This window comes from Haliotis rufescens, unplaced genomic scaffold, assembly GCF_023055435.1.
Source record: "Haliotis rufescens isolate VD_foot unplaced genomic scaffold, xgHalRufe1.0.p SCAF_2, whole genome shotgun sequence".
Taxonomy (NCBI): domain Eukaryota; kingdom Metazoa; phylum Mollusca; class Gastropoda; order Lepetellida; family Haliotidae; genus Haliotis; species Haliotis rufescens.
This window is the reverse complement of record NW_025963890.1, coordinates 16,578,706-16,720,266: the sequence shown is the minus strand read 5'-3', so window position 1 is coordinate 16,720,266 and position 141,561 is coordinate 16,578,706. Positions and strand designations below refer to the sequence as shown.

The following is a 141,561-nucleotide window of genomic DNA, read 5'->3' as shown; positions in this document are numbered from 1 at the left end:
CCAGTGATTATACATCTCATCCTGTTCAATCTCAGTTGCCAGAAATTGACACGCTAACAAGTCAGACAAGCAAGCGATCGGGGGTCCCTACCCGGAGCCGTAAACAGGCTTGGTCTCAAGACAGAACAGTCAGCACATATACAACATATCTGTAAAGAGTTTTTGACACTGTACATTCCTGGTTTATGTGAATACCAAATTGTACAGGAAACACCTTAAGATTGTTATCCCCAAACTGTACAGTATCAGGTCCATGGTCTGGAGTGAGAGAGTTGGGTTTAACGCCGCTTTTAACAGTATTCCAGTTATATCACGGCGTGTCAGCTTAATGTGGGTGGAAAGCCCGAAGTGATGCAGGTCTCAGACGTTTACCACTTCGGTGAAACCCACGAGCACGGGTATGGTGCTGACAAACCTAGAAACATAATCGGGGCGAACCGGGATTCGAACCCACAATCATAGGTTTCTGGCGTGCCCAAGGGACGCAACTGTGCACTGCGAATCGCGGCGCCTTAGACGACTGGGCCACCCGTGCCCCCCCCCCCCCCCCCCCATGGTCTGGAACACCGTAATGGCGAATTGTTGATTTATTAAATCTAATTTTTAAACCACTTCATTCGTGTTTTATACATTCTAATCCAAGACTTGTTGGGGTTAGAATTGGTCTTCAGCAACCCATGCTTGTCGTAAGAGGCGACTAACAGGACCGGGTGGTCATGCTCGCTGACTTGATTGATGTCATCGTATCCCAATTGCGTAGACCGATGCCCATGATGTCAATCACTGGATTTTCTGGTCCAGACTTGTTGATATACAGACCGCCGTCATATATAACAGGACTTTTGCTGAGTTTGGCGTTAAAGAAAGAAAGAAACAAGCAAATGAAACAAAACCGTGTGTCATACATTCGCCAATTGTAAACACTTGGGTCGGGGAAAAACCTCGGTCGTTATCCTGAACGTGTAATGTAACAAAACCTATATTCAGCTGTTACATAATGGCCTTAAAAAAGCTTGTCCTTTTTCTAACCGGTTTTGATATGAGAATAAAGATCGATACATACAGCTTGTAATGTGTGTGTGTATTGTTTCCCAGACCGATCGCGTTGACTGTTGCTGATCCTCACTAAGAGCCAATACGGAACAGAATAGCGACAGAAAGGACTAGAGAATTATGATTTCTATGACATGCTCCTTATGACGCAAAATTAACACCAGTTTACTTGTTCCGATGTGGATGAGGCTATGTGGATGAGGCTGTGTGGATGACCGCATCACATGCAGGTGTTAACTATAAAGCTTGGTCATAATTAAACGGACTCAACGTCATCGGTGGGTCGGGTCAGCGATTGTGCTCCAACCATTTTCACAGGCGAGATTGTTGAATATGTTTAAACAGTCTACATAACATAAATCAAACCTGTAAATACTTTGGAAATACAAAGAGACAAATATTGATAACAAACTGCATAGTTGAACATAATGCTTCAAGGGGAAGGAGAAATGGCTGAAATCGAAAATGCTATGCATATATGACACGGATTTCGGTACGCTTGAAATCTGGTATGATTGGTGTAGATTTATTTAATAAAATTAACAGAGTTGGTTTGTTAGTGTAGCAACCATACCAGCAACGTTATGAGGCAATCGATAACACATGTAGAGGGTATACGTGTTGCCGTGCACCGACAAGATAGCGTGGTTGACAAGCGTTAGGGTAGTACCTGAGCTGAGCTCTGTTACGTTTGAGATAAGTAGGTGTTAAATATACTGAAATCAGTTACAACTTACAGTAAAGTACGGTTATAACGAACTCAAAGGGTCTACTAATTTTAGTTCGTTATAACCGTAGTTCGTTATAAGCATATATACAGCATAACTACAGCAAATAGTCGGGACCAAAAGAGTAAGTTCGTTATATCCGTCAGTTCGTTATAAGCGTGTTCGTTATAACCGTAGTTTACTGTATTAGCATAGATATATATAATGTCACATGATGACCAAACCGAAACGCTAACGTAGTAAAAAGATGAGATGAGACCGATACCGACATAACACTGGGATATACACCCAATCAGGTGATGTCAATGAACAACACGGCCACTGGTAGCCTTGTGCGACAGTCTGTGGACACGTGGTACTCTCCCAACGCCCCAGTACGCACATGCAAACCCACCTAATTTCAGACACGTCAGCAATGATGGCGAAAACTTGACAAAAGTGACTATCGGCTGGCCAAGATGGATGTCATCAAACATTGCTAGACTGGATATCAAGGTGGAAGGGTTTGATTCTGTGAAGATGCGTGTTGATGAGTTCGAGAACTGCGTGAAGTTTATCGATGGAAGATTCGACGTGTGGGCAGCTAAAAAAAAAAACACCAAGAGAAGCAGAACTAAAAACACTCGGACAAAAGTACAAGTGATCAAGCACCTGCTCTGACAGAGCTGAAAATTGAGAACTTGAAACTAAAAGAAAGTTGACATGAGATGGAGATAAAACAATATGCTAGTATTCACCCTCAGTGGTTAACGTTACTGATTTGGGAGGTTACACTCGCTAATAGAAATTATGATAAGGATGTAAACAATTATTCAAAGGTGACACTGGTGTTGCTGAATGTGTAAATATTGTAATAATGTATACTCTGTGAGTCAAGTTGTCTAGAAAATGTTTTATTATTAATCAAGATTTTGTTTTTGTGGATGGGTTGGTTGGTTTGTTGTTTAACGCCGCACTCAGCAATATTCCAGCTATATGACGGCGGTCTGTAAATAATCGAGTCTGGACCAGACAATCCAGTGATTGATGTCATGAGCATCGATCCACGCAATTGGGATCGATTACATGCATCAACCAAGTCAGCGAGCCTGACCACCCGATGCCGTTAGTCGCCTTTTACGACAAGCATAGTCACCTTTTACGGCAAGCATGGGTTGCTGAAGACCTATTCTACCCCGGAATCTTCACGGAAATGGGTATATGCCACTTGAATGCTCAAGGTATTTAACAGAGGGCATTCATAATTGATAACGCTATCAATATCTGACTATATTTGTTGCATTGATGGGATATTTTAATACCAGAACAGGTAGTTTGATCGACTACTATATATTTCATGACTTTATAATTAAAGAGTTCAATCTAGAGGACGAAAATATAAATTTAGATATCAACCCCGAAACTACCCTTGAAAATAGGACTACTATGCAACAAAGAAAGACTGAAAGACTAGGAGGTCAACCTGACTTCCCACAGTGAACATGTACAGTCTAGTCGATCAAACTGCCTTCGTATTGATTGACTCTGAACGTGCAATGTATGGGGTTAGGCGAGATAGGGCTGACAGATTTACTCCGACTGTAAACAAGTTTAAAGGTTTTAAAAAGCAAAAGGTCACAAAGCGTATTTTTAAACCTGGTACTGGGTGGTATGAAATCCGGGCCCGGTTTGTTCTCAACATCGGCAATCGCAGTCGGCGGTCAGCTGGTATAAATTATTACTCCGAATGTAAAACATGCGAGTTTTCGCTTAATACTTTATTTTCTTTATTAACTAATTGCTGCTCCTAAATACTGCCGATGTCCCGAAGGGAGATGCCAATAATTTGTGTCGCTGTGCTACAGATTTTGAAGAGCTTGTTTTTGTTGCGAACAGACATGTTTCCTCGCCTAGTGAAGTTAAAAATCTCAATACTTAAAATAAATGTTTTATATAAATGGACATGATGGCAGGGACAATTTCATGTCAAACGTCATATATGGCATTGAATGTACCCTTTGTGGATAGATTTATGTTGGAGAGACACAACAGAAATTATCGACACGAGTCAGCCATCATAGATCCGGCATCAAAAGAAATATTTCCTATTGTGTCTACCAACATTTCAATTCTGAAAATCACTCAATCATTTGCATGAAAGTTAGAATATTCGAGAAAATATACCATCCCTCCAATAGCCTTAAACGCAGTCGACCTTATAGAATATACAGGGAAAATCATTGGTTTCCACTGTTGTGCACAGCAATGCCATATGGATGACATGGCAAAATATAAGGCGCTGGCAGTCTTTCTAACCAACGAACTGCCAACGTACAGTATATGTAACATATGTAACATAACCATAATATGTAAGCATCACTCCATTAATTGTTTGATCAAAGAACTTGGTATAAATGACGGATATCAGATAATGCCACATTTAAGGCCAGTATGTTAACTGAGGAAGGAATCTGCCAATACCCTGCATGAGTACTATCAACTTTTGACTTGACATTAATCCATACCTCTTTTGTACTGGATTCCAAAGCTCCATAAAAACCACACAAAAAGAGATATATTGCTGGGTCCAGCACATGTACCACCAAATCCCTGGCTCAAAGACTAACCGTAATTCTTAATCCAATCAAGGAAGGACTTTCTTTATAGTCACAGAAAGTATTTAACACAAGTGGAATTAATACGATGTGGATTCTCAAAAACAGGACTTACACCACATATGGAATAGTGAAAAGGTGTTGAAGAAAAAGCGGAAAACGGGAAAAGAGTATTACTTGGTACGTTGGCCATCAAGTTTTGATTTGTTGGAAGAAGAAAGTCAAGTGCAAAACATTCAGTGAACACGTATTGTCATATTGGACAAGTATATGGTCCTTAACAGCTCAGATTCCAAAGTCAATTTTGAAACCACACCATACCGCTTCCATGTCAAAATATCACTTCGTTCACATTTTGAAATTGTGGATGGTAGCCCTGGATGAATTAAGATTTGGAAAAGTGGATCTGAAAAAGTCCGTCAACCATCAATTTGGCACCCGTTTTATTACAAATATTTTCTATCAAACACACAGTCCCACAAAAGTAACTCACCTACAGTGGGCCATGAATTCAATTACTTTTATAAACTCCACCTCTACCATTATGGAAGTTTTCTATATGTTGTGGTATCATTGACTTTACAGTATTGCTTCAAAAGCAGTTTACCAACCCGAATTGAAAAGGTAAATGATGAGAGTCTTGGAATTTCAATCATTCAGTCACAATATGGCCTGTATGATCAGCAATATTTCGAAATCAAATGTTTTATCATCTGGTTTGGCACCCATATTGGACAAGTGAACAAAGTCTTACGATAATTTATCGAAGAGTTTAAATTATACGAATGTTTGTTTGGTTATACGACAACCATAGTAGCGTGCATGTGTTGTTACATATGTCATCTGTGCCATCCTGTTCTAGAAGCTTTAGAAATGTACTGTTGATTGCGTTAAAGTCATTACAATTGTTCGCGCATTCATTCACTCGAGTCAGAACATGTATATATCATCCATCGCAAGCTATTGATGTCAGATGACAGACTTAGTGTGGGTCTCCTGGGCCAATGGGCCTCAGTGCCCATTAATAATACCTTTGGGCAGAATTGCAAAACGAAAAAAAGTTAAGAAGTCAAATTAAACCGGTGGCTGTGACAAAGACACTTTGTCTGCCATTTCACACACAGTGCACACAAGACGCACAGCGTCATGGTACGAAGCGTACGCCATAAATGTATGGAAATAATAACAACATAACCCTTTCCATAAGCATAAGAAAGCATATGTCATTTTACGATTCCGACTACCAGTATATCCTAATCATATGTGGTAGTTATTATTATATGCAGATAATTACACATATATTTCAAGTTTAGTAAGACCCTGTTCATATGCACAATAATACCTTCGTACGTAATTATTCCACAGGTGTAAATTTACTCAACTACGTCAATAGTATATTAACGCAGACATATCATGTGTATTTTTAATCATGCCACATTTGACCATCGGAATAGAGGAATATGGTTTGGTGATAAAGTGTTGTGGTTGATAAGTTTGATGAGCAGCAATGGATTGAACACTTCCAATTGAAGGAAGAAACCCCTTGTCGAGAGTTCCAAGGCATCAAGTATGTCAACCCGTTGATGTTGAGGACCAAATCTGAGCTAGCAATATACTGGTCATCTGTTCAACAGTCGAAATCCCTCCCCCAATCTCCATAATTCAACTGCTCACATTTGTAATCTTGCTCTGCGTCCATATGACAAAAATAAACACGAGGCAAATATAAATGGAGAAATACATTTACACTAACTCTTGACAAAGTGTAGCTTTGCATATGTGGCATATTTACTTGGTTATGTAATAGCGTCCATATGCACAATTTACACACCTGTGTCATTTTACATACCAATGTAATATAATTACATATACGTGTAATTGTGTGCGTATTAACAGGGTCTTACGGTGGATATATTTGGCATTTAAAAATCCGGTAATATGATTCATGAACATGATCATCGTCTTTTCAGGGGTATCATTTTCCTATCCCTATTTGCGTTTGTTTCAAATGTGGACACACCGGTTTTTGATTCTATGACGGCACGAATAGTGCTGAATGTGGTGTTGAAATGAAAATGAACATCCTGTGAAAACATTACATGAAAAGGATTCTATAAAAAAATCGTTTCATTTCAGACACTTCAGCACGCCTCGGAAATCTGTGTTATGGAGTTCAAGCAGAAGCTTAAGATTGTGCTGTTTGCCACCATACTCCTTGTGATTGTTTGTCTGCTGACCTCTCAGCAAAACCGCACCTTTCTGGTGTTGAATAAAAATTGGACAAAACAAATTGGGGAACAAGTACGACATAATGATGAACAAACCCATGGACAATGTCCTGTCTCTGTTTTAATGGACGGGCATTGGAAGGCACATCCTCGGTCTCCATCGGAAGACACAGAGGCCGACAATATGCTAGGAGTTCAATTTCCCGGATTTAAAGATCTTCTAAATTTCCAAAGATCTAATGGACAATGTGGAAATGTCACTCATCTGCAATATCAAAGGATAAGAGCTCTGTGTCATCCTAAAGGACCAACCCCTTGCTGTTACCAGAATACATGTACTAAGAAGTCGGTGGAGGAATGTGTATGTCCGAATTGTTATGACATCAGACAACAAAAACTCGCTGAATATTCTTCATGGCTTCCTTCTAAACCATCATGTTCTGTTCACTCTTACACACGGGGAGAAATATGTGACATCTTGAAAGGTAGTACAATCCATTTTGTTGGAGATTCTCTGATGCGGCATATGTATTATGTTCTTCTGCAAAAACTAGGCGTTCCCTTAAGAGATATATTCGAGCCTCAAGCACCAAAAGGTAAGTCACGGTTTCTTTTCAGGAGGTACCGTATTCGACATGATAAGCGCCCAGGGCGCTCTCAAATTAGAAATAGGTGGCTCCTTTTAGAATATTATTTTGGAGAAAAAAGTTGAAAGATCGTAAATTTCGTGGTTTATGCTGACAGCCTGAAATATTTATATACGACAGATATATTTTTCCAGAATTTAATTTATATAATTAAGGATACATATAACACACGTATTATACACGAATAAATAGGTCTTGTGTACATTCAACAATCGGAAGGGGTGCTAATTGGGATTGTTCACTAGCCAATATATAAGAAAATATCGCCATGGGCGCTTATTAGTGCGGGGTTCTTATTACGTCGAATGCAGTAAGTGTGAATACTTCGTGTGTAACATACAATTTTAGGGGTTTGTTTCAAATATACTATTTGAAGCACCTTTGTTGTCTGGTATATATCTGTAGAATGTACAATGACCAATTTTGTTTCCAAATCTTCAAAATCAAAAGATGAATAACAACATTCTATAACAATGATCAGAAGGTGAAATGAGGGTTCTGTCGGATCCTTAAGATCTATGTGGTGTATTTGTGGTTATGGAAATATAATACATATTAATAATAATACCCATTGCACTATATATCATATATTTTTTATTTCCATTTTGTCACGTGTAAACAAACTCTGCTGACATTCATGAAACCTCCAATGAACTATACACATTGTGTACTATTGACATTGTTTCATTACAGATGAGTGTCAGTTCCATGGTATATTTGCAGAACGCTCATGTCTCCGTTATGTAAAATCTCCAAGAACGGTTTGTGACGGAAATAAGCTTCTCTCCTACACGAGTTATTTCTACAGTCAGAATGGACCGCAGCTTTACCAAGATACTCTTAAAATGCTGCAAAAACCCAAAACACTTCTCTTCACCGGAATAGGGTACCATGTCCATTTCAATCACGAGTCGGTATGTACACAGTATATCAAACCTATTGCCCAGTTGTTGCAGGACAAAAAGTCAAGATGGCCAAAGTTACTTTGGCTTGAAGTTAACGCACCAGGGTTTGTTCGAGCTCCAAAAGATTATGACAAGGTGGTCGCTGATGTGAAAGTATTCAAAAAGAAGTTAGAAGAGTGTCTTCAATCATATAAAACTCCAATTCTGAAGACATATAATATGTCCTCTGATCTTCTCAGTTTTGACGGTGTGCACTACGGATTTGGCTTCAACTCCATGAAAATTAACCTTCTTCTAAGTTTCTTAAGGGAGTGGCGTGAAAGCGGCGACTGGTAGTTGCATGCAGTATTGTATTTGTATATTTCTGCTCTACTTACGTTATAGTAAATGACTGTAATCGAAACAAAAACCATGAGAAAAAAAAATTGTGCGGGAGTGGGAAGGGATGACACGCATTTACATATGATACCCTAGCTTCACAAGCTGCTGTTGATGAGATATTCTGTAGTGACATTGCATCTGCTTTCAGATCAGCAAATATGGATCGTATGTCAGCATGGGAAATATCAAGTGCTTCTCCTTTATCTTCTGTTGATAATAATGAAGTTGTTATTAATATAAAGATATATCCACGTGTATAGAGTATTTGTTTTCGACACTGGGGCTTTACAAAAATACGCACTGCACTCCTATCATAGATAATTTCAGTCTTGATACGTTTATTAGAACAGAGAACATCTATCTCTGATTAAGAGGTAAAAAGTAATTGTACACAGTGTACCGTATTTTCGTGCATATGACACTTTTTCACATCTGATGCCACTTTATATGAGCATTTCCTACTATTATAATATTTTGATTTGGTTGTTAAGGTAAAATTATTAATAATGGTTGACATATAGTGTTTGTAATTTTTTTAATAGGCTTTAGGGTGGGACATCCAAACACCTCCCCATCCCCCTGAAGTTACAAATGTCCCAAGTGGAACCCCCTTTTAAACTGCCCCTGGTTTAAAGTCCCGCCTTGCGAGCTTGTATTGGAAACTGCAGCCTTCGATCAATGATGGCAGCAAGGAAAAATTCTACATAACCTGTTATAGAGAACAGAATATATATGTCTTATCTGGGCAAATTTAAGGTAAATGTTCTCTCATCATAGAATATATATTTTATTTTTATTCCATTGAATAAAATAATATCAGTCACTTTACATGGTGAATGAATGATTATTGACATTTTGTGATTTTTTGTTTCATAAAAACATGAAAGACGTATATGTAATGGAATCTTGGCTTTATCGAATGTTAACCGGTTTCGCTACTGTGAAGGGTCCTTTCTTGGCTATTGGGAGGCCACGCAGCTGGCTGTTTCCATTATATCGGAAGGCTGCTACATACTTCCTAAGTTTACATTACAACTTTCATGTCCGTGTACATTCTGAAATTACCTTACAACTTTCATGTCAGTGTACATTCTGAAATTACTTCAGAATTTTTAATGTTATTGTAAGTCATTCACCATTTTTAAAATTTAATTCCAATTATTTATCAGTCGCATAACTGTCTGTTACATAATTTGACCGCAGCGCACCAGTGCTGTAACTTCACATACCAGAGCAAACTATTACATATCTTTCGTTATTAAATCATTAACAGACTTCAGAATTTTACAACGGTTTTGCCTTTAGTACTGTTGTCATCTTGTTCATCTGCTGGGTAGAAGCAGTGGTTCAATTTCGGAGCAAAGTGGTTCACAACATTGCGAAAGTCTTCCAGCGGGAAGGTCTAGTAGTCTCCACCATGTTTAGGGCTAATTAGTGGTTCAATGAACCAAGTGTCAAACTTCACACAAAAATAACTCCAAGTCATTTAAAATATGCAAATTATTCAATGTTAATACTGAATCTGTAAGTGAACAATAACCTCAAAATTAGGGATATGTCTCTCCTTACCTCACATGCTGAAGTATAAATGGCCTTGGGTTTTTGGTAGTTGTGAAATGATCAGCAAATAAAACAAACTGTCTTGATCAATTCTCCCTCTTGGTCCATATAAGATGTCTAAGATACCACCGGCAAAATATATATATATAAAACCATATAGAAGTATTCTTTGAGTGAGTTTTTTAACTTCATATTTTGTAGGGGGCACGGGTGGCCCAGTCGTCAAAGGCGACGCGATTCGCTGTGCAGAGTTGCGTCCCTTGGGCACGTCAGAAACCAATGGTTGTGGGTTCGAATCCCGGTTCGCCCCGATTATGTTCCTAGGTTTGTCAGCACCATACCCGTGCTCGTGGGTTTCACCGAAGAGGTAAACGTCTGAGACCTGCATCACTTCGGTCTTTCCTCCCACATTAAGTTGATACGCCGTGATATAACTGGAACACTGTTAAAAGCGGCGTTAAACCCAACTCACTCAGTCATATTTTTGATATAATAACTTAAGACATTTTAAACTGAATATCAGTTAACACATAAAATCAGCTGAGAGGTATAGTTGTTTTTGCTCACCAGCAAATATGTGGATGTGAACTGAATTTGAGTTATCTGAAAAGTGTGGAACATACCTATATGAAAACTATGTATCTACAAGGTAATGGCCACGTATTGTCTTCAGATAACACCCGTTTTTGTGCAGGTGAATCGATCAAAATCATGTGCACAGCACTATAGTGGCAAAAGTGGTTTTTCACGTGCAACTGGTCACGTGGCCATAATACCGCACGTGTTTTCAGCCATACTTGTTAGCAGTCATTAACAAAAAAAGAAAAACACAAGAAATCAAAAGTCTTTACGGCCATTTGTCATGCCACGCCTTTCAAATGTGCAACGTGAACGTGCCATCGGCATGTTGCAGACGGGAACGTCCGTAGCTGAAGTCGCGAGGACGATGTGTTGTAGTCGACGGACTGTTTATGATTTACAGACGCGTCTACAGCAAACGGGTACCACCGCTGATCGCCCTCGCCCAGGTCGACCACGTGTGACGTCACATGCAGAGGATCGTCAGATTGTCTTACGCTACCTCCGTAACCAATTTTTGACGGCTACATCAACCAGAAATGAACTGTTTAGGGGTAGACTGAGTGCGCAAACTGTTCGAAACCGTCTGAGAACTGCTCACCTTCAAGCACGACGGCCATACTGCGGGCCGATTCTGACTCAATTACACAGACGTCAACGTCAATTGTGGGCACAGCGACACTTACGATGGACTCGGAGAAATTGGAATCAAGTCGCCTTCAGTGATGAATCCCGATTTAATCTTCGATTTGCTGATGGTAGGGCGAGGGTGTGGAGGCGCCGTCATGAACGTTACGCCCAGTATTGTGTACAGGAAGTTGACAGATTTCGAGGCGGAAGTGTCATGGTGTGGGGTGCTTTCTGTGGCAATGCACGTTCCAGGCTTCTTGTCATCTGTGGCAACCTCAACGCTGCTGCTTACCGCGACCAGGTACTGGCGCTAGAACTTCTGCCTTTTATGGGAGCACATGGACCCGGTTTGATCTTCCAACACGACAGTGCCAGACCCCACACAGCAATTTTGACAAGGAATTTCCTTCAGAATGCGGGTGTCAACGTCATGGACTGGCCGTCAAGGTCTCCCGACCTCAATCCCATCGAACACGTCTGGGATGCTCTTGGCAGAAGTCTGCGCACTCTCCAGAACCAACCACAGAATTTGAAAGATCTTGGCACCATTTTGCAGCAACAATGGCGTCGACTTCCCAATCATGTATTCACAAGCATCACAAGGTCCATGCGGAGGCGTTGTGTGGCTGTTGTCAACGCACATGGTGGCCATACACACTACTGAACTTGTGTGCCATCAGATTCTCGTGCTTGGGACTTATGATTTAAACTGTTGATGCTATTACCGAATACCGTAGGTGCTTGGAACAAATTATGTTTACCACCGTTAATTAAAATCCTTCTTTGGACATTAATGATTAAAAACTACCTTCTCCGATACATTTGTTCGTTGTATATCATATATGGGATTACTTTTTAAAATGTGAAGTTTTTAATTTGACTCATATATATATATATATATATATACTAGTATATATATTTGTACAGAAAGACATAAATTTTCAATGTATTTCTGTTTGTATAGTGCTTTAGGACAACACAATATTCGAGACATACGACGGCAGCGTATAAACGTGTTAAAAATCAGTTCCCGACAAACACATTTCCCACGTCGTCGATTGATATATTCCCCACTTACGACAATCATAGTTTGCAAGGGGCCATTCATAACATGGAATACATAATTCAGTGTTTTAAAACAAGCATTAAATAATCAATATCTTAAACGTCGCAGATACAAAAGCGTCTGTGTGCACCTGCTTCTCCTTGCCACCTTCACCTTCTCCTTACTAACTACCGGGGTCGTGACAGATAATCATACTATGATCTAACATCGGACTAAACAAAGGGATGTTCCAAAGGAAACATGATTTTCACCAACCAGAATCCCACAATACAAACTGTCCTTTGTCGACAGGTATTTTTATAATAATAAACTTGTTCTCATCGCGATATGGCTGCAATATTGCCGATGCGATGTAAAACCATAACTCACTCACTCACTCACAATACAATCTACACATTCAAACAGGGACGAAAGACAAAGCAGAGTTTCGATTCCCTGGTAAATAATGTTGTGAAGTCCTGTAAATAAAAAAATAAATTATATCTTTCACCATCAACCAGGGACCAACCATCTTCAAGTGTAACTCTCTGGTCATACTGGATTCAACGTTTCCAAGAGCGAATGGCAACATGGTTCACCTTGTGGCTTGTAGAACGTTGGAAAATACAAACATCACCGACGAGTCCCAATACACGAGTATAAATAGAATATATTCATACATATCAAACAAGTTCAGTGACCCAAATCTGTTTTAATTTACCCGAATCATGTCTGGAGACACTTTTAGATATATTGGATCAAATATGGACATCAGGGAATTTTCCTCCTTCATGGCATAATGCCATTTCAGTCCCAATACCAAAGCCTGGCCGGGATCATACAGATCCCTCTAGCTATCGACCTATATCCTTAACAAGTTGCGTGTGTAAAACCATGGAACGAATGGTTAATAATAGATTAATTTGGTATCTGGAAACCAATAATCTAATTACAAATATCCAATGTGGTTTCCGAAAAAATAGAAGTACTATCGACCATTTAGTACGATTAGAATCCTTTGTGAAAAATGCTATTGTAAAGAAACAACACGTAGTATCAATGTTCTTTGATCTTGAGAAAGCATACGATACTACTTGGAAGCATGGCATTTTAAAGTATTTACATGATTTTGGTTTGAGAGGTCGTTTACCTCATTTTATATCACAATTTTTAACAGACAGACAATTTCAAGTCCGAGTGGGTATCACCCTGTCTGACCATTATAATCAGGATCAGGGTGTCCACAAGGCAGTATTTTGTCTGTTACCTTGTTTAGTATTAAAATAAATAGTCTGTCCAAGGTTTTAAGTGATTCAGTGGATGGATCACTGTTCGTGGATGATTTTATTATATCTTGTTGTGGTAAAAATATGCTTACCATAGAGAGGCAGTTACACATCTGTCTCAATAAAATTCACAAGTGGTCTCTCGAGAACGGGTTTAAATTTTCTAAATCTAAAACTTATTGTATACACTTCTGCAGAAAATATAAGCCGCATAAAGACCCTGAATTATTTTTGAATGGCACCCCTATCAAAGTTGTAAAGGAGGCCAAATTCTTGGGACTCATCTTTGATAGCCATTTAACTTTCTTACCACACATTAAATCACTTAAAGCTAAATGCCTGAAAGCACTCGATTTGTTGAAAGTTGTATCTAATTCAAAGTAGGGAGGGGGTCAGACAACCCTCTAACACTTATACAGGTCACTGATCCGTTCAAAACTTGATTACGGCTCCATCGTCTGTGGTGGAGCCTGTAAAAGTAATTTTAAAAAACTTGATACTGTTCATCACCAAGGACTAAGGCTTTGCCTTGGAGCCTTTCGCACTTCTTCTATTCCAAGTCTGTCTGTTGAAGCGGATGAGCCTTCTCTTAACAGTTCATCACTAAATTATATTCCAATCAGTCAAATCCAGCTTTTAATTGCGTATTTAATCCTCTTTACGAAGATATTTACAATAAGAAAACATCTCTTGTTCCACCACTTGGAATAAGAATAAAATCAGTCGTTTCTGCTGCGAACATAAACTTTCATGATATAGTTCCAACACAACTTTTTTCATCGCCTCCTTGGCAAATGGTAAGGCCAAATGTAGACCTCACATTAACTAGACTTAAGTAATCTGATACAAATCCACTAATTTATAAACAAGAATACAATCAATTACGAAACACTTATGACACTTATAACTCTATATTTACAGATGGATCCAAGGATGGTGGCGCAGTTGCTAGTGCCACTGTCATTGGATCCAGAACAGTATCTTCACGATTACCAGATAATAGTTCCATCTTCACAGCAGAAGCACACGCAATTTAAACAGCACTAAAATATATCAAGAACAAATCCAAATATAAAGAATTCATTATTTTTTCAGATTCACTTTCGTGCCTTCGGGCTATTAAAAATATGTCTTGTAAACATCCATTTTTAATTGAAATTCTTGAGTTATTTAATGATCTTGCGACTGGTCAATATGGCATCGTCTTTTGTTGGTTACCAAACCAAGTTGGTATCACTGGTAACACAATGGCTGATGCTGCTGCAAAAGCAGCACTCAACAAATCTGTGACACCACTTCTTTTACCATACAGTGATTATAAACCTATAATTAGATCTTACATCCGTGAGCTGATGCAAAAGAAGTGGGAAACCCAAGTGGGCATAAATAAATTACATGCAATAAAACCAAATATCGGTTATACCTACTTGGGTTGTCAGTCCAGAATTGAGGAGGTCATTTTAAGACGATGTCGTATTGGCCATTCACGTTATACTCATGAATATATTTTAAAAGGTGAGGATCCTCCATTCTGCATCCCTTGTGATGAAAGAATCACGGCTAAGCATGTCCTGGTTGACTGTGTTGATTTTTCCATCACAAGGGATAAGTATTTCAAAGTTTCAACTATGTAGGACCTTTTTACACAGGTAAGTACTCGTTTTATTCTTGTTTTTTTAAAGGAAATTGAATTATGTCATAAATTTTTATTGCTATATTTTGTAAATAAATAAATAACTTTTATTATTGGTAGAATTAATCAGTAACTGAGATTGTTAGTGGCTATATCCTAGGGTGTTAAAGTAGTTTAAAATTATTGTCCCCCTGAGAGGGTATGTAAGACCACGTCTTTCAAAGTATGTTTATTTCTGCTCTTTTTTAGTCGTAGTATATATGTTCGTTTATTCTGGCTAGATTTGTCATTAATCGCCAACAGCGGAAGGGATGATGTAAATCCGGCTGGGGTCCATGCAGGTAGCAAAAGTACTGTAAGTCCCCATGGACCCTAGCATGGTGATCTACCTTCAGCTGCTGGCGATCTATAGCCCTTTTTTATATTGTACCGTTATATATAGTGATATCTTTTTATAGTTGTATGCTAGTTTTAAATATCAATCTGTGATATTCTAGTGAGTGAGTGAGTGAGTGAGTGAGTGAGTGAGTGAGTATGGTTTTACGCCGCTTTTAGCAATATTTCAGCAATATCACGGCGGGGGACACCACAAATGGGCTTCACACATTGTACCCATGTCGGGAATAGAACCCGGGTCATATTAGGCTACCCGACCGCCCCTGTGATATTCTAGTAATTTTACTGTCCATCGATGACAGGTTTTAATTTTGTTAAAATATATGTATTAAAAAGTATAATTTCTCGTCACCATATGGCTGAAATATTGCCGATGTGACGTAAAGCTTTAACTCACTCACTCACTCAAATCTGTTTTATGGGGAAACCCTGACGTATATGTTGGCTATGCGTAATTCATTGCCATTTGCCAGTTTTAGGGAGATTACTTGGGTTTCAAGGTTTCCTACGTTTGATTCGATATTTTTGGGGGTATAGCTGTCGGGGAGGGGGCGATTAGTCCTCCTCCCTTGTTGCCAGGCATTTGTCTTTTTCTGTCTTTTCTATACTGAACCGCAAAAGAAACGTCACCCCAAGTAACATTGCATGAAAAGTTGTCATTCAAATATCTGGGTATTTTTTGTCAAAGTTTCTAAAATTTAACTAACATAACCTTGTCCGGAAAAATGAAATTTGATTATTCAAAAACAAAGCAGATGACAATAAACCGATCGCCCAAACGCATCACGGCAACGGCCATGGTAACCCGATGCGCGTGAGTTCCGTGCAAATTGAAATGCACATGCGTTCCCCCATTTCTTTCCCTATAAAAATCCACCCAGATCGGATAACATTCATTCGTTATTGAATTGCTACCACATGCCAAGATTGACAAGAAATCAGCGACACCAAGCCCTAGGACGATTACAAGCTGGACAAACCGCCCGGCAAGTAACCAATGCGTAAGGACCATATCCAGGCTCCAGCAACGGTACAAGACCACCAACACTACAGATGACCGAAAACGTAGTGGAAGACCAAGGGTCACCACCCGACGTCAGGATCGTAAGATTGTGCGACAGCATCTTCAAGATCGCTTTGTTACTGCTGCGGAAATGCTCGACAGACCATGGGGACACACCAACAACACATTAGTGCGGACATCGTGTTTCGACGATTGACGAGCAGACACCTCCACTGTTACAGGCCACACCGAGGGACGTGTTGCCCACGTCATCGCCGGGAACGTCTTCAGTGGACAACACAGCACCAGCATTGGCGCCACAAGCATTGAAGAAGAGTCCTCTTTTCAGACAAGAGCCGTGACTGTCTCTCTCTCTCTCTCTCTCTCTCTCTCTCGAGAGAGAGAGAGAGAGAGATCGAGATCGAGGGATCGAGAGAGAGAGATCGAGTTCGAGGGATCGAGAGAGAGCGACCGAGAGAGAGAGATCGAGAGAGAGAGAGATTAAGAGAGATCGAGAGAGAGAGAGAGAGAGAGAGAGATCGAGATCGAGAGAGAGCGACCGAGAGAGAGAGATCAAGAGAGATCGAGAGAGAGAGAGATTAAGAGAGATCGAGATCGAGAGAGTGAGATCGAGAGAGAGAGAGGGAGAGATCGAGAGATCAAGATAGAGATCGAGATCGAGAGAGAGAGGGATGTTTGTGTTGATGAGAGAGACTCGTGGGGTTGTCCGAGCATCATGGTGTGGGTCGGAATTGGTCCTGCACAGAGGGTCGGCCCTGTGGTCTTCCAGGTCATCGGTCCAGGGAGAGGCAATGGTGTCACAGCAGCTCGGTACATTAATCAAGTCTTGAGACCACATGTCATACCTCATTCGGCACGTTGCCGCACGAGTTTCAGCATGATAACGCCCGTGCCCACACTGCGAGAGCAACAAGAGACTTCCTCCAGCAGAATGTCATCAGAACCATGCAGTGGCCTGCCCTCAGTCCCGATTTAAATCCCATTGAAAACCTGTAGGACGAGATTCAAAGACTGCTGATGACGTCCGACCAAGGCCGACAACTGCAGCTGAACTGCGTCGGGCGTTCCTCAGAGTGTGGGCTCAAGTGCCTATGGCCTTCATCAACCATTCCATGTATCGACGATGCGCGGCAGTCATCAATGCACATGGCGGACACACGAGAAACTGAGTTGTGATGCCATTTTCTCAGAGACTTCTTTTGTGCAAAATATCTGAATATCAAAATATAGGTAATATGTCATGGCACATGATCAGTATGTATGTATCAGTTATCAACTGTTTTTTGACGAGTGCATTCAGTTCATTGCCATGGCTCTTAAGGCCATTTGCAATAATAATAAAAGTAATAAAAGCAAGTCCAGGATTGTTTAGATGAGCGCTTATTGAGTTTTATGACACACATGATTTTGCCAAGGGTTATATTCGTGTGCGCGGACCACGGAGAGAACAACCTGTCCTGGTCAGCCGTGCGAATGTTATATCCTTGTAAGGTAACCAAACTGTGTTTCCTAACATAGGGAAAACCCGAAAACCTAAACTACTAATCAATTACCGTATTTTCTTGAGTATAGTGCGCACTTTTTTTCGAAAAAACACAGCTGTGTAGAAGGGGGTGCGCATTATACACGAATTATGAGTTTGGAAGTTTTTTTCCCCATTTAAAGACATTACCGTGAGCACGAAACACCGGAAATACCATGTCAACAAATCCATACTGAAGTACGCAAAATAATCATGTAATTACACTGTCTGGCTATAAAAAGTGTTCTTTGTATATCTGGACTTATTTCATTAATTTTATTCAAAATTCCTTATAATATTGTTTTTATTAATTTCGGCGAAATCGTGTGTGAAACGATCGGAAGATCGCACAACTCACCGTTATTAACGGCAACCACGGTCAGAATACCGCTATTGACGCCTTGAAACGAACTTTAGTTGACAGAGAATGGATACATATATCACAAATGACATACTTTGACTCGTTAAAAGTCATATTTGTTTTTGTTTGACGATTTGGTATTCAAGAAGTAGATACCAAAATATAGCGCTAAATAATAGCTATCCCACGGTATCGCTAAAGATTTACAACAATATACATACAATTATTGAGGTGGCAAAAATGACCATAAATACATGAGAAATATATACCAGTACTAGATAATCATGCTGCTGCAAGACAATCAAATTAAAGTTACGAAAACATTTTCCTTACATGAATAAGGTAGAAAACATAGATTTGATGACATATATCAAATCAATACGTGTTTCAACTTCACTTTATTCTCTAGAGAACCACGCATGATGGTATTAGAGTACATTTTACATGTCAATCATTATATACAAGCAGTCAAAATGGCGGCGGAATAAAACAATATATTGTAAACAGTGGTAGATAAAATAAGCATGTCTATTATCTAAGTTTTGATATTACAGAGAAGATAACATTTATAAACTTTGCTAGGTTTCCTAAACAGTGAAATCTGATGATGTAAACAACCGTCTATAAGATGCCATATTTGAAAATTTGGTTAGTTTTGTTGAAATAAATCTTTTTCTATTTTCATCAAAAGCAGGACAACGAAATATATAATGAAACTCGTCTGCAATTGTCGGAGAGTCACACAATTTACAAGTTCTAAATTCCCTTGGAGTATTATACCAACGCCCTGTCTCAATAGGTAAACAATGATTGGATGTTCTAAATTTTAATATTGGGTAGTAAATATATTTGGGCAATAAGATAAAGGAATCAAGTGATGGTAGGGTCTTAATGTGTTTATAATATTGTCCCTTGGGACTTACTTCTATTGCATTCCTCCACACTTGGTAAAAGTGATCTTTTAGTGTAGTTTCTACTTTATTAAGCAGCCATGTTCTGTTAAAATTACCTGGGAACATATAAACATTACTTAGCCCACATGAGTTAAGGGTATTTTCAACAAACTTAAGCCAAGAATAAGAATGATTATTTAACACACTATCTAAAGACATGAAGTTGTACAGTACCGAGGATAACTTGAAGTGAGACAGGGGCGTGTTGAGTTTATACCAATAACTAATAATTCTCTTAGAAACATGGATGCTGATAGGAAATCTTCCAAATTCACCATATAAGAAATAATTCGGTGTGGACATTCTGAGACCAGAGGCTAATTTTAAAACTTGGTATGTATATTTTCAAGTATATCTATTTTAACATGTCCCCAAAATTCAGAGCCATATAACATAATGGGTAAAATCATTAAATCGAATGCTTTAAATACGCAGTCAAGTGGTAAATCATTGTTTCTTGCCATTTTCAGTAACAAAAACATACATTTCTTAGCTTGTGTGGCTAGAACACTTATACCAAATGTCAATTTTCTATTTTTGTGAAAGTTAAAACCTAGATATTTATAATTATCAACTATTTCAATTTCTTCTTTGCCAAAGTAAAATGATAGCTTGTTTACTCTACACTTACCACTTCCAAAAATAACAATTTTAGTTTTATCACTATTTACAGTAAGTTTCCATTTCTGACAATATACATGAAAATAATCCAGGGACCTCTGCAGCGCTGACGCTGAAGTAGCAAATAGCACTGTATCGTCTGCATATAACAGAACTAGTAGTTGTAGACAAACTAAATTCAAATCATGTTTGCTGGATATATCAACACCATTACAATCAAATGTTTTTAGCCAGGATTCTAAATCATTTATAAAGATAGAAAACAATAACGGAGAAAGGTTTTCTCCCTGTTGGACCCCCGAAAAACTTGGGAAAAACGCAGATTTTTCATGATTAAACTCGATACAGGATTTAATATTGGAATACATATTTTGTACTAATGTAAAGAATTTCCCTTGGATACCATAAGTTAACATTTTTGACCAAAGACCAACTCTCCAAACGTTGTCAAAAGCTTTGGAAAAGTCAATGAATGCACAGTACAATTTCTGTTTGTTGTGTTTTAGGAATTCTATAACTGAATTAAGAACAAACATGTTATCAACTGTTGAGTAACCTTTACGAAAACCGGCTTGGCAAGGGGATAATAAAGAGTTAATGTTTAAGAATCTGGATAATCTACAGTTAAGTATACATGTAAAAAGTTTTCCCAGACAGCTCAAAATAGTAATGGGTCTATACGAACTAGGATCACACGAGTCACCTTTACCTTTACAGATAGGTTTAATGACCCCAATTAACCATGAGTCGGGAACTTCACCTGTGTCAAGTACGACATTAAAAAGTTTCCCTAAAAATGGGAGAAATAAATCTATTGAGTCAATTATATATTCGTTTTCTATAAAGTCTTCACCTGATGCTTTATTTCTTTTCAGTTGTGATACTGATTCACTAATTTCTTGTTGTGTTATGGCAACATTAAGAACTGAGCAATCTAGGGGTACATGTGTATTATTAATATCTTCAGGAACTGTATCATCATACTCTTGTGCGTTTATATTCTTAAAGTATTCATATAGTTCATTAACACCAGGGGATGAGTCATTATGCGCACGCTTACGTTTACGCAGTAGTTTCCAGTAGTCCCTTGGGTTCTTCTTCTGCCAGTCTCTAATTTCAACGGCTAATTTACATTTATATCTTTTCATATATTTGTTCATACATTTCTTATCCTCCTTAGCTGCATGACTAAAGTAGATATGGTTTTCTTGATTCCTATGTCTTCGATATTTTCTCCTAGCTTTGTGGTAGTGTCTACGTTTCAGAGTACATTCTTTTCCGAACCAAGGTTTGTTAACTTTATGTTTCTTATCATTGCCAGTATAATTATATGAGGTGGAAGAGCGTATGCCAAATGTATTTATCGCTGCATTTGTAAGAATATCAGAGAAGATAACAGTTGCATTATTTATTAGTTCATTTGCCTTCGTAGTGTCATCAACCACTTTATCTAATAATGTGCTTAGATCTTGTATCTGCGTGACATCAATATTGTTCCTGTATTGGTTTGTTTTTGATGAGTCATATCTTTTGGGTTTTGTAGAAATTGTTACAGGTTTACTGGTAGATGATTTAGGTACATTACCATACATTCTGCTATTCATACTTGATAACGAAAAAGCTATAGGACAATGTACATCTGAGTATAGTGGAGAAAAATCAACAATTTCAAAGCTCTTAAAATATGACAGGCACCTGTTGGAACATATGACAAAGTCAACAGTACTTGTATCCTTACAGGTAACCTTTCCGGATTTTGCGTCTTTGTCCATTCTTCCATTGCAAATAAACATATTAAATTTTTTACAGATATCAATCAGTTTGTAACCATAATTATTAATTTTGCTACTGTCGTTCGAGTATCGATGACGTGGAAGTCCGAGTTCATCTAGAACAGATTCTGGATCAAAGTCATCTGACATTTCTTCAGTATCAATATCTAATTCCTCTAACAAATGTTTATCTAAACAGACATATTCACACAGTGTTCCAGTACGAGCATTAAAATCTTCTGTAAGGATGACGGCTTCAGTGTGAGAGTACATATATAATAGTGCTTGTTCTAACTGATCAAACATGTCTGTAGTGGCGTACTTAGAACCTTCAGGTGGAAGTGGAAGGTACACAATACCAATTAAAAGGTCATCATTGCTATTGAAAGCTAACTTAGATAGTTTAAAACATAGTATGTAATCCGATTCAAAATCTAGTAAAGTGACATATTTAGAGAAACAATGTTTAACTGCAAGGCCTATACCTCCCGAACGCCTGTCACCCAGGCCCCTGTGCTTCAAAAACAGTTTAAAACCATCAATTTCAATATCATCGAGTGTATCTGTTTTGGTTTCTTGAAGAGCAACAAAGTTAAAAATATTTACAAGATCCAAAAACTCTGGATAATTAAGTCGTTTTCTCAGACCGCACACATTTATGTTGATAACACTAATTTGTCCAAAATTATTAAGAAATAATTCTGAATTGTGATTTTCCACGGAGCAACTTACGCTAAGAGGGCCAGTTCGTGCACAAGCTGGACTAGACTCTCGATCATGTAAACCCCGTGAGCCACGTGGTAGTTCAAGCGCACGACTCGTCGATTTTATAGCAATTGAGTCTTTACTGTCGAGTTCACCCTGGTTGTTTTTAAACGGAATATGATGGCTAAAAACATTAGATGAAACATGTTCATAACATACCAGTTTATCTAGAGTTCTGGGTGGTTCAAGTGTCACATGGTGTGAGCTCGCTGCGTCCTGGCACAAGTCATTCCCGCCTTGCCATCCCTACACTTCCGGCCTAGTTGCCAGGTTACCACGTGTAAACATCCGGTTTGTATTTGGAGGAGCACGATACGGGGGAAGCACCGACGGGTTTTGTAATTTTCCATCTACATAAAGTTTGTCAACAACCATGGACGCGCGTTTACCTTGACTCCTTGCAGAACGGAACAAAGGTGTTAGGACTTCTCGACGATAGGTACTAATCTCTTCTGGGAACTGCTCAACAATACCGTACGGCTTATTTTTTAATTTGTACCCAGAGCGTTTGACAGCATCCCTCTCGCGCGTGTATATGAATTTAGCAATAATTGGACGAGGTCTGGGTGGATTTCCCTGGTTTGGGGCACGCTTTGGGCCTAATCTGTGTACTCTCATAAATTTCATATCCTTGCTGTCGAGACCAAGCTCTTCTTGTATAAACTTGCGTACAAGAGATTCACAATTGTCACCCGAATCACCAGGGTGAGTACCTGGTTCACCCTCTGGGGCCTCTGGGATGTTTGTAAATATAAGGTTATCTCTCATGGAGCGTGACCGTTGATCGATCAGTGCTTCTCTCAATCTCATCTGTTCTGTTTTCATGTCATCTAACTTGCCAAGATCCTCTTTAACCCGTTTGACAGTCGATTCCATTTCAACCCTCGAAGTTTGCCACGAATCAAAAGTATCACTAATAAATTTAGTGCTTTTTTTCAAGTTCATGCGCCTGCTCTTTCAAGGAGTCAAAACACTGAGATTTCAGTTCCAAACCTGCAACTCTTGTTTTGATTTCATTTAGATCAGCTTCGATGCCATCGAGTTTGGACAGCTTTTTGTCATTACTTTCGAGTTTAGCTAAGATTGCTGTTAAAAGTATGCAACGAAACCGTAAAACAATTTACGGGTCACCAATTCTCTAACAATGAATGAAAAGACGCCGAAGTTCGACGACCGCCGGACTTTGCCGAATGGCAACGGAAGCCGGACACTTAAGAGAGAAGAAGAGAAGAAGAAGAAAAGAAGAAGAAAATTGTTTTATTAGAGTGTCACATGCTGCAGTACAAAATATATGGACATATAAACATTTCATTAAAAAAACCAGCACCCGGCCAGTTGGCCTACGAGACACTAATTACATAATGGTACATTTAAAATATTAAAAAAAAGAAAAGAAAAAACCAAACAAACTTAGTTGTAACTTTGTATATTACTACACCCATACACCCACATACACATCCGCATTAAAATCCCGCTCAAAGCATACAAACAGGTAAGCATACAGACAGGTAAGCATACAAGACGCTCACAGCAATCTCATGCAGAACATTCACAGCAATCTCATACAGAACACTCACAACAATCTCATACAGAACACTCACAGCAATCTCATACAGAACACTCACAACAATCTCATACAGAACCCTCGCAGCAATCTCATACAAAACACGGCAATCTCATACATGTCATACATCTATACACATATGCGTCCATATACACACAACTTAATTCATCAATCGTGTATACTAGCCTACATGTATAACCAGCATACATACTAACATACCAACCTACATACATACCTATATCCATCAAACATAAATCAATCCGTATTATACATACACAGGTCCATCCATACCTATGTCCGTTCAAACACACCTCAATCCAGATATACTAACACACATGCAACCATACATCCATACATATCTATTTCCATTCGAACACACCTCAATCCAAATATACTAACACACATACAACCATACATCCATACCTATATCCATCCATACACATATCGATCCATATATACATACACCCATACAACCATACCTATATCCATCCATTCACACCTCAGTCCATATATACATACACCCATACAACCATACAAGAGTCGTACTGAATACAATATGAACATACATTAAATACAACAGATAATATAGATGAGAGGCACTGTATACTAACATACATAAACACACCCGCCTACACACCTACGTGCATATATTAGACAATGCATAACATTATGGATGGGATAAAAAGTAATTAAAATAAAAGCTAACAGTTTATATAAAGTTTACGGCGCCTGTACATTCTGTAGACAAGGGAGGCTAGGGGTTTACTTATACATGGAGTATTCATTAAATAACAGGTCTGTTGCAGTAGAGAACAGGTCGGGAAGGAGGGCTCCAAGGAGGTAATATAATTCCATAAATCATATCTTAAATCAGAATAAAAGTTACATTCAGTGAGAAAGTGGATTTCATCTTCGATTGCTTTAGAGTCACACATTTTACATATCCTTTCTTCCAAGGGGACTGTCGGTCGTGAAAATCTACCGGTCTCTATTTCAAGAGGTAAAGTTCCTGTACGTATTTTGGCGAGTGTACTTCGATAAGATCGGTCCATTAAAAGTTGAGCATATGGTTCAGTGTTAAGCGAGCCCTTAAAGAGTCTATATGTTCTAAGTTTGTTACCGTTTATAAGCACTCGATCGTTCCACAGCTGACGTAGCCAGTCGTGGTAATCATTTGATATAAGCCAAGTCTTTATGTAGTCCATGTCAGGGGGTGTTAAATTAAATATTTCCAAAATAGGTAGTTGCCACTTGATAAGTGTAAAAACCTTATTAGTCCATGATTTACGATAATTACGTGACCATAGATGGACTTTATTACTCACTCGAATGTTGTCACAGTTTTGTAAAAATTCCAACTTTTGCTTGGTATAAGGCGAAGTCCAGCCCATATCCCCTCGAACTGACAAGTTTGGTGACTTACAGCCCACTCCGAGAAAGAATCTACATGCTCGGTTTTGTACAGCATTGATACAACTGAACTGACGTGTGCCCCACACAGCAGCTCCGTATGAGAGAATCGGTTGCACAAGGTTTTCATATAACTTATTAAATACATCGTAAGCCATTCCTCCACTGGCTTTGAATTTACACACAATCACACCTAGGGCACGATGAGCTGACTGGGGAAAAGATAAGAACCACATTATTGATATATTGATGACACGAAGCTCGCAGATGTCAATGCATGCAAGAAGCCATGCAAAACAATATACGTTTATGTATACAGCAGCTGTTCAATTTGAGAAACGCCTTTGTTCATGTTCACAATTCATGTCAAAGATTTTAGATGACGTTTCAGAATCAGTGAGGTTAATTGGGGTGTAACGTTGCACTTCTTTAGCGACGTGCTTGTACGTGTGTGTGTGAATCAGCTTGTACTAGCCCGGACTGATGTCGATTTATAGTGCTAGCTCACTGAGGTGAATCTGAAGATTGTGACAAGTTCAAATTTTGAATCTATTGTCATCACTCCACAGGTTTCTGAGTGCGGTGACAAACGTTGCCTTACTTGCAGCAATATAATTGAAGGCTGTTCAGTCCAAATTACAAAGGACACTAAATCTACCTTTAAACAAAATATGACTTGTGATACTAGAAATGATATTTACTTGATTGTTTGTAGTGGATGCAATGAAAAGTATATCGGGAAGACAGAACATAAATTAAAAAGAAGAATGAATCTTCACCGTTCACAAATAAAGCAGCCACACAACCGCACGATTCCACTCAGTGAACATTTAGATACATGTGGAAGCGGCAACATTTTTAGTTTTCCGGCTTTAACCCTCTGGATGCCGAGGTTAAAACAACACTCGTTATGGCTGGTTGCATCAGTAATAAGTACCCTGTACCCTTGATTAAGTAAAATGGTATCACCCATGTAACATGTTTATTTATTTGGCTAGCTAGTGTTGTGTCTATTTTGGGTATTTGAAGTTTAGGGGTGAAGATAAGGTTGAAGCTCATGTTCAAATATATTTATATGTTATACCATACACAAGAGAAGGAAGTATTAGTGATTGAGAACATTTGGTATATTCTTGCGCAAATCCCACAACTTGTTTAAAGGTAATGTTTGAATAAGATTTGTGATGTACCGGGAGCAGATTAAAGAAAGGGGGAGTTTTTTTAAGACAATGTTGTTGTTGTCCACTCTGCTCATTGTCTCAGCATATTGATAATCCCTCATAGCAGGGGAGTAGACCAGTCCATTCATTAATTAGGTGTGACCAGCATGGCCCAATTAATTAGTGAGTTAATTTAAACTTCTTTTTGGGAGGTCTGCATTTTGGAGGTCTACGTTATGGGAGGGAACCGGGAAAGCACACACCCTTGGCGCACACCAGAGTAGACTGGAAATCGGTTTGTGTACCAATTATTGACACTGACTCTAGACCACGTTGAAGCGTACATTCACAGCTCTTAGAAAGTTTCCTTTAATTCGGAGTTTGTTGAGCTTGTACCATAAGCAATCACGGTTAACTTTATCGAAGGCCTTTGAAATATCGATGAAACAAACAAATGTTGATTTTTTGTAGATTTTTCTATTTTCGATTGTTGAATGAAGACTGTAGATATGTTCCTGAGTGCTACGTTTACTTCGGAATCCGTTTTGTTCCTGTGCTAGAATATCGTTATGCTCTAACCATCTGCTGAGGTGAGTGTTGAGAATTTCCGAGTAAAATTTACAAGGTATGGAGATTAACGAAATTCCTCTATAACCAAGCGGATCACGGGGGTCACAGTCAGGTTTTCTGATTGGCTTAATGTCACTAGTTGACCAGATATCAGGGCAAGTTGAGTTATTAACGCAGAAGGAGAATACCTTGAAAAGCAATTCTATGCAAGTTTTATTCTTCAGAGCCTCTGCAGGCAGATGATCTGGGCCAGCAGCCTTACCACATTTCGCACGTGCAATAGCGCGCTCGACCTCGGCGAACGTGATGGGTGGATCTAGGTCACTAGTGTCGTAGGTCACCTCTTGCGTAACATTGTTGTTGTTGAGCTCGGCCTTGACCTTAAAAGAGAGTGGAGCGGTGCGGTTACTTAGACCGTGACCAGACTGGTTTAACCCAAATCTCGCAGTCGCAGTTTTTACTCCAAGCTAGCAACACCTCTCCAGCCTACCAAGCCACCCAAGCCAACCAGCCATCGAGCCAACCTCACCCAGCAAAGCCTCCCAAGCCAGCACAGTTTCACTGATAGCCAGCAAAGAAGGTAATTATCAAAACACACACCCACATTCTCTCTTAAATCTACTCACACCCAAGCCCGCAAATCCACAAAAACACTAAAAATCCTCTTAGGTAAACAATAGGATAATCCACAACCCCTAAATAACAATCTCAAAAACCTGCTCAACCAGTACTCACCACCTACTCCCTAAAAACACACCTCTCACTACCAACTCACTCCACACAAACCCACTCACCTCACCTCACTAGCCGCAAAACATGTCCGACTCCCGCAACACTACCCAGGCAGACATCTACCAAACAGAATCACCCACACCTTCGGAAGCCCACAACACTTCCGGGAGGACATCCATCCCACTCATACCTGACGGTTTGAGCTCCAAATCACCAGTAGCTTCACCCACCAAAACAGCCGAATCGCCGATCCCCACAACAAACACCAAAAAAAGGAAGCTGGACAGTTCCAACACACAACCACCACCAAACATGTCGCCCGCATCCATCATCACCAAATAGCCCTTTACTTTTGCGCTACAGGCCCCATAAACGTCCTTTCAAAATGTCTCACAGCCAATAAAGTAGGAATCTGGTTCAAACAGCACAAACTTCACTTCGACAAAATTAAAGAGGCTAACAAAGGTTTCCAAATATTTCCCAGACCAGGACTCCCTAAACGCAGCCAAAAAAATCACCCAAATCTTCCAATACACAGAAACTCATCAAACCCCAAACTGGCAGCTATTCACTAGGGGCGTAATCAGAGTAAATCCTAAAGAAAACAACGAAGACTTAGACATGTACGCACAAGACGCTAACGATAACCAAGATATGTACCCCCAACCTAAAATAACTAGCACCAGAAGAATAACTTCAAATAGAAACGGCAAAATCTCAAACACACCAATAGTCATAATCAATTTCCAAAAATCAGCTAAATACCCAGAAGCACCTAAATTCATCTCCTTCGGAACAAGCCACTAAATTAGAAGTCAAACCATTCATAAAACAAGTTAAACAATGCTCTAACTGTCTCCAATACAACCACACAGCCAATCAATGTAAATTCCAAAAAACTAAATGCAGGAAATGCGCTCAAACTGACTGCCCAGGGACATGCACACCCTGGTGCATACACTGTAAAAGCATACAACATTCCCCACTATCCAACCACTGCCCTCATAGACACACCCTCACACAGCAGGCCAACAAACACATCAATATCGACACGGCCAAACTCCAAACCAAAAGACAAACACAGCATACAAAACAACCACTGCTGCCCACACCACAACCAAACAACACCCCACACTTGAACTCGGCATGGGATGGCATCCTGCAAAGAGTACACCCAGCACCCAAAACACTCATCCACCACACATCCACCCCACAACCCTCCACCTCCACTAGCACATTCACAACATCCACACCTGCACGCAAAACAAGCAACAATACGTCCGCCATAACCGAACCCGGCACCATACAAACCACAGCCGCTACGGCAACAACACCCGATCCCAAGCAATCACAACCCGAAAACCCAGACAGCAAGGAAACCACATCAAGACCACAAACACAAGCACGCACGCAAACCACCCCCATGGAGTGTGAGGAAACTAAACTTAACAACACCGAAGAATACGAATTCTCAACCGAGGAAGACATAATAAACGAAATTACTCTCTCAGCCCACCCAAAAACCAAAAACTTCAAACGCAGGCCTCAGCAAATGTCAAACAACAAACTAAATAACTTAACCATCCTTCTCGCATACAATGCTAAGGGAAATAAATCCAAACGCTAGCACTAAAGCTTTCTACACCGTAGCAAATAAACTTAAACTGACAACCCTTACCTACGAATTCTTCAGCATCGGCCTTAAATCAGTAAGCCTAATGGAAGGCCTAAACATGTTTCAGTGGAATGCCAACGGACTTAATTCCCACGGCCACGAACTAAAAGCTAAATTTAAACAAGATAAGGGTCCGCACATTGCCTGCATCCAAGAAACCAAATTCTCAAAAAAATCTAAATTTACTCTGCCAAACTACAACTCAGTTAGAACAGACCGAGCCAAACCTAAAACCGCTAGAGCCGCAGGAGGATTAATAATACTAATCAGAGAAGACATTAACTATGAAGAAATCAAAATAAACACACCAAACCTAGAAGCAAACGGCATCCAAATAAGTCTCAAAAACCAAAAAATAAACATAATAAACATATACCACTGGGCAGAACAAAGAATTCAAGCTGAGGACCTAAACAAATTACTCCAAATAAGCAATAAATCAACAATATTCCTAGGAGACTTTAAGGCTTACCACCCCACCTGGAGCATAGATGAAAAAATAGATAATCATGGCAAACTAATCTCTGAATGGATAGAAACAAATCACCTTGTACTCCTAAACAATAACCAACCAACTAGATATGATAAGAATAACCATAAAATGTCGGCTATCGACCTAACCATATGCACCCCAGATCTGGCCCAAAGTACACAATGGGAAGTTCACGACGCCCCACTAGGTAGTGACCACTTCCGTATAAACATTACCATTATACAAACGTTCCTACCCAAACAGCAAACCTAGAACCAAAATTCAGCTATAACCAAGCTAACTGGGACAAATTTCAAGAGATCTGCAACCAAGCCAACCTAACCAAACTAGAAACTAAGGACCCAGAAATCTACTGTAAAAACCTAACAGACTACATAATTAACGCAGCCAAAACTTCAATCGCTTATAAAACAAATAAAGTAGGCAAACCCTCGGTACCATGGTGGAACGAGGAAATAGAACAAACTAGACGCAAACGTAAAACAGCCTTCAATAGAGCCAAACGCGACCATAACCATATACCGGTAGCTCACGAACTGAACCACAAGGTCCAAAAACTAGTCAAAATAGCTAAAACCAGAGATTGGAATTTTTTTTGTGAAGGAGTAAATAACCGCACAGATGCCAGAACAGTCTGGCGAAAAATCCACGCCATTAGAGGCTTAAAACGTCAAACAAAAAACACCCAACATAAACAACTCAACCAACCCTACCGAAAAGGCAAATAACCTAGCAAACCACTTTTCGGCCATAAGCAGCAACAATAACTTCAGCGAAAAATTCCAACAAAAACTTAAAGCAGAAGCCAAACCTACCAAAGAACCAAATAATGATAACCTCGAAATAAACCAACCTTACTCAATGGAAGAAATCCTGTACGTACTCCAAAATAGGAAAAAGGAAACTGCCCCAGGACTAGACCTAGCATCCTACCAAATAATAACACCCCTCCCCCCCCCCCCCCCCCCCCCCAAACTACTCCAGGCACTACTTAAATTATATAACCTAATCTATCAAAACGGACAGGTACCAACTCCCTGGAAACAGGCACTAGAAATCCCAATCCCTAAACCCGATAAACCAACTAATCAGGCTAATTCTTATAGACCAATTTCCCTAACCTCAAACCTATGTAAAGTAATGGAATCTATGGCCAAAAATAGACTACAACACTACTTAACTCAAAATAACATCATAAACCCAGACCAAAGCGGCTTCACTCCTGGCCGCTCAACCTTAGATAATCTCGCCCGACTAGAACAGGACATTAAGACAGGACAACTCAACAAACAATACACAACAGGCATCTTTCTGGAATTCTCCAAAGCATTCGACATGGTTTGGCACAACGGGCTAATACAAAAACTTAAAAAATAGGACTAAAAGGACAAATAATAAACTACATCCAGTACTTTCTAAAGGATCGTAAAATAATGAGTGAGTGAGTGAGTGAGTATTGTTTTACGCCGCTTTTAGCAATATTCCAGCAATATCACGGCGGGGGACACCAGAAATGGGCTTCACACAATGTACCCATGTCGGGAATCGAACCCGGGTCTTCGGCGTGACGAGCGAACACTTTAACCACTAGGCTACCCGACCGCCCCTTTAAATGGGTGGGTATAGACCATACACTATCGAACCAGTGTCCCCTAGAAAATGGCACTCCCCAGGGCAGTATCCTCAGCCCCACACTCTTTAATATAATGATAAATGATCTCTTCGAGGGCCTATCCCCTAAAATAAACACATCCAAATTCGCAGATCCGCACTAAAAGTATCAAAATATCCCAAAATCTACTCCAAAAATCCCTAAACAAAATACAGCAATGGGCTGACAAATGGGGCTTCTCCCTAAACTCGGAAAAAACAACAGGAACAGTATTCAAACACAAAAACATGAAACCGGCCACCCCTAATCTTCAGCTAAACAACAAACCAATCAAATTCCAAAAACAAACTAAATTCCTAGGCCTAATTTTCGATCAACATCTCTCATGGGATGCTCACGTAAAATACCTAACTACTAAATGCAGCAAAGACTTAAACACACTAAGATGTCTCATTGGCTCCAACTGGGGGGCCTCTAAAGATACCCTCTTCTCACTATACATTTCACGAATTAGATCTAAACTAGACTACGGCTGTGCCATCTACGATACTCTAAACCAAACTCTAACCCAAAAACTAGACTCAATACAATATCAGGCTCTTAGATTAGTCACACGTACCCAACATGGCACATCTCTCACTTCACTCCAGGCCCTTACAGGAGAAATGCCACTAAATCTACGCAGACAACACTTAACCTTAAACTTCTGGGCCGCGTCCCAATCAAACCCCCTCATCCAAAACCTAATAAACCAAAATATCCGACCTCAAAACCAAGCTCTAACTAGGAAACACCCTCTACTTACACCAATATCCCAACGAATAACCAACTACCTAAACGAACACCAAATAAACAACCTAAAACAAACCTGCAAACAATCAAATATATTTACCCCAAAACTCAAAATCCCCCAAATAGACATATCTCTAGCCAACTCAATAAATAAACAAACCGACCCAAACATAACTAAATCCACTACACTAGCATACATACACGAAAATTGGCCAAATTGGTGTCACATCCACACAGACGGATCCTCTGATCCGATCTCCAACCACACAGGTTTCGGAGTCCACATCGCACAACCAACCAGAAATACACAATCCTTTCGACTCCCAAACAACCAATCTAACCTTACAGCAGAGCTAATGGGCATGGCCTCAGCCCTCCATAACCAGCAATCTAAAAAACATAAAAAAATCCTAATACTCACAGACTCACTAAGTGGACTGCAGGCCCTCCAAAATAAAAACACCAAAAACCGCCCCAAACTCATAAACCAAATACTAAAAAGCGGAAACAACTTAACAGAGGCAGGCAAACAAAGAGTATTCATCTGGATCCCCGCCCTCGTAGGAATATACGGCAACGAAAACGCCGACAAAACCGCTAAACAATCCCTCAAAATCCCTGAAATAAGCTCAAAGCTACCCATATCCAAATCAGAGATCAAAAGTATCCACAACCGAAAAATCACCCAAAATGGCATAACCTCTATCTAAAATCAAATAGCCAAATTAAAAAAGTTCTCAAAAAACCCTTAACCAAACCAAAAACCCTTCATCCATAAAAAAAATCGATAGAATAATCACTAAACTCCAAACAGGACACACCAACCTAAATAGCCACCTCAAAATAAAAAAAACAACACGCAACAGGAAAGTGCCCACACTGCAAACACCTAGAAACCCCAGAGCACGCACTCATACACTGGCCCCACTACCAAACACACCGAGCTACACTACAAACAACCCTCAATCTAAATGAGGCTCTTACTCTAGAAGCAATCCTAAACCCACAAAATAAAATAGAAAAATTTAAAGCCCTAGGCGTATACTTAATTAAAACAGACCTAATTAAGCGCATCTAATATCCAACAAACTACCAAAACAAACCACATAAACCAACAATCACACCTTAATCAACTCCCTTAGTCCGCCCACCATACCCCCTTGGCATCTATTCCAAATCTCAAAAATTCCAAATTTCTCTATATAAGCAACCACTAAATTCCCCCACTGGGTTGCCAATTTTCTTTTCCCTTTTCGGAAATACACTAAATGGCCCGGCCGGGCCCGTGTGCGAAATACGCTAGAGTCGGAAAGCGCACGTAAATTCTCCAATGTAAGTAAGGTTTGACGACCCGGTGACAGACCACTGTTACTAAATCCTCATGTGTTTGCTCTTTTGACGTACATTACGTAGGGCTTATTCTTTCCAGAGGGCCCCACGTGGGTCTTGTTTGAAATTATAGTGTTATCACTAAAGTCTGTAAGATCTTTAAATTCCCTTTATCTTACATCAAAATCCTTTAACACGCCATTGATCACTTATTGTTGTGTACGTTACAAAATATCCTTTGAGGACAACGAGTCACTGATCTGTTCAGTTGACCTGCCTATAAGTGCAGCACAGGTCAACCTCGCAATGACCCATGTGAGAAACCAGTCCACCGTTCAGTTTCCCATAGGTCAGTTGTATTTCGGACAGGCGATACCCCTCATACTGCTCTATATCTTTTGATACAAGCTCAGAAAAACCACCCGTGGCTTCTATATCAGAAATAAGTCTTTAGATAAGGTAAGTAAATGTTCGCATCTGTAAGTGAAATATATTTTATGTCATGACTTTTATTCATCTGAAAAGTAGAAAGTTCATATTTGGTGTCGTCTAAAAATGAAATGAACAAGAAAGGGTTATTCGGTTGTGATATGTTTGATACGGGCATAATGGTTGTGTTTTGGAGCTACATTTTGCAGTTTGTTTGCGGGCTGTTTTCAGTTCAGTAACGTTTTGATAACGTTCCTACTTTTTGGTCAGTTCAAATTTTCAAGCCTATACTTTCTTTTGCCCGGCAGTTTATATATATCGTGATAAGGATAGTAAGACTTCAGGCTACCCTTGCTATAATACTCCTTATAATAACCCTGTGCTTACTGGGTTTTTTTGTTCTTGGCGTAGGCCCCGTGGGATCAGGGTGAGAATACACCTGCGGCTCCAGCAATTGGTTGTCGTAATGAAAGATTAACGCTTTCGGTTATACCTAACGGCGTGGAACGTAGCTTACACCATCAACATCTGTGACAACAGTAACAGAGTAGTGAACACAATAACCTATCGAACGTGTCCGGTTGTCTCAGTGTTTTCATATTGTTGACACTCAAGCAAGGATTTATTACCAAACGTGATGTGGGTGGTGGGGGTGGGTGGGTAAGATAACAAGGACATAATGCGTGTCAAACATGCTTGCTGTATTTATTGATTTCCTGTATTCTGCAGGAATGGGAATCGCTGACATGTCAACTTTCTTAATCTTAAAAAAACTTTTCAACTTTATCAACCTCAACACATCCCCACTTTCTCGACCTAAAAAAACACCCCTACTGTCTCCAACTTAAAATACACCCCTGCTGTATCCAACTAAAAATACATTCCTACTTTCTCCAACTTCAAAACACCTTTTTATGAATAATTCTTTTGTGCAACATATCTGAATATCAAAGTATAGGTATATGTCATGGCACATGATCAGTATGTATGTGCTTGTGTGTGTGTGTGTGTGTGTGTGTGTGTGTGTGTGTGTGTGTACATACATACACACACTCACTCAAACACGCACATATACACTCACACACTCATACCCCCCCCCCCCCCCCCCCAACACACACACACACACACACACACACACACACATTATGGGAATATAATATATTCAATTACATCTAATAGTATAAACGAGAGATAATATAGTTTCATTCAAGTACGATGCACATGTTACGAGCACCGTATAATCTCTCAAGCGTAATGCACATTATTGAACACATTTAACATGACCAGCAACTGTCTCCATTTGCTATTAACATCAGTCACTGCTAGATGCTGAGTCTGATATCTCCCCAGGTTTGTGTGCAGTAGCATCTAAGAACCATGGCAGTCAACATCCCAGGACTTGTTGCTGTGTTGGTGTTCTACGTCATCATTCTCCTCGTCGGCATCTTTGCTGGAAGAAAGAAACGGAGCATCAATGACTTCATGTTGGCCGGCCGTAGAATGAATTCGTTGGTGTCGGTGCTCTCAATAACAGGTAAACTATAATTTTGATGTCTGAAGGTTTAGGTATAGTTATTGTTCATTTAGTCATTTGTGGGTTTCACCATTCAAGGCCATAGCAACAATTTCAAAACGTTTTATGGTAGTTTGACGCATCAGTGACAAACATGATGTCCGATTGCACAGTTTGAGTAATTGGGTTCCAAATTCACTACACTTTATTTAATAACTATAATGAAATAAATACAAAGCGACAAAACCATTTCCATAATCATAAGAAACTAAAATCAAAGTCAATTGCACCATTCCGACCAGATCATTAGCTTCTTATTATGATTCTTTATTAAATAATGATGATACCAGCTGGTCGAGAAAAGCCGAGCTTCTTTTCTTGCCCCACATGTCGCACCCGTTAAAAACGCATGACAAGGAAAGTCAATTGTTCACCTAACAAAACACGGGAAGGTGTGGTACAAGTTGAAATAGGGAATTGCATCGTACATAGTTTTTGTAACTGATCGACTCTTCACACTCAGCTCAGCTTTCTGATATTTTGTAGGCTTTAAATCATATTATATTAACAAGAGAAAACCTCTTTCTCGTTAATACTGAAAACGTGGGTTTACTGTACAGTACATGTTCAGCTTAAAAATCAAAAGGTATTTTAATTAAAAAACGATATTTTTAGATCTGTAAACATTTCGTTCTAATTGATTTGAATTCATAGATATTATTACTGATCGAATTGACATTATTGATTGATTATTTGACTGATTATCTCATCTTTAAATCATTGACATTGGGTTTATAATGATACTGACAAGGAAATATTTTTTTCTGAAGTTAGCTTCAGTGGAAATTCTCATAACATCAATTTCGACCTTCCACTAATTGTAATCATCACATAAATACACCAGTCCTTTATCCATGTGTGACCGTGTGAAGCCCATTTCTGGTGCCCCTCGCCGTGATATTGCTGGAATATTGCTAAAAGCGGCGTAAAACCATACTCACTCACTCACTCCACGTGTGACCCTTTTAAATGATTGTGAAATGCTGCACACAGATGTGAGTAATTACTTGTTCTGTATTATTCTCATACTTAACCACACACATACTAATCTCTCTGATCGAGCATTGATGGAACATCAATGGGAAGTTCCCCGTAATAGATATTAATTTAATACCTATTATCCTGAATATTATCCTGCATGTTATTGAATAGATCCTACAAATGGCCAGCATGTTACAAAATGGATTACACTTTTATATGTACAGCGTTGAAATAATATTTGTGTATTTCATGGTGTTTGTAATCCTGTAATAGCTGTGTAATGGGCTGTAGCATGGATAGACATACGCAGACCCAAACGTAGATGTATGTATGTATGTATGTATGAGAGAGAGAGTGTGAGTGAGTGAGTGAGTGAGTGAGTGAGTGAGTGTACTTCGGCCTCGTATCAGCATCGTCATACACATGCACATACATTGCACGCACACAGACACGCGCGCGCACATACACAAACACACACTCAAACACTCACATATACAAACACACAAATATATATATTACATGGTCAAGAGTTGATATGTATATATGTATAAGGCACGTTCATACATCATTTAAACATGCACGACTTTGGCAGCAATAAAACCTACCCAAACTCTGCCTTGTGTTCTATAAAATGACAAAAACTGCAGCGGTTAAACCGTTTAATAAAAATGTCATATCAGTGCTCCACGAGCTGTTGTCCATTTCTCGACCAACTCTTGACCATGTAATTAGTGACAAGAGTTAAACTGAGACACTGAGGCAGCGCCTGAAAACATTATTCTCTCTCGAACAAAAATTCCCAGCAACCACCACCCACCCACCCTTAGAATATTACTGGCTGGACACTTCAGAGGTTTTTATGCTACACTCGGCTTCAGACAAGTACATGGGGCACGGGTGGCCCAGTCGACCTAGGCGCGGCGATCCGCTGTGCAGAGTTGCGTCCCTTGGTCACGCCAGAAACCTATGATTGTGGGTTCGAATCCCGGTAATAAAAGTGAGATTCAATAAAGTGGAATTGGTTCAGTTTTTTTTGTCGTAATAGAAGTGAGATTCAATAAAGTGGAATTAGTTCATTTTATTTGTCGTAATAGAAATGAGATTCAATAAAGTGGAATCGATTCAGGGTATTTATCAGAATAGAAGGGAAATCATGGAGCGTTCAAACAATAGAATGACACAGATGTGTTTTAACAGAATAGAAGAGAGATTTCATACACTGGAAAATCGAGAATATGCTGTTAGCGGTTTCTATATATATTGTGTCAAAAACCTACATGGGGTAATATGTAAATAGATGTTTTTGATATTACACATGCGATGGTCATACCATTGTGGCCACGAAAAGAAGCAGTGCCATGCCAACTCACCTATTTTGCTATCAAGAAACGGATTACAATTGCTAACGGGATATATTTTACCCGATTTGAGGTGTCATGCATTACATCAGCATATAGCCTAGGTTTGTTTTAATCTACAGCGACAGTTGTGGGCGGTGCATACATCAACGGAACTGCCGAGTCCATGGCATTCCTGGGACTGGCATGGTCACTGGTGCCTCCTGGATTCTTTATAGGAGCAATGATCGGTAAGGGGAAGATTATGTATTTGCGACACATACAAGACATCTTCATTTCACGGTTATTAATTTAAAACTGATTGACAGTAAACAACAAAGCGGAATACAGACATGTTGTTGTTTGTTGATTAACGCCGCATTCAGCAATATTCCAGCTACATGAATAGGACGGCGGTCTGTAAATAATCGAGTCTGGATCAGCAAATACAGTGATTGATATCATGAACATCGATCCACGCAATTTGGATACGATGACAAGCATCAACCAAGTCAGCGAGCCTGACCACCTGATCCGGTTAGTCGCCTCCTTCAGGGATGAATACTTTATTTCAGAAAGTGGGACTCAAAATTTCACACAAGAACACAGTATACAGGATTGCATAACACGGTGCACACACACACACACACACACACACACACACACACACACACACACACACACACACACACACACACACACACACACACACACACACACACACACACACACTCACTCGATTCCCATAGAACAGTCGGGTATTGAAATTATAATCATCGTATTGCATAAAAATCATATTTTCATTGATATGGTTAACCAATATGAAAACAGTGCATAATTTGATAACTAATCTGATTTAGAACACCTGGTTTCATCACTGTTTGATATTGATTCATAAACACATGCTCATGATGTAGTAGGAATCGTACAATTGACTCTACTTTTCTTTTTCTTTCAGTGGCATTCGTGTATGCACCGAAATTACACAGGATGGATTGTGTTACTATGTTTGATCCCATGCAAAAGAAATACGGCAAGTATGTGGGAGGGCTGTTATTCTTCCCGGAACTGATGGGGGATCTGTTTTGGGCAGCGGCCATATTGGCCGCGTTAGGTAAGCAAAAAACTACTGGAATGAAGTCTGGATTCGTGTGTTATAGCAACGCCTTTCATACACGTAGCTGTATCATTGTAGCAGGCCAAATGGAAATATTTATCGGGCAGCGGCGCGTCACCTTAAATCATGCGCGTCAGTCATTTTTATCCTTTTCCCCACACCATACGAAGCAGCTGCATAATAACATTGTATTAAAGAGCCGAGTTGAGTGTGCCTAGTTAGGACAGACTTTTAAAAATTCTTTTTGATTTGGTTGTGAAACATTTGGTAGCCTTTGTTTAATAAAAAGCTCGTATAATCGTCTTAATGTTTTATTTGGGTCGGTAAGGTGATTAAAAATGACGATTTATTGTTTATTTTTTCTGTTTTAGTCACATGATAATCACTTATTGTGTATGTTTATTTTTATTGTCAAAGCGGTCTTTATTCCCCGGAATTATCCCCCTGAATTTTCGAGTTTTAAGTTCAGCAGATACGTAAATCAAGCAAGACAAATGTAAGGCCTGTGTGTTGGTAATCTGAGCGGGAAATAAATAAAACGTATTCCATTCCCATCGCTTTTGTTTTCAATTAAAAATGTTCAAAAGGTCCTTAAAAATGTTCAAAAGGTCCTACCTTCCTCCTTGAGAAAAATGTGCTCGAGAAGTATTTATGCTTTGTTATGCGACCAAGGCGATGAAAATAGTGATTGTACATGAATATCAAATTATAAATATATTTATCATACCCGTCTATATACAAATATGATCTTGAATTGTAAATGGTAATATCTGGGCCCCTCAAGTGTGTGTCACTGGAGCATTGTAAAAGTAGACTCACAAAGTTACCCGTGTATGGCTCCAAAACTCTTTACCAGGTTCAACGATGGCGATCATACTGGACGTGGACTCGTGGATCATGATCATAGTGTCCGGGGTGGTGGCAGCGGTGTACACGTGTTTCGGGGGACTCCTGTCTGTGGCTTACACAGACATCGTGCAGCTCATCTTCATTGTCAATGGTCTGGTATGGTAATAAGCTGCCTGGCAAAAGAGAGTATACACCTTTGTTTGATGGGGTTAAAAATGAAACAAATAAAAAAGATTATTCGATGCTGATGTATTTCATAGGGGTATCATAGTTGTGTTTTGGACCTTAAGTTTTCAGTTTTTCGGCATGTTTTCAGTCTAGGAACGTTTTGATAACGTTTATATTTTGTTTTGACAAATCCTATTTTTAAGTGTGTACTTTCTTTCCGGCAGCTGTGTGTATCGGGAGACTTCTCTGTGGGTCGAATAACAGTTCCATATAATTTAAGAATTGACTTCTATATGTGTGTTTGGTATATATATCTGTGAGCTATAAACGTAAAATCCGATGTGCATACTTTCCTTTCATGTTAAAAAAGCAGCGGATTAATGCGCTGTGTGTACATCGGGCGTGGAACACGTGAAGTTATATAGTCTTCAGCCACCCATACGTGCCGTAAATGGCGACTATGCTTGTCGTAAGAGCCAACAAACAGGATCGGGTGGTCAGGCTCGCTGCCTTGGTTGATCGTATCCCAATTACGTAGACAAATGCGCATGATATCAATCACTGGATTGCCTGGTCCAGACTCGATGTTTTACAGACCGCCGTCACATAGCTGGAATATTGCCGAGTGCAATAAACAATAAACAAACAAACAAAACATCGGGCGTGGCTTAATTTGTTTAGGTTTATTGACAAATACATGCAATCACAAATACTTGTATGGTTAGCAAATCAAATGCCATGTAATCACTTGCAATTTATTATTTTATTAGACCGCCTCCGTGGTCTTGTGGTAGAGCGTTCGCCCGGAGAGCGGAAGGTCCGGGGATCGATCCCCGGCCGCGTCATACCAAAAGACGTTAAAAGATGGTACTTGTTGTTACCCTGTCTGGCGCTCGGCATTAAGGGGCTAAAGCAAGGACTGGTCGGCTCGGAGTCAGTATACTGTGTCTGAGTGGGGTATTCTTGTTAAACTGCGGCATGGTATCTCAGTTAGCTAGCACTATAAATCGGCATCAGTCCGGACTAGTACAAGCAGCCACACAAACACACACACGTACATGCACGTCGCTATATAAGTGCAATAATCTTGGACGCGACGTTAAACCCAATTTCACCTCACCTATTATTTTATTTACAATGTAAAGTTAGCTATCGAACAGCAACATGTGAATGTATGATTTGTGTGATAAAAACACAGGGCACTACAATGCTAACTGTTAATTAATTGTACGGGTGACATGTGCAGACAGAGAATACCATTTGGACCTATCAAGACCACACGCTACTTTGAGGTCTGTCAGTCTATAGATATGACTCGATGACTGTCTTTAAACAACCTGACATGGAAGAATATTTAATAGCTTGGGAAATGTGGCATATTGACTTATTTTTTGGTATTTATTTGTAGACCTACCTGTGAATGTCTTCTTTGAGGGGCATTCAGAAGTTAGAGTACTAAGTAAGGATACAATATATGGATGAACAACTTCTTTATTCCAACAAGTAGGAGCGACGTTTCGTTGTAGGTTTTAACACCGTTATCAGTGATATCCGAACCCACGTGTGAATGTCAAGAAACCTATATATAACTGTATAACTGATCATTCCAGATTGTAAGCTTCCCTTTTGCGATGAACCACCCGGCAGTAGATTTCAGCAGAGTGAGTTCCACATGGACTGGTGCAGTTCCCGTTGCCCTGACGGGATCTTACATTGACGTGTGCCTATTACTTGTCTTTGGAGCCATACCTTGGCAGGTATTAAACTACATACATGTCAATTTTAAAACTTAAACGGGGTCTTGGTAGTCAAGTGGTTTAAGATGTCGCTCATCAGGATTGATTCAAATAAGAATGTACTTGTTCCATTGAGGGTAAAAGAAAGGACAATCTATGAAAAGGACCATATTTGTGAGTGAGTGAGTATGGTTTTACGCCGTTTTTAGCTATATTTTAGCAATATCATGGCGGGGGACAACAACATTTGGGCTTCACACTTTGTAACCATGTTGAGAATGGAACCTATTGTTTTGTTTTCAACAATAGCGTGTTGCAATTTATGTTGGTTGTTTTGTTTGTTAGTTGTTTAACGCCGCCGCACTCAGCAATATTCCAGCTATATGACGGCGGTATGTAAATAATCGAGTCTGGACAAGACAATCCAGTGATTGACATCATGAGCATCGATCTACGCAATTGGGATGCGACGACATGCATCATCCAAGTCACCGAGCGTGACCACCCGACCCCGTTAGTCACCTCTTACGACAAGCATGGGTTGCTGAACGCCAATTCTAACCCGGATCTTCACGGGTTTGTTTGGATTTAAGAAAATGGAATGACTAACACGTGTGAAAAAGGTGCTGATGTAAGAGTTAAACTTTACCTTAAGCCTGTGAAGATTCCGGGTAGAACTATATGTCTTCAGCAGCTTGTCATGGTCCGACACTGTGGCTTGATCGAGTGTCATCGTATCCAGATTGCGTGGAATTTACCCATGATGTTTTGACTGGTCTGGACTTAATTATGTTTATAGTCATATAGATGGAATAGTACTGATTGTGACGTTCAACAACAGCACATCTGATGTATTTGATGTTGTAAGTATAAATAGACAAGGTCTTCTGTTCACATGAATGGTCACTAAAATATCCAAAGGTCTTTCCCCAATTTGAATTTGGACAATTCGTGAGGTCAAAATTAAATTCGATCGAAAATATGGCATTGATCTAAGGTCAACATATAACACAGGGGCCCCCGCGCACACCGACCAAGGATAAACCGTGAACAGTAACGGAGTCACAAACATCATTATAAAAACATATGTACCCCAAAGACATGTATCTTTCGTCTCAACGTTTCTGTCCTCCAACATTTCCTCCATCTATTTTCAAACAATTCTGTAACTTGCTAGGCATTGATAAAGTTGAGGATTATTCAAAACGGCGTGACATCCTACTCTCATCTTTACAGGCATTCTACCAACGTGTTCTGGCATGCAAAACAGTCCGTGTGGCCCGAATGTCCATTGCATTAGCATCGGTTATGATACTTGTACTTGGAGTTCCTCCTCTCTTCATGGGTGCCATTGGAGCTGCTACAGGTATGGTAGTTATTATATTGTGAACACATACAACGTTCAAAAATGATTTACTGAAGGGATGAACTAAACTACTGGTCAAAGGAAGTATATATTTGAAAACTGGATTTGACCAAAATATTATATATATCTATTGTGAGATGCTCATTGACATGATGTTTGTGATCCCCGTAGCAAATACACCACCGATAAAACATTCCTTAGATGTTTCATGTTTAGCTACCATCAAACGTTCTGTTGCCCGGCAGATCACACTGAAACCGCCTACACGAACGAACACGTTCTAATATCATCTGTGACTACTTTTTCACCTGTGAATCTCATAAATATGAAATAATAGGCAAAGCATCTAGCGAGGGTCAAGTTTGGGGGCCTTTCATAAATCTGCACATTTCTCTCGTGTGCCCAACAAGAGAAACACAAGTTATTCGCGTTGATTTGGGAAACACTTTCATCTTATAGAAAATACGGACAGCAATATATTTTATTACATCGGTGTTTTGTGAATTGGGGAGATATATAATCAAATCTATTTATGCTTATTACAAAGTTCATGAAGCTATGTTCACAAAACCATATCAAGGCAACATACGAAGAATTTGTGGTGAAGGAGAGTAGGTGTGTCTTGGAGATCAGCACAATGCTCAGAAGCCACGTGCTGCGTACATTCCTGACCAGTATCCTTTTTACTTTACTTCTTGGACTCACAAAACAATAGACGGCAATGTATAGCCAGTTTATTTATGTGGCTTTGTCATGTGATTACAGATTGGAACCAGACATCGTATGACGGAGTGATTCCTTTCCCTCCTGAGATGCAAAGCTCAATCCTGCCTCTCGTCCTCAATTACCTGTGCCCACTTCCGGTTTCCATGATCGGTCTGGGGGCAATTTCTGCTGCAGTCATGTCGTCTGCTGACTCCGTGAATCTGGCAGCGTCGTCTGTAGCGGCAAAGAATATTTATAGCGATATATTTCGACCAAATGTAAGTTGTGATAATATTGATACTATGATAATTATGTAATTGGATACAATAACACTAGCAAAGAGGGATGTCTGAAGCCTGTTCTTGGTTTCAACCGATGTTGTATGGCTGGATTATTGCCAGAACGACGTTCATCTAGAAGGAAAATATTGGGAAAACTCTCTTTATGGAGTTTGAAAATATTTCTTTTTCTTCAAACTGTGACAATGGACTCTCCTTAAACTATCCTCTCTTACACAACTTTCTCAATACAACGACATTAATTCATGTTTAAATTTGATTCTCACAGGACTCAATAGGCATTCAATGTAACCCAAATGGCGAAATAAGAAAGGAGATTGTTCCAGTCCGATGAAATGTTTGTTTAAAGAGGGTATGGATATTCAGATCTGAGTCGTTTTTCTCAAAGACAATAGATTTCTGCTGGTCTAACAATTGTTAAACACGTGACACAGGACACGCTATCCTTACGAAATGGCCTCCATTTTGAAGCAGTCGCGGATTGAAGACCAGGTTTAAGACAACCCGTCTGCACCTAGCTTGACTCCCATTCTCTGTTACTAACCATCTGGAATGGGAGAATGGGATGAAAACTTCGTATACATCGAGATGATATAATAGACGATGAGTTTGAGTATCCATTTTACCCATTAGCATGTCCTTTGTCACGCGATCACCAAATTGAGCGGATAATCTAGTATTCGTCCATGTCATTTCAGGCGAGTGATCGCGAGGTTGTGTGGGTCATGAGAATCTGCAGCCTTCTCTTTGCTGGCGGTGCATGTGCTTTAGCTATTGTCAGCAAAAGCGTCTACGGTCTTTTCGTAGCATGTGGTGACCTGATGTACGTAATTCAGTTCCCCCAGTTTACCTGCGCCCTGTGGGTGAGTTGGGCAAACGGCTATGGATCATTCATTGGCTTCATCGTGGCTCTGATATTGAGAATAGGAGCAGGCGAGCCTCTTCTGAACGTTCCACCTTTCATCCACTTCCCACTTTACGACGACGTGTTCGGCCAGACTTTTCCCTTTAGAACACTCATCGCTATCATCAGCTTTGCTACAATATTGGGCGTGTCTGCTGTCACCAAGGTGATGTTCAGGAATCGGATTCTGCCGTCCAGACTTGACGTTCTAAATGCTTCAGGGCAAAATACATAAGTGGACAAGAAAACCGGCAACCAGACTGCAAAATATCTCCTTCCTTTGAGGACATCGCCTCACAGAATCTTTTGAAAGACTTGTCCGTGCTTGTATTCATCCACGAATCGCCAGTAGAGTACAGTAAACTACGGTTATAACGAACTCAAAGGGACTACTAATTTTAGTTCGTTATAAGCATATATACAGCATAACTACAGCAAATAGACGGGACCAAAAACGTTTGTTCGTTATATCGATCAGTTCGTTATAAGCGTGTTCGTTATAACCGTAGTTTACTGAATATGAAAAGGCCTACATACGAAAAACAAACTACCTCACGAAGAAACCGTGATATGGAGTGGAGTGAACAAAAACTGTAGCTTGGATATGCATTCCCATAGCCTTGTAAATGTGTTACATCGTGTAGTTCATCTACGGTGTACAATTTTCATTAAACTTCAACTGATTGGACATGGTGTTCCTGCTTGTACACACAGTCGTCTTCCGTAGTTGCACCAAGAGCACCACAACAAGACATGTACGTGTCTCACACATTGATTGCCAATCGGCTGAACATAAAGATGTACTACACAATGGCAATTGTCACTTGGCGACACATCAGTATCACACATAAAAACAAGGTGCTCCTTACACACGCATTGAACCAGAAGAAACGAAGATTGTCATTTACAATTTACATGCATTAGATTACCATGTATATGCACCACACACGTAATCAGGAGGCCCGTAGATTGACATTTACATGCACCACACACTTTACCTGGAGGCTCTTAGATTACCATGTATATGCGCCACACACTTAACCAGGAGGCCCGTAGATTTACATTGTCATGCACCCCACACATAACCAGGAGGTCCGTAGTTTGACATTTACATGCACCCCACACATAACCAGGAGGTCCGTAGTTTGACATTTACATGCACCCTACACATAACCAGGAGGTCCGTAGATTGACATTTACATGCACCCCACACATAACCAGGAGGCCCGTAGATTGACATTTACATGCACCCCACACATAACCAGGAGGCCCATCGATTGTCATTTACATGCACCTCACACATAACCAGGAGACCCATCGATTGACATTTACATGCACCTCACACATAACCAGGAGGCCCGTAGATTGACATTTACATGCACCCCACACATAACCAGGAGGCCCGTAGATTGATATTTACATGCACCCCACACATAACCAGGAGTCCCATCGATTGACATTTACATGCACCTCACACATAACCAGGTGACCCGTAGATTGACATTTACATGCACCCCACACTCAACCAGGAGGCCCGTAGATTTACATTTTCATGCACCCCACACATAACCAGGAGGCCCGTAGATTACCATGTATATGCACCACATACTTAACCAGGAGACCCGTAGATTACAATGTATATGCACCACATTCTGAACCGGGGGGCCCCTTAGATTACCATGTATATGCACCACACACTTAACCAGGAGGCCCGTAGATTGACATTTACATGCACCCCACACATAACCAGGAGGCCCGTAGATTGACATTTACATGCACCACACACTGAATCAGGGGGCCCGTAGATTGACATTTACATGCACAACACACTGAATCAGGGGGCCCGTAGATTGACATTTACATGCACCACACACTTAATCAGGAGGCCCGTAGATTGACATTTACATGCACCACACACTTAATCAGGAGGCCCGTAGATTGACATTTACATGCACCACACACTTAATCAGGGGGCCCGTAGATTGACATTTACATGCACCACACACTTAATCAGGAGGCCCGTAGATTGACATTTACATGCACCTCACACATAACCAGGAGGCCCGTAGATTACCATGTATATGCACCACATTCTGAACCGGGGGGGGCCTTAGATTACCATGTATATGCGCCACACACTTAACCAGAGATCTTTAGATTACCATGTATATGCACCACACACTTAACCAGGAGGCCCGTAGATTGACATTTACATGCACCTCACACATAACCAGGAGGCCCGTAGATTACCATGTATATGCACCACATTCTGAACCGGGGGGGGGGGGGGGGGGGCCCTTAGATTACCATGTATATGCGCCACACACTTAACCAGAGATCTTTAGATTACCATGTATATGCACCACACACTTAACCAGGAGGCCCGTAGATTGACATTTACATGCACCCCACACATAACCAGGAGGCCCGTAGATTGACATTTACATGCACCACACACTTAATCAGGAGGCCCGTAGATTGACATTTACATGCACCACACACTTAATCAGGAGGCCCGTAGATTGACATTTACATGCACCACACACTTAATCAGGAGGCCCGTAGATTGACATTTACATGCACCACACACTTAATCAGGAGGCCCGTAGATTGACATTTACATGCACCACACACTGAATCAGGAGGCCCGTAGATTGACATTTACATGCACCACACACTGAATCAGGAGGCCCGTAGATTGACATTTACATGCACCACACACTTAATCAGGAGGCCCGTAGATTGACATTTACATGCACCACACACTTAATCAGGAGGCCCGTAGATTGACATTTACATGCACCACACACTTAATCAGGGGGCCCGTAGATTGACATTTACATGCACCACACACTGAATCAGGAGGCCCGTAGATTGACATTTACATGCACCACACACTTAATCAGGGGGCCTTTGGGAGACACTTATATGTACTATACATTGCATAAACAAACCAGCGGTTCGACGTACTAGGGTTGATTGATAAGTTCTGCAACATACACGCACACATCATTATTTTGTCTCATGTACTACGGTGTCTGTAACTTACACGCACACATCATTATTTTGTCTCGTACTACAGTGTCTGTAACATGCACGCACACGTCGTTATTTTGTCTCATGTACTACAGAGTATGGAACTCGAACGCACACATAATTATTTGCCCCATGTACTACAGGGTATTTAATATATACACCACACACTTGTATCACTAAAAGGAAATATTTCTCTATCTCCTTGCATTAAGTAGAAAGACTGTTAGCTTATCTCATTAAGGAAAATTACACTTATCCTTATACGTGTTTCCGTTAGATATTACTTGTCAACAGCAAAGTTTTCGATCGACAAATGAATTAATATATAGCTGTATGCAAACGTAGATATCTCTATGTGAGCTGGATAAACCACCAAAGCAGGGTGTACATGCACGTCACCAATTAATAACCAAACCGCTATAAGTGTAAATAATATCAATGCTATTTTGAAAGATACTTAAAGGTCCATAGTCGTTCTTGCTGGGACATTAATAACTTAACTACCCAAGTCTAATTGGGTCAAAACAGCAGTCAATAATGATTACAGTGAGCAAAGCATGTTGTGCCATGTTGCCATTTCCTCACATACATTGTCCATTGTACAAACGGAATAGGTTGTTCCCGCCATGAGGGATATAATGTTTCTTGGTATCTTCAAAACATTAATAAGTACTCCTTTCAATTTCCAAGCCTGGCGACCTTTTTTAAACGGTCGGTATCTAAATGGTCGCGCTCGACTCCGTTGTAATTGAGGTGCCTTGTCATTTTCACTGAGCAAGACAATAAGACGGGGAACGTGTGCAACGAAGTTATTTAATGTTTCGAATACATGAGACACATCAGGAGAAGAAAGTCGGACTGTTATCTTTAAACATGAATACATGATTGAAAAATAAAATGTTATGACATAATTGAACTTACATATAAGAACTGTATCCTGGAAGTTAGTTTGTTTGTTATTTAACGCCTCACTCAGCAATAATCAAGCTACAGTGCTCCCTATTTATCATGGTCCTGGTTATAATGCCACCCTGGTTATAATGCCGCCCTGGTTATAATGCCGCCCTGGTTATAATGCCACCCTGGTTATAAGGCCGCCCTGGTAATAAGGCCACCCCGGTTATATTGCTACCCTCTATAATGCCACTCTGGTTATAATGCCGCCCTGGTTATAATTCCAGCGTGGTTATAATGCCACCCTGGTTATAAGCCCGCCCTGGTTATAATACCACCCTGGTTATAATGTCACCCTGTTTATAATGCCTATGCCGATGCTTTTCAATCGTTAAATTCCCTGGCTTTAATGTCAGTTTGGCAAAAAAGAAATGGCAATGTATTTAATCTTTTGGGGATAATTCCCTCTTTTAAATCAACACATTAATTGCCTTGATCTCAGCGAATCATCACACAGAAATTCAAGTCCCAATACCATAAACTCCAGCTTAATCATTGTGTTGACAATAAACTGGCCCCAATGAAAATGATGTGATGACACCATCAACGTCTGCGTGCAAACACTGTATATGGTGGAGGTCTGTAAATAATCGATTCTTGACCAGGAAATCCATTCATTGACATCATGAGCATCGATCTATGCAAATTGGATACGAAGAAATTTTGTCAAGCAAGTCACTGAGTCTGATCACCCGATTCCTTTTATCGTCTCTTTCGAAAAGAATGGGTTGCTGAAGCTTCGGGGATCCTGGAAGACACATATCAGGATATCACTGAACACATGTATACCACTAATGTATCACTGATATTATGGCTAGCAACAGAGATGTATTCTTGTATCCACCAAAACGTCAATACTTAAAAATATAATTGAACACTAGCATGTATTGATAAGTTATACTGATACCTCAAAATATATAATGTTTGTTTGTATTAGTCAAATCCTCTGGATATCACAGACCCATCATTGCACGGAGATCTTTTAGTGACGTAATTCCATAAACTTGCGGTGCTCTGGTCTCAAAAAGATGTCCCCCGGTCAGTTCAGTTCCTTCAATGAACACTTTGCCAAGTTTTTGCTGTCCCCATCTGATAAGTTCATCAATCACCGGTGTTTTTAAACCAACAATCTTTGCCAAACCTTTGACGACAACAAGCCCAAAAGGAACATCTTCAGACAGATAACGATGTTTAAAATCTGGCACATATCCTCCCTTGACTTCTTTCATTGGATGAACCATTCCTTCGTAGGCTTTGTTGGTGACAAGTGCAGTCTTTAAGCTGCATGGGTTTGATATTGCAGACCCATAGCTTTTAACGAGCCACGTGTGCATAGGTAAGCATCCTCGAAAGTCCACGCCAGTCCGTTTTGATATTTCTTTTGCAATCCCCTGAACTTCATCATCCAGATCAGTTACACATTTTGCTTGAAAGTCATCAGTTCCTTGGTAGAAAAGAGGTTTCTCTGATAAGGGAATACCGTCCCAGTATTTCCATCGACCATACATCAGGCCTGGGTGAACCACGGCGAACATAAGGCTATGTTCCAGGAAATGATTTGTTTTGTTAAAAACAGGAGGACTTCCCAATACGGACTGCAATAGCTCTAGGGGGTTGAAGGCACCCTTCGAGGAATCTTGAATGACTGCCACATCCACATAATTCTTTACCCCAATGATTTTAACATTTCGGCCATATTCAACTATCCTACAAGCCCAAGGAAAGGTTGTCGCTGACAGCACACTGACAAACTGGGACTTCGCTTTCAATATGTGACGAGCCTGAAATTCAAATCCAGGTAGTCCGGGAAAGCCTACGATGATTGTTCGGTAGCGTATGTACGGTTCTATGGCTCTTAGATATTCTTCATGTGAAAACGCAGGTACCGTGATCAGGATAATGTTGGCCCCCGGAACAACATCTGCTGGGTTTTTAGAAATCTTGTTTGGCCTCGACCTGATTTCGGATTCGTTTGGTAGTAAACAATACAGCATTCCATTTTCCATGGCTTTGTTCCAGATCTCAGCCTCGTCCTGATATAGTGTCAGTACATTGGTCTCCGTGTTCTCGCGTGAAGATAGGATGCTAGCAAGAACATGCGCACCATTGCCACCTCCACAAATCACGATTTTCTGTACTTTCGATGACATTTCTTCTCTGAAATAACATAAAATGACGTGAGCAGGTACACGTAGTCATTTATTAACAACCAATGACATAATAAAATTTTGATAAGTTTTCTTTCAGTTATTTGGTAAAAACTAGAACAGTATGAAGAGACGATTTTTAAAATAACAACAAATTCCTCGTGAATATATCAAGAAGTCAAACTTTCTCTCAATCAGTAATACATTACGTACGAATACACAATTATGATTCATTTGGTGGAATCGTCGTTAACCTAGATGGCTATGCATGGCAATTTATGCCTTATTGTAGAATCACAACCATTCACGTTATTAGATTAGAAATAAACTACAATTCATTTTAATTGAAATAGAAATATATGGGTATTTAGTAACGTGATATTAGGTTTGATACAACTGTTTGTTGTCTTAGTAAAGCAGGCTACATGGACTATAGAAACATGAACTGGTAACACTAGTGGGTCACGCCACTTCTATGTGTATACATTTATTTGAAATATCAATCAGGAGGTAAGTTAACTGAATTTACTATTTTGTGTTTTAAGAGAGAATAGAAAATTAGATTGATCAAAACGTATTCCAAATACACTGAGTTATAGGACAATAAAATGCACTAATTAAAGTGTAAGTGTATATTTTCTGTAAATAAGATCTCGAACATGTGAAATCTCACCGTTCAGTGTGTGGAGGAGCCCAACAACAGCCGACGGTCGTCAGAGTGAAACAAAACAGGAAAGCAATGGATGTACACTTTTAAAGGGCATACGCTGGCCTTTCCTGATTGAGCATTGTTTAATTCAATTACACGGATCTAACAAGGCCGAAGCGGCTTGCGATAAGAGGTCCGGTAGCTGCACTGCATCTGTTAATGGGTTTTCTTGTTCGACTATTCTACACTACTATTCGAAACTAACCTCCCCTCAGTCGCGATCCTGGCGAAATCATTAAGTGTTGTTTTCAAGGTTCGACGATCTATGGCCAGTGGATCGGGACAGGATCGCGACAGGATCGCGACAGGATGTTATTTCGATCGTGATCTTCAAAGTGATCGAATCAATAGGATCGCGATCGACGGGGCGATAGTTATTATTTGTAAGTAATCGTGACGATACAATTGTAGCTAATCAAGTCATAAGTTTTTATGCCGGCACTATACCTGTGCGCTTTGTGCATTTGTCTCAGTGCATTCGTTTCATTAATTTACCTGACGAAAAATAATATTAGATACTTCTAATAAGTTTTAATTCTTGTTAAACCTTACGGATAAATTGTTTGATAGGCATTACTTAGAAGTTGACGGATGACGAGGTAGACACAATTTTATGGATAACAACTTCTTTAATACTGTAAAAAGCGACGTTTCGGTATAGATCCTTATACCGTTGTCAAGCAAGACTGAATGAGAGACATAGTACAGAATATATATAGTAGTTGGAGGATTAACAGTAATAACAATTGCTTACATGAGTGGGATAACATAGGTAGGTGTTGACAACAAAGGCATAATACTGCCACAACAGGATGGACAGAGAACACATACTGTAGGTGGAAGCCAATGGGACATGACGCCAATTAAACAGGATAAGTAATTACTGCTTGATGAGTTCATAGTAGGCGGATAGGATGAAATAACCTTGATCTCTGTTGATTGATGGTTTGTGGCGGCGAATGTGGACTGCTTCTGTTACTTTTCTTTAAGTGAAATCATGGAGGTTGTTGGAGAGGATTTGGATGTTCAAGTCATCCCTCTTGTCTTACAGTCTTGTGAATTCATTCTGAATCTATAAGCACATAGATCTAAATTTGAAACAGATGAGGCGGTATCAATTCCCTTATTTTGCAAATTTGAAATTCAGGAGCATGCAATCTTGTTTCTGGATTGGTCAAATGTTTCAAAGCAATATGAAGAACTATTCTCTCTTGTCGATACTGTGGGCTCTCACGGTTTGTTGAATGCAATGTGTTAAGCTCAATTTTCTGGTGTCCCCAGCCGTGATATTGCTGGGATATTGCTAAAAGCGGAGTAGAACCATATCCACATAATCCCCTGTTTGCAGACCCGTCCATGAGGAAACGTTGCTGGAGTCGTTTGATTCCTTTGGTCCACATGGCATTGTTGCATATAACAGTCGAATCCAATTATTCTCTGGACATCCTATAAAGTCGACTGCAGTTAAGGTTATTAGATGAATGGTATATTTGTTCTAATATTCTAACTTTCATTCAAAGGAAGGAGTAGTGATTTTCAGAATAGAAATGTTTGCAGACACAATTGGAATTTCTGTTAATGTCCGATCTTTGCTGGCTAACTTGTGTCTTGTTTTGTCTCTTCAACATATACATCAACCCAAAAAGGATACATTCAACGCCATAGACATGACATGACAGGTCTTATGTAGGCTTTATGCAGAAGGTTTAGCTGAAAAGTTAGATTTTAATTCAGGATCAGTTATCAAAATACGACAACTATTGCAACTTTTTGTGCCACATGAGTGAGTGAGTATGGTTTTACGCCGCTTTTAGCAATATTCCAGCAATATCACGGCGGGGGACACAAGAAAAGGGGCTTCACACATTGTACCCATGTCGGGAATCGAACCCGGGTCTTCGGCGTGACGAGCGAACGCTTTAACCACTAGGCTACCCGACCGCCCCTGTGCCACATGAAGAAATACTGCATGGAGTCGGGTTCTAAAGAAATGTGTGCTCCAACTTTACTGAACATTTTTTGATGATGTGAGTAAATTAATCTTTGTTTTTAAAATAGAAGTTGCCTTCATGTTGAATATAGGTTGAGTTTCTGATACCCCGTAGGACCGCCAGAGTATTACTACTAAACCACATGTTGCAGCAGTCCCGTCTGTGTTGGGCAGTTTCACTGTCTTTGCCCAAAGAGCTTTTTCTGTATGTTCAACATTTTTAGTAATATGGTACCAAGGTAATGATGTGTCTCGGGGTCAAAATGACCTCTAGCAGACAAACTGACTTGGGCCATGTAAATAAATATAAGCATTTTTAAATTCATTAAATCGCTTGTATAAGCACGACCAGGAGCATGTGTATGAATCATCAGCTGTTACCAGTTGTTCGCGAAAAACTGTGCGTTTCCTGTCCTGCCAGTGGCACCTGTCACAAACACATGCAAAGGCAGATCATGTTCAACTGACAAAACATCGGAACATAAATTTAACTACAAGTCAAAATAGGGAATTGCATCGGACGTCATTTTTGTCACTGATGCGTCAAAAGATGAAGTGACAGCCTGTCGGCGGCAGTATATTTGTCAGAGGTATGTCGGTTATAGGGAAGATAAACTGAACAAAGTAGGAAATCTGACAGGTAAAAATTATGTGTCAGGGTAAAATGGTAATACCATTAAGGGTAATTTTTTAAAGCTCAAGTAACTGATGACTTTGCTTTTATAACCAAAATGGTCTTTTCGCCCGTTACATGTCTATGGCCTTCTTTCTTCGAAACTTCTTGTATATAATCTTTCCGGTACATTCCAGTAATAATCGAAGTTGATCCAGAAACTCCTCTTCTACGTGTACAATGTGGTGAATTACTTGACCTCCCGTTCCCGTAGGGACCTAGAATCAGAGTAGATCCATACCACCATATTACTGGTAGTGAAAGATGATTATATGTGATCGGGTAGCCAGTTTCTACGAATAAGCTGACACGTTGCTGATCATGCGTTCAGTTATTGGTTGGACTGTCCCAGAATCAATTAATTAGAGGTTGGCGGAATATTAGTGAAGTATATAATGTTAAATAAGGTTGGAGGTGTGGGACAAGAATGAAGCTTATTCACATTGTTACAGGCTTATGCCCGTCAGCTGTGCAGAAATGCAGACCTGTTCAACTACACAAGGTCCTTCACCAAGTGTGGTATCGTGTTACTGTGCAAGATTGTTTTTTTCCAAATGTCACTGGTAAAAGTTTCACCTCAATTCTAGAACTGAGAATAAGTAATTGGACTGAAGTCAACGAAACAATACATGACCTCTGGGTTAAATACGGTAAAAGTTTGCCTACTTCAGCCAGGTACATTGCGCGTGGGTGTCACGTGTGGAAGGTGGCGTGTAGTGTTCACTGACTGTGTTGAATCATTCGAGGTCTTCACTTTTTTCATTACACAGGCGAGCAGATTTTACATCTTGCTAAATATTGGCTCAAGAATTTGAGCTCACAAAGCATTGGAGTTTTTCGCCGATGAGCAAAGTTGAGCCGTATGGCAGATCCTTTTATCTGAGTGATGTGTGGGAAGTTGCTGGTAAAGTTACAGTGGGGACCAAAAACTAAGCCAAGGAAAACGGAAGAAAAAGCAGTCACAGATGAAGATTAATTTAAGATAAGTATAGATGGTTATAATTTGAAACACTTCTGTATAACAACAATAACAAAACTTCCAAGTTGTATCATGTTTACTTTGGTCACAATTTTATATGGAATTGTATATATCAGGTAACGGATTAAAACGGACGTGGTTTTGACAGATTCGTGGCTTGACTTGAAGGAATGTTTACGCGTTTCATGAGTGTATTTATTTGTGATTGTTAATAAACCCGCTCGTTTGTCAGCTGCGGTGGGCAAAACCCTTGAGATGCGTATGTTGTGCATAAATAGTGATTACTCTACAACAGACCCAATTTGGGTTCTACACTCTATTTGTCAGAAATATCTAAATGAAATACTACAAGTGCTATTCTTGACTTTAAGAAAGAGTTCGATTAGATTGATTGGAATACGTTATTCATTCGGCCTGCTAAACAGGGGGATTCATGGCAAAATATATATTATACTTAAGAATATGTATGAAAATGTCAAAGCTATTGTGAGAGTGGGAAATATGTCCATGTGTCTTCTCAGTGAAGGTGTAATGACGACAAATGTCTGTTAGACTTCGTCAGGGGACTTAGCGGACCAGTCCAATATCATGATGCCTTCTCGTCGTAGATAATCGGTTACGATCTGCACGATGTGGTCTGGCATTGCCATTTTGCAGTCCACATTTTCTGCCGATAATTCTAGCGAATGGACGCAAATTGTCGTCAACATATTGCTAGCCAGCTAAATGTTCATTCACAATAACCAAATCAGCTGTTACAGTGGTTTATAAGTGAAAAGTAAATGGTTTAATTATAAGCATTGCTTTATAACTAACTGCGATAAAATGCATTGTCTGGCTGTACAATGTCAACCTATTCCTTAGTGAGTAAGTGAGTACGTTTGGTTTAACGCAGCTTTGAACACTATATCAGATATATCATGGCGAGTTAGCTTGATGTGTGAAGAAAGCCCGACAGTTACCGTTACGGCGCTGACAAAACAAGAAAACCAGTCAAGGCGACCCTGGGATTCAAACCAACGACAGCAGCTTTCTAATTAGCTGATTAGACCACTGGTCCACCCAAGTCTTAGGTTTATTTTGCTGTTGAAAATACTAATTCGATGACGTGTTTGTTTCTCATATACCAAATTAAACATGCATTTCTATAACAAATCCAGGTATGCAACACATATGTACAACAAAATCTTTCAGTGTTCATTGGTTTTATGTCATTGACAAAGAAGTGCCATCTGAAAAGGAAAGAAAATCTTCGGTAAAACAGTAACAATGATGTATGTACAGCTTTATAATGAAACAAGAGGATATATTGGGTCTAGTTTGCTTTGAACGTTTTCATCTTGTTATATATCCCATGAATGTTAAAGTTGATGTTACATTGCGTTAAGTTATGTTCAAGAAACGTACATTAGAAATCGAAGCAGTGAGAAACAACCTTACCTTGTCAGTTCCTTTATTGAGGAGGTGGTGGCCTATCTTCGGGACCTGTGGATGCTTCACCCTTTTGTTCTCCGGTGCCTTCTTTTTCTTGACCTTCGGAACCTTCGGGACCTCTGGGACCTCTGGGACCACTGGGACCTCCGGGACCTCTGGGGCCTCTGGGGCCTCTGGGGCCGCTGGGACCTCTGGGGCCTCCCGGGCCTTCTCTTTCTCGTCCTCTGCTGCCTTCTTGACCTTCGGGACGTTCGGGACCTTCGGGACCTTCGGGACCTCCCGGGCCTTCTCTTCTTGGATTGTCTGGACCTCCGGGGCCTTCCTTTTCTTGACCTTCGGAACCTTTGGGACCCTCGGGACCCTCGAAACCTCCGAGACCTCCAGGGCCTTCCTTTTCTTGTCCTCCGGGGCCTTCCTTTTCTTGACCTCCGGGACCCCCGGGACCTCCGGGGCCTTCTGTTGATGGTGCTTGTCTGCGTGATCGTGACTGTTCTTGACCTTCTGGACCTCCGGGACCTCCAGGGCCTTCATTTTCTTGACCTCCGGGACCTCTGGGACCCTCGGGACCTCCAGGGCCTTCTGTTGGTGGTGTTTGTCTGCGAGGTGGTGATTGTTCTTGACCTCCGGGACCTCCGAGACCTTCTCTTTCTTGTCCTTCCGGGCCTTCTGTTTCTGGACCTTTGGGACCTCAGGGGCCTTTTCTTCCCAGACTTTCTCTGGGACCACTGGGACCTCCGGGGCCTTCTGTTGGTGGTGCTTGTCTGCGTGGTCGTGGCTGTTCTTGACCTTCTGGACCTCCGGGACCTCCAGGGCCTTCATTTTCTTGACCTCCGGGACCTCTGGGACCCTCGGGACCTCCAGGGCCTTCTGTTGGTGGTGTTTGTCTGCGTGGTGGTGATTGATCTTGACCTCCGGGACCTCCGAGACCTTCTCTTTCTTGTCCTTCTGGGCCTTCTGTTTCTGGACCTTTGGGACATCCGGGGCCTTTTCTTCCCTGACTTTCTCTGGGACCACTGGGACTTCCGGGACCTCTGGGGCCTCTGGGGCCTCTGGGGCCTCTGGGACCTACCGGGCCTTCTCTTTCTCGTCCTCTGCTGCCTTCTTGGCCTTCGCGACGTTCGGGACCTTCGGGACCTCCCGGGCCTTCTCATCCTGGATTTTCTGGACCTCCGGGACCCCCGGGACCTCAGGGACCTCCGGGGCCTTCTGTTGGTGGTGCTTGTCTGCGTGGTCGTGACTGTTCTTGACCTTCTGGACCTCCGGGACATCCAGGGCCTTCTGTTGGTGGTGCTTGTCTGCATGGTGGTAATTGTTCTTGACCTCCGGGACCTCCGGGACCTCCGGGACTTTCTCTTTCTTGTCCTCCCGGGCCTTCTGTTTCTGGACCTTTGGGACCTCCGGAGCCTTTTCAACCCTGACCTTCTCTGGGACCACTGGGACCTCCGGGACCTCTGGGGCCTCTGGGGCCTCTGGGGCCTACCGGGCCTTCTCTGTCTTGTCCTCTGCTGCCTTCTTGGCCTTCGCGACGTTCGGGACCTTCGGGACCTCCCGTGCCTTCTCTTCCTGGATTTTCTGGACCTCCGGGGCCTTCCTTTTCTTGACCTTCGGGACCTTCGGGACCTCCCAGGCCTTCTCTTCATGGATTTTCTGGACCTTCGGGACCTCCCGGGCCTTCTCTTCCTGGATTTTCTGGACCTCCGGGGCCTTCCTTTTCTTGACCTTCGGGACCTTTGGGACCCTCGGGACCCTGGGAACCTCCGGGACCCCCAGGGCCTTCATTTTCTTGTCCTCCGGGGCCTTCCTTTTCTTGACCTCCGGGACCCCCGGGACCTTCGGGACCCCCAGGACCTCCGAGGCCTTCTGTTGGTGGTGCTTGTCTGCGTGGTCGTGATTTGTTTTTGACCTTCTGGACCTCCGGAACCTCCAGGGCCTTCATTTTCTTCACCTCGAACTCGAACTCGAAGCAGTGAGAAACAAGCTAACCTTGTCAGTTCCTTTGTTGATGAGGTGGTGGCTTATCTTCGGGACCTCCGGGACCTTCTCTTTCTTGTCCTCCCGGGCCTTCTGTTTCTGGACCTTCGGGACCTCCGGGGCTTTTTCTTCTTTGACCTTTTGGACATCGGGGGCCTTCATTTTCTTGTCCTCTGGGGCCTTCCCTTTCTTGACCTCCGGGACCTCCGGGGCCTTCTGTTGGTGGTGCTTGTCTGCGTGGTGGTGATTGTTCTTGACCTCCAGGACCTCCGGGACCTTCTCTTTCTCGTCCTTTGCTGCATTCTTGGCCTTCGCGACGTTCGGGACCTTCGGGACCTTCGGGACCTCCCGGGCCTCCTCTTTCTGGATTTTCCGGACATCCGGGGCCTTCGTTTTCTTGACCTCCGGGACCCCCGGGACCTCCGGGACCTCCGGGGCCTTCTGTTGGTGGTGCTTGTCTGCGTGGTCGTGATTTGTTTTTGTCCTACTGGACCTCCGGGACCTTCAGGGCCTTCATTTTCTTGTTCTCCGGGGCCTTCCTTTTCTTGACCTCCGGGACCCCCGGGACCTCCGGGACCCCCGGGACCTCTGGGACCTCCGGGACCTCCGGGACCTCCGGGACCTCCGGGACCTCCGGGGCCTTCTGTTGGTTGTGCTTGTCTGCGTGGTCGTGATTGTTCTTGACCTTCTGGACTTCCAGGACCTCCAGGGCCTTCATTTTCTTGACCTCCGGGACATCCGAGAACTCCGGGACCTCCAGGATCTTCTGTTGGCGGTGCTTTTCTGCGTGGTCGTGCTTGTTTTTGACCTTCTGGACCTCCGTGACCTCCAGGGCCTTCATTTTCTTGACCTCCGGGACCTCCGGGAACTCCGGGACCTCCAAGGCCTTATGTTGGTGGTGCTTTGCTGCGTGGTGGTGATTGTTCTTGACCTCCGGGACCTTCGGGACCTCCGGGACCTTCTGTTGGTGGTGCTTGTCTGCGTGGTCGTGATTGTTCTTGACCTTCTGGACCTCCAGGACCTCCAGGACCTCCAGGGCCTTCATTTTCTTGACCTCCGGGACATCCGAGAACTCCGGGACCTCCGGGGCCTTCTGTTGGTAGTGCTTGTCTGCGTGGTCGTGATTGTTTTTGACCTTCTGGACCTCCGTGACCTCCAGGGCCTTCATTTTCTTGACCTCCGGGACCTCCGGGAACTTCGGGACCTCCAGGGCCTTATGTTGGTGGTGCTTTGTTGCGTGGTGGTGATTGTTCTTGACCTCCGGGACCTCCGGGACCTTCTCTTTCTTGAACTCCCGGGCCTTCTATTTCTGGACCTTCGGGACCTCCGGGACCTCCGGGACCTCCGGGACCTCTTCTCCCCTGACCTTCTGGACATCTTGGGCCTTCATTTTCTTGTCCTCCGGGGCCTTCCTTTTCTTGACCTTCGGGACCTCCGGGGCCTTCTGTTGGTGGTGCTTGTCTGCGTGGTTGTGATTGTTCTTGACCTCCGGGACCTCCGGGGCCTTCTCTTTCTTGTCCTACGGGGCCTTCTCTTTCTTGACCTTCGGGACCTCCGGGGCCTCCGGGGCCTTTTCTTCCCTGACTTTCTTGTCCTCCGAGGCTTTCATTTTCTTGACATTCGGAACGTTCGGGACCATCCCCAAGAGGATAGCACCAACATGTGGCAACACAGGAGAGCGCCACTAGTACCAGGAAAGTCTTCATGTTGAGAGTGATGCTCATGTTTCGACACAGCACAACTTATATACACTTCCAGTCCTACACCAGATGGCTCCTCATTACATCGCAGTAATTACTACTTGGAACTGTGTTATTCTTTGCATTGTCATCGAGATAAGTTTGCTAATTAAAACGTGACTTACCGGTTAAAGATATGTATTGCTCATTGTGTAGATAATTATCCTTAACTGGACAAAGACCGAACTGGACATATGCTATGATTAGCATGTTAGACTGCAGATAGGACTTCGGTGATTAAAGCGTCACGTTTCAATCGACGTGTAATTTTCTTATTACATAACCTAATGTGCACCTGTGAAATAAGAAATTAATAAAATAAAAACTTGTTGAAAATATTGTATACAAACGAGACATATTCTAAATTACATATCATGGATTTAAACAGATGGTGCTGTGAGTGAATGGAGCTTGTGGGTGGCTTTTTCTGCTTATGGTCATTTAAAAAGGCATATTTCATTACATACTCGAAAAAATTACTTCTAACATTTCAAATCTGTCCTATTCTTAAGGCAAATTCACAAAATACCATACAGGGGCGGTCGGGTAGCCTAGTGGTTAAAGCGTTCGCTCGTCACGCCGAAGACCCGGGTTCGATTCCCGACATGGGTACAATGTGTGAAGCCCATTTCTGGTGTCCCCCGCCGTGATATTGCTGGAATATTGCTAAAAGCGGCGTAAAACCATACTCACTCACTCACTCACTCACTCACTCACAAAATACCATACAGTGTACGACTGCCAATGCCCGAGTGCAAGTATGGCAGGGTAAGAAATTGGAAACTTGTGGTTTGTAAAGACTTACTGGAGAAGAAACAGGTTATTTTGAATTTTGTAGAGGCAACGTAGACAATTTCGGCGGTTACAGTTTGTACAAACCCCATCAGATGCAACATTGACCTCATTCTATGATCAACAGAGTCGATCAAGTATCATTAGTGGTCATTATAAAAAAAGTCGACAAAAGACGTTCCTTAAACATAAGAAATCTCTACTAAAAACTAAAAGCAGAGTCGATCCAGACCACATCATGAGCATGTGTTTATGAATCACTACAGTGATCACATCAGGTTTTCGAAAAGGTGTACGGGTCCGGCCACACCCACAAACACGTGCAAAGGCAAGTCAGATGTTCACTTGAATTGTATTGTGTAACTAATGCGTCACATTTGGAAATGTCCTGATGTCTACCATAAAATCATTTGAAAGCTTATCTGAGACCATGAATGTTGTAACCCTGATCAAAGAACTTTTAAGTCATATGACGGTCTTTGAAATCTTCATAAAAATAGCATGCTCGATTGTTCCTAAAAAATTGTGATACACAATTTTCGTAGATTTGTCATTGACTTTGATTCTGTTAGCAGAAATAAATTATGGTCATGTTTCAAAGCACATGTTCTTAGCAGATAAATTGGAATGTTAATGTGCTGTATGTATCAGAATGTAAAGGTGTGTGTACGAAGAAACGGTACTGTGTCTGACACATTTGAAAGCAAAATTGGCGTTAAGCAAGGTGCATTTTAAATCCGTTTTTGTTCTCCTTCTTTATCAATGAATTAGCTCAACAAATTCAGCAGAACTGTTCTGATGGCATCCAAGTTATTTCTTCTTTTGTTTGGCGATGATATAGTAATGTTTTCAAGCACAATACCTTGACTACAAAAGCAAATTAATCAGCTGGAATGTTTCACTAAACTACAAACAGGCCACACTAAGTTAAACTCCCACCTACACCAAATTAAAAAAACACCAAACCGGTAAATGCCCCCACTGCAACTTAAAAGAAACGTCTGAACACGTAATACTATACTTCACACATTACCAGCAACACAGAACAACGCTCTAATCCACAGTAAATTGCAACAATCAAATGACACTAGCAACGGTACTAAACCCCTAAATGACTTACAAACTTTTAAAGCACTAGGCATATATCTAATCAAAACAGGCCTACATGGTCGCATTTAAAAATAAAAGTTCAACATACAAGCTGCCGTCTAAACCTTTAAAAACACATAAACTCCTTTTAAACCCCCCCCCCCCCCCCCCCCCCCCCCCTCCAAACAGATTGTTATGGAAGATGCATGCAAACCAAGCTGCTGTACAAGCAAAGTAGATCGTAAATGGAGTTCTTCAGCATATGAAAGTTCTTGGAAATATATCCTATGATACATTCTTTAAAATTTTCGATACAAAAATATGCCTGTTTTTTCGAGCAGAGGTTTGGGGATTAGAAATGATTGAAGTTATAGAAAAACTATCTTTATATGCATGCAAAAGATTCCTTGGTGTGAAACCTAGTACGTCTAATCTAATGGAGAATGTGGACGATAAAATACTGGATTAAATTAGTTAAAATGCCTGTAACAAGATACTAGTATCCAAAGAAATGTTATAACTGTTATTAATCTATGATCAACAAGGACACACTAACTGGGCATCTTCCGTCAAGCATCAACTTTATTTATGTGGTTATGGTAATATATGGACAGAACAGGATAGGTATATGTCAGATCATTACATAGATGCTTTTACTCGAGCTCAGACCCTGAAACATACATGTATGTACATTCAAAATTGGCATTTTTCCTTATCAGTATCCAAAAAACTATCAAGTTATTCCCTCCTTAAAACAATTTCTTTGGAGAGCAATACTTATTAGATGTGACACTAAAAACATTTCGAATTGCACTTGCAAGATTCAGATGTGGTTCACACGAACTCTTTATCGAGACGGGAAGATATATGGGGATCGTGAGAGAACACAGAATTTGTCAGTTTTGTGATTTAAACAGTGTAGAAAGTGAATACCATATCTTACTTTTTTGTTCGTTGAATGCTGAACTCAGAAAATAGTTCATTGATAAATATTGTATCCGTTATCCAAGTTTACAGAAATTTGTTACATTAATGTCAAGTAAGAATTTAGTAATAACGAAAAAGCTGTCAATGTACATATTGCATGCCATGAAGTTAAGAAGCTCCAAATGCGTTACCTTATAAATGTAAATACACCCATTACTATATAACATGTACGGTTACTATAGACATATGGTCTCTCAGTATTATGAATAAACATATAAAGATTAACTATGATCGGGTAAACAAACGGGGATTCTAACACACAATCATAGGTTTCTGGCATGTCCAAGGGACAGAACTCTGCACAGCGATAAACTATGATCGGGTAAACGATGTTATATGGTTATTTTTAAACATTTCAGTTACTGGTTGGCCTGTTCCAGACTCAATTACAGTAAATTACGGTTATAACGAACTCAAAGGGACTACTAATTTAGTTCGTTATAACCGTAATTCGTTATAAGCATATATACAGAATAACTACAGCAACTACTAACTTAGTCGGGACTAAAAACATAGTTCGTTATATCCGTTAGTTCGTTATAAGCGTATTCGTTATAACCGTAGTTCACTGTAATTTCAGGCAGACTGATATTGTATAATGTTGAGCAATAGTTTCCCGTGAACGCTGGAAATCATCAGTAATTGAAATGTTGGTGGTTGGTGCATATATGGAGGCTGTATATACGTGTATAATGATGTGAAGCAACCACGTCAGCCATGTTCAAATATAATGAGGTGTTTTGAAACACCTAGCGAGGGGATCCACTTTGCTGTGTCCTGACCGTTTCTACAGACATTTGTGCACGCTGTTAATCCAGACTTTATCGACGCAGTGCATTAAACTGCTTCCAGTTATTAACTTAAGAGTCGCTTTAAAAGTTGTTTGATAACGGTTACAACATGCAAGGTCTATGTAAAGCTTTCAGTCGGTTTTATGGTACACATGTAGACATTTCTAAAATTGATGTCCGATGCAATTCTCTATTTTGACTTGTATCGTATGTTCCCGTGGTTTTTCAGGTGACCTGCCTTTGCATGTGTTTGTGACGGGTGCCACCAGTGGGGCAGGATATGCTCATCTTTTTGTGAACACCTGGTATCATCACTAATTGATAATGATTCTTAAACATATGCTCGAGATATGGTTGGAAACGGACAATCGACACTGCTTTTGGCAGATATTTCTGATGAATATAGAAAGGGTTTTGCCGCTTTTAATTAAATTTAGAATAACGTAAAGTAATTCAGGTCTTAGACGTCCATCACTTTGGTGAAACCCACGATCAGGGTATGGTGCTGTCAAACCAAGAAAAAAAATCGGGGTGAATCTGGATATGAACCCACAATCATAGGTTCCTGGCGTAGCTAAGGGTCGCTACTCTGAATAACAAATTTGCAGCGCCTTAGACAACTGGACCACCCGTGCCCCAAAACCTCGATCTGAAGAGACTACGTTGCCGTAGAAACATGAACAATCAAGAAAACTAAGACACTAATTATTTGTTATCATGTTTCACAACACGAACAATAACACATTAATCTACCATAACCCCTAAATTTGCAGTTCTTCGGGACAAATAAGAAGTAGATTAGCCTTGACAAAATTAACAGCCATCCCATAATGTTCCCCATCCAAACTCATCATGTCATCCTCCGGGTTCTGTTCTGAAACTGCGGACGTTCCATCTGCTTAGAGACACTTCCATCTCTGCATTGAAAGCTTCAACGCTTCCACAGACTTGGGCGAGCACTGTAGGTGACTTCCGAGTTCCGAGCATGACGTTCAGACTCAGGTAGCCAGTGTTGGTTTCTTCTCTCCATCGACGTCAGTAAAGGCTTCAGATACCTATCGCTGACGAAAGGTTTCGAGAAAAGTAATATCTCATGGAGGTCAATGTGGTCCCATTACAGCCTGTGTATTTCTATCTGAGATTAAGCCTTCAGAATGTCTCTGTTTATCATTATTATCATGTAGCGAAACACACGAGCACAGGTATGGTGTTGACAAACCTAGATATTTAATCAGGGTTTACCGGGATTCGGACCCAGAAAGAAAGGTTTTTGCCAATGGCCGTAACTCTGCACCGTGGTCTGTGGCGCCTCAGACGACAGGGCCACCCGCCATTGTTGTGAGTGAGTGAGTGAGTGATTGAGTGAGTGAGTTTACCGCCGCTTTCATCATTTCCCAGTTATATCACGGCGTGTCAGCTTAATGTTGGAGGAAAGCCCGAAGTGATGCAGGTCACAGACGTGTATCACTTGAAACACACGAACACTGGCATGGTGCTGACAAACCTAGAAACAAAATCGAGGCGCGCCGGGATTCGAAATCACAACCTCAGATAACCATTCGGGAACAAGGGAACCTGTCCTAACGAGGAAAGCCAACACGGGTAGATCTGAACGTTTTTATCTCATTTTGTTTTGTGTAAATAAGTTTTCATTATATAAGTAATGTCAACAAACGTTATGTTGGTGGTTTGTTATCAGGTACTTGGTTAGTTATTGTAATTGTATCTGTGTTTTTTTTAACATAGGTAACCTTACAAACACAAAGACACTCTGATGGCATCTATAACGAATAAGACACGAAAGTGTACCTCTTGAAATGAGATAAATCATATTTGTGATACAAGTTGTGTTGTTCTAACGACTTGAAAGGCATTTTCGAAATGATTTTACCTCAGAACTGATTTGCACAGATACAAAATAATGCCACTTAACCATATCGGGAAACTTAAATGTAAGTGACAACCAAAGGCACACAATAATACAAGTTCACAATAGTTTACTTTTAATAAATATGAACAAGTTTTATTCATTTTTCACTCTCTTTCATTGATCCTGTGATAAGTTTGTTCTTACATGAAACTCGTGTCTATGCAATAATGACTTGGTTCTCTGGATCCATGATATATGTCCGATTCTTTACCGATGACTTTGTCATTATCCGAAACAAGACCAAGTGGTCTAGGTGTTCCAGGAGAACTACCTTGCAAGCCTATGCATGACTGTTGTCAAAACCTTGATGCCCTACCAACTTCATCAGTCCTAGGCACAACATTGAGACAGGTACTGGCATCATCCGAGGTCTCGTGATTATCTTGACCAGGTGTACCAAGTATTCTAGTTAAGCGATCTTAAAAGCCCAGCTCATTCCATCCATGGTTTCTTTCAAGATTGATACTCTGGGATTCCCGACCAACTGTCGGCCAAGGCACAAAGTCTAGATAGTCACTAACTATACCAGGTGAACAAGGTATTTCAGGAGAGCCATCATGCCGGGCAGGAACATTCTCTTATAAACCTATAACGTCACCCTGTTATAAACATAGGTTCGACTTTTCTCGGGTAAACCCGTAAAGGAGGTATTCCCTAAGAATGCCCGGGTAAGAGGACATTCCAGCTTAAGTATGCCCGTGTAAATTTAAAGTTTAACACACTTGCCTCTGGATGTGAACACAATTGTGTTTGACGATTGTAACCGAGTTAATGGTCCGGTGACAACAGTTACCAAACATATCAATGTTGCTACACTCTGTAACCGAGTGAATGATCCAGTGACCACAGTGACCAAACATATCAATGTCGCTACACTCTGAAGCCGAGTAAATGATCCAGTGACCACTGTGACCAAACATATCAGTGTCGCTACACTCTGAAGCCGAGTAAATGATCCAATGACAACAGTGACCAAACATATCAATGTCGCTACACTCTGAAGCCGAGTAAATGATCCAGTGACCACAGTGACCAAACATATCAGTGTCATCACACTCTGAAGCCGAGTTAATGGTCCAATGACAACAGTGACCAAACATATCAATGTCGCTACACTCTGAAGCCGAGTTAATGGTCTCTCGTGACCACAGTGACCAAACATATCAATGTCGCTACACTCTGAAGCCGAGTTAATGGTCCAATGACCACAGTGACCAAACATATCAATGTCGCTACACTCTGTAGCCGAGTTAATGATCCAGTGACCAAAGTGACCAAACATATCAATGTCGCTACACTCTGAAGCCGGGTTAATGGTCCAATGACCACAGTGACCAAACATATCAATGTCGCTACACTCTGAAGCCGAGTTAATGGTCCAATGACCACAGTGACCAAACATATCAATGTCGCTACACTCTGAAGCCGAGTTAATGATCCAGTGACCACAGTGACCAAACATATCAATGTCGCTACACTCTGAAGCCGAGTAAATGATCCAGTGACCACTGTGACCAAACATATCAGTGTCGCTACACTCTGAAGCCGAGTTAATGATCCAATGACAACAGTGACCAAACATATCAATGTCGCTACACTCTGTAGCCGAGTTAATGATCCAGTGACCACAATGACCAAACATATCAGTGTCGCTACACTCTGAAGCCGAGTTAATGGTCCAATGACCACAGTGACCAAACATATCAATGTCGCTACACTCTGAAGCCGAGTTAATGATCCAATGACCACAGTGACCAAACATATCAATGTCGCTACACTCTGAAGCCAAGTTAATGGTCCAATGACCACAGTGACCAAACATATCAATGTCGCTACACTCTGAAGCCGAGTTAATGGTCCAATGACCACAGTGACCAAACATATCAATGTCGCTACACTCTGAAGCCGAGTTAATGGTCCAATGACAACAGTGACCAAACATATCAATGTCGCTACACTCTGAAGCCGAGTTAATGATCCAGTGACCACAATGACCAAACATATCAATGTCGCTACACTCTGAAGCCGAGTTAATGGTCTCTCGTGACCACAGTGACCAAACATATCAATGTCGCTACTCTCTGTAGCCGAGTCAATGGTCTCGTGACCACATTGTCTCAAACACATTAATATCGCTACACTCTGTGACAAAAGACTTTCACTTATTCCAAACAGATATTCACTAAAAAGCTTATTTTTAACAAATAACCTAAACGAGCTCAAACGTCTATCAATTGTTTTGGTATTTACCACACTGAATGCTTAATCTAAATGCACACAGCCTTCTTGATGCACATATTATAATTTATCTCTGTACTGTATGTATGCTCTTGTACCACCGTGGGTGAGAAATAAAGAATCTGAATCTGAATCTGTAACCGAGTGAATGGTCCAGTGACCGCAGTGTCCAGTGTCCAAACATATCAATGTCGCTACACTCTGTAACGGAGTTAGTGGTCCAGTGACCGCAGTGTCCAGTGTTCAAACATATCAATGTCGCTACACTCTGTAACGGAGTTAGTTGTCCAGTGACCGCAGTGTCCAGTGTTCAAACATATCAATGTCGCTACACTCTGTAACTGAGTTAGTGGTCCAGTGACCGCAGTGACCAGTGTCCAAACATATCAATGTCGCTACACTCTGTAACTGAGTTAGTTGTCCAGTGACCGCAGTGTCCAGTGTCCAAACATATCAATGTCGCTACACTCTGTAACGGAGTTAGTGGTCCAGTGACCGCAGTGTCCAGTGTCCAAACATATCAATGTCGCTACACTCTGTAACGGAGTTAGTGGTCCAGTGACCGCAGTGTCCAGTGTTCAAACATATCAATGTCGCTACACTCTGTAACGGAGTTAGTGGTCCAGTGACCGCAGTGTCCAGTGTCCAAACATATCAATGTCGCTACACTCTGTAACGGAGTTAGTGGTCCAGTGACCGCAGTGTCCAGTGTTCAAACATATCAATGTCGCTACACACTGTAACTGAGTTAGTTGTCCAGTGACCGCAGTGTCCAGTGTTCAAACATATCAATGTCGCTACACTCTGTAACTGAGTTAGTTGTCCAGTGACCGCAGTGTCCAGTGTCCAAACATATCAATGTCGCTACACTCTGTAACGGAGTTAGTGGTCCAGTGACCGCAGTGTCCAGTGTCCAAACATATCAATGTCCCTGTACACTGTAACGGAGTTAGTTGTCCAGTGACCGCAGTGTCCAGTGTTCAAACATATCAATGTCGCTACACACTGTAACGGAGTTAGTGGTCCGGTGACCGCAGTGTCCAGTGTCCAAACATATCAATGTCGCTACACTCTGTAACGGAGTTAGTTGTCCAGTGACCGCAGTGCCCAAAGATATCAATGTCGTAACGCTCTGTCACCGAGAGCATGCGACTGTCCTTTTTTATGTGGTACACCAATATCCGGTAATATTTCAAGTTCTTATCGCCACTATACATTACCTGGATACAGTAGAACATAGTCATGCAGTGTGGAGATGGAAGTGTGTATACGGGAGTTTCATGTGGAGATGGGAATGTGTGTATATGGCAGCCCAAAGGAGGAGATGGAAGTGTGTATACAGGAGCTACATGTGGAGATGAGAATGTGTGTATACGGGAGATACATGTGTAGAAGGGAATGTGTGTATACGGGAGATACATGTGTAGAAGGGAATGTGTGTATACGGGAGATACATGTGTAGAAGGGAATGTGTGTATACGGGAGATACATGTGTAGAAGGGAATGTGTGTATACGGGAGATACATGTGTAGAAGGGAATGTGTGTATACGGGAGATATATGTGGAGAAGGGAATGTGTGTATACGGGAGATACATGTGGAGAAGGGAATGTGTGTATACGGGAGATACATGTGGAGAAGGGAATGTGTGTATACGGGAGATACATGTGGAGAAGGAAGTGTGTATTAGGGAGCTACATTTGTAGAAGGGAATGTGTGTATACGGGAGATACATGTGGAGAAGGGAATGTGTGTATACGGGAGATACATGTGTAGAAGGGAATGTGTGTATACGGGAGATACATGTGGAGATAGAAGTGTGTATACGGGAGATACATGTGGAGAAGGAAGTGTGTATTAGGGAGCTACATTTGTAGAAGGGAATGTGTGTATACGGGAGATACATGTGGAGAAGGAAGTGTGTATTAGGGAGCTACATGTGGAGAAGGGAATGTGTGTACGGGAGCCTAATGGAGGAGATGGGAGTGTGTTAACCGGAGCCCAAAGGAGGAGATGGAAGTGTGTATACGGGAGCTACATGTGGAGATGGGAATGTGTATACAGGAGATACATGTGGAGATGGGAATATGTGTATACGGGAGATACACGTGGAGATAGAAGTGTGTATACGGGAGATACATGTGTAGATGGAATTGTGTATACGGGAGATACACGTGGAGATAGAAGTGTGTATACGGGAGATACATGTGTAGATGGAATGTGTGTATACGGGGGCTACATGTGGAGAAGGAAGTATGTATATAGGAGCCTAAAGGAGGAGATGGAAGTGTGTATACGGGAGCTATATGTGGAGATGGAATTGTGTATACGGGAGCTACATGTGTATATGGAATTGTGTATACGGGAGCTACATGTGGAGAAGGAAGTGTGTATACGGGAGCTTAAACGAGGAGATGGAAGTGTGTATACGGGAGCCTAATGGAGGACTAGAAGTGTGTGTACGGGAGCCTAATGGAGGACATTGAAGTGTGTATACGGGAGCCTAATGGACAACATCGTATTTTCTTTACGGGAGCCTTATGGAGGAGATGGAAGTGTGTATAGGGGAGCCTAAAGGAGGAGATGGTAATGTGTATACGGGAGCCTAATGGAAGAGATGGAAGTGTGTATACGGGGGCCTAATGGAGGACATGGAAGTGTGTATACGGGAGCCTAATGGAGGACATGGAAGTGTGTATACGGGAGCCTAATGGAGGACATGGAAGTGTGTATACGGGAGCCTAATGGAGGAAATGGAAGTGTGTATACGGGAGCCTAATGGAGGAAATGGAAGTGTGTGTACGGGAGCTACGTGTGGAGATGGGAGTATGTCCTCCTAATCTAATTTTCAATTGACACAATTCCCCACATCTTCACCTGACACTATCCTCCACATGTTCACCTGACACTATCCCAAAAATCTTCACCTGACACTATCCTCCACATGTTCACCTCACACTATCCCCCACATCTTCACCTCACACTATCCTCCACATCTTCACCTGATACTATCCCCAAAATTTTCACCTGACACTATCCTCCACATGTTCACCTGACACTATCCCCCACTTCTTCACCTGACACTATCCTCCACATATTCACCTGACACTATCCTCCACATGTTCACCTGACACTATCCTCCACATCTTCACCTCACACTATCCCCCACATGTTCACCTGACACTATCCTCCACATCTTCACCTGACACTATCCTCCACATGTTCACCTGACACTATCCTCCACATATTCCCCTGACACTATCCCCCACATCTTCACCTGATACTATCCTCCACATATTCACCTGACACTATCCCCCACATCTTCACCTGATACTACCCCCCACATCTTCACCTCACTCTATCCCCCACATATTCACCTGATACTATCCCCCACATATTCACCTGACACTATCCCCCACATCTTCACCTGATACTATCCCCCACATCTTCACCTCACACTATCCTCCACATCTTCACCTGATACTATCCTCCACATCTTCACCTCACACTATCCTCCACATCTTCACCTGATACTATCCTCCACATCTTCACCTCACTCTATCCCCCACATATTCACCTGATACTATCCCCCACATATTCACCTGACACTATCCCCCACATCTTCACCTGATACTATCCTCCACAGCTTCACTTTACTCTATCCTCTACATCTTCACCTGATACTATCCCCCACATCTTCACCTGACACTATCCTTCTCAACTTCACCTGACACTGTCCCACACATCGACCGTACCCACTGCTTCGTAACCAACATGTATGACCTAACGTCACTCAAACAGCAACCACCGTGTCAGGTAGATAACATATATACCCTTTGAACAAAAGGAACAAACTACACCTCCATTCTATTTTTACACTCGATATGGGCTGTAGTATACTGCCACTAGGCCCTTGGCAACCCGGCTATGACTGGTAACATATACATCATTGAGGAAGTAAAATAGCCCTCAATGCGCTAAGCAAAGATTGTGTAAGAGGGTACATGGTTTAGACTGACTATCGATGTTAACCAACGACCATTCTTACATGTATGTGTCAATAACTTGAACAACGTCAGGCAATTGTGCTGATATGTGTTACAATGTCTGCCGTGGGACCGTAATGGCGAACAGGTGCTTGTGTTGGTGTATTGGTTTCATGGTCCTTGTTTACCAGTCAGGTAGGTCAATAACGTTTACTCATAATCCACCGTGTGTGTGTGTGTGTGTGTGTGTGTGTGTGTGTGTGTGTGAGAGAGAGAGAGCGAGAGAGAGAGAGAGGGGGAGAGAGGGAGAGAGTTCTGTTTCCGTGGAGCAGAGGCACGGATGTGTGATGTGAGTCGGGGTTTGATTGTATTGGTGTAGGGCTACTCATTATAATTCTATAAAATGGTCCTCCCGAAGCTGAATGTGAAGGGTTCAGGTATAACCTGCAGCGTCACGCGGAAGACCCGGAATAGATTCCCTACATGACAAACAGTTGTACAGCCCATTCGTGGTGTCCGATAACATGAAAACTAGGATCGTGATAAAGGTGTAAAACCGCTCGCACATCCGAGCGAGGAGTTGTAAATTAGATGTAACCAGGAAGTGAGGTTACAATGTAATCGATAATTATACTATCGTCCGTCCCTTTATTATTACTTGGTTTGCAGATTTATTTATCAAACCTTAAGGTTTAAAGAGAATTAAAAACTTAATAGAAATATCTTATACTATTTTTCGTCAGGTGAATTAAAGAAACGAATGAAATAAAAGAAAAAGAGTTTTGAAAAGTCAAATTGAAGGGATGTACTTATTACTGAAGTTAGTCAGCATGAGGAAATATAAGTAAATTGTAGATAATGAATTTAGTTTTGGTCGGCGATATGGGTGTGATATGGGTGTTATATAACTGTTACATTGATGATATATATTTTGGTCTGATATTGGTTCGTTATTGGTGTAATATAGGTGTGATATGGGTGTGATGTAGTTGAGATATTGGTGTGATATGGTTGTTTTATTAATGAGATATTGGTGTTGTAATATAGGTGTTATATAGTTGTTTTATTAATGACATATTTGTGTTGATATTGGGGCACATGTAATATCGGTGTGATATGGGTGGTATTTGGAATTTTGGTGTAATGTGCGTTGGCTCAGTGAGTAAGTGAGAAAAGGTACTTTGTTTAATGCCGATTTAGACATAACCTATATCACGGCTTGTCAGTTTGATGTGAGAGAAAAGTTCGGAGTGAAACAGGTCTTAGACGTTTACCAGTTTGGTGAAACCTACGAGCATAGATATAGTGCTGACAAAGCAACAAAAAAATCAGGGAAAACCGGGATTCGAACCAACGACCATAGATGCAACTTTGCACAGCGAATATGCAGCGCCTTAGTTGACTGGGCCGTTAATAACAATTAGAAGTAGTTGCAGTAACTTCAAATTATGCATTGCAAGCCGAAGAGTCGGTACGCGTCAACGGGTAAGGAGTATTTTACACATGTACTTCGTTTTCATCGAGATATTCTCCCTTTGAATTTGGGCGGTAGGGTAGCCTAGTGATTAAAGCGTTCGCTCGTCATGCCGAAGACCCGGGTTCGATTTCCCACATGAGTACAAAGTCCATTTCCGGTGTCCTCCGCCGTGATATTGCTGGAATATTCCTAGAGGCGGGGTAAAACTATAGTTTGATAACGTCGGTTGATAACGTCATGTGTACAATACGTCAATAGTTAAAAGCCACAATGTTGTTTTGTCGCACTGCTCTTTTCACAAACACCATGAAATGTGTATACACAATTACAAACGCTGATGTGAATGCCCTCACAGGAAAAAATCTACCAGTACTTTGTTTTCTTTGTGTTAGGACATTTTGTCCGGGGCAAGGGAGTTCACTGACAACTGGGAGGTATGGACAGTTATTTAACAAATTTGTTCACGTTTGTTGAACAAATGCAAGTGCTATGACAGACGGAATCTGTTTAGTCAGTAGGTAGGAACATAGAAGGTACATAACTCGTAATAGCCACTGGCTGTACTACGAACGAGTCACGGAATTGCAGTCTAGTTCAGGAAGGGTGGAAACTCGACTTTCATAGTTAGTAAAAACCCATGCCCCAGGAAGATGTATTAGGACTGCACGTCACACAATTTATTTATTTCATGTATCATGTGCCAATTGACTGTTTGCATGATTGAGTGAATATTATAAAATTGACTTAGTGTAGATGTACAATACATTTATGTTCTACTCATGTCAATTTGTAAACGACCGTAATAACCACACATGCAGATTAGACCCATTCCTCACCAGAAGGTTATAGGTAAAAAAAATACTCTTCCTATATGTACCTTCTCTTTCACCGAAAGTGTTTGTGCGTGCGTGCGTGCGTGCGTGCGTGCGTGCATGTGTGTAGAACATGGCCATTTGTACTATTTACGTACTGTTCGCCTGTAGTTCACGTTGTATGATGGAACAACCGCTCTGGTCAGTAAAAGTGACTATCGTTATATACAGAAACACAGGCTGAGGGGCAAGTATAGCCCAATGGCCTGAACGCAAAATTCCCTCTGTATAAGTACGTCTTTTAGCCATGCCAGGATGCGCTGTGGTGGGTTCGAGCTCAAGATATGTCCTGAATACTACCCGTTCTGAGCAGCATACCCGTGCTGGTTTCACCAAAGTAGTGTATTGAACGTTCATATCTCTTCAAGGCTATCGTACATGTATTTCTGTTGTATAGGACCCAAACAAACGGAAGAAAGAATAAATGGACTGTCGACTTTTTGGATACTTTATGCCGAGGTACAAATGTATGAAATAGTTGCTTTGTGTGCTTTGCATGATGGATTGATTGGTATTCAGTGATTGAGTTTATAAAGTTCTGATAAATATGTACATCAGATTCTGTGTCATCCTATTTGCAGGGTGCCAGGAAAGCATTGATTGTGATTTTGAGTCTGATGTTTGTGCCTGGAACATGTCAGGAAAACCATGGAGGAGATCCAATGTGGGAACCCAGATTCCAGGAACTGGACCCGACTCCGGAAGGAACGGTTCGTATTTTAAATGCATAACAATCGTTTATTTCTTAATACAAAAGCATTTTTCTGATGAAATCGTTTGAATTTTTCGTAGATGAACATGCTAGATTGTACTCCAGACGACTAGAGCTGCTGGAATATTGCTCGACATAAAGGGAAACATGACACTTGGAAAGTTGAAGTCATCTACCTTACCATAGTCTTGTGTCAGACTCTTCATGGAAATATCGAAATAGGGAACAGATACGGCGGTTTCACTGGTGCTTATATTTCTAGTTCAGTTGCGTTACTACTTAGTACTATTCACGTGTTTTGATTTTACCAGTCAGGAACAAATGGTAAACAATATCAGTTGTGTTGACCATTTGCTTAGATTGGAAACGTTTGTAAAACCCCAATCACATACATAAACAACCAACTGTTCCTGTTATATTCGGGGGAGGTCGGGTAGCCAAAGATTCCCCACGGGTACAATGTGTGAAGCCCATTTATGATGTCTCCCGCCGTGATGTTGCTTGACTATTGCTGAAAACGGCGTAAAACCATACTCACCCATTCCTATCATATCCGACTTTGAAATGGCGTACGATACCACCTGCAAACATTGCATTTTGAAATCTCTCTGTGTGTGTATGTGTGTGTGTGTGTGTGTGTTCGGTGTGTGTGTGTGTGTGTGTGTGTGTGTGTGTGTGTGTGCGTGCGTGCGTGCGTGCGTGCGTGCGCGTGCGTGTGCAGGTTCCATTTTGTGAGCTTTTTCTGATCAATACCAAGGTGCCTCACAAGGTAGCATATTATAGTTAACGTTGTTCAGTATGTGAAAGGTTTTAAAAGACTCTGTTGATGGGTCATTGTATGTTGATGACTTTACATGTATATTCCCGAGATACAATGTACACAAAATTGAGAGACAGTTGCATGTTTATCTGCATAAAGTCAACGGTTGACCACAACTTCTTGGCGTATAAGTTTTCCACATCACGGCTAACGGCATACATTTTCCCCGAAACTATGGACCACATAGTGATCAAGAATTGTATAGAGCTGGTGCTCCATAAAAATTCATGAATATCCTATATTTACCTGAAATTAATTGCCACAGATGCAATCTTATAGGAAAAAGCGTAAGTGTGACCAGACAGTCATTCTTGTACGCATCATTTATCCGTTCCACATTAGAATATGGCTCCAACATCAACAGTAGAGCCAGAAGTCTAGGCCTTGGAGCCTTCAGTACATCTTCTATTAACAGTCTGTTCGTTGAGGTAGATGAGCAATCTCTGAAACATAGACACATTAAAGCAACTTTGTAAGTCACAAAAGTACTTCTATTTATCTGTATCAGTATAATTATATATTCTGATTTATACCTTTTTATGCGGACCTTTCTTTTAGGGTAATAATCTCTTATTGCACCTCTAAATAAATAATAAACGTTATTTCTGCTGCCATTAACCTTCAAAATATAACATCTTTTATCATTAAAATGGGTTTTTTAGATTTATCGTTTTCTTCGGCAACGAAGAACGACCATCATCGTAATGTCAGAGAGCATTTTAAGGCTGGGATTATTTTGAATGGTAATTGTGGTGTACCTTTGATATACAGTAAACTACGGTTATAACGAACTCAAAGGGACCACTAATTTTAGTTCGTAATAACCGCGGCTCGTTATAAGCATATTTACAGCATATATACAACAAATGGCCGAGACTTAAAATATAGGTTCGTTATAAGCCTGTTCGTTATCAAGGTAGAATACTGTATGTGTTCCAGGCGATTTTATGACACTTCTTTGAAGCGCAAAAAACCTTCCGGAGGGCACTTTCATACAATCAATGTTTTCGTCTTGTGGTATTACTGTAAATTTAGGTCCGCCAACAGTTATCCGTGATGTTATATATATTAATTGCCACATATGTCCTTTATCTTTCCAGGCTATTATATATATTTAAAAGCGGATGACTTCAAAAATGATAACGGGATAGTTCAACCTGGAAAGTGTGTCCTGTTGAGTCCGGCTTTTAACACAACTTCCGGTGGAGGCTGTTTCCGGTTCTGGTACCACATGAACGGAGATGGGATCGGTAACCTCTCTGCAGCAGTGGTAGAAGGTTCGCCGCCATCATTTACCTTAAAATTGGATAAGGAAGGGCCACAGGGAAATGCATGGAAGTGTGGACAATTTTCCCTCAATGAAAACAAGAATAACATAAAGGTATCTGATAATGAAAGAGTTTGTGAGTTGGGTTTAACGCCGCTTTAAACAGTGTTTCAGTTATATCACGTCGTGTCTGCTTCACAGTGGGGCGAAAGCCCGAAGTGATGCAGGTCTCAGACGTTTACCATATTGGTGAAATCCACGAGCACGGGTATCGTGCTGACAAACCTAGAAACATAATCAGGGCGAACCGGGATTCGAACCCACGATCATAGGTTTCTATCGTGCCCAAGGAACGCAACTCTGCAGAGCGAATTGAGACGACTGGGCCACCCCTGCCCCCGTATACGATAATGAATGAGTGAATTGGGCTTATTGGTCACTATTTCTGTTGTGTAATGTGGCATACGTTTGATGTGGGTGACGGGTCCTTTAGCTTACAACTTTGGTGAACCCAAAGAGCTCAGGTATGGTGCTGACAGAGACTCATGATCGGGGAATCGAACCGACACTAATCGGGGATCCTCGCACGGCTAAGGATACTCACACGCGTGTTTCTTTTATGTGAACATCACACAATGATTGTTTAGCCAGTGGGTGCTATTAAAACAATTTGGTTTCATCCATCATGAATAACACTTTCGGTTGCTGAAAATTAACGTGTACCTTTTTCCACTAGTATAGGTATGCATTTGATCACTAGTATACTTGGAAACCTTAACAGCAGGCAGCTTTCGAAACTCCAAATTGAGATGCTTCCACCTATATTATGTATGAAGCTAGCTTCAGGTTTGATATTTAAACATAAATGCAATACCACAAATCCTTCAAATATGCACCATTTACGTCAAAAAACTTGAACCAACCCGTTTTACCAAGATTACCGGTGAAAATAACGTTGTTTCAGATTCAGTTGACAGCATGGTCTGGCTTGAACATTTTAGGAGATATTGCTGTCGATGATCTGAAGTTGTTTGACGCGAGATGCCCTGCACGTAAGTTGATTCACTGAACAGAAGACAAATGCCACAGGTACAGAAACAGGTCACACTGAACAAGTCAGCTAGATTACGATTGGGTGGTGGGTTGGGGTGGTCCTCTTCTCTGATGCGTCGGACTTCACTGTACAGCGTTGGTTCCCTTAATCGCTGAAAGATCCGTTGAAATCCCATATTAAATCTGATTATGATCCTTGGCTTGTCAACGCCATTACCATGCTGCTGGGTTTTATGAAAGTGTTAAATATCGATACGATACTCCGATACGATGCACCCTACATATGTGGTTGCGATAGATGAAACCTGAGCGAACCCTGACAACCAATTGTAAATGAAAGACGCGTCAATTCTTGAGTTCAATTAGACTGCTTTCTGAAACGATTCAGTTTCATTTCGTCATCGACTTGGACATTTCGGTCTCAACAAGCCCAAGCAATTTAGGATATACATTTTCACTCGATAGTACACACTTTGGGGTGTAGATGCTGTCGCGCTCAGAAACGACAGGATGTATAAAATACCCATAATCTATATCTTCATTCGGAACTGCTCTTTTATATTCGTTTTAGAGACAGAAATTAGTTATGCTGCTCCGAGTATAATAAGATTGTTGCAGTCTGTGTCACCTCTGAATGTTTCTCTGTTAGACTGACAAGACGTGATGTAACTGAAGTATTGTTCAAAACGTCTTTTCACTCAATTGGGAACAACATGAACACAATTTCCATCAACCGTTTTATAAAAACAGCTAAAGTTACGGTAGATGAAAACAGAAATGATCAGATCGCATAGGATTATATAGGCCAGATATAGGTAAACTGTTGAAGTGATGATTGAAGCATGAAACGTTGTATCAGTATTCCAATTCCAGTTTGGGCAATTTACCAGAAACTTCTTACTACATTAAATTCTCCTAACAAACTTTGTCACTTTTTCATTTATCGATAGGGAGTCTTTAAAGTATAACATCACTGCATGGGTGCTACTTGTGCATTATTGCAGGAATAGTACCAGAAGCAGGGTAATACCGAACTTACCCCCTCAAAAAATAAAAGAGCCCATTCCAAACAAAAGAGAAGAGACGACATCACAATAAATATACATGTTCACTCGTGGGTTAAGGACACCACTTGTTTTTCACCTACTGACTTGTTTCCCGAGCAGCTGCTAGCGTCTTTATATTTATCAATTAGCCAGGTTATTGGATATTGGATAAATTAAATATGATCTGATGTTATGTAAATATTGACACGTAAAGTATCTACAACTTCCAGTCTGCGTTGATGTCACGACAACACCAACCCCGACAACTTCATCACTTCTTGGCAGTACTGCGGTACCTGCATCCTCATCATCAGAATACACGACTGTTTTATCGGTAGATACAACACCAACATCGGAATTATCAGGTATCTAATATTAATGTATCTCATGACGGGGCACAGTTGACAATATCCCAACAGTCGAGTCAATTCGCCAGTTGCATCCCTTAGTCTTGCCAAGATGCGATGAGCGTAGGTTCAAATCTCTGTGGTCGTGGGTAAAATGTCTTTGTCTTGCATCCCTTTGGTTTTCGCCACCATTACACTGCCACGTTGGGATAAATTCGTTCTCATGATCACATTATTCCCATTGTTACAGAATGAAGGTGATCAATAATCTTGTATGCGAAAATGCCATGTAAAGTGAGGTTATTTTATTATCAACTCTTCTTCAACATATCTATTAGGCATGTAGCAACATTTATTAATTAATTATGAATAAATAATTATCAATTCATTTATCTAATGCAATGCTATTTTTGTAGATCTGACAAAGACGATTATCTACATCAGTGTAATCCCTGTTGGAGTACTTCTAATCGGAGCAGCCATTGCCTGTTTTTGCTATAGGTCAAGGTAATATTGACTGGATTCTTTGAACGTACACTTTGCCGATTTTACTTGATGGCAGCATTCACTACAATTACATACAGCACTTTATTCTGTTATCTGTCCATTTATCGTAAAACAATCACTTTTCAAAACGAACTATTTCGAACTATGATAATTCATTCCAAATGTTCTAAATATGCTTGCTATGCACCAATCGTGTATACGGCGTTACACAAAGAGAACGAGAAATTATGGAGCGTCAGTGACGGGAAAATTAATTTTGTAAGTTCCTAACCTTGGCGAATAACTTTTAACATGAAATTACGAACGAAAATAATTCGTTTTTTTTTACGAGTGCGTTGTTTTATGTATTATCTATAGTATTTTCCTGTGTTTCCATGTTCAGCTGTTGCTGCGTATATTATTGGAACGACTTCACATAATTCCGTTTTAACGTCGTGAACAATGGATGACTCCATCTTCTATTATTTGCGACTATGCATTTATATGACGTCGAATATTTTTTTTATATGACAGGAAAGAGAAGAAGGCAGATTTATACACTCCAGATATCCAGGAGAACCATACCAGCGAAGGGTTTCAGGAAAACGGCGAGGAGGTCTACCACGATTTGGATGACGCCACAATGCTGGAAAACGTTGAAGGTGGCTACACGATGCCATTGGAGATATTGTCTTCCATCCATGAAGGTGATACAATCGAATGTGACTACTCCACCTCTGGAGTAGCTAACGTCCATGATGAAGGTAGAGCTGAAGATGCAGATGTTGCAGACTATACTAGATTAGAACGTCACAAAATCCAGGAGGAAACTACGTCTGTTGATAGCAATTACATAGAACCCCTGGCTTCTCCCTACGACGGCACTTATGAGAGGACACAGGAACATGAAAACAGAGACTCATTGGACACCACATGTTCTCCTGAGAGGCAAACAGATGGGAACAATGTCTCTTGTAGTCCTAACTGGTTAAGCCAGCATGTGCCTGCACCAAAGACATGTGGACCTAGTTATATAACGGCCATCCACGAGCCGTAGGCATTATATTCATATACATATATGCGTTTTACCTGTGAGTGTATATAAGACAACTATATGCAGAATATGTTTGGATTAAGTAATATTTTGAAACGAGTGTGTTTTTTTATATGAGAACAAACGTTTGGGAATTTAAAGATGTAAACAGTTACTATAGTTTAACCAGATGAAGGATTTTTAAAATCAGATGAAGGAATTTTAAAATGTCAAGTTTATCATCATGTCACATTTGAAGCTCCATCACCATTAATTCAGAAAAATAATTAATTATAAAACGTCAATCAACATCTGCCGAATTAGAAATGCTTCTTCCTTGTTATTCAAAATTATTGCTCTAGTCGATGGATAAGATTGTATTGAAACCACAAACCAGCTGGGGAGTAATTTAAATGATATGGAAAGAACATAAGGATATATTTTCTTTATTTATATTGACATCTAAACATTTAACGTCATTTCATCTGCAGACTGTCAGCGACAAAAATGTTTCGTGTAGAAAACACACCATCCTGATTCTCTGATCTGGGAACCGCCTCCGTGGCCTAGGGTAGAGCGTCCGCCCGGGGAGGGGAAGGTCGGGGGTACGATCCCCGGCCGCGTCATATCAAAAGACGTTAAAAGATTTTACTTGTTGCTACCCTGCCTGGCGCTCGGTATAAAGGGGCTTAAACAAGGACTGGTCGGCTCGGAGTCAGTATATTTCTTATGAATGTGGAAAGTGTTTTGGGCTTTTATTTACAACTTCACCAAGGAGACGAATATGTCTAAGTAGCACTACCCATAAACATGTTCTTCAAACTTTTAATTTCCAAGTATGTACTAGTAACTTATTCCCGAAAGCCTAAATCAAACATGTATCACGTATAGCCTACAGCAAACATGCATCAAATATAGCCTACAGCAAACATGTATCAAGTATAGCCTACAGCAAACGTGTATCAAGTACAGCCTACAGCAAACATGTATCAAGTACAGCCTACACCAAACATGTATCAAGTATAGCCTACAGCAAATATGTATCAAGTATAGCCTACACCAAACATGTATCAAGTATAGCCAACAGCAAATATGTATCAAGTATAGCCTACAGAAAACATGTATCAAGTATAGCCTACAGCAAACATGTATCAAGTATAGCCTACAGCAAACATGTATCAAGTATAGCCTACAGCAAACATGTATCAAGTATAGCCTACAGCAAACATGTATCAAGTATAGCCTACAGAAAACATGTATCAAGTACACATGTACATGTAGCATCGGGTCTGTATAACTAAGTCAAATGTTCATAAATGGTCTGTTCAATAAATACCAGTATATTGTAAATAAAAGCGACAAAACCTTTCCATTATAATGTGTAATCACTGCTAAAACAAGTTATTCTACTATTCTAACTATACCATATACGATAAGCCTGTGTTTATTATGAATCACTATCAAGTAGAAATAATAACATGTGTTCGGGGGATACAATGCCTTAGGATACAAAGTCTGTTTCTTTGAGGATTCAAGAGCTTTTTGAAAGACATTCTTCCTGGCGTATGCTCTCATTGACAATCGATCTCGAAAACGGTTTCTGGTGAGTTCATTTTTAAGTTAAGAATATGTGTTCTAAAAAGTCTTAGAGCATGAAAAGAAAAATGTCCGTCAATGACCAATGCGTGACCATTAGTTTGTCTGTAGTTGTTTGAAAAGTACAAATATGCCAACAAAAGGATAAATTACTGAAAACGACGTCAATGTATTATTTACTTCACATTGTCGGAGAAAATAGTATAGATTTATTTTCTCTAAATCCTCATTCCATGTCAAACTTTGGTTCAAGGATTTAATCGACTGAAAACATTTTGCCTTCCCTTAATAATAATAATCGGCAACACGTCCGTCTTAAATTTAGTGGATACATATTCAAAGGGAAAACACTCTCACTGTCAAAAGATTAACTGTCCTTGACATGAAAAGGCTACGGCCCTGAGGTTGCATGCAAAACACTTTGCTTGCGTTCCGACTGAAATACATGTAAACGTCTCTGATCAAGGTAGGTTAGTTCTTCAAATATTTAGAGGTTATTGTATGGCACTTTTCATATCATACTCCATATCAAGGGCCCCATATCAGCCCGAGGGCCGAAGACGAGAGGGCTGATAATGGGGTCGAGGGTTGATATGGGGTATGATATGAAAACTGCCATATAATAACCTTTTATATCATATATCATAACATAAAATTGTAAAATGTATCTATTTGCAAGTGCAAGCATAACATTTTCATCTTGTTTGGAAGTCATTGTCACGGGAAAGCTTGCTGAACAGACGAGCAGACGCACTAAGGGACGTAACTCCATTTGTTAAAAATCCGGGCTGTTATCGATCACCCATTCAAAATGTATTGACAGCCCGGCAGGAGTTGTGATACGTCTGGCTGTTACACCCCCTGTGACATGACTGTCTCCATGTTGGCTCTATCGCACATGCAAAATGCCCTATATCATTGATAGGTATAATTATGATAATATTGTTTGTATCATCGTGTATTTTCTATTATCTGTTTGGTATATTCATCTGACGTGATGTTTATTTCGTTTACTTGGAACTTTTGTAGCATTTTGAAAAAAACAATTTCAAGTAACTACGTATAGCATCACACCAGCACATTAAGATGTGTATGCATCCACAAGGTAATTTTATGTAACACTTGTATGTATGCTGGTTATTGGTGAAAAAAAGGTTGTGTACTATCAGATGTATCTATTATAATTTTGTTTAGTTTGGATCACTCATGGCTGTTCCGGGAAAGAAAGAACATTTATTAGTGGATATCCTCAACACGTTGTCCCATTAACATACTCCACATTTCCAATTATGATGCCCTTTATATTGTCGACACACACAATTTGTTTACTTACAAAAAGCTTTCATTTGTCACATATCTCTGCTTTGCATCAACTAGATAAATGAAATTTGATAATGTATCGAGCCGTGTATTCATTAAGAGTTAAATAGCCTGCGCTTACAATGCAGACATAGGTTACCTGTTGATTTGAGTCGAACGCACAGGAATCAGAATTAACCAATCAGATTCGAGTATTTTCATAATTCTTGATAGAATTCATGTTGATTCTTAAAAAATATTGATTGTGGTAATCATGGTGACTGATGTTTGTACACGATTTCTGCTGATATGTAGGTAGTCTAGAGTTTTCAAACTTTTGTCAATGTAACCACTATTTTTAGTGAGATATCTACAGTCGAAAAGATAACACAGTCTCTGCTTATTGATGCCAGACAAAATGACTCCTGTCAAACGAGAAACTAAGCTCAGTGGTTTTACTGGTTACCGTTATTATGTGGTTCACAGGTGAACAACTGACCGGATGGTTTAAATTGTCCGTGTTTCGTAACCACAATCGACTTGAAAATGACAGACAACTAATCGCTAATAAAGATATCAATGACGCATGATAAAATGTTTTTTGTAGTATGAAACCAAAATCCGATTACATACCGAGAAGAAGAAGCAATACTGAACATAATTGATTTGACAACAGATATAACTAGGCTACTTCGTCATTCCTATTTAATGAATATTCAGGTGTCATAAATCGTTGATGCATATCTGCAAAATTAATGAATACAACGTTTGTAAATGTAAGCTCCCATATTTCAGAGCTCAAACATTTGAAATTTGATTAAACAATATCGCAATTTTTTACCCAAGTCGCTTTGTTTGTTTCATAACGTATTTGTAGCTAAAATTCAGTGTTTGAAACTATTTGAATAAAATAGTTGTTTTCTTTGACGCTGTGCAATGTAATAAATAGTTAGCTGTTGTGATTGAACCTAAAAAGACATTACGTTAGGAAAAGGATCGATACTTTAAGAGAGATAACTACATATGTTACAGTTAGATAATAATGTATTTCGTGAAATGTTATTTATTCTGTTAGAATTGTAATGATTTTATCACGAGTTTGCATATTTTGCTTCGATGTCATATTTACAATGACATACAAACAAATGTGACCACTGGAATTAGTTTATTATGCTACAAATATTATACATATACTGCAGTTTTTATTAAAATGAGTGATTGGTCCCCTGTTTTTATATCTACAATATATATAACATCCTATCTCACTAGTGCTGCCTCGATGGATGGATTTCTTGCATGAAGGTCACCCACTGTCCTGTCCTTTCCAACAAAAATGTATAATCGAACGTTAGGCAGTGTGACTACAGCTTTGATATCATGCATATGGCAGCCACTTTTATTGTTTTGTTTTTGTTTGTTGTTTAACGCCGCACTCAGCAATATTCCAGCTATATGACGGCGGCCTATAATAGAGGCTGGCCCAGACAATCCAGTGATTGACATCATGAGCATTGATCAACGAAATTAGGATACGATGACATGCATCAACCAAGTCTGACCACCCGATCCCGTTAGTCGTCTTTTACGACAAGCATAGTCGCCTTTTACGGCAAGCATGGGTTGCCGAAACCTTTTCTACCCCGGATCTTCACGGGTCTCAGTTTTAGTATTGAATAGAGTAAGTAAAATACTTTTGTAATGCGACTTCACATTTTGAGTGCCCCGTGACTCTAATCAAAGCAGAGAATGGTAAGCTCGTTGTAACAGGTGCTTTCGTCTCTCGGAGGTTGATTCCCATAATGTATGAGGGGCAATGGGGTAGCCTAGGGGTAAAACGTTCGCTCGTCGCGCCGAAGGCCCGGGTTCAATTCCCAACATGGGTAATATGTGTGAAGGCCATTTCTGGTGTACACCGCCGTGATATTGCTGGGATATTGCCAAAAGCGGTGTACAAAGATACTCACGCACTCACTCATAATGTATGAAACCCATTATCGATGTCTCCCGACATGATTTTGCCGCAATATTGAAACAAAACCCGACTTAAATTCTATCAAATTAACTCTAAGTTGGCCAAGGATGATATCAATTCCGAAAGAACATTATTGCTTATTAATCAGGCAGAGTGATGAATGGATTTGTGGACATTTTCCCCGCGATGAAAACAAGAATAACATAAAGGCATCTGATAATGAATGTTTGTTTATTCGTTTATTGTTTAATGTCGTACTCAGGAATATTCCAGTTTTATGACGCTGGCCTGTAAATAATTGAGTCTGGATCAGACAATCAATGATTGACATGAGCATCGGTCTACGCAATTGGGATACGATGACATGCATCAACCAAGTCGGTTATTCATATTTGGTTGATACCCCAGTTGATAGACATTTCAGTAGGGTTGGCTTGACAAAACTGTTCAGATTTACCTATTGTGGTTATGGATTAGTCCTAATAGACATAAAACGCCGTGATATAACTGAAATATTGTTAAAATCGGTGTTAAACTCACTCGTTTTTAAATTACTTAAATCTAAATAAATAAAGACGTTTGAAGTTAATGGGTACAATATTTGATCTAAGACACAACAGGTTCATATATTGTTTAATATTCTACCCGTATAAATTTAACTAATGAACCATTTGATCATGAAAACAACCTAAAGTTTAAAGTTCTCACCTCAGTTCTCCCTAACGAGGGCGGTCGGGTAGCCTAGTGGTTAAAGCGTTCGCTCATCACGCCGAAGATCCGGGTTCGATTCCCGACATGGGTACAATGTGTGAAGCCCATTTCTGGTGTCCCCCGCCGTGATATTGCTGGAATATTGCTAAAAGCGGCGTAAAACCATACTCACTTACTCACTCACTCTCCCTAACGAGAGGATTGAGTTTTCTGCATGTATTGTCAGAGATATCTGAATTTGTCACAAACATAACAGGTTGACTTTGTTACATACAAAGAGGTGGCAACAGTGGCAATACTGACATTCTTTCATCACAAAAGAAGTAAAGAAATGTATTTATTTTGGTATAATGTTTGTAACCTTCGTTAATTGACTTTTATGAAAAATACTCATATTAATTCTTTTTAAATCTGAAGTCAACATCAAATGTCATTACCAAAAACATCTTAATTAGTTAGAATTAATCTCAGAAGTAGATCTGCTATAAGATACAGTCTGGTTATTTATAGTAAGTTTAGTAACATATAACTTGATTATATACTCAATACCACAAGGCACACCAAGGTGAATACGTCAGAAAATGTTATAATGGACAGATTTCTAAAGTGCTTTGTCTTATATGAAACAGACCGAAAATTGTGTTTAAAACAAATAAACTTTGAAATAATGACTTCCAAAATAAGGAGACTCAACATGAGAAAATGTTTTTTTAATGATATAATATATCCTATTGACAGTGTTGTAACACAAGAAGTAAAAATTATTTTCATCTAACAAGAGAATAGCGAGTTTCAGTCAGTAATAATAATAGGTCTTATATTCTCATAAGGGTGTCACGGGGCATGATCGGGACAAATTGAATAGTGGGAGAACTCAGCCGTGGCATTTGTGATTTTAAGATTACTGACAAATGAGGGGAGACCACCTAGGGTTACAGGCCGCCTAAGCCACATTTCGAAAATAGATAGCCAAAATTGATGTGGCTCGCGGGGCAATTGTTACGGTTGCGTGATTTTGGAATGTGGCTCTCGTGGCTATGCTGTCAAAACATGCTTTGTGATTCTAACAGGTTACCGTATTTAACAAAACAAGCCTTGTTTTCTCATTTTTTATTCAGATCATAACAGGGATAATATATTCATCAAAACATTACATTGATGGATATCATGACAGGTCATATTACATTGTCACATTACAGGTCACGATTGTGTAATGAATTGTTGTGTAGCACATCTAAAACACTGACAATGTTTGCACTTACATGTAAGACGCAGATGTATTACGCTACTGCATGACCTGATGATGCCGAACACTACCATAATGTCATAAGTGCAGATGAAGGAGGTCGCCCACGTGGTCAGCATATTCCATCTCACTCAATGATGCCTCCTCTGCCCCTTTCAATGAAAGCCAGCAAGCCTTACCACTCCACCCGATCCCGTTATTCAACTCTTACGACAATCACGGGTTGCTGAAGACCAACTCTAACCTGGATTTACACAGGACGTTTGACCTATGAGACACACTTGTAAAAACATTAAGTTCAGGATCTTACAAAATGAGATGATAATAAATATCACACATTTACTGAAGCATAATAAAGAGCAATATTGTCACATCCTCTCATACACATTCAAACTCCTCTGATACACATTCAAACTGTCACGCTATCTATACGCACCTGCTTACTTGCATACACACCATACAAACACGCAACTACATATAAGCATATATGCATGCATACGATTTGCATAATTATACACGCCGCAAATGCAGTCTTCCGATATGTATATGCGCACGCACGCACGCACGCATGCACGCACTCGGGGGGGGGGGGGGGGGGGGGGGGGGGATCGGGGGATGTAACAATGCCGAGGTTATCATCATCATCATCCTGCTCCTGGTCCTCATCCCCAAAAACAGCGTGGCGTGGCGTGGCGTGGCGTGGCGTGGCGGTGGTGTGGTGTGGTGCGGTGTGTGGTGTGGTGTGGTGTGGTGTGGTGTGGTGTGGTGTGGTGTGGTGTGGTGTGGTGTGGTGTGGTGGTGGTGGTGGTGCTGTGTGTGTGTGTGTGCGCGTGCGATGTGCGTGTGTAGAATTGTCCATTAGGGTAAGTGTAAGTTTCACCACAATCCTTTATTTTTCAATTCATTCAGGTAGCTCAGAAGTACATTTGCTTTCGCCACATTCATCCCAAGTCCATAATGTTCACCATCAAAACTCGTCATTCCGTCAGTCATGTTAAAGGTGTCGAAAACTGGAATTTCCCATGATTTAAGGAAAGGATCAATGTTGCCATTGTAACGTTTAACACTCTCATAAGACTGAGCTAACAGTTTCGGGGACTTCATCATACCTGGGGCATGGCTAGTTGCCCACAGAACCTTTGGCCAATATCTCTTATTGCTCCTCTTGTAATTCAGTGTTGGTAAAAGAAACTTTGTTTGAACTAGTGTATGATCATAGTTATTATGAATTCCTATACCAACCAACAGCAATGACTTGCTGTTTAAATTGATAACACGTTGTTTCAATTGCTGGCCATGGTCTGCAGAAAAGAGGTACTGCATTTCCAGTTTAACTGTACCATTACAAGCTTGAAGAGTGTACTTCAGATGCAGTCGACATACTTTCTCTGTGAACATATCCATTCCGCTGCATAAATTTCTTATATCTGAAAGACACCAAGCAAACATTTATTGAGAAACTTTAACATATTAATGCAAATACACATTTAAGTACACAACATAAACTCATCAATACATTTTTTATTTCACCCATTGCGGTTTTCAAGTGTGTATGTTACCGTCAAGCATTCTCGTTAAAGTTGGCATTGTGCGTTGAAAGAAGATATATTTTCAAAAACCACACTTTAAACTGCATCTTTTTCTAAAGTAAGCAAAGCTAAACATATGGCACGTTCTCACTTACCCTGTGGAACATTATCATTCATAGCACCATCTTTCATATTCCCTGTAACAAGCAGTACCATAGCTGTATATACATGACGAACAAGAGAATCCCCAACAAACAGAATCGTGCTTCCGCTGAGGATGCTGCAAGCTTCGTGGGGGCTGTGTTCCTTGTAGCCATGTCTTGGGTCTGAAGGGGTCCAGGTGGAATATTCAGCATGTTTCTGGTTCCGCATGTCATAGCAATCAGGACACACACATTCCTCCACAGACTTCATAGCACATTTATTGTTGAAGCAGCACGGGGTTGTTCCTTTAGGATCACACAAGGCTTTAATAAACCCAGCAGCTTCAGATCCGGTGTGGGTAACATTTCCACAGAGACCGTCAATCCTTTGATAATTCTTTGGTAAGCGGAATCGAGCATTTGCGTTTGAAAGAAATTTCATTATATCATCATCTTCCTTTTTTGTCAAAGGACGTGTTTTCCAGTGTCCTTTCAACAAATGAGACAGTGTGCTCAAAGATATTTCATATGGAGAAAGAATTTTTGCATTTTTAGTAGATGGAGGATGCTTTGCAAATCTGGTCCAAGTAATGAAAATCACTGTTGTCGCCACCACTATTACTAGCAGTTTCTTCTTTGACCCCATGGTTCCTGAAACCAGCAACAGAGGAACGAAGAGGAGAGAATGAGTCGATTGCCCGATTACAACTACATAAGCATGTTAATATTAAACACTATCAAATACAAGGTGTTCGCGAAGAGGTGAGCGTATCCTGCCCCACAACTGCCATTCGTCACAAAGACATACAACGACAAGTCAAATGTTCACCTGAAAAAAAGTCAAAATAAAGAGTTACTTAATTTTGTATCAATGTTTACCATACAAGGTTTTGAAGATGATTGAGAGCAAGCATCCTTGATTATCCGCCGAAACAGATTCAACCTGTCGCAATGGGCAAGATAGATGTGAAAACTATTTGAATGGATCAGTGAAAAACCAGTGATGACACCAGGTGCTCGCGAAAAAGGTAAGCATATCCTTCCCAACCGATACCACCCGTTATTTACACAATTGCATAAACACGGCAGTATGTATTGCCTGACGCCGCATAGCAGTACCCTACCATAAGAAGGAGGCCTACATGTATAAACAATCCAGACGATCAAGTGATCGATGGAACAGGAAATCCGGTGACACGATGTGATTGATTTTCAAAAAATATGCACACCTTTTTCATAACTTTTGTTTCCCCTTTCAAACTACACCAAATGGCCCGGCCGGGCCCGTGTGCGAAATACGCTTCAGTCGGAAAGCGCACGTAAAATCTCCTAGTATAAGTAAGTAAGTAAGTGTAGTATGGGTGACTGGGTGAGCTGTGTTTAACTGTTTTTACGCTTTTAGGTTTGTTTTAGGGTGTTTGTTTGTCTTAGCTAAGAGATTTGAGAGTATTTGGTTTTTTAGCGGGCTTGGGTGTGAGTAATTTTAACTAAGTTGTGTGGGTGTGTTGTTATAATTACCGAGGGTTGCTCTTGGGCTGGCTAGCAGTGGGTACTGTGCTGGCTTGGGAGGCTTGGCTGGGTGAGAGTGGCTTGGTGGCTGGAGCGCTTGGATGGCTTGGTAGGGTGGAGAGTTGTTGCTAGCAATATGCTTACTTACTTACTTACTTTGGAGATTTAACGTGCGCTTTCCGACTGATGCGTATTTCGCACACGGGCCCGGCCAGGCCATTTAATGTGTTTCCGAAAGGGGCGAAAGTGGTGTGTGCAACCCAAGAGGGGGCTTTAGGGGCTGCTTATATAGAATTTGGGAATTTTGAGATTTGGAATAGATGCCGATGGGGTAGGGGAGGAGAACTAAGGGAGCTGGGTATGGTGGATGTTTGTGTGTTTATGTAATTTTGATTTGGTTGATTATAGTGTTTTTAGATGCGTTTTATTAGTTCCGTTTTGATTAAGAATACGCCTAAGGCCTTGAAGTTTTCTAGTTTATTTTGTGGGTTTAGTATTGCTTCTAGAGTGAGCGCCTTGTTTAGATTGAGGGTGGTTTGTAATGCGGTTCGATGTGTTAGGTAGTGTGTGCAGTAGATGAGTGCGTGTTCTGGGGTTTCTAGTTGTTTGCAGTGTGGGCAGTTACCTGTAGTATGTTTTTTTATTTTTTTTAGGTGGTTATTTAGGTTGGTGTGTCCTGTTTGGAGTTTAGTGATTACTCTGTCGATTTCTTTGGATGGATGGTGAATTTTTGGTTTGGTTAGTGGTTTGCTGAGTACTTTTTTTATTTGGCTATTTGAGTTTAGGTATAGGTTATGCCATTTTTTGGTGATTTTTTGCTTATTTACACTTTTAATTTCTGATTTTGAGATGGGTAAGTTTAAGCTTATTTCTGGGATTTTGAGGGATATTTTAGCTGCCTTATCGGCGTTTTCATTACCGTATATTCCTACGTGGGCGGGTATCCACAAGAAGGTTATTTGTTTGCCTGCGTTAGTTAGGTCGTTGGAGCTTTTAAGTATTAGATTTATTAATTGAGGTCGGTTTTTGGTATTTTTGTTTTGGAGGGCTTGCAGTCCACTTAGGGAGTCGGTAAGTATTAGGATTTTATTGTGGTTTTTGGATTCTTGACTATGGAGGGCTGAGGCCATGCCCATTAGTTCTGCCGTGAATATTGATTGGTTGTTTGGGAGTCGGAAGGATTGTGTGGTTTTAGTTGGTTGTGTGGTATGGACTCCGAAACCTGTGTGTTTGGAGGTCGGATCTGAAGATCCGTCCGTGTAAATGTGACACCAATTTGGCCAATTTTCGTGTATGTATGCTAGTGTGGTGGTTTTAGCTATGTTTGGGTCGGTTTGTTTATTTATTTGGCTAGCTAGTGTTGTGTCTATTTTGGGTATTTTAAGTTTAGGGGTGAAGATATTTGATTGTTTGCAGTTTTGTTTAAGATTTTTAATTTGGTGTTCATTTAGGTAGTTTGTTATTCTTTGGGATATTGGGGTAAGTAAGGGGTGTTTACGGGCTAGAGCTTGGTTTTTGGGGCTGATATTTTGGTTTATTAAGTTTTGGATTAGAGGGTTTGATTGGGATGCGGCCCAGAAATTTAAGCTTAGCTGTTCCCTGCGTAGACTTAGTGGCATTTCTCCTGTTAAGGCCTGAAGTGAAGTGTAGGAGGTGCCATGTTGGGTGCGTGTAATTAGTGTCAGAGCCTGATATTGTATTGAGTCAAGTTTTTTAGATAGGGAGTTGTTTAGGGTGTTGTATATGGCGCAGCCGTAGTCTAGTTTTGATCTAATTAGTGATATGTAGAGTGAGAGGAGGGTATCTTTGGAGGCTCCCCAGTTTGAGCCAGTGAGGCATCTTAGGGTGTTTAGGTCTTTACTGCATTTAGTTGTTAGGTTTTGGATGTGAGCATCCCAGGTGAGATGTTCATCGAAAATAAGTCCTAAGAATTTGGTTTGTTTTTGAAATTTGATTGTTTGGTTGTTTAGCTGGAGGATTGGGGAGGCGGGTTTCATGTTTTTATGTTTGAATACTATTCCTGTTGTTTTTTCTGAGTTAAGGGAGAAGCCCCATTTGTCAGCCCATTGTTGTATTTTATTGAGAGATTTTTGGAGTAAATTTTGGGCCATTTTAATGCTTTTAGTGCGGATCCAGAGGGCTCCATCATCCGCGAATTTGGATGTGTTTATTTTAGGGGATAGGCCCTCGAAGAGATCGTTTATCATTATATTAAAGAGTGTGGGGCTGAGGATACTGCCCTGGGGAGTGCCATTTTCTAGGGGACACTGGTCCGATAGAGTATGGTCTATCCCCACTGTTATTTTACGTTCGTTTAGAAAGTCCTGAATGTAGTTTATTATTTGTCCTTTTAGTCCTATTTTTTTAAGTTTTTGTATTAGCCCGTTGTGCCAAACCATGTCGAATGCTTTGGAGAAATCCAGAAAGATGCCTGTTGTGTATTGTTTGTTGGGTTGTCCTGTCTTGATGTCCTGTTCTAGTCGGGCGAGATTATCAAAGGTTGAGCGGCCAGGAGTGAAACCGCTTTGATCTGTGTTTATGATGTTATTTTGAGTTAAGTAGTGTTGTAGTCTATTTTTGGCCATAGATTCCATTACTTTACATAGGTTTGAGGTTAGGGATATTGGTCTATAAGAATTTGCCTGGTTAGTTGGTTTATCGGGTTTAGGGATAGGGATGACTAGTGCCTGTTTCCAGGGAGTTGGTACCTGTCCGTTTTGATAGATTAGATTATATAGTTTAAGTAGTGCCTGGAGTAGGTTGGGGGGGGGGGGGGGGGGGGGGGGGGAGTTTTTTTATTATTTGGTAGGATGTTAGGTCTAGTCCTGGGGCAGTTCCCTTTTTCCTATTTTGGAGTACGTACTGGAGTTCTTCCATTGAGTAAGGTTGGTTTATTTCGAGGTTATCATTGTTTTTGTTGAAATTTTTCGCTGAAGTTATTGTTGCTGCTTATGGCCGAGAAGTGGTTTGCTAGGTTATTTGCCTTTTCGGTAGGGTTGGTTGAATTGTTTATGTTGGGTGTTTTTTTGTGACGTTTTAAGCCTCTAATGGCGTGGAATTTTCGCCAGACTGTTCTGGCATCTGTGTGATTATTTACTCCTTCACAAAATAATTTCCAATCTTTGGTTTTAGCTATTTTGACTAGTTTTTGGACCTTGTGGTTTAGTTCGTGAGCTACCGTTATATGGTTATGGTCGCGTTTGGCTCTATTGAAGGCTGTTTTACGTTTGCGTCTAGTTTGTTCTATTTCCTCGTTCCACCATGGTACCGAGGGTTTGCCTACGTTATTTGTTTTATAAGGTATTGATGCTTTGGCTGCGTTAATTATGTAGTCTGTTAGGTTTTTGCAGTAGATTTCTGGGTCCTTATTTTCTAGTTTGGTTAGGTTGGCTTGGTTGCAGATATCCTGAAATTTGTCCCAGTTAGCTTGGTTATAGTTGAATTTTGGTTCTAGGTTTTCTGTTTGGGTAGGAACGTTTGTATTGCCTATGGTAATGTTTATAGGCAAGTGGTCACTACCTAGTGGGGCGTCGTGAACTTCCCATTGAGTACTTTGGGCCAGATCTGGGGTGCATATGGTTAGGTCGATAGCCGACATTTTATGGTTTTTCTTATCGTATCTAGTTGGTTGGTTATTGTTTAGGAGTACAAGGTTATTTGTTTCTATCCATTCAGAGATTAGTTTGCCATGATTATCTATTTTTTCATCTATGCTCCAGGTGGGGTGGTGAGCGTTAAAGTCTCCTAGGAATAAAGTTGATTTATTGCTTATTTGCAGTAATTTGTTTAGGTCCTCAGCTTGAATATTTTGTTCTGCCCAGTGGTATATGTTAATGATGTTTATTTTTTGGTTTTTGAGAGTTATTTGGATGCCGTTTGCTTCTAGGTTTGGTGTGTTTATTTTGATTTCTTCATAGTTAATGTCTTCTCTGATTAGTATTATTAATCCTCCTGCGGCTCTAGCGGTTTTAGGTTTGGCTCGGTCTGTTCTAACTGAGTTGTAGTTTGGTAGAGTAAATTTAGATTTTTTTGAGAATTTGGTTTCTTGGATACAGGCAATGTGCGGACCCTTATCTTGTTTAAATTTTGCTTTTAGTTCGTGGCCGTGGGAATTTAGTCCGTTGGCATTCCACTGAAATATGTTTAGGCCTTCCATTATTTGGGCTTTTAGTGTTTGGAGGTTAGGTTTGATTTAGGCTAGGGTTTTTACTTGGTTGAGGTAGGGCTAACTAATTCGAGGCCTATGCTGAAGAATTCGTAGGTAAGGGTTGTCAGTTTAAGCTTATTTGCTACGGTATAGAAAGCTTTAGTGCTAGCGTTTGGGTTTATTTCCTTTAGCATGTATGCGAGAAGGATGGTTAAGTTGTTTAGTTTGTTGTTTGACATTTGCTGAGACCTGCGTTTAAAGGTTTTGGTTTTTTGGGGGGTTGAGAGAGTTATTTCGTTTATGTCTTCCTCGGTTGTGCATTCATATTCTTCTGTGTTGTTAAGTTTAGTTTCCTCACATTCCATGGGGGTGGTTTGCGTGCGTGCTTGTGTTTGTGGTAGTGGTCTGGATGTGGTTTCCTTACTGTCTAGGTTTTCGGGTGGTGATTGCTTGGGATCGGTTGTTGTTGCCATAGCGGCTGTGGTTTGTATGGTGCCGGGTTGGGTTGTGGCGGGCGTATTGTTGCTTGTTTTGCGTGCAGGTGTGGATGTTGTGAATGTGCTAGTGGGGGGTTGTGGGATGGGCGTGTGGTGGATGTGTGTTTTGGGTGCTGGGTGTACTCTTTGCAGGATGCCATCCCATGCCGAGTTTAAGTGTGGGGTGTTGTTTGGTTGTGGTGTGGGTAGCAGAGGTTGTTTTGTATGCTGTGGTTGTCTTTTTGTTTGGAGTTTAGCCGTGTCGATATTGATGTGTTTGTTGGCCTGCTGTGTGAGGGTGTGTCTATGAGGGCAGTGGTTGGATAGTGGGGAATGTTGTATGCTTTTACAGTGTATGCACCAGGGTGTGCATGTCCCTGGGCAGTCAGTTTGGGCGCATTTCCTGCATTTAGTTTTTTGGAATTTACATTGATTGGCTGTGTGGTTGTATTGGAGACAGTTAGAGCATTGTTTAACTTGTTTTATGTATGGTTTGACTTCTAATTTAGTGGTTGCTCCGAAGGAGATAAATTTAGGTGCTTCTGGATATTTAGCTGATTTTTGGAAATTGATTATGACTATTGGTGTGTTTGAGATTTTACCGTTTCTATTTGAAGTTATTCTTCGGGTGCTAGTTATTTTAGGTTGGGGGTACATATCATGTCTAAGTAGCAATATGAGACACTAAAGTGTTATATAGGTAGATATGATATTATAATTAGTCTATAGATGTAAAGTATGTGTTGTAATTTTAGAAGCGCTTTGACAGTTATTAACACGTGTCGTGTCAGTCCTATGACATTCGCGAATATCCACTTGCAGAAAACATCCTGTGTTGGTTTAACATGAATTAGTAAAGGTTAATTAGGTATGCCAAACACGTTAATTAATGAAAGAAGAGTAGTCAAAACACTGTCATTTCGAATTCCTGCCCAGGACATCACACCCCGCACGCTAAGGTCGCTGAGAAACCTTCTCATCAAAGTAAAAACACAGTCAAGACACTGACTTTTGGGTATGAACTCTCGGTATGTAGCTATAATTATCTGTTTATTACATTGCTGAAGATACATTTTGATTCAAACTCAATTAAATGAGCAAAACTATCCGTTTCTGGACATTTGAGATCTGCCGAGATATGCACGTTTCGTTTTATTATTCTGCAATCCATATTTAGTATTACCCGCTGGCCCGGCTCGGCCCGACTTTTCTTGGCCCGACTTTTAGGCAATCCCTTCATGTACTCAACCATTTCCATTATTATTTTCACAAAAGATCAAAGATTAAAAACAGTTATCAAGATATATTGTACAGTTCTTTAGAAAAACATAATCTTTACAGGGAAACTGCCATCTTGATCTACTATTCTGTATTGTATGACATTAGATATATGCTCATGTACCGCCGCTGGTGGTTTAATTTATGACAAATAAACATAATTTGGTTTGAACCCAACCATGCGTGTGCTGAATTATACAGCGCCAAGCGTTCTGAGCGCCAACGAAGTTTTTCAAAGTAGAAATTCAGCAAAACGAATATTTATCAAATTTCTTATTGCTAGAACATATGCATGAACAACAAGTACTATAATCGGAAATATATTACATGTTATATAGGCACCCGGATGCTCAAAATCACAGTACAATGCTAATATCCATTATTTGTGTTCCAGCGAGTGAATACCAAATAGACAAGGACCAAACCAGTTCTACAGACACAGACTCTCTCAAAGGCAGCAAGGTGCATTATACAGTTAAATGAAAATTGGTCTGTATCGCATCCGCTCGTGACTTGATAAAAATGTCGGATAACTATTACATACATAAAGGTGTCTCGTCTGTTATTTCAAAAGACATGATTTTATTCTACCAAAACATAACATATGTATATATAATGCAGGGACGGCCCTTTATGTATCATTCAATCTTTAAAAGAGGCGATAAATAAAATACGAAACGAGCCATAATACCATGTTTTATGAACCAAGCAAAACCAAACAGTTGATACCAAACTGTTCACTCGTTTCCTAGAAATGGTACGGCACGGGGGATCATTTGGTATCCTATTTAAGAAATGAGCGATACTGTTGTTCTCTCATCTAAACTGACGTCCAAAAGAAACTTTACCAACTGAAAATATAAATTTCAGACAAAGTATAATTTTTTTTTCGATGAAGTGTATCTTAAACACATAACCTAAATACAACAATAGTGTATGCAGAAAATGTTAATCGTCTGTTACATGTTTGCGAGATAACACGCGAAAAAGTTAAAAACACGTGCACCACGGACAACTGCAAATGCACGTGTGGGTAAGGGTATAAAACGATTGCAACGGCAAGTCAGACATCCACAGTGATAAAAAAACACAAAAGAAATGCCACGACTCACAGTCGAACAACGTGAACGAGTCTTGGGTATGGTACAGATGGGAGCCACCCACGCCCATATTGCACGAACCTTCGGTTGCTCCCGTGTTGCCGTTACCAACTTGATGCAACGTTACAGACAGACAGGGCGGACCGCTGACAGGCCAAGAACAGGCAGACCCAGGGTGACCACGCCCCATGATGACCGGTACTTGCGTACCTTGCACCTCCGAAATCGCTTCCTGACAGTGACGTCATCGGCGACAAATGCCTTAGGTCACAGGGTTAGTCGACAGACAGTGGCCAGGAGACTCAGGGCCCATGGAATCAGGGCTTTTAGACCATACAGAGGACAGCTATTGACAGCGCAACATCGTCGTCTGCGATTGAGATAGGCCCGGACTGTACGACGTTGGCAACGACGTGACTGGCAGGGGGTTGTCTTCACTGACGAAAGTCGATTCTGTATGTTTAGGGCTGATGGAAGACAACGTGTTTACCGCCGAAGGGGTGAACGAACGGCGGCGTGTTGCGTGCAGGAGGTCGTACCATATGGTGAAGGGAGTGTCATGGTGTGGGGAGGGATCTGTGGGCAGGAGAGGACACCGCTGGTCATCGTTGACGGAAACTTGACAGCTCAGCGGTACATGGATAACATTCTTCGCCAAGTTGTCCTACCATTTCTCAAACAGCTGCCACGTGGTGTCATTTATCAGCATGACAACGCTAGAGCCCATACAGCCAGAATTGTCACTAACTTCCTCGCAGCCAACAACGTCAACGCCCTGCCGTGGCCTGCACGCTCACCCGACATGTCCCCCATAGAACACCTCTGGGGCTTGATTGATCGTCGTGTTCGACAACGACCACACTCTCCAGCCAACCGGCAAGAACTGATCTTGGCCCTCCAAGAAGAATGGCGTCAAATCCCACGTGACCTCCATCAGACGACTGACTTTTTCTGTGCGTCGACGAATTTTTGAGTGTATTGAGGCATTTGGTGGTCACACACGCTACTAATGACTTGTTATTGAACGTGAGCGATTGTTTATGTACTCTGCCTATTGTACATGATTCTGAAAGCTCGAGTTTTGTACCACACCCGACTTTGGGGGGCTCTGACGTCATTCTCGGTCGCGGTATGATTGTCACTTTCAGTGTTGATTATGTTGATATATTGATCTTCTCAATACACTTTACTTCATGCATGTATGTTTTTTGTTTTTTTAGCAAGAGTGATTTCAAACTCTGGTAAAGTTTCTTTTGGACGTCAGTTTATTTTAATCATACACAATATATCTCATTTGAAGCTGCCAATGAAAGCATGAACTCAATTACTGTGCAAATATAAGAGTTCATTTTGTATAAGTATAAGTATGAAGTTATCATTTTATAACTTCAAAAACTACGATGTGCCCACTGATACCGTCATTATGTTGACGGTCTGATTGTTAACAACCATGAGTTGCAATATGTTATATGATTGCTTTGTATAACATGGGGTCATGGTTGCTGTTCACTCTCATGGTACTGGATTCTTCTTTGCGCAATAACAAGAGTATCTCACTGATTGATTATTTGTTTTAAATTTAAGCAAGTTTTGTGCCTTGTGGAATTGTAGATGAAGAAAGAAACAAAAAAACAATTCGCATTTACATAAGTAAATGTTTCCTTCACATATTAGATACTGGAAGTACTATTCTTTCTTCTATTTATGCCATCATATATATATATATATATATACATTATTTTTAATACATTACCTCAGATTATACTTGAATTGTTTTATAAAAGTGTTAATTTCATTGGTTATGTTTTTTCAGTCTGTCACATATATGCCTATCTCTATGTTTTAGTGTTTTAATATTCCTGAAGTGGTTTTTTAGCTTCTCAGGATCAGGATAAATAAATTATGATATCATTTAATAGTTTCCAGAATTGGTTCCTGTTGTGATGAATGTTATTATTATACTGTTAATAGACATTTTAATTTCCATATGTGTCATTCACATTGTGAATATATCCTATAACTACCATTCATTCTTCTCCTCACTTCGTTTAAAAAGCGCAAACCCAACTCATTGAGCCTCTTACTCTGTGCTGACCATCAGTATAAATTTAAACCATGTAGACCACATGGGGGCTGACATGCAGTGTGGGTGATATGGCAGGAGGTATCATATTACCTGATGTTGATGGTATAGCTACATTTTGCCCAGAAGTAAATACTTGATTTTTCACAATAGGTTACGTTAGTGAATTGCCTCGATCTATGGCTTCCTACTCACACACACACACACACACAGATTAAAATGATTTGTTTATACCATCTTTTCGTATTGGAGTTTATTTAATTCATAATAAGAACCAATAAGTAATGATTTGCTTATCACAGTATGGATCACAGCAAAAAAAATGCAGTTTCCGGAATCCGGATACCTGCCAGATACCACCGGACACTTACCCAAAACGTGTCCGGGTATCCGGTGGCAGATACCTTGCCGGATACCAGATCCGTGGTATCCGGCATGGACGCCTCACCGGAAAGTATGCCACCTGGAATCCGGCACCGGATACCTCAATCTGGGTGTCCAAGGATCCGGCATGCATACCAAGGATCCGGCACCGGATACCTCATTCTGAGTTTCCAAAAACATGTCACAATTTGGGGGTGCATTTTGTTCAATTAAGTGTGAAACACCTAAATATATATTGGAAACTAACCAAGAAAATTGAACATTGCTGGAGGTATCCGGAAGGTATCCGGATGCAATTTTTCGAGATGTCTTATTTCTGGTAAATAATGTTAGCCTGGGCATATCAGATAGCTGTAGTAATATTCTGTGTCATTTTAGTTGTAAATATCCCCTTAAAGTTGAGATCTATGGGGATGTACTTTTGGAGAAGATACTTTTTTCAATTTCATCTATAATTCTTTTTAATGAACAAACATCAGTTCTAATACATGTATGATGATATCCTTAAATTTCATGTTCAGACTTCCAGATTGTTCTAAGTGAAAGAATAAACTCATCGACTGTGTGCTCACTTGGGCCTTTGGTCCTAGTGAGATGATAATATGATTATTTGTAAAGGTACAAGTACTTGTTACGAGCACACCAGCTTCATTTAAGTTTGAAACACAATATGCCTCACTCTGAGGGTGACATGTACCAGATTTCATCACACTACAGAGCTGTTCCTCAGTTACTGTGAAAAGTTTTACTGAAAGACATTGAAAGCTAATTTGACCTTCAATATCAGTTGCGACTATTTCAAAAACAATTGTAAATTGGTTCACTCAGTGTAATATTGACAAACATATGACAATGATAAACAACTATATGTATAAGAGTTGTTTACACTTCTGCAGGAAAAGGCACATTAGAGAACAAGAGTCATCAGAAAGATGACATATCCCCCCGGCAGCTGTCTGTAAAGTAACCACTAGTAAATGTGCAATTCTGTATGTAATGAGTCAACAGTTTAAAGTTCTTTAAGAAGCATACATTGTTTACCCACAAAAAATCCATCATGGTCGCATTCATATGAATGCCAAGTTTCGATCAAATACATTGAATGGTTTTCGAATTCTGCCCCAGAAACGAACCTCATCCCCAATTGAGTCTATGTCCAACTTCAACCCTTAAAAAGTTAAAAAAATAAAAATTAGAAAAATCCAAAAATATCAAAAGGCACCACTTCAGTATATGCCTGATAGCTTTGCGAAGTTTCGATCAAATACACTGAATGGTTTTCGAATTCTGCCCCGGAAACGAACCCCATCTCCAATTGAGTCTATGTCCAACTTCATTCCATAAACATTTTAAAAAATAAAAATTATAAAAATCCCAAAATATCAAAAGGCACCACTTCAGTATGTGCCTGGTAGATTTGCCAAATTTCGATCAAATACACTGAATGGTTTGGGAATCCTGCCCCGGAAAAGGAAATGATAACGGACGGACAGACAGACTGCCGGGGGATAAAATGTAAGTGTATGACCTTTTGCCAACTTCTATCCCCGCCCTAAGGAAGAGTTTGGTCATTAAATTTTTTTTTATCTGGCTATGACATTGACCTTTGACATAGCAGATCAATGTGTTATTCCAAAGATGTCCAAGCAATGCATGGTTTCATACGATAACTGTGGCTATCAAACTGAGGCAAAATATTGGAAAATCCCCATTTACACAGCTGGCTAAAGAAACATAACAAACAAACAAATTATCAATTTCTTTTATTTATTTACATTGAACAGTGTTAACGTGATGGTTCGTGATGCAGTATGCAAGTTCCTCCTTTTCTTCAATACTCATCATGCTCATAACAGAGCGGGATAACTGTTTGCTTGAAAGCATCAGCAGACCATGCTCACCAGTTCAGAGTTACTTGCCCTCAAACCTCCTTTTCCTTCTATATTGCCATGGAAAAACAGGAACCAGGATGAGGGGAGGCCAGATCGGCTCTATCCCTGTTGCATTGTGTTAGTAGAATGTGTGAACATTCTATTTGGTGTTTGGGTCCACATTTATAGACAAGTAGTCGCAAACATCATTTCTTTCAAGTGATTACCACATGGCCAAAGACAATAATTTCAACGTCCTTGAAGGGTCCCACTCCGACTTGGCATTGGTTGGTCTTCTCACATTAGCCAGACCAGCCCTTGTAAGTGTGTCCCAGTGTCAAATGGGATATAACTTCTCGGTAGGCCCCCATTGAAATAACAGGACTCTCCTCATCGCTGTCTACCAATCACTTCGGATATCTGGAAGGGGCCTTCCAGACTGTCAACCTGTCATCCGGGTATCTCAAGCTGGACTTCAGTTTCTGCAAAATTATGTATAAAGATTGTAGCAATAGAAAAGAATTGTTGCAACATGTACTTACAGATAAAAGGCAGCAAATTCACTTAATTTATCATCTTTGAGTTTTGTTATATACCAAACATTTGAAATATATATTGTTCCATGCTGATGAGTTGAAACAATCATTAACTGACATCTCTTAAAAATGTTCCTAGCAACCTATGCTTGCCATACAAGCCAAAGTAATAGATGAGGTAGCAAGTGGGCTCATTGATCGCTAGTAATCGTATCCAATAACATGGGATGTTGTCCATAACAGTCATCATCGGTGCGTCTGGATCGAGCTCATAACATTAATCACTGGTTTGTCTAGTTGAGATTTGAGATTTGATTATATATAATCCTTGTCATTTAGCTGAACTATTGCTGGATGTGGTGTTAAATGAGTGAATTGGGTTTAACGCCTCTTTGAACAGTATTCCAGTTATATCTTGGCATGTAAGCTTGATTTGGGAAGAAAGCCCGAAGTGATGCAGGTCTTACATGTTTACCATTTTGATGAAACCCACAAGCAAGTGTATGATGCTACCCTCGATTCAAACCCACGACCATCGGTTTCTGTGAAGCCTAAGAGATGCAACTATGCACAGCAAGTTGTGGTGCCTTTGATAATTAGGCCATCCATGCCAACAGGTGATAAAGAACAAGCAAACTGAAGAAATATTTGCAGAATAGCTACATGAACATGATGAACTAAACAGAATAATTTCAAATATTTACCACTCACTGATACTCTTCTCTTGTTCCTCATTGCTTCCCTTTTTCCATTGATGCTGTTCAGATGACTGACTCATTCATCCAGACATTCTGCAAACATAAGTAGCATTCACATTACAGAAATATCAAAACTGTACATGCTTTTACATTGAATTCAATTGAAAAGGCCCCAGTTGAGTTTCCAACTTAGAACTGTCCTTATTAAAATATTTCATCCCAAACATTCAGAGATAAAACATAACCCCATATTTAACAACTGTCAAACAATTATTTGACAACAAAGCCAGGGTCATTCAACAAAGACTTTACATTGGGAATCACTTGTTGCAAAAAAGATCCTCGTCAAGGTCAGTCATTCCATGAAATATTGAATTATTAAGTTATGAAGCTTATACAAAACAAGGACATAACAGTGTAATTATAAAAATATGTTTAAAAAAATAAAGTCTTTGGTGGCCATTATTGTAAATTATAGTATGTATTAGCATCCCACGAAAGTTAAGAGTTCATAATCGTTCCTAGATCTTTGTACTTTTCTTCATTATCTATAAAAAGCGGATCTAATTAGGATCATTTTCTTTTGACCACAAATCCATTACGCCCCTTATGCAAATCCTTGTCGTCGTAAAAAACAGTTGACCATAATACTAAAAAAAGAAACCTTGGCGTTTACGGTAAAGTATGTAGAGCAGGAAAATATTTAAATCAATCCGTTCCATAAGATCTCTGCACGAAGCCCTGCTACGTACCTGGCATCCGCATTTGCTGCCAATCGCCTTTCCAAATACTGTTGACTTTCGCGTTGTGGATGGCTCAGGGGAACTTCGGCCGGCATTTCCGTGGTGGAGGTGAATGAGAACATTGTATCTATACACGAGGTAAGCTTATAGTAATCAAGCATAACAGTGTATATCGATACACGAGGTTTGTTTACATCCATGTTCTAAAATGGCGCCCTGGACCGTAGGGGAATATGGGTAAAATGGCTTGTTCCGGGTTAACACTAAGCTGGGCCCCCGTCTCTAATATCACAATATTGTTTGGCGCAAGTTGACGACGCGCATAGAGAGCCGTGAACCAGGTTAATACGACATGAGCTGGTTCCCGGCTCTCTATGCGCGTCGTCAACTTGCGCCAAGTTATATCAGAGACGAGGCCCAGCTTATACACTGAACACGATCGGTCATTTCGTCAAAATTGGCCAAATATTGAGATTGCAGCTGAGGTCATGCTGGCAGCAGAAGTGACACATTAAGGTAAGGAATATGTTAATATTACAATGATCACGTATTAAAGTAATTTACCACATGTAAGCCTGTCACATGTGACACATTAACTTTTATAGCCAACATGTAAGTAAATGTATAATTATATTTTGATATAACAAGTAGCCTGTCTATCATATGTTAGTATTTGCTTATGTATATAATGTAGAAATATGTTTACTTTAACTGGATAATTTGTATGCTAATGTTACTCACTGTCTTATTTCATATATTCCCTTTACTCTGTGAGATGATTAATAGCCTCAACATATTTTTCCAGATGTGAAGAATCAAGAACAGCTTTAATGACAGGGAAGTTTTGCATCAGAGATCATCGTGAAGTGGAAGATAATACATTTTTAAGGGTATGAACATTTTCACTTGAACTAGTTGAACAATAACCATGATGACAACTTTATCATGGGGGAATTTTTGGTGGTGGGGTAGCCTAGTGGTTTAAGCGTTCACTCTTCGTGCTGAAGACCCATGCAGGTTTGATTCCTGCCACATAGCGTGGCGTTAAACATCAAACAAAGCTAACAAAGCTAAATGGAAATGCTAAAACATCTCCCAATATTAACCATGCTATTACAGAATCTGTTCACTTGTTTTTGTATGTAAAATATTTTTGAACGATTACATCCATCTAATGATTGTTTGTATGTGTGATATGCCAGTAGAGGTATATATGTACAAGCATGTGCATACGCATATAAAAATTATGTATGTTTGGCTAGGTACCAGTATATGAATGAGTTGTTTTGTGCGACTTGTATATTAGCATCATCATAGTTTCGACAGACAGTTTATGTATATCAAATGTTAAATGTCTTTGTAGGGAGAATTGCATATCAGAACTGTCATTATTTTATTACTTATGAGTAGAACTTTTTAAGTATCTGGCATGATACATTTCCTTGGTCCACAGAAACATGTTACCAGTAAACTGACTTGATAAGTAGCATAGCAGTCTGTGTGGTTGGAAACTAACTAAGCCGTCACTACTCAATTAAGTAATTAACAGATAATTGCAAGTGATAATACCCACCTGACACTAATTGCCCTGTTAATCCCTAATCCACCATGAGTTGACATTGAGTTCATCTTGCTAATGAGCTGTTGTGAGCGTAACGAGATGATAAACATCAAAGGTTGGGCAGGCTTTGATCAAGTGTTCTGTAGAAGAGATTATGTCACTTGTTTAATGTTTATTTAGGATTAGCTACATCCCTTGATGCTACCAAGACCATACTTGAGACTATCAGACAGTTTGTCCTGATACAACCTGATGTCTCAGCTGTACTTATTGGATTCTGCCTTTTTGCAAACTATGTGTGTGACAAGGACTTTGACCACTCTGTGCAGATGCATAACAATGAATAATGAACTTGGGGTATGATTCAATTATGTCACACAAGTCAAAGATGGGTTCCACTGTATTTAGAAACAGATGATAGATGCAATACTGTGTAACTTTATAACAATCAAATGAGTATTCAAATAGGAATACACATATATTTACAATTACCCTTGAAAAGTTCCAAAACCAAATAGAACTACTTATATTATGATTACACTTGACCAATATATTTGGCAGTTTTTCCCGTTATTGTTAATCTTAATTAACGATAGGATAAATGATAAAAATATGATAATGATTTTACTCATGACTATTCATTGGCCAGCCACAGCTTTTTTTTAAAAGTGGGGGTGCACAATTAAGATCTATTTATTGTCTTTGGTGGTAATTTATACAGAAATGAAGATTTTTTTCGAAATAAAAAGGAGGGTGCGCACCCCAGCACCCCCCCTCTGTATCCGCCCATACTATTGCCAGCAGCCGAATTAAGGTCCCTTAAATGTAATGTACATAGTTTTTAGTCGATTGTTCAGGTGGTTCTTTTCAGTTGATTTTTTGTATCAGTGTCTATTTTGGCCTACCAATTAATGGTAGATATTAAATATCAATAATAAGTGAGATAATTATTTTCAGTGTGGCTCCCATTGCAACTAAAGCAAGGAACGATTTTTTTCGAAATAAAAAGGAGGGTGCGCACCCCAGCACCCCCCCTCTGTATCTGCCCATACTATTGCCAGCAGCCGAATTAAGGTCCCTTAAATGTAATATACATAGTTTTTAGTCGATTGTTCAGGTGGTTCTTTTCAGTTGATTTTTTGTATCTGTGCCTTTTTTGGCCTACCAATTAATGGTAGATATTAAATATCAATAATAAGTGAGATAATTATTTTCAGTGTGGCTCCCATTGCAACTAAAGCAAGGAACGATTCAAATTAAGCCTGATTCAGCTGCTACATTGAAATGTATTTGCTCCTCTAATCAGTAATTCAATCAGTTGTATAGTGACTTGATATTTGGTGAAAATATCTGTTGTATGAAATCCTAATGTTACTTACTATTGTATTTGAGATGATATATGTATTTGGTAGCCTAGTGGGTAATGCGTTCTCCGAAGCACTGGGTTCTGTTCCCCACATGGGTACTGTGTGAAAAGCCCATTTCTGGTGTCTCCGCAGATATATTGCTGGAATATTGCTTAAAGCTGTGTGGAACTATACTAACTTGCTCACTCATTATATTGTATTTTGATATCACTTACATGACTTGTGTGACTGAAAGTTTTGATAGTTATGAATACCGTATTCGACGTAATAAGCGTCCAGGGCGCTCTCAAAATTTCGTGGTTTATGCTGGCAGCCTGAAATATTTATGTATGACAAATATATTTTTCTAGTATGAAATTCCTCATAATTAAGGGTGCATATCACACACGCGTGTGTATTATATGCAAATAAATAAGTCTTGTATACATTGATCAATTGGAAAGGGTGCTAATTGGGATTGTTCACTAGCCAATATATTAGCAAATATTCCTGTGGGCGCTTATTAGAGCGAGGCGCTTATTACGTCAAATATGATAGTTCTGTTTTTATGTATAAGGACCTATTTTATGCAATTTGCATTGCCTTGTTTACCCTTCCTTATGTTTTGATGTAATGCAAACATTTGAGATAAATTCAGTTGGCCTGCCTTATGGCACTACAGGAATTGTTTTCAGAAGATCAATTACAATTTTGTATTTTCAAGCTTTTAAAGATGTTATAAATTGTTTCAGGCACCTGGATTTCACAATGACACCAGATCAGACAAGTCATACAAAGGACTCTCCGGATGATGAATAATCCTCCCCGGAACAACTAACAGGTTCACCTCAGAAAGTGATGATTCTGAATGAATAATGCCACATCAGTGTGATTCTGTAGGTTGTTTTATTACGACATTAATCAAGTCTAAAGGAATTGATACCACAGCAGTGAGACTATGTTTATGTGGTGTACACTGACGCTGACTATACAAATCTGAATGACTTTTGTGGTTTACTGCACAAACATAATTGACTTTAGATATTCTTCTACCTTGAAATTCTTCTGAGATTTGACTAATTGGTTTATTTAGAAAAAGGCATTGAAGCATCTGTTTCAGATTTTGAATGTTCTTGCACATCTGGTTACTGAACCAATGAAATGTCATAAAATCAATAAATATGATTTTTTATCTGAACAATTTTTTTGTTTTGCTTCTTTAAAGAAATATGATATTGGTCATTCATAACAAAGGTGCTAACATATATCAAATATACTAATGCCCTGAATGTTTTCCTACAATTAATACAGCTCACTGAACGAAGTTTTTAGTTCCATGTCAGTAGAAAAATTACATTGATATTTTTATGTACCAGTACTTTATTAGGTGTTTTCTGTGGATGCCATTAGTCTTATGCACCCATTTGGGTTAATGATATTCTGTTTCAAACTTCAACGAAACTCGTCTGTCAAGATGTAACAAGTATTGATACAGTTCCAAAATAATCTTTTAATCTCACCAGGAACAAAGGCCCAAGTGAGCACATAGCCAATGACTCTCATTTTTTTGTCAGAGTGAGTATGGTGTTATGCCCCTTTACAAAATTCCAACAATATCATGATGGGTGATACCAAGCAATGTACCGATGTGGTGAATCGAACGCTTCAACCACTAGGCTAGAACAAACTGGGAATATGAAGATGAAATGTAAGGATACCTTATACCAGGACTGAATGCTTTTCATTTAATACGCTTAACATCTAAAATGAAATATATATGAACTTGAAAAATGTTTTCACCAAAAGTACATGCCCATAGATCTCAACTTTAAGGGGATATTTACAACTAAAATAACACAGAATATTACTACAGCTATCTGCTATGCCCAAGCTAACATTATTTACTAGGAGTAAGACATCTCGAAAAATTGCATCCGGATACCTGCCGGATACCTTCAGCAATGTTCAATTTTCATGGTTAGTTTCCAATATATTTTTAGGTGTTTCACACTTAATTGAACAAAATGCACCCCCCAAATTGTGACATGTTTTTGGAAACTCAGAATGAGGTATCCGGTGCCGGATCCCTGGACACCCAGATTGAGGTATCCGGTGAGGTATCCGGTGCCGGATACCCGGATTCCAGGTGGCATACTTTCCGGTGAGGTGTCCATGCCGGATACCACGGATCTGGTATCCGGCAAGGTATCTGCCACCGGATACCCGGACGCGTTTTGGGTAAGTGTCTGGTGGTATCCGGATACCGGAAACTGCATTTTTTTTGCTGTGGATCATACCCGTTCATATCACAATCTGACATTACGCTTTTATTGCAGAAATAATATTGATTTCAAAAGTCACTGCATTAGACATTAATTTCCCAACTTTTAAACTAAAAAAGTAAAGATGGGAATGCCTGTAACTGGCAGTGTTTAAGAAGGGAATATTTGTCGATTAGTCCCATTTATCAGATATGCGCTTCAGTAGCATTATTGTATATCTCCAGGAAGATGTTCACATTGTATCTCTCATCATTTGTGAATAATTCAACAAGCAACATAAAAAGAACTATTCTACCATGACGAAATAATACAGAGTATACAATTAATAGTATTTGTTCAAACAGAGGTATCAAATCCTATAACATATATCTGATTTTATCAAATTTGTGTGAGGTGGTAATGCTTTAATCTCTACATTGTGCCCTTGTTTGTGTGCCCTTGTTCTATTCAACAAACAGTCCAAACCGGAGACTCCACACCATATCCGATAACACAGACCCAGGCTGGATTGTCGTCCATTGATGCCAATGCATCGATGACAAGCGATGATATCATACCAGATTATTGGACTTATGTAGCGATGTGCATGCACTTGTGTGTGTGTGTGTGTGTGTGTGTGTGTGTGTGTGTGTGTGTCTATAATACAAACTGTCATCAAAAGGGCGTTTCACCAAGACCAGTTGTACCAGTTGGCTTCGGGCCAGTGGGTCTTTTGTCCTGCTCTGGACAAAATCGTTTCGAACCATAACCGGACACACAATAATTGAGTTGACGATGAGCGGTGACTAACATGCACACCAGGAAGTTTGGTTCAAACTATATTACACCGATACATTAACATTGCAAATCATACGGAACTGACATATCTGTATTAATTTTTCTCTTTTTCTGAAATCTTGAGACATTTCCAATGACTAACTAAGAAGCACTATAATACAGTATCAACATACTTCCAAAGCCGACAGTGACAAACTTGCAAGGGGATATTCATTCACTGGGGTGCGGGACAATGGCTAATGCGGGGCAATGGCCGATCCCGTTAGTCGCATCTTATGACAAACAGGGGTTGCTGAAGACCTATTCTCTGTAACTCACCGTGTGTATTATTGGTGTATTTCCACGAAGAAGAGCTTTGGGTTTCCCGTACAATCCCGTTCACGTGGTATGTTGAGCTGCAGAGTATGTCGTTTTAGAGCTGTGTCTGTTTTACGAATCCCTGAACACACCTGCCCACTCGCGCAAGTGTCTACACTGTAAAACCAGTTACCAGACGAGCCTGTATAGGGCCTATACAATCTGTACAATTGACTTAAATGGATATCGAATATATTTATTTATTAGCAACCCCTGAGGTGAAATGGGGTTTAACGTCGCGTCCAAGATTATTGGACTACAGCGGTGTGCATGCACATCTTTAAACGTCTTTTGGTATGACGCGGCCGGGGATCGAACCCCGGGCCTTCCGTTCTCCGGCCGGACGCTCTAACACTAGACAACGGAGGCGGTCGGTGAAGAAACGATTAGGATGGGTTTACCAGCTCAATCTATTCTTAGGAAAACACAATTTGAGTATTTTCAGATTTCAAATTTCAGATTTCCTATCACCAATATTCAAAGAGACAATAAAATCTAAATTCAACTCCCTCTTCAAGGAATCTCTTCAAGATGTAACTGCAACCAGAGGCACAGGAAACAAACTTAGGACATACAGGGTAGTTAAAAATGAAATAAAATTAGAAACCTATCTCGGTAACTGTAAAATAAGAAAATATCGAGTGCACTTTTCTAAACTAAAATTGAGTAACCACAAATTAAATATTGAATTTGCAAGACACACAAAGCCACCAACCCCACTATATCAGAGGCTATGCTCTACATGTTCAATCATTGATGCTGAAAAACATTACCTACTTCACTGTACCAAACACACTCAAGAAAGAAATATACTCTTTGGAAAATTATCCACACAAAATGTAAATGTAAATGTCCACAGGCATGAAAACAAATTATTTCACTACATCCTGTCAAATAATGATCCCATCAATATCAATTGCATTTGTTTCCATGTCTATCATTTCAAACAATAAATACTCCTTCACCTTAATCAACCGTTGACATTTTATGTATAATAATGTCATCAAATATGTAATAGTGATTGTTTTTTGTGTCTACGGGAATGTAAATTATGTATGTCTGTATATACGTGTATATGAATCATAATGTTTTGTCTTAATCATAAAAAATTGCATCTTTCCCGTAATGGAATGTTTCTGCAATAAATATGATCTTATCATGCCGTATACAGAGTATTGTGTCGCAAGCTCGGCGATGGGCAGGAGCACACATTTCCTACCCCCTCTCCCTTTGGCAAACACCCCATGAGGGGTCACAGGTCAGGCGTTAGTCCTGCACCATGACCGAGGAATATATTTATTTTATTAAAAAAAATAATCTAGAAATGCATACAAAAGCAAGTCTAGCCAGCTCAATCTGAAATCAGCATAGGTAATTTTTTTGTTATTTTTAGAGTAAAGAAGGATATTGTGTAATATAAGATTTCAGAGACTAAATGTTAGTCTAGTCAGGCGTGCACTCGTCACGTGTCTTATACGGCCAAGAGTAAGATCTTCCGGACGACCAATGCACTGGAGGAATGTGGATTGCATATGAGGTACCACGTAGTCTGGTCTTTTTGCCTTTTTAAGAATATGATCAACACTGTTTTAGAAGCTTTATATGCACGTAAACCAGCGCGGGACGGTTGGGAACTGGGAGTGAAACACTAAGCATCTATAGAGAAGAGCTCACAATAAAACGTAATGGACCCGTGGACGGACTTGAGTTTTCAAGACGTAGCAGGTAGAACTCCCACGGCAGATATATAATATATATATATAATGAAGAAGAAGAAGCAAATGGGATTGTTCCCAAATATTATACATATTGACGAAAATATGTAATACATGTATCCACCAAATATATTCAGGCTAGGTATTTGCCCACAGCAATTGAACGACCCCCTCCCTTCCAAAAACAGCCCAACTTTTTCCATATTATTGATTATTCTTTTATCCCCCACCCCCACCCAGCCAAACCCCTCCCCCTTAGCTTTTATTAGATTAGGCCGTAAAGTTTATATATTTTTTGGTTTCACATCTTTATTTATTCATTACGCTTTTCCCCCCCGATAGTATAAGTGCAACCCCGTAGATAATAGATAATACGTTGATTGACTGCTCATTGTTATCTAACTCAATGGATTTTTCTAGGAACCGTAGACGTTGTGAAAATAGTTGTCACGTAGGTTTTCTCAGCCGACCTTTGAGACTTGACACCTATGAAAAAATACCTGAAACAATCTAAGTGATCAGTTCAGAAACGAACTCGAGTTATAATATCCCGAAACGATATATATATTTTAAAATATTTGATTGTTACAGAGACACGTGACATCGAATAAGTTTCTATGTACAGCTGCAGACGTTTGGGATATTTTTCCTTTTATGTGGATATATTCACGGATACATTTTTGCCTAAAATTATACACATAAATTTGGTAGGTTGTAATTATGATATTTGCATTTTGTTTTCCTTCATTTGCTGTAGCATTGGACAGATTCATTCTTGTTCCTCTACGTCTTGGTTGTGAAATTCTACGATGCGCGCTAGACGTTGTTTTCACAAATCTTTTCCTTTGTAAGCGTGTATATATTACAGTCAGTTTGTAAAATGTGATTCTCTCAGGCAATTTATAAAATGTGTAAATATTTCAGTCATTTTGACTGAAAAATCTGTCCATTTCTTTAACAGATTGACTAAAATTGATTAAGACGATCAAAATGGCCTAAAACATCACAATAGATTATTATGTAGGATTAGAAGCCAAACAATAGAGAAATGTACTTTTCATCGTAACATTTTCATTCTCCTGGTGATGATATTAAACATATAAATGTTTGGAATTCGTTATCATAATAATACAGATGGATATATTTTTCAGTCTGTTTGTGAAATAACTGAATATTCCGGCGTTTGATATATTTCCAAAGTGAAAATTTTGCACATTTTAACTGTAAAGATATAAACACGATAAAATAAGCAATGCTCAGGAGAAATATTCACTTTGTGTTGCAAGTCAAAATAGTGTAAATGAAAATCGTACAATTTCTAAGCAAGTGACTTATCAAAACTTCGTCACCATTACCGATGCTAGCTACAAAGATACCTACATTTCCTTATTATTTCCAAAACTGTATTTCACTTTGTCGATCAATGTGACCATACGCCCTTATACTATCAATAAAAGTGACCAATGCGCTTACGAATGGCGCAGCACAGGTCGCCAAATAAAAAAAATAGTCTAGGTTTCTGCTATATCATCCGGGTACTCACGGAAAAAAAACAATAACAAAGGCAACAACCAGTCCCGGGGAATTACTTTAGATCAGTGCCCCTTTACAGCAGGGTGTGGGGTGTATCAGTTACATGCCAGACCGTAGCGCTGATGGTTAGTGATAAACTGTTGGGGAGGGCCGTTCCTCTATTATGTGGTCTCTGGTTTCACAGGAGGGAAATGAAGCTTTTTTTAATTTCACACTTCAAGGTCTGGAACGAATGACCACTGCAGCATTTGGCGTTTCATTTAAGAATGAACCTTCACTTTCCGCAAGGTCATTGGAGTATGAACCTTCATAGAGTGAGGGCCAAACTGTATGAACGTCAGAGCAAATCGACCCAAGGCAGCTTGTGGTGTCCTTCCATTAGTCATACGGCCCATTAGTCATACGGGTTAAAACAACATATGGTATGGTTGACTGCACCAACAACTTCCTTTGTAATACCCACAATTAAAGTGGAATGATCCACAGAAACACAAAATTACAACATTTAATAATCTTTTAATACTCCTCAGCATAGCATATATATTCATCATAGCACATATCATCATCAATGACCTATAATCTTATATGACATATATACATAAATAATCACATTAAGTAATCACTGTAAGTTAAATTATCATTAACGCGGGATCACATATTAACATTTTGAGTTTGCAGTTTCACATTTAGTGGTCAGTTGGATACAGATAACCAGCAGCATCCAGAAACTGAACACAGTTTTTCTGGCCTACTTGGAGTTGGTCCCACAATCTGATGAGTCGGTTTTCCTTCTCGCGATATACTCGCTTTCAGCCTTGGGGAGCAGTACCAAAGTCAATTTGACGCATCTTGGCAGAGTCAGACTTCTCAATCTGCTTGATCAGTTCAACAAAACGATAAATGTTTGGATGATGATGCGGCAGAGACTTGTTCAGTCGGTAGTGGAAGCCTTCCAGATTATTGTTCGTGCGAGGTCCAATGTTTCGGTGGTGATTCCATAGAGGGATGGGGAATCTAGCATCATCACCAACCCAAGTTGTTACAATATAATCATTAAATCTCTGAGCGTTGTCTAGTGCTGGCGTATCGTCCATGGCGTCGACCAAGGCATCTTGGACGTCAGCTTCCGGTAACAGAGCCAGGGATGATGCTCTTCTGACCCAGCGTCTGACCCCAGGATCTTCTTGGTACTACTTCAGCATATTGTTCGGCAACTGCTTCCTGGTACAAGGTTGGCATCGGGGTGATCTCTTCTCTGGCCCTCTTCCTCATGTTACTGACAAATCTAACAGTGTCAGGTTCTTGTGGGTCGTGTTTATCAGGAGTGGTGTAACTCTTACACGGCAAGTTTTCACGACACACTTCCAGTGGATACAGTGTTCCTTTGTAGAGTTCTTGTTGTGAAGGTGACCTTGAAACAGTACCTGCTGTGTACCTCGCCTAGAAGTAACATATTCCACTTCAATCAATCCTGCCATGATAACAAGAGTGATATGCTAGAGTCTAAAACATAGACACTTTTATGTACTAAATTGAGTAAACTCGATTTAACTCAGTAAAGAACAGTAAATTAGTTTGAGATGAATCCTGTACTTGTTCCTAAAACATCATAGGTATTTATTTAAACTAATCCCAAGCTTTCTAATTAGTGGACTAATCCATTTTGACCAAAGGGTATATGCCTATTGTTGTTTTAACTAATCCCTCTTTTGCTGTATAACTATTGGGAGTATGACAAATGGGCGTATGACTAATTGGACATGACCCAGCTTGTGAACCCTAGCGGACTCAGTCAGACAGCCGAGAAGATGGCAGAGATTAGTTCCCCTTTAAGTACTACATTCGATATAATTGATACACTAGCAATAAGATATAGATGTAGAAGGCATATATGAGGGAAGTGCTTACCTGTAACATGAAACGTCAACATGAGAAAAGTGTTGATTTCCTGTCGGCCATCCTACCAGGCAGACAGGTGACAGTTGTCTGGGCGTACAAATTGCATTGACGTCACCGGTAGAAGCCCGTGAATGAGGCGTGAAGCCAGGTACGGGTAGCACGCACAACCAACCCATAACATGTAGACAGTGAAGGAGCAGCCTTACGATGGATCACATTAGAAATAAGGCTGCCGTCAAAATTATAATTATATCAGTGGTTGTGAAAATGTTGATAATAACACTCAGTGAGTGCACGTGTATGGTATTACGCCGCTAATAGCAATATTTCTGCAGTATGAGGGAGTGAGAATGGTTTCACGCCGTTTTTAGCAATATTTCAGCAATATCACGGCGAGGGACACCAGAAATGGGCTTCACACATTGAACCTATATTGGGGAATCGAACCCGGGCCTTCGGCATGACAGGCTAATCTGCAATATGACTGCGGGAGACACAAAACCAGGCCCAATACACGTACAGTACATGTATACGAAAACAAGAAACCTTCGATGCGATGCATAAATACGGCGGCAAACTTTATGTTCGTCAAATTTAATTTACAATATAATATATTCCCAAAATGTTTAATCAACACAGGCATTATCAAAACAATATGAACATTTGTTTAAATTAATTCCGTTTTACATCTTACACCAAGTTTTTGACTACTATGCGATTGATTACCTTACATACTGAATTTGATAAACAATGTCTTTCAGTAAATGAGTGCAGTAACCTGTTCCAGCCGCTTGTGAAGACCGGTACTTTGGCACTGTGAGGTATCGGATAACTGGGAAAACGGTGACAGAATGTATTATCTGGTCATGCTTACTAAGCTCTGACATGTTTGTTTGTAATTAACTTCTATCAAACGACTTTAGAGAATCCTGTTATGGACTTGTCACACCGACCTCTTAATGGTCTTATGAGCAACTAAGAGTGTTGTCAATTTCAAGGTCATGGCCTGCACTTGTACAACATGTGTACACCCTCTCTAACTGTAACACACCAAATATGTTTGCCAAAATTCCGTGCACCGCCTACGTGTCTCAAAGGCGCTTTGTGAGTTGGTTCAACTTATCCTGGATTACCAGTAACAACCATAGACTTTTCAGACAACTATTACAAATATGTTGTATTTCGTGAACATTTACCTTTGTACATTACAGACAATTGTGTAAATATCACAAATGAATTGAACTCATTGTGTTTTATAATGAGAGAGGTACCTAATATATAATGTTTCAAGTGGTGATAAATTTCAATTGACCAATGTCGCGATTTCGCATTCTCGTGCTTTTGTGTCAATTGCCTATACAGTTATATGTGACTATTTTCAAAAACGCGTGAACGCGAGATTGCGCGACACTTGACTATAGTCTGGAAGTGAATTTAAGGTACCGACGTTTACTACAATATCTGAAAAACTATTGGACCTAATCCAGTCAAAGTTGGTATGAGATTATTAAACAGTCATACATAACTGGATATTACATTTAAGGGCAATCGGTGCATGAATAAAAAATCTGTCTATTTAGCTATCACTATATTTCATCAACAACCAGACCTGTTCGTCACGGGTGGAACGAGCATTCATTGCAACTGCCATCTGCATAATGCATATGACACAGTTGAACCAATAAACTCAACTCGAAAGGATGGACGGGAATCAAGCACGCACGAATACGGTGTTAGTTTTGATTTCGTGTTGACTCAGCGCAAGCATCTTTCCGCTGATGCGAAAGGTTTCGTTGTTAGAATATTTCAATACTTTAAGGCTGAAAGTGAAAGACGTTCGCCCTTCTTTGACATGTCAAAGTACATGAAAAGAACAATTCATTGAACTCTCATAATAACACATGCTCCCCTGCACATCCCTTGGGGGGCATCTCAAAACAGGATAGGAAATTAAAGTTAGATTCCTTTGATAAGAAAGTTGTCAGGGACGTGATTCGGCGGTTAACTCGAGAAAATGAATTTATTTAAACACGAAAACTAAAACAAATTCTCCTTACAGAGCATGACTTAGATATTTCCAAATGAACCATTTGTAAACTCCTTTCCAAATTTGGATATCAGTACAAAAAGACGAAAGGGTCGAAACTAGCAATACGTTTGCGTATCAATTATTTGCGCACTATTAAAAAGAAAGGAGAAGAAGGCTATGAGCCTGTCTATTTGGACGAAACCTGGGTTAACGCCTGCCACACATCTGCTTACCAATGGTCTCACCCAGATACCATAGAGCCACAGCGCAAGATCCCCCCTGGTAAAGGGGAGCGCCTGATTGTCCTCCATGCAGACTCCCACAGTGGTTTCCTCCCTGGGTGTGATCTAGTGTTCAGATCCAGATCTACAGATGGCAGAGACTACCATACCGAGATGAATAGTCAGGTTTTCACTGCGTATGTTGAGGAGCAGCTCCTCTTAGCACTGCCTGATAAATCCTTGGTGGTTATGGACAATGCTCCCTATCACAGTTGTCGAGATCCTATTAACCGTTGTCCAACCTCAAATTCCACCAAATGGGAGATATGTCAGTGGTTGGACAACAACCGCATTGCTCGGTCCACGAAAGCCAAAAAAAACCTGACTACTACCAACTGGTTCTTCAGAACAAACCCCCGCCCTCTTATTTGATTGACAACATGTTGAGAGAACACGGTCACGAAGTGCTTAGACTTCCTCCTTACCATTGTAACTTGAATCCCATCGAACTAATCTGGGATGATTTGAAAAAAATATGGTCGCACGGCAAATTAAGGCCTTCAAGCTTGCCGACGTCAAGCAGATTGTCTTGAAAGGGATGGGAGAAATTACAGATGTACGTTGGGCAAACTGTGTCCAACATGTTATCAAAGTTGAGGAAGAGTATTGGAAACAAGACTGTATCCGACCAGATACTGTCCAGCCTGTTGTTGTTCATTTAGGTGACAGCACAGACTCCGAATCTGACGACGAGGGCATTTCGTGGGACCAAGAATAGTGCAATACATATACCCCTGTTTCACTACGACATGTAATAGCCCGAATTACCACGGATATGAATTCATACATATTCGTACATATTCTTAATAATTTCTTAAGAATTTTAAATATATCTTATTTGATTCCCAAACATTCTTGTAGTTCGTGGGATTCGTGAGAAGAAATTTGTTTATCAAAGAATTTCTAGGAATCGTCTACGAATTTCAGGCTTTGTAGTACATGTCGTAATCGGATCTTGTCCACTTTGTGCAATTCTTGGCTCAGAGTTTGATTCTCTTTCACCCGAAACAGCCCCGAAAGTCTCGAATCATCTTGGAAAATATTAAAATATTTTCTTCGAAACCATAAAGCAGTTATTTGTCTAAATGAATAATTACGTATGATATATTACACCTAATAACATGATGCATGAAATATAATAATGTGGCAAGGAATGATACATTCAAGTCAATAACACTGACCTGAAAAAGAATGCAAAAATAATTGGATAAATATACTCTTCAAAAAAAGAAACTTGACACTGACTTTCAAAATGTAATATAATGCGATTGTTTCAAAATAGGACACAGAAACCATAATTGAGACACTGTTTGAAGATCAATGTACACAATGTTCAAAACATTAATCGTGTCACCTAGACAGACACACGTACACGATACAGTTAATGTCACAGGGGTACAAAAAATGTCAGTATCGGTTGTGCCCACCACGTGCATCAATCACCGCTTGACACCGACGACCGATAGATGCAATCAAGTTGTCAATAACACGCTGTTGGATGTGCTGCCATTCATGCTGAAGTGCATCAAGAAGCGCCGGAAGTGTTTGGGGCGGTGGATTCCTTCTGCGAACGCGTCGATCCAACTCGTCCCACAGATGCTCAATCAGGGACAAATCTGGTGACGGGCTGGCCAAGGTAATGTTTGGATGTTGTTGTGCTGTAAAAAGTCCTGACAAACACGTGCAATATGCGGTCGAGCGTTGTCCTGCTGGAAGTGTCCGCCATGAACGTTGACGTGAGGAAGAACGTAAGGCTGTAGGATCCAGTCTCTGTAACGCACACCTGTCAATGCACCTGCCACATGCACGAGAGGCGTCCTACCACCGTGATGAATTCCGGCCCATACCATGACACTCCCCCCGCCAAATGGGACAACCTGCCGCACACAGTTGGGGGCGTAACGTTCACCCCGACGTCTGTAGACACGTGCGCGCCCATCAGCACGTCTGAGTAGGAAACGGGACTCGTCAGTAAACAGTACATTTCTCCACCTTGCACGTGCCCATCTAACCCTCTGTTGGCACCAAAGCAGACGGTCCGCCAGATGACGTGAGGTCAATACATGACGTCGAACAGGTTTTCGTGCAAAAGTCCAGCCTCCCTCAGTCTGTTGCGTACCGTTTGATCTGATATTCTGCATACCCCAGGGATCTGTGTGGTTGTAGACGTGGCTGTGGTAGTGCGGTCTCCGAGGTGTCGCAGTCGGATGTATCGATCTTGTGCTTGGGTTGTCACCCTTGGTCTTCCTGACCTTGGTCTGTCGTCAACTCTGTTGGTGTTGTTGTATCGGGTCCACAGTACGGAGATTGTCTGTCTGGATACGCCAAAGTGCCTAGCCACTTCTAGCTGAGTTGCTCCAGCTTGTTATCTCCCAATAGCGTTGTTCCGTTGAGCTGCATTCAGTCTTGGCATTCTGTCACCGCCTCTACTGCCGTTATAAGGACTGTATGATCAGCCGTTGATGTGGATTTTTATACCCGTTCAGCAGGGGGGGGGGGGGGGGGGGGGCTGCATGCCTAAATGCAGGATCCTGTGCTGCACGTTTTTTACAGGCGGTTGCGTTTGGATGAAGCTGTAAAATTGATCCCCAAACGCTACGTTTATGTGCTTTGCATGTGTTTTCGCGAATTATAGACACATCATCTTTCTGTCTGACTTATTTGATTCTCATTTAATGTAATTATTTTAGATATTTTGCAAAAAGTGGTGTTACATCTATGTCAAGATTTTTTTTTGAAGAGGATATTATTAAATTACTGCTTGAGACGCCCAACGCTTACACCGTATTCGTGCGTGCGTGATTCCCGTGCATCCTTTCGAGTTGAGTTTATTGGTTCAACTGTGTCATATGGCCCTGTGACGCAGGGGTAGCATTATGCAGATGGCTGTTACAATGAATGCTCGTTCCACCCGTGACGAACAGGTCTGGTTGTTGATGAAATATGGTGATAGCTAAATAGACAAAAAAAATTATTCATGCACCGATTGTCTTTAAATGTAATATCCAGTTATGTATGACTGTTTAATAATCTCATACCAACTTTGACTGGATTAGGTCCAATATTTTTTCAGATATTGTAGTAAACGTCGGTACCTTAAATTAACTTCCAGACTATAGCTCTGGTTACAACAAGATTACAACATAGCTCAAGATTACAACATGCAAGGCCTCAGTAAAGATTTCAAAACGTTTTATGGTAGACATGTGGACGACATTTCCATATTTGACCTATGTCCGATGCAATTCCCTATTTTGACCATATGTTCCCGTGTTTTATCAGGTGAATAATTGACTTGCTTGTCAGACTGTTTCTTTCAACAAATCTGTCAGCAATCGTGTCACAGTTGGAATCTACACCTAGAGAGACTCATTTTGAAGCGCAAGTCTCCCCAGGTATGTTGATATATTAATTGATGGGAACAATAAGAAAACATATAATATAAAATACATTATGATGATCTTTTAAATGTATTTTATCTTCTATACTTTCGACAAATAGTTTAAGTTGTCGGGTTGACAAAAAACATGTTACATCTCCGAAAACAAACCATTCCAAATAGGAACCTGACAATCCGCAATGAAGGATCTGTTATTTTATCCATTATAACAACTGGAAACTTTGGCGAAATGTACTAAAGGCCTATATTATTGCGTAAAAAGTCTATGAAACTAAAAGAAAGATTTATATCAAGATAATAATGTAAGCAGAACTCATTGAAGTTCTCTTTTTATGATATCAACCAAAATTTGTCAAGATTTCTGTCCAACATGCGATTAATTGTACTTGCGTTTTGAAAATAAAAATCATCTTGATAATTCCCATAGTTATGCTCATATCAGAAATATTCAGACGAAGAAAAACAATATTAAGAGCTACATATATAAATACTGCATTATTTGTTCATGTATGATATTTATTAAGTATTATGGTTAACGGTTATCCAAACGTTGTGTTTCAATTATTTGTTTTCGTAAACATTATGGGGCACAGGTGTCCCAGCTGTGCCGACTTGCGTCACTTGGACACACCAGAAACATACGATTGTGAGTTCGAGTGCCGGTTCTCCCCAAATATGTTTCCAGCTGGCCAGGCTCGTGGATTTCACTAAAGTGTTCAACCTCTGAGACCTGCATAGCTTCGGACTTTCCTCACACAATAGGCTGACACGCCCCGTTATAACTGACATACTTTCAAAGCGGCGTTGAACCCTACTCGCTCACTTACCAACATTATTAATCATAGTCGCCAGGCGGTCAACTACTGCACACATAGAGCTTGACGTATACAGACATGCATTTGGTCACCTGCCCAACTATGACAAGGGGATCCTTCTTCAAAAGGAGGATTTCAGGAAACTGTCTCTTTCTACACATTGGTGGTACATGTATACCCTTAACCAACATGGCGAGGGTCATCAGATTAACTTTCCTATGAGAGTTTCACCGAAGCTTTCTATGAAGAAGATGTGGACGGCGACTGGAGGGGTTTTGACAATGCGGACCGGTGGAGAAGCTTGTTATGTTTGTCACCAGTAAAGTGTGCAGTTTGAGGACACTGGACTCCTAGTAATAAACACTTAGCATGACCTATCTTTGGGTCATCTTCTGGATTCTAAATGTGTAGCTGACTAGGTACACGTATATAGCCATGGCAAACAGCAATGATTTTAGGGGTACCTCTTTGAGCATTTGAATTAATATATATATCATTTTTCGGTGCATCACCAACTCCTAAATCAGCTACAAATTGTCTCTTTTAAGAAATTTCCCATAAATGTTTGCGAGACGTAGACAGTTACTCAACCGCACACCCGGATTTCACTTTCGTGGACATTCTAAATGCAAATCTAAATGTAACACAATCACAACAGTACGTCAGAACAGAAAAACGCATACGCGTTACAATTTCAAAAGTTAACTCAAAATTCAAAAGGCTTACTGGTGTGAAAAGGCAGGCGTATGTAAAGCAGTCTTACAAATTAGGGTTATTGGAGAAAGAAGTTGTAAATGTTAGGCAAATAAGCGAGACTGTTGTGGAGCTTGCTGAAACGCCATCTCAAACACCACTCAGTTATAGTATACAGTTTGACAAAATGAGCAAACGCCAGGCCTACAGAACCCTGAACAATGTTCATGCATCTACATTTAAGGCATTAGATGTCGTTAGAACCCTTGGACTTACATCAACTAATCTATACTAAGGTCATCAAATTGGGACAAAATTACTATGAATTATGATCAGGGGGAATCAGTAGATAGGGAAAGTGAAAATTTGTCACAGATCTTGTTTGTACTTGATAAATTTTGGGTAAGTGACTCAACTTATCACGAAATTGCCCAGATCAACAATGACCTGCCCAGAGTCGGGGTCGTTGCAGAATTAAGAGCTTAAGTGTCACGCGAGTTCAAAATACATAGAGTACCAAGCAATGTTCCAGGAGCAGTGATGAGTTTTAAGAAAGAGCTAGAATCTCGCGTTGGGGAGTATTTAGAGCCTAGGACAAATATGGAAAAAGTTAGAATAAAGTTTGGTGGGGATGGGACTAGAGTTAGTAGCGTTTCATATTTCGTTGTTTTCTCATTCAGTATCATAGATGATGCAAACAAACAATCATCAGTAAATCAATACACGTTAGCAATCATCAGCTGCAAAGAGAACTACAGCAACCTCAAAATGTCTCTGGTCCCATTGTTCGAAGAAGTTAACTCCATCGTTAAGGACAAGTTCATCCAAATCGGGGACAGATGTGTAGAGGTCGATATTTTTTTTGGGGGGGCTGATATGAAAATAATTCTGTTAGTTCTAAACTTAGGGGGTTCGACGAGAAATTATGCGTGTCCACTGTGTAAAGTACACAAAGACGACCGACACAACATGAGGCATGACTGGATGTATGTGCAGGACGATTGACGAAATAAGATCTCAATCAGATAAGCTCCAGTTCGGCGTTCAACACACAGCAATGTTTGAAATTGCTATCGACAACTTTGTCCTTGACGAGTGAGTTGGGTTTAACGCCGCTTTTATCAGTATTCCAGTTATATCACGGCGTATCAGCTTAATGTGGGAGGAAAGCCCGAAGTAATGCAGGTCTAAGACGTTTACCACTTCGGTGAAACCCACGAGCACGGGTATGGTGCTGACAAACATAGTAACATAATCGGGGCAAACCGGGATTCGAACCCACAATCATAGGTTTCTGGCGTGCCCAGGGGACGCAACTCTGCACAGCGAATCGCGGCGCCTTAGACGACTGGGCCACCCGTGCCCCCTTGTCCTTGACGAGCTCAACTGTTGATAAGAATCACGGGCGTTCTGGAAAGACTAATCATTCAGGATGGGGTAGCAAGGGATAAAGAGTTAGCAAGCTCAAAGCAAGGGAAACCTAAATATTTAGATGGGATAGTAGAAAGCATCAGAAGTTGTGGGGTGTCGTTTATGTATGGGAGGATAGGGACAGCAAGGGTCTACAGTGGACCAGCCTATCAGGGGACAACAAGAAAAAAGTTCTCAATCAACTGCCTGACAAACTTCACGGTCGACTGACTCCAGACAAGAAGACAGACTTCGTCGACGTTTGGGCAGTCCCTAAGTTTCCCTCAGACCGAAAACGGATGTTTGATCGTAAAGACGTGTAAGTTTCTCTAAGACAGAGAACGGGTGTTTGATCGTAAAGATGTGTATGTTTCCCTAAGACCGAAAACGGGTGTTGGATCGTAAAGACGTGTAAGTTTCCCTAAGAGCGAAAACGGGTGTTTCCATTGTAAAGACGTGTAAGTTTCCCTAAGACCGAAAACGGGTGTTTCCATTGTAAAGACGTGTAAGTTTCCCTAAGACCGAAAACGGGTGTTTCCTTAGTAAAGACGTGTAAGTTTCCCTAAGACCGAGAACGGGTGTTTGATCGTGAAGCGAGAGTCACCAGAGCGTGAGGCACAGTAACGGTATAACGAGACAGCGGTGGCACTATAGCGCGGTAATTGAGCGGATAGTAGAGCTCGGCTGCGCCCGGTAAACTGCACTGTTGCCGGACAGGTTTCAGGGACATTTACAAGTTCGTAGTTGGAAAGCAGTGACGCACGTCAGTTGCACGACATGTCTGGGGAGTGGATACGGTTACTTCTTAGAGAAGGAGAGAAAAGAAGGGGCTGCTTGAAAAAGAACATCACTCCCTACATGCACTGCTTACTGTACCATGTTCCCGTTTTCATGTCGAGGCACGGGCATATTGGAAAATTTAGTGGACAGGCACTTGAAAAAATAAAAGATGATATCAAAAGGATTCATCAGCTGAAAACACAAAAGTGGGACGGTCCCATTGAGACTATGACTGTCAGAAAGCGTGTCGAAAGACAGTCACACTTGGTTAGGCCAAAACGACCCTAAACAAAACGTAAGGTTGAGCACTGGGAATCTGAGCTACAAGAGGCCAGAAGCCGCGTTGTTCCCAGTACTCAGTCACATTTAGATGACATGTGTGTGGCTGACTTGCGAGACAATCTTGTCCCACTTGGAGTACACACTAAAGTGTCCAGGGAGAAACTAAATGACCTGAGCCATTCAGCAATGCATGTTTAAGCTGCCCGTCAGGAAACTGACAAATGTATAATCATAACTGATGATATCTAACTAACATTTGTTTTAAAGTTCAAAGATGTGTTAAAAGCTTGTCCAGACTAAAATGTGTTGTGTACAATGCAATGACCTAGCTGTGATAATGATTTGTGATTGTTTAAGTAAAGTGGTAAATCAACTTCTTGGAATACTATATTTACTTTGTATATACATGCCCCCTCGTTATCCCATGAAATAGCATGTAGCTTAGACGATTTACCAACCTCTGCCAGGGTGCTCCCATACATGACCGGATGCACCGGCTTAATTGCCTACCCCCGCTGAGCGTCCTCGCCAGTGGATACTGACCTATACATATATACATATATTTGTGCCCCGAGTAAAGGGATGCAACTCCACATAACTTCAACGTCCTGTTGTTATGGTTAATAAACGTTAACAGTAAACTATGAATGTGTTGCTGAAAATATTGATTGTTATGATATCGGTTGAAACGTTTACGTTTCTACATTAATTAACTGTTGATCGATCACTGAAGTTCTGTGTTTTCACTGACATTGGGGAATTACACATACACATAGAAGCATCGAGTAACATATTTCAAGCGTAGTTTCAAATGTTTTCCCAATGCTTTAAACATTTGTAAATTACATCCCTGATGACATATTATCCAATAATTTGAGTCCAGGGGAAACTTTATTGAATATTTCAACCTTACTAACGTACAGAAGATTGAAACTACGCGTCCTCTTTATCTATCACTATTTTACGGTTGAGTGATTTCAACGTGGGGTGATACTCATGGCACAGATTCTCGGGTATTGCATATGTGTGTGTGACGGGTACCAGCTGCGGGGCAGGATACACTCACTTTTTCGCAAACTCCTGATATCATCACTGTTAGATTTGACACGTGCCCTTGATATATCAGTTGTCGGAATCGTACAATCGACTCTGCTTTATGAAGAGATTTCTATTGGATATGGAAAGGGTTTTGTTGCTGTTATTAATCTGATTAATGTTCGTTTACGTCGAAACTGACACAATCGACACTAGCTTTTGTAAGATTGTATATACATAGAGTTAGCCCAAATGGTAGTTGATCAGCAGAAATGAATTAATATTAACATAGTTTGACTTTGGTGGACATACAATGAACACTCTAATAAATAGTGAAATGAGTTTTCACATGAATTACCACATTGACATATTGGAGCACATTTTAATTCTATTCTGCGATCACGAACCTGAACTTGAACAAACACTATTGGATATGGATCCGCAATGGTTTGTGAAGAGTTCTTCATGGAATGCCATATTGATAGCAAACCATGTGGTTAATATGTCAAAGTTTGTTCGTTTGTTGTTTAACGCCACACTATTCCACCTATTCCCGTAGGTCTGTAAATAATCGAGTCTGGACCAGACAATCCAGTCATTGACATTATCAGCATCGATTTGCCCGACCGAACCCGTTAATCTGCCTAGGTGCGTTCGGATACGCGACTATGCGCACGGATCAATATTGTTTTATTCTTCGGTAAGAAATACTTCATTCTAATATAAACATGGCCCATATCGATTCTTAACCTGACAAAAACAGTGTCCATAGCAACGTTTGAATGTGAGGACATACAAGCAGTCAGATACCACAAAACCCCAATGTTGTTGTGAGACATGTATAGGTTGCTAGGGGCGTATTCTGTTCTAAAATAATCACAGACATAGATTCTTCGACATATTTCTGAGATCCGAGTCAAAATAAGTTTCCACACATCTTCAATGGAAATACATTTGCCAGTCAATTTGGATAATATCAATACCAATATCATTGTATAAAACTGTCTTCTTGAAATTGTAGTATTGTAGAATTATGTCTAAACCTTTCTGGATACGACAGCCTGTTCGCTTTAATCATTATCATCGAAACGTTTTCTGCATAAGAAATGAAACCAAAAATCATACCTGAAGAGAAGCATCTCCATCAGTCAAGCGAAGGCCTACTCATTAACTTTTGTAACGTCACTTCATCCCGATGAACCTTGGACGTGGCGACACAATGACAGATTCATCGGTTGTCGCTGTGATGAATATTTCACCAGCAACCGTTGTTTTATTGTCAAGGCCTGCTGTTATTGTGTCTACTGTACATTACACACATGAATAATTTATTGATTGATCAAGAACACTTCTACAGAAGCTGATTCAGTACACTACCGTCTTAGTATGTGTGTTGCCTTGTGTCTGGGATACATTGTACGTGATATTGATTTCAATGATGCTGTAAGTGACAGGTATTTACTCATCCCCATGCCCTAGCACAATACCCCAGATCAATATATAGCTCCTTTTAATATATAAGGTTAAATAAAGGACATTATATTTAAGGAACCACATGGTCTCTTGAAGGCGGTGAGCTGCTAGAGCTGGGAAAGGGTGAAAACAGAGTGGTGTGCTTGCTTTAGTAAATATATGCTTATACAACACACCCGTGTTTGTGGATTTTACCACGGACCTATATTACAGTAAATGACCAAAGTGGTAAACGTGGAATACCTGCATTGCTTCGGGCTTTCCTCCCATCTAAAATCTAAAAGGACAAGATATAATTTAACTGATGTTCAAAGCGGCAATAAAACGTGTGAAATATGTGTCTAATATGTATGCAACCTCATATGTGTGTTCACGTAAACAGGCGGGCAAAAGAAAGTGGACACTTAAGTTTGATGGTTGCTAAAAAAGAAACAAACAAAACAAGAAATGGTTATTCGATGGTGATGTATGGCGATGTATTGCGATGGTGATGTCATTACTGTCACACGATAACAGATGGCGGTAAACATGATTCGCATAAGTGAATAGAAGAAATCATCAAAAACGACGGTAAATGCATTTTTTTTGTGATCACTGAGTGAACTCGAGGGGACATAAGGTACCAGAAAACATATAGTAAGCAATGGGTGTGTGTGTAGACAGTTGGAGGGCCATTGTTGCTTTTCGCCCCGGTATAACGCTACCAACAGGTACACGCCTTTGTTTACATACGAAACTGTTCATATTGACACTGCTGACGTCACAAAGGCAGTCACAGTCTTTGGAAAGTCAGAAATGTAACGAAATGTTTGTTGTTTAACGCCACACTATTCCACCTATTCCCGTAGGTCTGTAAATAATCGAGTCTGGACCAGACAATCCAGTCATTGACATTATCAGCATCGATTTGCCCGACCGAACCCGTTAATCTGCCTAGGTGCGTTCGGATACGCGACTATGCGCACGGATCAATATTGTTTTATACTTCGGTAAGAAATACTTCATTCTAATATAAACATGGCCCATATCGATTCTTAACCTGACAAAAACAGTGTCCATAACAACGTTTGAATGTGAGGACATACAAGCAGTCAGATACCACAAAACCCCAATGTTGTTGTGAGACATGTATAGGTTGCTAGGGGCGTATTTCTCACAGTCTTTGGAAAGTCAGAAATGTAACAGGTCCGTGTGTAATTCCTGAGAAAGATGATCACTCGGTTAACGAATGTTCATTGTCGGACCTCGATTGTATACGCTAAAATCAGTCAAAGCAGAGATTACCTCCCTTTTCAGCAAGTTTGATTTGTTTACAAGCGACTTTGAGAGGTATTATTTATGACTATCCTGAACATAAAGACAAGATTACTTCAATGGATGTAAAGATAGATAGTCTAGAAGGTCATTATGGTCGGAATAACTTGCCTTTCATGGATAAGAGGAAAAGTCCGTTTTGGGTGATTTAAAATTTTTGCAAACCAACCGTTGACAAATTTATTTCAACAATATGACTCATTTCATAGTGATGCCAAATTTGGAAATTGCGGACGATAGTCTGGTGGGGTGACAGAAGATATTAATAAGACATAATCAGCCTACGTTGAATGAATATATAAACACTAGGAAAAATGTGCTTTCTTTCAGGTCAAACATATAAATTTGTTTGATTTTGGCGAAAACCGTCAGTTTGTTTTGTGCGGGGATTTCAAAGCAAGAACGTCAAATGAGCCAGATTATGTTCTAAATGGTTATGTTCCCTGTTTTCTATATAAAGCAGATTATACAAGTCTTTGCGTTGTGAATACATATGGAAGATGTCTTCCACAGGTGTGTGAACTTCTGAATATACATATCCTAAATTGGCGTATGAAAGGCGATACGCCCGCAAATTATACATTCATATCCTATCAAAAATGTAATATTGTTGACTATTCCTCATTACACACTGTCTCTGATTTTATGGTTTTACTTCGTACGGAATGTGAACATATGCCACTGAAATGTATCATTAAAGATACAGCCTTTTCAAGCAACAGCACCAAGCGAATTTTACAACTGACTCTCACCATAAGCAATAAGCTTCCTGAAAGTGAAACAACCAACTTCCAAGAATTGTTACGATGTATTCTGACTGAACAGATGTCTGAAGAATATAGAGAACTAGTACAAAGTGACATAGGTGCAGATACATGTAGACTAACGGCTATATTTGTACTGTGGCAGTAAAAATAAGAAGAGGCGTACTTTTCGATAACAACAAAAGTGAAAAATACAGGCGAATTCAACACAGGAAATACTTAAATGAAAAATCAAACTTCAAGATATTGAAGAAACTATTCAACATTTCTAGAGTCCGTCAAGGATGCTTCTTATGCCAGCTATTGTTTATTGTCTTCATAAATAAAGTATTGAAAGTAACAGAAATGAACACATCTTTTGACAGTTTTATTTCACAAAGTATTGAAGAGTTGGTGCTTCTTTTTGCGGACGATGTTTGGATACTTTCATTTACTGTGAATGGTGAATGTGAATTTCGAAAAGACCAATGCAATTGATTTCGGATAAGGGACACGGGTGGCCCAGTCGTCTCCGACGCCGCAATTCGCTGTGCAGAGTTGCGTCCCTAAGGTACACCAGACTTCTATGATCGTGGGTTCGAATCCCGGTTCGTCCCGGTTATGTTTCCAGGCCAATACCCGTGCTCGTAGGTTTCATCAAAGTAAACTGGGCGGCAAAAGAAAGTATAGGTCGAGTTCCATGATCGATAAAAAAAATAACAAGAAGAGGTTTTGTTGTGAATTGTAATATTATCTAGGGAGGGGTAACAAATGATTGACCAACCACAGTTTGAAGGAAATTGTGCAATCACAGGTAATGTAAGCTCAAGGTAAACAATGGTGGGGTAAAAAAATTCATTTTCAAAAGTTGTCTGAAATGTCACCAAAAAAGTTCATTGTCGACACAGTTGCCTTCAATTGCGTGTATGACCTCCAGCTGCCTCAATGCATGCTGTGATACGCCGCCTCATGGATGACGTGGACTGGACCACTCGTCTCTCAGGGCCTGCTGCAAGTCTTGTCTGTTGACGGGAGGCTGATGGCGTGCTCTAATCTGTCTGTCAAGATGGTCCCACATATGTTCAATAGGATTCATATCGGGTGATTTGGCAGGCCAAGACGTCAACGTTCTGCTGGTTTAGAAAGTTACGAGTCAGTCTTGCAGTACGGGGCCTGGCATTGTCGTTTTGAAACAATGTCCCCTGCTGTTGGTTTTGTAAGAACAGAACCACAACTGGCTGCAACACTTGGTCTCTGTACTGCACAGCGTTCAGGTTTCCCTGTATAATCACCAAATCAGTCTTCTGATCTCCACAAATACCGCCCCACACCATGACACCTCCCCCGCCGAATGGATGGACATCTCGAATACACGCCGGAGCCAAACGTTCCCCTCTGCGTCGATTAACCAATTACGAACAAAATATGATTCTCATAGAACCATTTTCACAGACGGGTGCAAGGACGGTGGAAATGTTGCACGTGCCACCATCATTGGATCCAAAACTGTCTCCATAAGAATCCCAGATAATAGTTCAATCTTCACTGATGAGGCCAAAGCTATCTCAACAGCTTTGGCCTATATTAAACAGCAAAATCAATGTAAATGTAGGCATAACAGGTAACTAAAAGGCCGATGCTGCAGCTAAAGTAGCCCTTGATAAACCGTTATCCCCACTCCTTATCACGGAAAGCGATTTCAAACCAACCATCAAAAATTATACTCGGGATCTCATGCAAGAGAGGTGGGGCACCCAGGTAGGAATCAATAAACTTCTCGAATTTAAACCAACAATCGCTCAAACCAACTTGGGTTGTGGGTCAAGATGGGGTCGTTTTACGACGATGTCGTATTGGCCACAGTTGGTTTAACCAGGAATATCTGCTTTAAACAGATGAGGACGAGCTTCCTGAGTGTGTCCCTTGTGATGAAAGTTTCGCATCAAGCATAGATAACAAACATGAAATGGGACTGTTTTATGTGTGAAAATAGTTTATTCCAAAGTGACAAGCATTCATCATGTAGTGATTGGCATTTTCAAGATGAAAATAATAATAACAACCGCCCGGGACCTCCTAAGCACACCCAACACCCCTTACTCACTTCCTTTACATTGATGACCTTGAACTTATTGCCAATGGAGGATCTACACTCACAAAATAGATTCTGCTTGTCGAGTCCTTTTCTAATGATATCGGCATGTTTTTTTGACTCGACAAATGCAACATTCTTCATTTGAATCGTGGCAAGGTAGAAGAGGGAGGATCAGTCAGTTTACTTGGAGGAGGAGTTATTGACCATCTTGTGGAAGGCCAGGCCTATACGTACTTAGGGATGCAGATTAGGGGCAAACTCCAGAATGCCCATATCAAGGGCAAACTTCGGACAGAGTACAAATGTGGACCAAAGAAAATCTGAAGAGCTGAACGCTCGCAATAAAGTCAAAGTCACAAATACTAATGCTGTGCCCGTCCTTTCGTATTCTTTTGGTGTTGTTGATAGGACGAAACAAGAATGTCAGGGTATTGACACCCCCACACGAAGAATCATGTCAGACAATAGATCCCACCACCCTCGCTCTTCCCTCAATCGCTTATATTTACCAATTATGATGGGAGGTTGGTTGGTTGGTTGGTTTGCTGTTTAACACAGCACTCATCAATATTCCAGCTATATGAAGGCGGTCTGTAAATAATCGAGTCTGGACCAGACAATCCAGTGATTAATATCATGAGCATCGATCCACGCAATTGGGATCGATTACATGCATCAACCAAGTCAGCGAGCCTGACCACCCGATCCCGTTAGTCGCCTTTTACGACAAGCATAGTCACCTTTTACGGCAAGCATGGGTTGCTGAAGACCTATTCTACCCCGGAATCTTCACGGGTCTATGATGGGAGGGTGTGGTTTAATTAATGTGGAGGCTCTTCATGATAGAATTGTTTGGTGCACTTTTGCACACATTTATTTGTCTGATGATCCTCTTGTGAAGCATGTCAAGACTCATGATGAAAACAAGGCATTCCACAGTTTTCTAAAACGAGCCAAGTATGTGGGACATAATCTCAATGTCGGTGTTGATTTTGTTGATGGTTCTGTACTGCTGGACGGTACAGAAATGAGTGTCAAATCGGCCCAGACTCAGCTTTTCAAGGAGAGGCTATCGGAGCGACCACTGCATCGAGTTAATGTACAGTGTGTTGGGAAGATCAGCAACCCTGCAGAGTCCTTTGCTTGGATGAAGTCGGCTGGCCTGAAAAATGAAACAGAAAATGTTTTGTTTGCTGCTCAGGACCAGTCACTTCCCACTCGAAACCGTCAATGCGTAGTTTTGCATAAAAATGTAAGTATGAAATGTAGACCGTCCAACACAATTGTTAGTGGATGTCCAGCCTTGTCACAAACACAGTATCTTAAGCGACATGATGGAGTGGCTCGACTTTTTATTACCGTCTTGGCCATGCTTGTGGTTTTGAGACAAAGGTCCTTCCATGGTACGACCATGAATATGTAGCGGGCGTCATGGAAAATGATAAATACCAAATTCATTGGAATAGGTCTGTAAACATCCTCAGACGATGATATCCAGGCCAACAAACCTGATCTTGTCCTTTTTGATAAATCCAATGAAATTCTATCATTGAGTTTTCTGTCCCTTTGACAGTAATGTGATTGACAAGAAAAACATGGCAAATATGCGTACATGTCACGCTTGCATCCCAAGTACTATGTTGTTCTCGGTGCCTTCGGTTAGGTACCTCCCAATCTGACACTGACTGACATTGGGAGAGTACCCGGGTTTACTGTAAGGAATACAGCCCCTCTGACAATTTGGGTTATGCAGAAGGCTGCAGTGATGGGGAGTCCTCACATTCTCCGAAAAGTCTTGGCAGTGCTTCCTCGGAGAAGTCCCATTCGCTGTCTGGGCTGTAGAGGGGGCAAGAGCCCTGGGCTAATGATGAGCCTAACCTGTCTGACCCAAACCTCACCCAAATCCTCTTTGCTGCATTTATTTATTTTAATCTGTCAATGATAATAATGCTCAGTGTGTGCTCAAAGCGATAACATTATTACGCCGGTCAATGGGTCAGTGTGCACTCGATGTTTTCATTCTCAGCTCCATGGGGAGTATACATCTGAAGCTGCCTGTGAGGTGCGAGAAGGTTAACAACCACATTGCCATCTCATCTACCGGGTACCAATTCACTGCTAGGTGAACAGAGGCACATTGACTGAATGCAGCTGGTAGTATAATGAGTGTTGTGACAAGCTTAAGGCCAGTCCAACCTGAATATAGCTGGGCATCACTTCGAGATACACTGTAACAGTGACATAGATATCATACTGTTGTCCTTTTCTTGCTTTGAGACTATTGTCATCAAGCGACTTTAAAAAAAAGACATGCTCCTTATTTTAAAATAGATGAATATGATTCATATGAGAAAAAAATATATTTATACATAAAACTATGAACTAAATGCAACCAGTACTTGTAAAATAATTGCTAATAAAATTGTCATTCAAAGGCTGAAGAATTACACAAAGATACCCATTTTGTTGAAACGCAAGATTAACGCTTGTTGATAATCACATGTATTACAAAGCCTTTAATTCACTGTTCACCATGTTAGAATTTCAGAGTGATGCTGTGGCACTCGTGAAGAGCAACCTCCTCGTGGTGAGTGCTGGGTAGCGCTAATAGCTCTTCCCCCGTGTGGAACCGGGGTAGAATATTTCCACAGCACCCCATTGCTGGTCGTAAGAGGCGACCAAAGTGGGCAGCCCGTTTGCCGTGGGTTGCGTCCCTGTGTCGGCGGAGGACGGGAGTCTGGTAGTTGAGGGCACTGGTTCCTGGAACTGTGTTCCTTTGCCCAACACACTACTTCGACCCTTACTTCGCCTAGACGGGTGGTAAGATGGGCCCGGTCTTATCAATCGGCTGGTCATGCCAGGCCCTGTGCGTAATATTGTATATGCACACATGTGTTGTATTTTATTGTATATTTTGGTCTTGGCCATGCATACCTTGTGTATGTTCTCAATTTTGGTTTGTATACATTGCCTAGAGTCTTACGCCAGAAGGCGGTGGCTCATGGGCCAATCTGGTACTTTCGACCTCTGAGTTCTGTATGTCTTCAATTTCTTGCCATGGGCCGAACCAGCCTGACATTTTATTTGATAGACAAATACAGCTATTCATGTTGTTCTTACTGGAGTATCACACCTCTGTATCCCTGATGTTTGCATGTTGGAGATCCGGTGCAATAAAACATCGCTCTTTGTAGCACTCCATGGCGGGTGGGGAGCAGGGGTGCTGAATCAATTACTTTCATCATGGCTCACAATCACTCTGGTTCGAACCGCAATGAAAAGAAGAGACGTCTGGAAACTGAGATTTTATCATCTGATGATGATGTTTCTGTCATACCAAATAATAATTCTTGGGCACGTTTTTTGGTAGTTGAATCCAGAAATGAATTACCACTAAAAATAAATCCTTTTGCCATATCTAAAGCCATTGCAGGTATTTGTGGTGAAGTTCAGAATGTTTCACGGCTCCGGGGCGGTTCTCTTTTGGTAGAGTGTGCACGGAGACAGCAAGCTGTTAATCTTTTGAAATGTACTACATTTGCAAACACTGAAGTTGCTGTCTCTGCGCACAGAACGTTGAACTCGAGTCGGGGGATCATCCGCGACAGAGCCCGTTGTCTGGCGGAAATGAATGAAGATGATATTCTTGACGAACTCAAAGATCAACATGTCACTTCAGTGAAACGGTTTACTAGAAAGGACGGAGAAAACATTATCAAAACAAATACTTATTTGTTCACATTTGCACTGTCGACTATACCACAATCAATTAAGGCAGGCTATTTTAACATCGGAGTGGAGGTGTATGTCCCCAATCCACTCCGATGTTACCAGTGTCAGAAGTTTGGGCATGGCTCCAAATCATGCGATCGGCCGATTGTTTGTCACCGTTGTGGTGCAAATCATGACGCCTCAGATTGTACAGCTGACCCCAAATGTGCTAATTGTATGGGTAAACATGTTGCGTCTTCGAAATCCTGTCCTCTTTGGAATCATGAAAAGGAAATCTTAACTGTCAAATGTAAAAACAACATTTCTTTTCAGGAGGCAAAAAGGTCGTTGCCAGCCAGTCACCTCCATCAGCGCACACCTATGCTGCTGCTGTTTCTCGACCTTCTACCATAAGATCTATAGAATGTCAAACTGACTTGACATGGACACACTCTGACCACCCTGTGCCTATGGTTACAACATCAGAGAGTCAGACCAATGATTCAGATTGTCAATCATGTGACACCTCTTCAGAATCTCAGGTTGTGACTCAGACTATGGCCCCACCTAAACCAACTTCTGAATTACCAGCACCTAACAAACTATCGCCTGAAATGCCCAAAAAACAAAAGAAGAAACAAAAGAAGAAAATTTCTACTAAGATCCCTACTCTCACTGAAACATCTGTAGATGTTCACAATTACTTTGATCCTCTCGAGATGGATGTTACTCCATCTTCCATGAGTGGTGACTCTTCTTCACGTTCACGTGAGCGATCTCCTATAGAACCGCCATGAACCATTCAAATATATTTCAATGGAATTGCAGAGGACTTAGGCACAATTTTCACGAATTGCAATTATTAACAACAGATTTAAGTCCATCAGCAATTTGTTTACAAGAGACATACCTAAAACATACAGATAAATTTGAATTAAGGCAGTATAGTTCCTATCATTCTTTTTCTCCTCCGGCTGATAAAGCTACTGGAGGAGCTACTATTTTGGTGCGGCGGGGCGTTGTTCACAGTCCTGTTCCGCTTGACACAAATCTGCAAGCAGTTGCAGTTAGACTTACACTGCATATTGCCTTGACACTTTGCTCCTTATACATTCCACCTTCTTCAAATCTTCAGCGTAATGATCTCCAAAAATTATACGACCAGCTCCCAAAACCCTGTGTTATCATGGGTGATCTAAATGGGCATAATCCTTTATGGGGAAGTGCAATCATTAATCAAAAGGGAAAAGTGATCGAGGGTTTTGTTTCCGATAATGATCTCTGCATCTTTAATGATGACTCCGATACGTATTTACACCCTGCTACTGGCACGTATTCATCTCTCGATCTGTCTCTGACAGATTCAGTTTTGTTACACGAATTCTCCTGGTCAGTCCACGATGACCTGTGTGGAAGTGACCATTTCCCCACTGTACTTAAACCCATTAATCCCGCTGATGATCCACCTTCACCTCGATGGAATTTTTTGAAGGCTGATTGGCCTTTATTTCAGTCTTTATGCAAAGATAAATTACAACCTACGTCTTTTCAGAATGTTACTGACCCGATTCAGTTGTTCTCAGATCAACTGAATAAAATTGCTGATGAATCAATTCCTAGGTCCTCCGTCAACCCACGTGTTCGTAAACCATGGTTTGATGACACTTGCAAACAAGCTAGGAAATGTCGTAAGAAGGCGGAGAAATACTTCCGTAAACATCCCACTGTCCATAATTTAAACACTGTCAAAATTTCAAATGCTAAGGCAAGACGTCTATTTAAGCAAAATAAACATCTATCATGGAGAAACTATGTCTCCAAAATAAACACTCGTACCCCTATGTCCAAGGTATGCATGGAACATGATTAAAAAGATCAAAGGCAAGGGATCAAATTCTACAGTTAACCATCTGAAGGATGGCGATACTTTACTAACTGATAAAACTGCTATTGCCAATAGACTTGGGAAAACATTATCTCAACATTCGTCTTCATCTAATTACGTTCCCGAATTTCAAAAATATCAGCTCCAACAGGAAAAGAAAAAAGTAAATTTTACATCTGATAATGGTGAAGATTACAATGAGGTATTTTCACTACATGAGCTATATACTGCCTTAGGGCAAGCTCATGATACAGCAGCAGGCGCTGATAATATTCATTATCAGCTACTGAAACACTTGCCCGAATCATGCCTTGAAACTTTGTTGACTATTTTCGATGACATTTGGACATCAGGGACGTTTCCACCTTCATGGCATAATGCCATTGTTATACCAATACCAAAACCTGGGCGGGATCATAATGATCCTTCAAATTACCGACCTATCTCTCTAACTAGCTGTGTTTGTAAAACGATGGAACGCATGGTAAATAATCGATTAGTGTGGTACTTGGAAACAAATAATCTTCTTACCAATATACAATGTGGTTTCCGGAAAAACAGAAGTACTATCGATCATTTAGTGCGTTTAGAATCGTTTATTAAAAATTCCATTGTAAATAGACAACATGCTGTATCGATCTTTTTCGATTTAGAAAAAGCATACGATACAACATGGAAACATGGTATTTTAAAAGATCTTCATGATTTTGGATTAAGAGGCCGTTTGCCTCATTTCATATCACAGTTTTTAACAGACAGGCAATTTCAAGTCCGAGTGGGTACAACCCTGTCTGATCATTATAATCAGGATCAGGGTGTCCCACAAGGCAGTATTTTGTCTGTCACTTTATTCAGTATAAAAATTAACAGTTTGTCCAAAGTTTTAAATGATTCAGTTGATGGATCACTTTTTGTGGATGATTTTAATCTATCTTGTCGTGGTAAAAATATGCGCACAATAGAAAGGCAATTACAATTATGTCTTAATAAAATTCACAAGTGGTGTTTAGAAAACGGGTTTAAATTTTCTAAATCAAAAACTAATTGTATACATTCCTGCAGAAAATATAAGCCACATAAGGACCCTGAACTATTTCTGAATGGCACTCCTATCAAAGTCGTTAAGGAGGCCAAGTTCTTGGGACTTATTTTTGATCACCACTTAACTTTCCTTCCACATATAAAATACCTAAAAGCTAAATGCCTGAAGGCACTCGATCTCTTGAAAGTTGTTTCTAATTCAAAGTGGGGAGGGGATCAAACTTGATTATGGCTCCATCGTCTATGGTGGAGCCTGCAAAAGTAATTTAAAAAAACTAGATACGATACATCATCAGGGTCTGAGGCTTTGCCTTGGAGCCTTCAGAACGTCTCCAATTCACAGTCTCTACATAGAAGCAGATGAGCCTTCTCTTAAACAACGCCGACTAAAATTATCTCTACAATACATCACTAAAATATATTCTAATCCGTCAAATCCAGCTTTTGAATGTATATTCCATCCTCTCTACGAAGATCTTTACAATAAGAAATCAGCACTCAATCCACCACTCGGAATTAGAATAAAATCTGCAATATCAGCTTAAAATATTAAACTCCAAGATATAGCTCCTACTCAACTTTTCTCATCTCCTCCTTGGCAAATGGTAAAGCCAGAGGTAGACCTGACATTAACCAAACTTAAGAAAGCAGATACTAACCAATTAATATACCAACAAGAATACCATCAACTAAGAAACAATTATGACAGTTATAAATCTATATTTACAGATGGATCCAAGGATGGTGGCGCAGTTGCTAGTGCCACTGTCATTGGATCCAGAACAATCTCTTCACGTTTACCTAATAACAGTTCAATATTCACTGCAGAAGCAAACGCCATTTTGACAGCACTTAAATATATCAGTAATCAATCTAAACATAAACAATTCATACTGTTTTCAGATTCTCTTTCATGCCTTCAGGCAATTAAAAATATGTCTTCAAAACATCCACTTTTAATCCAAATTCTTGAGTTATTTACTGATCTTGCTACTGGCCAATATGACATCGTCTTTTGTTGGTTACCAAGCCATGTTGGTATCATTGGTAACACATTGGCCGATGCTGCTGCTAAAGCAGCGCTCAACAAATCTGTGACACCACTTCTGATCCCTACATTGATTTTAAACCCATGATTCGATCTTACATCCGAGATCTTATGCAACAGAAGTGGGACGCCCAAGTAGGTATCAATAAATTACATGAAATTAAACCAAATATCGGATATACCTACCAGTCCAGATTTGAAGAGGTCATTATGCGACGATGTCGTATTGGCCACAGCAGATACACAAATGAATATTTATTAAAAGGTGAGGATCCTCCGTTTTGTATCCCTTGTGATGAAAGAATCACGGTCAAGCATGTCCTGCTTGACTGTATTGATTTTTCCATCACAAGGGATAAATATTTCAGTGTCAAAACAGTTAAGGACCTTTTTAATGATGTTAATTCTCATTTAATATTAAGTTTTTTAAAAGAAATAGAACTTGTCCATAAATTTTGATGTGCTTAATGTATTATTTTATAAATTGGTAGTGCTAATAAATAACTTAGATTGTGAGTGGCTGTACCCTCGAGGGGGGTTGAAGTAGCGTAACATTATTGTCCCCCTAAGAGGGTATGTAAGTCCCAAACCATTCGTAGTATTTTTCTGCATACCAGACTTTTAAATCGTAGTATATTTGTTAGTTTTATTCAATGGCTAAACTTGCATATAATCGCCAGCGACTGAAGGGATG

General features: G+C 40.4%; 8 protein-coding genes across 11 annotated transcripts; 3 read left to right on the top strand and 5 right to left on the bottom strand.

The window, feature by feature from the left end:
- The first annotated feature begins 1,098 nt into the window (after window positions 1-1,098).
- Window positions 1,099-9,342, top strand: LOC124135677. The gene is made up of 3 exons (XM_046501118.2): window positions 1,099-1,371; window positions 6,512-7,199; window positions 7,944-9,342. The coding sequence occupies exons 2-3, from the start codon at window positions 6,542-6,544 to the stop codon at window positions 8,489-8,491; spliced, it is 1,206 nt and encodes a 401-aa protein (XP_046357074.2). The 5' UTR covers window positions 1,099-1,371; window positions 6,512-6,541; the 3' UTR covers window positions 8,492-9,342.
- Window positions 9,343-27,595: 18,253 nt separating this feature from the next.
- Window positions 27,596-46,172, top strand: LOC124135647 (high affinity choline transporter 1-like). The gene is made up of 9 exons (XM_048399701.1): window positions 27,596-27,967; window positions 35,800-35,983; window positions 38,484-38,591; window positions 39,299-39,454; window positions 40,314-40,462; window positions 42,085-42,231; window positions 43,447-43,576; window positions 44,342-44,559; window positions 45,279-46,172. Exons 2-9 carry the CDS (start codon window positions 35,827-35,829, stop codon window positions 45,717-45,719), a joined length of 1,506 nt encoding a protein of 501 aa, XP_048255658.1. The 5' UTR covers window positions 27,596-27,967; window positions 35,800-35,826; the 3' UTR covers window positions 45,720-46,172.
- A 3,142-nt stretch (window positions 46,173-49,314) lies between these two features.
- Window positions 49,315-52,383, bottom strand: LOC124135646 (opine dehydrogenase-like). Its single transcript, XM_046501080.2, has 2 exons — window positions 52,295-52,383; window positions 49,315-51,631 (listed from the first exon to the last, which is right to left on the bottom strand). Exon 2 carries the CDS (start codon window positions 51,622-51,624, stop codon window positions 50,428-50,430), a length of 1,197 nt encoding a protein of 398 aa, XP_046357036.2. The 5' UTR covers window positions 51,625-51,631; window positions 52,295-52,383; the 3' UTR covers window positions 49,315-50,427.
- Window positions 52,384-57,425: 5,042 nt separating this feature from the next.
- On the bottom strand, window positions 57,426-59,342 carry LOC125381878 (collagen alpha-1(I) chain-like). The gene is made up of 4 exons (XM_048399213.1): window positions 59,060-59,342; window positions 58,826-59,017; window positions 58,118-58,549; window positions 57,426-58,084 (listed from the first exon to the last, which is right to left on the bottom strand). The coding sequence occupies exons 1-4, from the start codon at window positions 59,340-59,342 to the stop codon at window positions 57,426-57,428; spliced, it is 1,566 nt and encodes a 521-aa protein (XP_048255170.1).
- Window positions 59,343-59,449: 107 nt separating this feature from the next.
- Window positions 59,450-60,545, bottom strand: LOC125381877 (circumsporozoite protein-like). The gene is made up of 2 exons (XM_048399212.1): window positions 60,152-60,545; window positions 59,450-60,104 (listed from the first exon to the last, which is right to left on the bottom strand). The coding sequence occupies exons 1-2, from the start codon at window positions 60,543-60,545 to the stop codon at window positions 59,536-59,538; spliced, it is 963 nt and encodes a 320-aa protein (XP_048255169.1). The 3' UTR covers window positions 59,450-59,535.
- Window positions 60,546-60,591: 46 nt separating this feature from the next.
- On the bottom strand, window positions 60,592-61,101 carry LOC125381876 (proline-rich protein 2-like). Its single transcript, XM_048399211.1, has one exon. The coding sequence runs from the start codon at window positions 61,099-61,101 to the stop codon at window positions 60,592-60,594; it is 510 nt and encodes a 169-aa protein (XP_048255168.1).
- An 11,735-nt stretch (window positions 61,102-72,836) lies between these two features.
- Window positions 72,837-86,159, top strand: LOC124135645 (neuropilin-1-like). Its single transcript, XM_046501078.2, has 7 exons — window positions 72,837-73,123; window positions 75,859-75,987; window positions 77,910-78,190; window positions 79,041-79,128; window positions 80,406-80,540; window positions 80,939-81,029; window positions 81,543-86,159. Exons 1-7 carry the CDS (start codon window positions 73,036-73,038, stop codon window positions 82,063-82,065), a joined length of 1,335 nt encoding a protein of 444 aa, XP_046357034.2. The 5' UTR covers window positions 72,837-73,035; the 3' UTR covers window positions 82,066-86,159.
- Window positions 86,160-89,651: 3,492 nt separating this feature from the next.
- On the bottom strand, window positions 89,652-128,859 carry LOC124135644. 4 transcript variants are annotated; one of them, XM_046501075.2, is made up of 3 exons: window positions 128,683-128,859; window positions 90,550-91,366; window positions 89,652-90,292 (listed from the first exon to the last, which is right to left on the bottom strand). In XM_046501075.2, the coding sequence occupies exons 2-3, from the start codon at window positions 91,181-91,183 to the stop codon at window positions 89,742-89,744; spliced, it is 1,185 nt and encodes a 394-aa protein (XP_046357031.2). In that variant the 5' UTR covers window positions 91,184-91,366; window positions 128,683-128,859; the 3' UTR covers window positions 89,652-89,741. The 4 variants fall into 4 exon arrangements, with proteins under 4 accessions (XP_046357031.2, XP_046357032.2, XP_048255657.1 ...); XM_046501076.2 differs by having other exon boundaries at window positions 90,550-91,188; XM_048399700.1 differs by lacking the exon at window positions 128,683-128,859 and adding an exon at window positions 111,647-111,788.
- Window positions 128,860-141,561: the final 12,702 nt, after the last annotated feature.

Bases quoted from the DNA above. Each gene is read 5' to 3' on its own strand.
- LOC124135645 (XM_046501078.2), top strand. From the start codon at position 73,036: ATGTGTTACAATGTCTGCCGTGGGACCGTAATGGCGAACAGGTGCTTG. The intron at 73,124-75,858 runs GTAGGTCAATAA...TCCTATTTGCAG, and splicing joins GGTCCTTGTTTACCAGTCAG to GGTGCCAGGAAAGCATTGAT. The intron at 75,988-77,909 runs GTTCGTATTTTA...TTATCTTTCCAG, and splicing joins ACCCGACTCCGGAAGGAACG to GCTATTATATATATTTAAAA.
- LOC124135644 (XM_046501075.2), bottom strand. From the start codon at position 91,183: ATGGGGTCAAAGAAGAAACTGCTAGTAATAGTGGTGGCGACAACAGTG. The intron at 90,293-90,549 runs GTAAGTGAGAAC...GGTGTCTTTCAG, and splicing joins GAATGATAATGTTCCACAGG to ATATAAGAAATTTATGCAGC.
- LOC125381878 (XM_048399213.1), bottom strand. From the start codon at position 59,342: ATGAAGGCCCTGGAGGTTCCGGAGGTCCAGAAGGTCAAAAACAAATCA. The intron at 59,018-59,059 runs GTCCAGAAAATC...GAGGTCCCGAAG, and splicing joins AGGCCCGGGAGGTCCCGAAG to GTCCCGAAGGTCAAGAAAAG. The intron at 58,085-58,117 runs GTCTGGGAAGAA...GAGGTCCCAAAG, and splicing joins TCCCAGTGGTCCCAGAGAAA to GTCCAGAAACAGAAGGCCCG.
- LOC125381876 (XM_048399211.1), bottom strand. From the start codon at position 61,101: ATGAGCATCACTCTCAACATGAAGACTTTCCTGGTACTAGTGGCGCTC.
- LOC124135677 (XM_046501118.2), top strand. From the start codon at position 6,542: ATGGAGTTCAAGCAGAAGCTTAAGATTGTGCTGTTTGCCACCATACTC. The intron at 7,200-7,943 runs GTAAGTCACGGT...GTTTCATTACAG, and splicing joins CGAGCCTCAAGCACCAAAAG to ATGAGTGTCAGTTCCATGGT.
- LOC124135646 (XM_046501080.2), bottom strand. From the start codon at position 51,624: ATGTCATCGAAAGTACAGAAAATCGTGATTTGTGGAGGTGGCAATGGT.
- LOC125381877 (XM_048399212.1), bottom strand. From the start codon at position 60,545: ATGAAGGCCCTGGAGGTCACGGAGGTCCAGAAGGTCAAAAACAATCAC. The intron at 60,105-60,151 runs GCCAACAGAAGA...GATGTCCCGGAG, and splicing joins CGACCACGCAGAAAAGCACC to GTCAAGAAAATGAAGGCCCT.
- LOC124135647 (XM_048399701.1), top strand. From the start codon at position 35,827: ATGGCAGTCAACATCCCAGGACTTGTTGCTGTGTTGGTGTTCTACGTC. The intron at 39,455-40,313 runs GTAAGCAAAAAA...ACTCTTTACCAG, and splicing joins GGCCATATTGGCCGCGTTAG to GTTCAACGATGGCGATCATA. The intron at 43,577-44,341 runs GTATGGTAGTTA...ATGTGATTACAG, and splicing joins TGCCATTGGAGCTGCTACAG to ATTGGAACCAGACATCGTAT.